Source organism: Salmo salar, chromosome 02 (genome assembly GCF_965601325.2).
Source record: "Salmo salar chromosome 02, fSalSal1, whole genome shotgun sequence".
Taxonomy (NCBI): domain Eukaryota; kingdom Metazoa; phylum Chordata; class Actinopteri; order Salmoniformes; family Salmonidae; genus Salmo; species Salmo salar.
In genome coordinates, this window is record NC_138292.1 from 47,096,132 (window position 1) to 47,240,310 (window position 144,179).

Consider the following 144,179-nt stretch of genomic DNA (forward strand, 5'->3'; position numbering starts at 1 on the left):
ATCCACTTCAATCAGTGTAGATGAAGAGGAGGAGACAGGTTAAATAAGGACTTTTAAGCCTTGAGACAATTGGGATATGGATTGTGTATGTGTGCCATTTTAGAGGGTGAATAAGCAAGACAAAAGATTTAAACGGGGTATGGTAGTAGGTAAGCTGTGCTGCCCTGTTCTGAGCCAATTGCAATTTTCCTAAGTCCTTTTTTGTGGCACCTGACCACATGACTGAACAGTAGTCAAGGTGGGACAGAACTAGGGCCTGTAGGACCTGCCTTGTTGATAGTGTTGTTAAGAAGGCAGTGCATCGCTTTATTATAGACATACTTCTCCCCATCTTAGCTACTACTGCATCATCATTGGAGTCAACATGGGCCAGCATCCCTGTGGAACTTTTTTGACACATTGTAGAGTCCATGCCCCAACGAATTGAAGCTGTTCTGAGGGTAAAGGGAGAGTGTGGGGGTTTGCGTGTGTTCGTTTATAAATGCGTTGCCCTGTGCCTGGTGAGTGAATGTGTTTGTGTTTACGAGTGGTTTTATGTAGCTGTGTGTGTACATTGGGGACAGGGGTATCTACTCTCTGTAGGTTTAACACACAGAAACAGACCTGTGCTGTGTATGGACTCCCAGGCTACAGCCCCCATTCACTGGGGGAGGGGGGCATAGGAGACCCTGGACTCTGGTCCCCCTCTCCCCTCTCTCCCGTGAAAGGCGCTGTACACATCTGATGACTGACTGTGTGTGTTGTGCTGCATTGAGGAACAAGGTTGCACTGTGCTTTGGCCTGCTGTGTGATGTAATATCTGTGTATATGTTTGGAAGGTATAAAGGGCTTGATTGGAGCTCACACAGGAGGCACCGTGTATGAAATGAATGGAGGCTAAAAATGAGGGACATGCCCCCATGGCTGCCGGTGATGATCATGATGAGGGCAACCCTTGTTTGTGCACGTATGAGTCAACGGCAGTTTTCTGTCATGTGCACGAGACTCTGTCAAACAATTTGACAACTGCCTCAGAGCGAAATGGCACATCATACCCACCACAGTCAGCACAGTGCCAAACATGTTATTGCTCTGCTCTTTGTCTGTACTCTGCTATGCCAGAGGATAGTCTGCTTGCCAGCGATGATATGATAGCCCATTCGTTTTTGTTTCGTGGTCTACATTCTGATTGTGGTAGGCAGACATGACGTTGGCCACGTTTATGGGGAACCATTAACATTTGGGCTTCCAAGAGTGGACGTGCACAAAGATGGTGCTTCTACAGTTTGACATCAGTTAGCATTATGACCCTGTCAACATTCCTTCTCACACTTACCACAATGACTCTAACCTTCCGTCAGCCAAAACAAACCCTAAAGTTGAGTGTAAATGTTGTTGTCACTTGAAAGGTAATGTTGCCATCATGAGGGCTTTATTTCTATCCTGACAGTGTTTAGGAGATAAAAGATAAGTATTGGAGAGTTAATGAGTCATGGAGATGGGTGGGTGACGTGTGTGTGTGTGTGTGTGTGTGTGTGTGTGTGTGTGTGTGTGTGTGTGTGTGTGTGTGTGTGTGTGTGTGTGTGTGTGTGTGTGTGTGTGTGTGTGTGTGTGTGTGAGAGAGAGTTTCCACAGTTTGTTTAGGGCCTCCCATGTGTCGCAGCGGTCTAAGGCACTGCATCGCAGTGCTAGAAGCGTCACTACAGACCCTGGTTCGATTCCAGGCTGTATGACAACCGGCAGTAATTGGGAGTCCTATAGGGCGGCACACAATTGGCCCAGCATCGTCTGGGGTTTGGCCGGGGTAGGTCGTCATTGTAAATAAGAATTTGTTCTTAACTGACTTGCTTAGTTAAATAAAAACTTTTTTTTAAAGAGCTTAGCTGGATGGAAAACAGGTGTAAGTACAGCCTCGTGATCTGTCTCCAGAATCAGATAAGTCTCAGGATCACGTCCCAGCTTGAGGCTGCACATATATTCTTTCACATTTAAATGCCCCACCCAGTGAAATCAAAAGCCCATCTTTTAAAACATGCGTGTCCTGTTGCAAACCCACAAATCATTACAGAGACTCATTTTAAATTATTATTTTCAACCTAGAGGATTCCAGAGGTATGGCATCAGAGGTGTCCTGTTATACAGCTAGGCACCTAGCAATTTTAGGAAGTTGGCTTTAACTAGCCCAGACAGATTCCCAATCTCTCAACCTCATAACTAGGTACCGACAAGCCATGTCAGGCTATCAATCAAGTTAGAATAGCTAGCTTGTCTATCTATACTCTTAGAGAAAAGGGTTCCAAAAGAGTTCTTCAGGTGCCCCCATAGGAGAAACCTTTTTGGGTCCACGTAGAACCATTTTCAGTTCCAAAAAGTGCTGTACCTGGAACCAAAAAGGGTTCTTCAAAGGGTTCTCCTATGGGGACAGGCAAAGAACCCTTTTAGGTTCTAGATAGAAAAAAAGGTCCTAAGAGTTCATCTTAGCTGGCATGCCTGCTGGCAAGGTTGGTAGAGTTTTTAGAAAAGCAAGCAATAACTACATTTATCCTACTGAATAAGACTCTCATTCCTTTCAATCTTTTACCCAGAATTTAGCAGAGATCCATATGCAGAAAAATTTTGCTGAAAAATATAGATATTTTTTTTACATGGAATTAAGTATAATGATTATGGCTCTAGATTTCCAGAAAAGGCGGTTTCAGGTGAAAAATGCAAAATTCTCCAACTTAATTACAGAGGGGGGCCCTCCCTTCGGACCACCCACATTCATCCTTGCGTACTTTGTGCCCCCTCAGATTTTTGGGGTGCATGACACCCCTGTGTGTCATGTAGGAGTGTGTTAGACTTGCCGTCCCCTCCCCTGCTCACTCCTTCTCACCCCCTTCTCTCCCCTTCCATGCACCCTCACCTCCGCGCCTCTTGGCACCCTCTCATGCGTCTCATCGCATCACGCCTATGGTCACAAATAAAAACCTTTGGCTTCCAAAGCTACCCAATTCTGTTCTCCCCTGAGGGGAACCTAATCCTTTTCTGTGTAATGAAGGGTTTTACACTAATCTGCTGTGAAAAGGGCTGAGCAGACAATCATATAGACAACGAAGGGGCCTCAGGCTCCTATCTGTCCACTAAGCTCACACTAAGAGAGCTGCTCACTAAGAAAGGGCCAAAGAGGCAGAAAGAGAACAGGGAAAGAAAGAGACCCAGCTGTGACTGCTCCGAGGCGTTGGATCAGATGGTACACGCCCAGGAGTAAGGAAGGTGTAAACAGGTGACAGGCAGGTAATCGAGGGCACACCTAACTCAGAAGAGGTGCAACACCTGTATGGAAATACAGAAGTTGTACAGGGAGGGGCCTTACAGACAGACAGACAGACAGCCGTGGAGGTCCACAGAAAAGGAGTTACCACCCATTTGAAAAGCCATGCTGGCACTTTGGTAATCCCCTACTTATAAATAGGCAAATTAAAATGGCCACCCCAATTCAGGCTGTGGTTGATACATGCAATAGGGCAGAAAAATGGCTGCTGTGCATCTCCTACATGTGGGTAATACACTTACATGGTGCATATTGATGAGGATCCTTCTAGCCACTAATAAAGCCCTTATAAACATATAACGTGGTGGCTCATTTCGATGTGGTACAGCATAAGGAAATGAATGGACGCAATCAACTGAATGTGGGAAATGTCTCTACAATCCAGCCTGGAAGTTTTCTTTTCATTATTGGTGGGAAATGTAGGCCGAATATGGCAGGAAATGGAAAGTGCCGAAGTGTGGAAGACAGGCCACATTAACAGATTGCAGAGGAAGTGCAGCACAGTTATCGTGGATGGACGCATTTCAAACGCTCTGGGAAAGTTACTTGACTGAGTTAACAAACTTGGAAACTATGGCTGTTGTGGCCAGGCTTTTCATGTTTGGTTAGATTTCATGATCTTCTCGACATTAAATTCATCACAGTTAAAACGAAAAGAATAAGAAAGAGAGAGAGAGAAACAAGTAGTCAGTTTTTCCATTCTGTCATTATATTGACCTCAGCTCTAGTGAACTAGGGGCATGTAATGTAGAGAGAGAAGTAGTACAGATTGGCAGTGGGGGATTACAGTAAAGATGTCTGCTGGCTTTAGCCAGCACAGGACGATGTCTGCTGTTCACCAAAGTGTCCTCTGGTTCATTTGACCACTGGCTCTTCAGCGTACTGACCCCGCTGTGCATTTGCAAAGGATGATGGGAGACCAAGAATGGCAGGAATTCAAACTCAACTCTCCTCTAAATGTACATTTAGAAACCTGGAACTGACAGCATTTAACTTCTTTTCAGATATGAAACAAACAGACTATCATAATATTAGTAAAAAATATCAAAATCCCAGTTTATGCTTCAAAACCAACTTTATAAGAATGTCAATACAATCAAACTACCAACGGCAATGATCACAAGTCAGTCATAATGTGGCTAATAGGCCTCCTAGCGCAGATGTATCAAACACAAGGCCCACGGGCCGAATAGGACACAGAAGCGAGTATAAATGAGTCAACAGTTGAGTCTTCCACTTTTTGAAATTACAGCCTGAATTCACATTGGTGAATTCAACTTCAATTGCGCTGCTTTCATGTGTCCCGTTTTCAGCGTGCAGTGGAGGGAAAGTCATAGTCCACATGCCACAGTCCTAGCTAGGCTAAGAAAATGTTGCGGTCTGGCATCCGTTTTTAAAGCTTGACAAGGAAAGAACCTGCAACAAAACACCATACAAAGGAGAATCATGAGCCTATTACAGCAACATTTGAGCAGTAGCCTAGGCTGGCTACTCAACTACAATATATATATATATATATTTATATATATTATATATATATATATTTATATATATTTATATATATATAGTTATATATATATATTTATATGTATATATATGTTTAGATGTTACAACAACCTAATAGTTAAGTTTTTGTTATTTGGAATTTTTAAATACTTTTTGATTTGGGTTGCAGCATATTATGCACATGTGCAAGCATAGCAGCAAAGGCTGGACATAAATTGTCATATTTGTTCAAATAAAACAATGGGCCGCGAATTCGTAGTTTTTTTACAATATGCGCTGATTGAGTTTGACGTCCCTGGGCTAGTGTATCTGTTTATGTAGCTAGTTATTCATTTAGCAAGCTAAAAACACGGAGCCAAAGATACTGCATTTATAACTAACCCCTTCTGTCTGTGACAGAGCCTAACATTAGCTAGCTAGCTAGCTAGCTGCTGGGAGGATGTAATGTCATTGGAGGAGTGGGTGAGTGACCGGCTTACCCTCGTATTGTTTTTGGTGGCTACAGCTAAAGATTTGGTTAGCTAGCAAGAAATGTGAATCGCTTTGCTAGCTAGCAAAATGTGGGTTGGGACAAGCATACATTGGCAGGCAAGCTGCAGAAGGACGAGAAGGCTACTATTCCCCATCGTTTATCAGTACAATTCTGACAGCCAACTAGCTGAAAAAGTTTGAGAGGGTTTATATAATGTTCCCTCGTTAGATTTTAGCTCATCTCTCTCTGGCTAGCATTTGTTGTTGATCTTGTTGATGTGCATAAGCAACTGAGGGAGAGAGAGCCCACCTTTCATGGTTTTTTGATCAATAGGACTGTGAAGTTTCCAAATGTAAGAGGACTCCCTTAGTATTTACATATTTGCAGAAATCAATTCAGGTGTATTTTGTGGCTTTTTGGCAAACACGTTCTAATGATCTAAAGTCACACTGTTGCTACTGCCTGTATACACACAGTTTAGTTCAAAGTGAATGAGGGCAGGTCTGTGTAGCAAATGGCTTATTTGCATATATGTCTACTGTAGCTCTGATTGGCTATAGCGCACTCGTCTGCATAGACTCCGGTCTGGGACAAGACAGATGGTTTTTTAGGTTTTATTTACTGCAGTGTCTATTAATTGTACAAACGCACAGCTGCTTTCCCACTCTATATTGCTATAACATTTTCACAAATGCCTTACTATACGTCATTGCCAAACATTCTATGAATTTATGAAAATGTGAAAATGACCATATCAAGTGCTCACTTGTCAGAATAAAAAAAAAAATGGCATATTCTTCCTGGGCATGTATATGAACACATTTTTATAAGATTTGATGTTGTTAAAATGCTGTCAGTTCCACTTTAATGTATCTCTGTGATCGAGACTACTGTAGTTATTTTGTAGTTATCACATAGCCATCTCTCTCCTGAAGGAATCACTGTCATTTTCACATTTATCTGGTTTCATGGGAACAATGTGACAGCGGCGATCCCTACTCTCGTCACTTAGCTATACTAATAGCATTCTTATCAACACCACACTTTGGGAACTCGGCCTACCCCCGCTCCTGGAGTCACTCTCTCTCTCTCTCTCTCCCCCGTCTCTTTCTGCACACAACAGTGAAAGACCTAAATACTCTCCTTTTTCTGACCTCCATTTCCCCTCCTCCCTCCATCTCCTGTCCCACACTTTTCTGGAGTGCTCTCCACACTGCATGCCTCTAATGCTTGCTCCATGGGGTTTATATGGCCTTATTAGAATTTATATCTAACAAGTGTTTCCCTGCGCTATGATTAATCTCCTGCCTCACACTGGCTCCGGAGACTAATGCTGCTGGAATGGCCTGGGGATCTCCACTCTCCATTGCTGGGGGGGGGGGGGGGGGGTGTGTATCAAAGCAGCCAAGGCTGTTCCCCTTCCCAGGAAAATAGCAGACAAATAACAGTAATAAGTCTGTAATGTTATTTAGTCATTCTTTAAGTCCGACAATGTTCCCAGAATGACACGGCCATATTTTCCACACCACACCGCCGCACAGCAGTAGCACACCACCACAACAAGTGAGATAGTAGTCCTCCAGACAGTGAAGATGCTTGTGTGTGTGTGTGTGTGTGTGTGTGTGTGTGTGTGTGTGTGTGTGTGTGTGTGTGTGTGTGTGTGTGTGTGTGTGTGTTATGAGTGTGTGTTTATTTCAAAATAGAGAGCGAGGGTGTAGTGGGGTATTATTTCATATATGTGATATTATACAATATATTCTTCACATGCGAACTGTGATAAGACTATGCAAGTAGCCTATTAAAATGTTTAGCTGACTCCATTTAACATTATAGTAAAACCATGTGCAATCAAGTATTGTGCTTTTAGAGGTCTGAGAGCTATGAACATATCAGATAACTCAACTCCATAATCCCTGCTTCATACACAGGCTGGTAAATATTACCCAGCTGTCAGATCAACTCCAACCTGAGATGAGTTTCTGTCTCTCTCTCTCTCTCTCTCTCTCTCTCTCTCTCTCTCTCTCTCTCTCTCTCTCTCTCTCTCTCTCTCCCTTGCTCTCACACTCTCTCTCTCCCACTCACACAAACAAGTACCAGTATCCAAGCAAGATACAGTACTCACTTATGCAGTAATTTTCATTGGCAAAAAAACATTTCTGGCACTCATGTTTGGACTAATTTCCTGAACTTGCAGGAACACCTTGCACCCAGGCAGGGTGCTCTCTATCTGGGAGGTGTATTGGGTGACGGCTTGGGGCCTGTATACTCCTGGAGCGTGTTGGGTTCATGTGGTAGCAGGTGCCTGCTACTGGGCTAGAGAGAGGCGACTTCCTCCGATGTGGAGATGAGCTATACTTCACACGCTACCTTGCCGGATTGTCTTTCTGTACAGACGGATGGTGTAGACGGTGTGGAGACGCCTCTGTCACGTGCCCTTCCCACTCCTCTCCTCTTCTTTCTTTCCCCTCTCTCTCTGGGCTGCACCAGAATGTACCTGTCTGTCTGTCTCTCTGAGTGCTTGTCTGTCTGTCTCTCTGCCTGTCTGCCAGATAAACAACACTGGTGAAGGTATACTCACACAGGCCTTTGTCTCTCCCTCCCTCCCCTCTTTCTCTCTCTCTCTCTCTCTCTCTGTCTCTGTCTCTGTCTCTGTCTCTGTCTCTGTCCCTCTCCCTCGCTGATAAAGGGGAGGAAAGGCCGTGGCTGCTGCTGGGCCAGGAAGCTATTGTGGTTCGCTGAGGGAAACTCTTGTACTTCAGACAGGAAACTTTTGTTAATATAACAGCTTTTATTAGCTTTTTAGGGTGCGTAGAGTGCATGGTGTTGTGCTCCGTTGACCCTGGGCAGTCCTTTTGTAGCACAAGCCTAATGAGGACACAGGATAAAATGGGCATTGTGGGAACTGGAGAGAAAAGAACTTGGGAGAGCGGAGTACCTCCTCTACCACTCAATATTCTGTAAATAGAGGGTTGGAGGGTCACTGCAATGTGTCAGTCAAATGTTGCCTGCCTGATTGGCACAGTCACCAAGTCTTGGGCCCAGTGACGGTTCTATGCACAGCTACATAACTTAACTGGGTCAGCTGACCTGGCCAGAGGGCAGTGTGTGTGTGTGTATGCATATACAGTATGTGTGTATATGTGTGTGGGTGCTAGAGAGAGAGAGGGAGAAAGAGAGAGAGTGTGTGTGAGAGAGAGAGAGAGGGTCTGTGTAGTTGAACCCCAGTCACAACAGTCAGTATGTCCCCAGGCTAACTGTCTGCGCCATGACTCGCACACTTCCTTGTCTGTGGTGTTCTCTTGGCTCGCCATGAAAGGAATGGACACTTACCCCCCTTTCTCCTCCCACGCACCCCTTTCTGCCCCTCTCTCCCTTCTCCGACTGGGAGACAATGTGCTAGAGAAGTTATGGCACCTAACGCCAACTTAAAGAGCACACATACTACAGATTCTTCCTCTGTAGATCTTCTCTCTCTCTCTCTCCACCCCGTCTTCATACCTGCTAGATTATTGTCTTCTGTATGAATGCTGCAGATTTTTCACATTCTTTCCCACTGTTTTCATAACACTCCAGAAAGGGAGCCTGCCTGGAACTATGCATCTGTTGGAGTTAAAGAGCAACTCCACCACTTTTCAATCTCAGTTTCATTATCTCCAGCACAATACCAGTGTCAACATATAAATTCAGCAAAAAAAGAAACGTCCTCTCACTGTCAACTGTATTTATTTTCAGCATACTTAACATGTGTAAAAATGTGTATGAACATAACAAGATTCAACAAATGAGACATAAACTGAACAAGTTCCACAGACATGTGACTAACAGAAATTGACTAATGTGTCCCTGAACATTTACATTTACATTTTAGTCACAAAGGGGGGGTGGTTCAAAATCAAAAGTAACAGTCAGTATCTGGTGTGGCCACCAGCTGCATTAAGTACTGCAGTGCATCTCCTCCTCATGGACTGCACCAGATTTGCCAGTTCTTGCTGTGAGATGTTACCCCACTCTTCCACCAAGACACCTGCAAGTTCCCGGACATTTCTGGGGGGAATGGCCCTAGCCCTCACCCTCCGATCCAATAGGTCCCAGGCATGTTCAATGGGATTGAGATCTGGGCTCTTCGCTGGCCATGGCAGAACACTGACATTCCTGTCTTGCAGGAAATCACGTACAAAACGAGCAGTATGGCTGGTAGCATTGTCATGCTGGAGGGTCATATAAGGATGAGCCTGCAGGAAGTGTACCACATGAGTGAGGAGGATGTCTTCCCTGTAACGCACAGCGCTGAGATGGCCTGCAATGACAACAAGCTCAGTCCGATGATGCTGTGACACACCGCCCCAGACTATGACGGACCCTCCCCCTCCAAATCGATTCCACTCCAGAGTACAGGCCTCGGTGTAATGCTCATTCCTTCGACGATAAACTCGAATCCGACCATCACCCCTGGTGAGACAAAACCGCAACTCATCAGAGAAGAGCACTTTTTGCCAGTCTTGTCTGTTCCAGCGACGGTGGGTTTGTGCCCATAGGCGACGTTGTTGCCGGTGATGTCTGGTGAGGACCTGCCTTACAACAGGCCTACAAGCCCTCAGTCCAGCCTCTCTCAGCCTATTGCGGACAGTCTGAGCACTGATGGAGGGATTGTGCATTCCTGGTGTAACTCGGGCAGTTGTTGTTGCCATCCTGTACCTGTCCCGCAGGTGTGATGTTTGGATGTACCGATCCTGTGCAGGTGTTGTTACACTTGGTCTGCCACTGCGAGGACGATCAGCTGTCCGTCCTGTCTACCTGTAGTGCTGTCTTAGGCGTCTCACAGTACGGACATTGCAATTTATTGCCCTGGCCACATCTGCAGTCCTCATGCCTCCTTGCAACATGCCTAAGGCACATTCACGCAGATGCACAGGGACCCTGGCATCTTTCTTTTGGTGTTTTCAGAGTCAGTAAAAAGGCCTCTTTAGTGTCCTAAGTTTACATAACTGTGACCTTAATTGCCTCTTTTTAACCACAGATCATAGAAACGCACAATTTTCACATATGTAGACACTGGTTTGGTCCTGGAGATGATGAATATGAATTTGAAAAGTGGTGGAATTACCCTTTAAGGAGTTAATCACTAGCTCCCTGTGTGTATATGTGTGTGTGTGTGTGTTAGTATTGCTGTTTGTTCAGCTACACCCACCCGCAATTGCTAATAACCCATCCGCAACTGCTCAACTATATGTGATAAAGTGAAAATATGAGGCCCGCACCTAACCCTAACCCACAAATATAGAAAATGCAATGTACAGTCAGAGATGGTGGAACGATTTTTTGACAGGCCTTTTTAGATAGGCCTATGTTTCTGCTTACAATTTCTGTCATTTTGGTATGCTTTTGGCCAACTTGTCTATAATTGGATACATGCAGGTTCTCTTCTTTAATTACTTGTTGCCGGAGAAGACTAAATAAACCCCTGCTCACCAGAATTACGTCATAAATCGACATAATGCATTCTTCAATCTAGTTCATCGCTAATTCTCTCGTGCAGCAAATACTTTAGGGACCATGGAGAAAATGCAATAACTCCCCCCAAAAAATGTGAAGGGATTTTCTGTGTCAAATTTTCAAATGACATCAGTTTGACCGGTTTTGAGGAAATTAAAAGCTGTTGAAATGACCCAACATATTTTTGATAAGATTTTAGTTTGGCTTGGATGTATATTTTATGTGTTTGAAATACTATCAGCTTTTATGATGCTGATAAAGATAGCACCTTTAAAGATGCTCCCTAACCTGCATTCATTCTGTCACTCCTGTTCTAGATCCAAAATGTACATTTGGTGTATCATTTTACAGCAATAAATATTATATTAGGCTATGCGAGAGGTTATAGACTTACAGTTAGAGTCCAGATTTCAGTTAGGCTACTATTCCATTAACCCAACTGAACAGTACTGTTACAGTTCCCCTGACGTGCCATTTTGAAGTACCCGTCTTGTGACTGTCAAATTTGTATATCGCCTCAATAATATCATCCTCTTTTACCACTTCACCAAATCTTTCCCAAACATTAGAATACTGTTCTGCCCCTCCCTTCTATTTATCTCCATTTTACAGCTTTTCTCTTATTGAATTAAACTCCGATATTGTCCTTTTTGCCTCAGTGGAAGTTCTCAAAAGCATTTGGCAATTGGCATGTATTTGGCGTGCTACAGTTAGGCCCTAAAGTTTAGACTTGAAAATAATTTGAATGCATTGTTTTCCCTTTATTCAAACCCGCCCACCACCCACCCGCTCTTAATCCACACAATATTTTATGACCCAAATGAGTCACACCCCTCTTGTTGGTGGAGAGAAAATGTTGCCAGTTTTAAAGCTTATTTCCTGCAATTCTACACATTTTGTCATGGGGTGCAGAGAAAATCTTGCAGTTTTAAAGTACATTTTCTTTAAATTCTATACATTTTGCCATGTCTGTTTATTCATGTGGCATTTTGAGTGACTCAAACATTACAACAAAATTTATGGGCTAAAAAACCTAGCTAAAAAACCTTAGCTGACATGGGCTAGTTGATCTGGACATTTCTGACAAGTTATAAATAGCACTCCAAGGTATGCAATGACTGACATGACAAGAGGAAAACTGATGATGCAGTATCCAATTTTGAAATGTCACCTTGTGCATTCTACTACTACAACTTTCAAGAGTAAGTTGAAAGCTGGACCGAGTTCCATATACAGTACCAGTCAATGCCTACTCATTCAAGGGTTTTTCTTTATATTTACTATATTCTACCTTGTAGAACAATAGATGGTTTTTGCACCTGCACTTGAAGAAACTTTCAAAGTTCTTGAAATTTTCCGGATTGACTGACCTTCCGGTCTTAAAGTCTTAAAGTAATGATGGACTGTTGTTTCTCTTTGCTTATTTAAGTTGACCTTTCAATAATATGGACTAGGTCTTTTACCAAACATGGCTTCTTCTGTATACCAACCCTGCCTTGTCAAAACACAACTGATTAGTTCAAACGGATTAAGAAGGAAAGAAATTCCACAAATTAACTTTTAACAAGACACACTTGTTAATTGAAATGCATTCCAGGTGACTATCTCATGAAGCTGGTTGAGAGAATGCCAAGAGTGTGCAAAGTTGTCATCAAGGCAAAGGATAGCTACTTTGAAGAATCTAAAATCTAAAATCTATTTTCATTTGTTTAAAAGAGGTTTAACACCTTTTTGGTTACTACATGATTCCATATTTGTTAGTTCATATTTTTGATGTGTTCACTATTATTCTACAATGTAGAAAATAGTAAAAAATAAAGAACAACCCTTGAATGAGTAGGTGTTCTAAACTTTTAACTGGTAATATATACTGCTCAAAAAAATAAAGGGAACACTTAAACAACACATCCTAGATCTGAATGAAATAAATAATCTTATTAAATACTTTTTTCTTTACATAGTTGAATGTGCTGACAACAAAATCACACAAAAATAATCAATGGAAATCCAATTTATCAACCCATGGAGGTCTGGATTTGGAGTCACACTCAAAATTAATGTGGAAAACCACACTATAGGCTGATCCAACTTTGATGTAATGTCCTTAAAACAAGTCAAAATGAGGCTCAGTAGTGTGTGTGGCCTCCACGTGCCTGTATGACCTCCCTACAACGCCTGGGCATGCTCCTGATGAGGTGGCGGATGGTCTCCTGAGGAATCTCCTCCCAGACCTGGACTAAAGCATCTGCCAACTCCTGGACAGTCTGTGGTGCAACGTGGCATTGGTGGATGGAGAGAGACATGATGTCCCAGATGTGCTCAATTGGATTCAGGTCTGGGGAACGGGCGGGCCAGTCCATAGCATCAATGCCTTTCTCTTGCAGGAACTGCTGACACACTCCAGCCACATGAGGTCTAGCATTGTCTTGCATTAGGAGGAACCCAGGGCCAACCGCACCAGCATATGGTCCCACAAGGGGTCTGAGGATCTCATCTCGGTACCTAATGGCAGTCAGGCTACCTCTGGCGAGCACATGGAGGGCTGTGCGGCCCCCCAAAGAAATGTCAGCCCACACCATGACTGACCCAACGCCAAACCGGTCATGCTGGAGGATGTTGCAGGCAGCAGAACGTTCTCCACGGCGTCTCCAGACTTTGTCACGTCTGTCACGTGCTCAGTGTGAACCTGCTTTCATCTGTGAAGAGCACAGGGCGCCAGTGGCGAATTTGCCAATCTTGATGTTCTCTGGCAAATGCCAAACGTCCTGCACGGTGTTGGGCTGTAAGCACAACCCCCACCTGTGGACGTCGGGCCCTCATACCACCCTCATGAAGTCTGTTTCTGACCGTTTGAGCAGACACATGTACATTTGTGGCCTGCTGGAGGTCATTTTGCAGGGCTCTGGCAGTGCTTCTCCTGCTCCTCCTTGCACAAAGGCAGAGGTAGCGGTCCTGCTGCTGGCTTGTTGCCCTCCTACGGCCTCCTCCACGTCTCCTGATCTACTGGCCTGTCTCCTGGTAGCGCCTCCATGCTCTGGACACTACGCTGACAGACACAGCAAACCTTCTTGCCACAGCTCGCATTGATGTGCCATCCTGGATGAGCTGCACTACCTCAGCCACTTGTGTGGGTTGTTGACTCCGTCTCATGCTACCACTAGAGTGAAAGCACCGCCAGCATTCAAAAGTGACCAAAACATCAGCCAGGAATCATAGGAACTGAGAAGTGGTCTGTGGTCCCCACCTGCAGAACCACTCCTTTATTGGGGGTGTCTTGCTAATTGCCTATAATTTCCACCTGTTGTCTATTCCATTTGTACAACAGCATGTGAAATGTATTGTCAATCAGTGTTGCTTCCTAAGTGGACAGTTTGATTTCACAGAAGTGTGATTGACTTGGAGTTACATTGTGTTGTTTAAGTGTTCCCTTTATTTTTTTGAGCAGTGTATATACAGTTGAAGTCGGAAGTTTACATACACCTTAGCCAAATGCATTTAGACTAAGTTTTTCACAATTCCTGACATTTAATCCTAGTAAAAATTCCCGGTGTTAGGTCAGTTAGGATCACCACTTTATTTTAAGAATGTGAAATGTCAGAATAATAGTAGAGAGAATGATTTATTTCAGCTTTTATTTCTTTCATCACATTCCCAGTGGGTCAGAAGTTTACATACACTCAATTAGTATTTGGTAGCATTGCCTTTGAATTGTTTAATTGGGTCAAACGTTTCGGGTAGCCTTCCACAAGCTTACCACAATAAGTTTGGTGAATTTTGGCTCATTCCTCCTGACAGAGCTGGTGTAACTGAGTCAGGTTTGTAGGCCTCCTTGCTCACACACACTTTTTCAGTTCTGCCCACACATTTTCTATGGGATTTAGGTCAGGGCTTTGTGATGGCCACTCCAATACCTTGACTTTGTTGTCCTTAAGCCATTTTGCCACAACTTTGGATGTATGTTTGGGGTCATTGACCATTTGGAAGACCCATTTGCGACCAAGCTTTAACATCCTGACTGATGTCTTGGATGTTGCTTCAATATATCCACATAATTTTTCATTCCTCATGATGCCATCTATTTTGTGAAGTGCAACAGTCCCTCCTGCAGCAAAGCACCCCCACAATATGATGCTGCCACCCCCGTGCTTTACGGTTGGGATGGTGTTCTTCGGCTTGCAAGCCTCCCCCTTTTTCCTCCAAACATAACGATGGTCATTATGGTCAAACAGTTCTATTTTTGTTTCATCAGACCATAGTACATTTCTCCAAAAAGTACGATCTTTGTCCCCATGTGCAGTTGCAAACCGTAGGCTGTCTTTTTTATGGTGGTTTTGGAGTAGTGGCTTCTTCCTTGCTGAGCGGTCTTTCAGGAGATGTCGATATAGGACTCGTTTTACTGTGGATATAGATATTTCTGTACCTGTTTCCTCCAGCATCTCCACAAGGTCCTTTGCTGTTGTTCTGGGATTGATTTGCACTTTTCATCTCTAGGAGACACAACGCGTCTCCTTCCTGAGCGGTATGACGGCTGCGTGGTCCCATGGTGTTTATACCTGTGTACTATTGTTTGTACAGATGAACGTGGTACCTTCAGGCATTCGGAAATTGCTCCCAAGGGTGAACCAGACTTGTGGAGGTCTACAATTTTTTGTGGGCTGATTTCTTTAGATTTTCCCGTGATGTCAAGCAAAGGGGCACTGAGTTTGACTCAAATTATGTCAATTAGGCTATCAGAAGCTTCTAAAGCCATGACATCCTTTTCTGGAATTTTCCAAGCTGTTTTATGGCCCAGTCAACTTAGTGTATGTAAACTTCTGACCCACTGGAATTGTGATACGATGAGTTATAATTGAAATAATCTGTCTGTAAACAATTGTTGGAAAAATTACTTGTGCCATGCACAAAGTAGATGTCCTATCCGACTTGCCAAAACTATAGTTAACAAGAAATTTGTGGAGTGGTTGAAAAACAAGTTTTAATGACTCCAACCTAAGTGTATGTAAACTTCTGACTTCAACTGTATATATATATATATACTGCTCAAAAAAATAAAGGGAACACTTAAACAACACAATGTAACTCCAAGTCAATCACACTTTTGTGAAATCAAACTGTCCACTTAAGAAGCAACACTGATTGACAATACATTTAACATGCTGTTGTGCAAATGGAATAGACAACAGGTGGAAATTATAGGCAATTAGCAAGACACCCCCAATAAAGGAGTGGTTCTGCAGGTGGGGACCACAGACCACTTCTCAGTTCCTATGATTCCTGGCTGATGTTTTGGTCACTTTTGAATGCTGGCGGTGCTTTCACTCTAGTGGTAGCATGAGACGGAGTCTACAACCCACACAAGTGGCTCAGGTAGTGCAGCTCATCCAGGATGGCACATCAATGCGAGCTGTGGCAAGAAGGTTTGCTGTGTCTGTCAGCGTAGTGTCCAGAGCATGGAGGCGCTACCAGGAGACAGGCCAGTACATCAGGAGACGTGGAGGAGGCCGTAGGAGGGCAACAACCCAGCCGCAGGACCGCTACCTCTGCCTTTGTGCAAGGAGGAGCAGGAGAAGCACTGCCAGAGCCCTGCAAAATGACCTCCAGCAGGCCACAAATGTGCATGTGTCTGCTCAAACGGTCAGAAACAGACTCCATGAGGGTGGTATGAGGGCCCGATGTCCACAGGTGGGGGTTGTGCTTACAGCCCAACACCGTGCAGGACGTTTGGCATTTGCCAGAGAACACCAAGATTGGCAAATTCGCCACTGGCACCCTGTGCTCTTCACAGATGAAAGCAGGTTCACACTGAGCACGTGACAGACGTGACAGAGTCTGAAGACGCCGTGGAGAACGTTCTGCTGCCTGCCACATTCTTCAGCATGACCGGTTTGGCGGTGGGTCAGTCATGGTGTGGGGTGGCATTTCTTTGGGGGGCCGCACAGCCCTCCATGTGCTCGCCAGAGGTAGCCTGACTGCCATTAGGTACCGAGATGAGATCTTCAGACCCCTTGTGAGACCATATGCTGGTGCGGTTGGCCCTGGGTTCCTCCTAATGCAAGACAATGCTAGACCTCATGTGGCTGGAGTGTGTCAGCAGTTCCTGCAAGAGGAAGGCATTGATGCTATGGACTGGCCTGCCCGTTCCCCAGACCTGAATCCAATTGAGCACATCTGGGACATCATGTCTCGCTCCATCCACCAACGCCACGTTGCACCACAGACTGTCCAGGAGTTGGCGGATGCTTTAGTCCAGGTCTGGGAGGAGATCCCTCAGGAGACCATCCGCCACCTCATCAGGAGCATACCCAGGCGTTGTAGGGAGGTCATACAGGCACGTGGAGGCCACACACACTACTGAGCCTCATTTTGACTTGTTTTAAGGACATTACATCAAAGTTGGATCAGCCTGTAGTGTGGTTTTCCACTTTAATTTTGAGTGTGACTCCAAATCCAGACCTCCATGGGTTGATAAATTGGATTTCCATTGATTATTTTTGGGTGATTTTGTTGTCAGCACATTCAACTATGTAAAGAAAAAAGTATTTAATAAGATTATTTCTTTCATTCAGATCTAGGATGTGTTGTTTAAGTGTTCCCTTTATTTTTTTGAGCAGTATATATAACCCATATATATATTATGAGGGGGTGGACCCCCGTGCCCACCTTGCCGACTCCACAGTTTGGGAACCACTGTTCTGTAGGACACTGCTTGTGAGAAGGAGAGCATATTTGTGTGTGCGTGCATATTTGAGAGAGCATGTGGTATATATTGGCAGGGAATGAAATGATTACAACTCTACCCTAAGATTCACTTCCGAGCAGTTTATCAAGTTGTGACATTGGGAAAACAATAACAACAACAAACAGAATAAGATAAAAAGCTTTTCCCCCAACAAGCGAGATAAGAGAGAAAGAGCGGGGGGAGGGAGAGAGAGAGATTGAAAGGGATTCCGTTCCGCTGCAGGCCAAGCTGGGTCACCATCGTCCCAGGGCCTGTGAAGTGACATCATAGTAGACTCAAACCCACGCTAGAGGGGACCTCAGGTCACACGCACACCAAAGAATGTGAGGATGGGAGCCTGCTGTGTGTGTGTGTGTGTGTGTGTGTGTGTGTGTGTGTGTGTGTGTGTGTGTGTGTGTGTGTGTGTGTGTGTGTGTGTGTGTGTGTGTGTGTGTGTGTGTGTGTGTGTGTGTGTGTGTGTGTGTGTGTGTGTGTGTGTGTGTGTGAGAGTGAAAGTATGAGTGCATGTGTGTGCGTACATGTTTGTATGTATGTGAGAGAGAGAAAGAGTGCAAGTGTGATAGAGCTTGATAAACGACAGCTCCCTGCCTCTGTCTGTGTTTAGCAAGGCCTGTGCATCGTCTCCTGCAGAGCAGACAGATTAACCTCTGACCTCTACTTCCTGCTAACAGAGAAACACTTCCTCCACTGACCTTGACAATGGGACAAGAGGATGACTGGGGCTGGGGGGGACAGCTGCCTTGGCCCGGGATGGGGAGAGGGGCACTTGGACATAGAGACACAGGGAGAGACACTGGGGAGACCAAAAAATGTAAAACATGTTTTATTGTTTGGGCTCCCGAGTGGCGCAGCGGTCTAAGGCAATGCTTCTCAGTTCTAGAGGTGTCACTACAGACCCTGGTTTGATTCTGAGCTGTATCACAACTGGCCGTGGTTGGGAGTCGCATAGGGCGGTGCACAATTGGCCCAGTGTCATCCGGGTTTGGCCAGGGTAGGTCGTCATTGTAAATAATAGTTCTTTCTAAACTGACTTGCCTAGTTAAATGGGTGAAATAAATTGTCACACACAGGTGCAGTGAAATGTGTGGTTTTACAGGGTCAGCCATAGTAGTACCTCACCCCTGGAGCAAATTATGGTTAAGTGTCTTGCCCAAGCGCACACTGACAGATTTTTCACCTTGTCGGCTCGGGTATTCGAACCAACAACCTTTCGGTTACTGGCCCAAACACACACACACACACACACACACACACACACACACCACACACACACACACACACACACACTCACTCACTCACTCACTGAGAGACACCCCAGGGATGGGAGGACCAGTAGGGAAGCGTTCCCATGCTGCTCTGACTCAAACATCTTGACTGATCCCAGGCAGGGCCACACTACAGTCAGCCTTCATACAAGAAGGAGAGAGCTTCTTGCTGACAGTGAAGCAGACATTCACCAGCAGGTCTGCACAAACACACACCCACACATGGTGTCTATCACACGCTATCCCATACTACTCCTGTTCTCCTCTCCCACACAGACAATACACACATACAGTGTCTACTGACAAATATTTTAAACCGCTTTATGCTTTGTTTATATTGTTGAATCACGGCCTATCTTTAAGATAACACAGCAACTTGGGAGTAGATCCATTTGCAGCTAAGTGCCCCCTCCCCACCCAAGTGGAAGCCGAACATTGTGAAGCACCCCGGACCCTGGACTCCCACCCCCTTCCCAGGATGCACTTCTCCAGCCAGGTCGTTGGGTTTATCCTCCGTTGGTCTCGTCACACTGATGGACAGGGACAGTTGGGTTTCCTGGCTCCGAATCAAGGCCGGGACTCGGTCTGGGAGACAACGCTCTATTCAATAAGGGGGACCATTCCACAAGGGAGAACGCAGCGTTGGGTTATTCAATACACTGCTGTCTCACATGCCCTACCCAAACAACTCTGTCGAAAGAGAGGGAGGGGGGGTGAGAGAGAGACACACACTCATGCAGGTTGACATTTATTGTCATGTGTCTTGTCCTGGAGGCAGAACTGTGCGATTTCCCCTTAGATAGGCCAGGCAAAGTCAAAATTGGCTATATTGTAAAAAAATTCTGAAAACAAAAATGTACTTTTTGGTCTTAATTTAAGGTTAGGGTTAGCAGTGTGGTAAGTTTAGGGTTAAGGGTTAGGTTTAAAATCAGATTTTTATGACTTTGTGGCTGCTCCAACTAGTTACCACTCTGCAGAGCTGCCTCCAGAACAAGATTCATGACGAAAAACACTAACCTGCCAATTGCACGCACACACACACACAAACTCTGGATTACGGAACTAAGGACTTCATGGACAAAAACATTGTCAGTCATCTGTGTCCAGTGTTTCTGCAAACTAAAAAGACCATTATGAACGAGAGCTGAAGCTTAGTTTTGATTTATGCGATCAAGATAGAGTACCGTGACCCTGATGCTTCAAACAGCAAACATCAGCTTTAGAAGGACTAAAACTGTAATTGGGTTCTCAGAGAGAAAAAGGGGACTCTCAGAATGATGAACTATGCCAGATCCTCCATTTGCTTTTGTAAGCCATAGTTTATCCACATAATGATGTTATCAGATCCTCTGGGGGGAAAGGGGAGAGCTAGCTGGCTAAATTGCCTGAGACACTGTCCTCAGTGTACTGTGACCTGCAACACAACCTCTGTGACTGTCATTGGCCTGCTAAGCCAGTCAACCAACCAGGATTTGACAGATATTGAAGATAGACGAAAAGGTCTATTCAATACATAATATTTCTATATATTTAGGATAATAAAAATAATTTAACTTCTAAGCCACAAATCCCCAGGAAATAAATTGCCTCTGAGATTGAATGTGCATAGTATAGTACATCCCAGCTTGACGACCTCCTATCTTGACTAACCCTATGTCAGGTTTTACAATATATACAGTTGAAGTCAGAAGTTTACATACACCTTACCCAAATACATTTAAACTCAGTATTTCACAATTCCTGACATTTAATCGTAGTAAAAATTCCCTGTGTTAGGTCAGTTAGGATCACCACTTTATTTTAAGAATGTGAAATGTCAGAATAATAGTAGAGAGAATTATTTATTTCAGCTTTTATTTCTTTCATCACATTCCCAGTGGGTCAGAAGTTTACATACACTCAATTAGTATTTGGTAGCATTGCCTTTGGATTGTTTAACTTGGGTCAAACGTTTCAGGTAGAATCCCACAAGCTTCCCACAATAAGTTTGGTGAATTTTAGCCCATTCCTCCTGACAGAGGTGGTGTAATTGAGTCAGGTTTGTAGGCCTCCTTGCTCGCACACGCTTTTTCAGTTCTGCCCAAAATGTTTCTATGGGATTGAAGTCAGGGCTTTGTGATGGCCACTCCAATACCTTGACTTTGTTGTCCTTAAGCCATTTTGCCACAACTTTGGAAGTATGCTTGGGGTTATTTTCCATTTGCAAGACCCATTTGCGACCAAGCTTTAACTTCCTGACTGATGTCTTGAGATGCTTCAATATATCCACATAATTTTTCTTTCTCATGATGCCATCTATTTTGTGAAGAGCACCAGTCCCTCCTTCAGCAAAGCACCCCCACAACATGATGATGCCATCCCCCGTGCTTCACGGTAGGGATGGTGTTCTTCGGCTTGCAAGCCTCCCCATTTTTCCTCCAAACATAACGATGGTCATTATGGCCAAACAGTTCTATTCTTGTTTCATCAGACCAGAGGACATTTCTCCAAAAAGTACGATCTTTGTCCCCATGTGCAGTTGCAAACCGTAGTCTGGCTTTTTTATGGCGGTTTTGGAGCAGTGGCTTCTTCCTTGCTGAGCGGCCTTTCAGGTTATGTCGATATAGGACTCGTTTTACTGTGGATATAGATACTTTTGTACCTGTTTCCTCCAGCATCTTCACAAGGTCCTTTGCTGTTGTTCTTGGATTGATTTGCACTTTTCGCACCAAAGTACGTTCATCTCTAGGAGACAGAACGCGTCTCCTTCCTGAGCGGTATGACGGCTGCGTGGTCCCATGGTGTTTATACTTGTGTACTATTGTTTGCACAGATGAACGTGGTACCTTCAGGCATTTGGAAATTGCTCCCAAGGATGAACCATACTTGTGGAGGTCTACAAATTTTTTTCTGAGGTCTTGGCTGATTTCTTTAGATTTTCCCATGATGTCAAGCAAAGAGGCACTGAGTATGAAGGTAGGCCTTGAAGTACATCCACAGGTATACCTCCAATTGACTCAAATTATGTCAATTAGGCTATCAGAAGCTTCTAAAGCCATGACATCCTTTTCTGTAATTTTCAAAGCTGTTTTATGGCACAATCAACTTAGTGTATGTACACTTCTGACCCACTGGAATTGTGATACAGTGAATTATAAGTGAAATAATCTGTCTGTAAACAATTGTTGGAAAAATGACTTGTGTCATGCACAAAGTAGATGTCCTAACCGACTTGCCAAAACTGTAGTTTGTTAACAAGACAAACGATGTATAGAATCAATCTTTAGGATGTTTAAATAAATCTGCTATAAAGTTTCAACCGGAGAAATCCTTTGTCTTCAGAAATGCAATGGAACTGAGCTACCTCTCACGTGAGCACGCATGGCTGAGGCTCATGCTCTGCTGGCAGTCCTCTCACTCAATGAGCTCTTATTCTCCCCCACTTCACAGTAGAAGCCTCAAACAAGGTTCTAAAGACTGTTGACTTCTAGTGGAAGCCCTAGGAAGTGCAAAATGACCCCACAGACACTGTAGTTTGGATAGGCAATCACTTGAAAAACTACAAACCACTTCCTGGTTGGATTTTTTCTCAGGTTTTTGCCTGCCATATGAGTTCTGTTATACTCACAGACATCATTCAAACAGTTTTAGAAACTTCAGAGTGTTTTCTATCCCAATCTACTAATAATATGCATATCTTAGGTTCTGGGAGTGAGTAGCAGGCAGTTTACTCTGGGCGTGTCAGTCATCCAAGCTACTCAATACTGCCACCATCCATAAGAAGTTAAATATCTGAAGGTTAGGGTAGCCTAGTGGTTAGAGCGTTGGGCTAGTAACCCAAAGGATGCAAGTTCAAATCCCCGAGCTGACAAGGTACAAATCTGTCGTTCTGCCCCTGAACAAGGCAGTTAACCCACTGTTCCTACGCTGTCATTGAAAATAAGAATTTGTTCTTAACTGACTTGCCTAGTTAAATAAAGGTAAAATAAAAAGGTTAACAGGAAGGTATGGAGGAAGTTTATGCAAGAGGGCTTTATAGACAAAAAGTATTCAACACATACTGTTGCTACAGTATGGGCCCCACTCTATCAAATGCTGGGTTATGCCCCCAGTCATAATATATTGGCTTCAGACATACACTGTCACATGAAAGGCATCCCTCCCTGAGAGATGTGGAGCTGGGGTGGAGGGGATTTCCTCAGACATCAAGCCGCCCTATAGACTCTAACATATGGGACAGGCCTGACCTTGTCTTTGACCCCAGTCCATGTCGAGGGGTCAGACATCAACCCCCCTCCCCATTATAAGCACCACAGAAAGTTCAGCCCTGACCATGTTTTTGACCCTCCATTTATACTTCATAGATAGGACTTACCATGGGAGAGAGGGGGCCCCGGGGACATGAGACCGACTGGGAGATCCGAGGGAACACGAGGCGTGAGAAATGATGCATGGTCCTGCTATTCCTCAAGCAGGGCCAGTGACAGCTCGATTACGGGCGGCAATACAAACCATTAAGTGCTATTAATCTTACAGGCTGGCGACAAGTCATTATGGGCCATTCATCTCGCTGGGCAGGGGTGTGAGTCATTATGTGTCATTACTCTCCTCTCCGCTGGGAGCTGGGTTAGGGGGGCAGGCAGGACGGGGCAAGTGGGGGTGAGGGCTCCGCCTATTGGACCCCAAGCTGAGCGGGCAGGCCTACCAGGTCAGCAGGTTGGCACTGGTGCTGAAATATGTATGGAGAACTCATGAACAACAGCCAAGCCAAAGAAGCCCTTTTTGGGGGTAATTGTTTCCTTACATGGTCAATGTGTCACAGGGGTTAATCGGACCACTGTGGCTCCCCGTTCAGTCTTAGTCCCAGTCTCTCTAGACTCTCTTTCTGCTCTTTCTCTCTCTCTCTCTGTTTTTTTTTCTCTGACTCTCTCTTTCTCTCTCCACTCTCTCTCTCTCTCTACCATATGTGCTATTGTAACATTCTTCGTCGTCTGATAATGAGAAATCATCGTCGGAGAAAGTGGACCAATACGCAGCAGGGTTATGTGTACTCATCTTCTTTTTATTATGGAACAAGACGGAGAACCAAAATATAACACGTACACAACGAAAACACGACTATTCACATGCTGGTAAAGCACAAGGCTATACACAAAAGAATCTCCCACAAAGTACTCAACAAACACATACCTATATATAGGACTCTCAATCAGAGGCAACTAGAAAACACCTGCCTCCAATTGAGAGTCCAACCCCAATTAACAAAACATAGAAACACAAAAGACTAGACAGAACATAGAAATACACTAACATAGGACAGTGCCCAAAACCCCCCGGAATACATAAATCAAATACCATACTAAACAAACCACCACCCCGAACCACATAAAACAAATACCCTCTGCCACGTCCTGACCAAACTACAATAACAAATAACCCCTATTACTGGTCAGGACGTGACAGCTATAACTTTCAATCACCCATTTTTTCCCCCAATGTGCACTCAGAGGAAGGTTTAGGGCCATGTCAATGTACATAAAGCCAAGGCATTAAACTGACTATGTGGCAAAGTGGGGTGGTGACCTCAATGAAACCGTAATGCTATTTCATGGTTGCGGGGTGGGAGTTGAGGGAACTCACTCGACCTCACACCTGGACAAGAACCCTCTATATAAGGCCTTATGGTGGAAATATAGTGGACCTCTCCACCCCTTGCCTTCCCCTAAGCGTGTCGCCCGTCCCCCCAGCCCATAAAAGTATGGGAAAGTCCCAGCGCTGCTATGTGTCTGTGTAAAACATAATACTGTCTGCAGGACTATGCCTGAGTCCTGACTGAGTCCTCCGCCACTACAGCGACAGATGTTTTATTTAGAATCCAAAAACACTGGCTAGGTAATTTGCTTAAAGGAGGGGAAACAGAGCAGAGAGTGCTGTTGCGGTGTGACGACCATGCCAGAGCACGTGAGGGACAGAGAGAGCGAGAGACCAGCCTTGTAGAGTTTCCACTCCTCAGCTCTGTCATGATATTTCCTCTCTCCAACATCAGCTCTTTCTCACATTCCTGTTTTTCACTGTCTCTCTTTCTCTCTCTCACAAACACTGTTAATCTCTGTCACAATCTCCTTCCTATCGCTTTACTCTATGTCTATCTAGCCTTGTCTCTGTCAAGCACTCTAATTCTCTCTATTTCTCCCTTTCTCATCCGTTTCTTTCCCTCTTTCATTGTCTGACTGACTGTTGGCTATATGACCAGGTGGTGTTCCCTTCTGTCTTCTCCCTCCACCCTCTTTTTCTCCCCTCCTCCTTCCGTCTCAACAGGGGATGCAGGTTGACCCTGCTTGTTTAAGTGTGCCTAATTGGGGGGGGGGGGGGTCTAGGAAAATGGGCAAGTCACTCACACACAATCACCAACACATATACTGTAACTCACTAACACACATACCTGCACTATGCGCTATTGAGACGTTTCAAAGGGAAAAACATGGTAGTTATTCATTTACTAGTGAGTAATACCACAGTGAGTGTCATATACTGTAAATGTGTGTGTGCATGCGTATGTGCGTGCATGCTCGTGTGTGTGTGTGTCATATTGTCCTAAGCAGAACTCTGGTCTAGTGCGCTGTAGTAGGGAAGAGTTAAACCCCACACTGGTTGCTGTGGACGTCTTGGCAGCCTCCCGATAATGACAATCCCAGATCGCTATTATCAGAGGTAATATGGATGCCCAGTGCAGCCTTCTCCTCTACACCCCACTCCTCCCCATACACCTCTCCCTTCTCTGTCGCCAATGGGAATCCAGATCACTTTCAACAGCTATCCACGTTTAATTATTATTGTTTATTATGGTAAATGGGATTTTACACTCACCGCTCTAATATTACATGGGGGTCACTCAATCAATATGGAATAGCTGTTACTCAATCCGCATGTTCTCATCCCCGACCTCCACAAACACCGACGTGCACACAGAGACGTACACACACACGAGCAATCACACACCCACACACGCACATACGCACACGCACACACACCCACACATTCAACATGCATGCACACACACATGCGCATACACACATAGCCCTGGGCTACGCTTCTCTGCGTGGCCCGCCCAAACACACACCAGTTGTTTCCCTTACACACTCACCCTGGGAGAGAACGTGGAGCTAAAGTCTTCAGCAGACCCAGGTTCTCAACCCAACTCAACAACAGGCTGGAATCCACAACAACAAATCACTCCAACAATGAATGCAGCCGTCTACAGGGTCTACTCTGTGAGTATTTGGATGTGGGTGTTATGTAAGTGTGTGCCCATTTTATACAGGTATAAATGTAAACGAATGAAGATGGTGAGGGAGTGATTGAGTGACTGAATGACTGACTGACTAAATGTGTGACTGTGTTCTAACATACTGTATAATGTGTGTGTGTGTGTGTGGGGGGGTGTTCAGTAGCTTGGTTTGGAGCTTTGTCTGGCGAGAGAAAGGCAGGCAGAGTGTGTGTGTGTGCGTGCGTTCGTGCAGGCCGGCGCTGGAGGGATTGAATGTCCGGGGCTTCAGGGGTCCCTTCCTGCCTCTCTCTATCGTGATATCTCCAAGACGCTAGTCAAACTCAAGGGGAAGGGAGACGGAGGGGGAAAAAACACTTTGTACTTGGATTCTGTGTGATACTTCAATCTGCCTCCTTTTGTGCCTCTTTCTGTCTGCTCACAAAGAGAGTTGCTAATCCGGAGCTCAAAGGAGAGCTGGCTTTTCCTGTGTAATTACAGACGCAACACAACACTCTGTCTGCCAGGCAATTACAGCTGCCACACGGGAGAGATGGAGGGAGAGGGAGAGAGAGAAAGTAAGGGGTAAAGGGGAAAAAGAGGTTGAAACGGAGTAATATTGAGTTCAGTCAAATTGCTATCAAAGGAATGTCTTGGCCACACACACACACATGAACCCACACGCACGTAAGCGCACGCACACGCACACACACACGCACAATATCATTTTGGGGACTTAAAATGGATTGCCATTCAAAATCCTATTTTCCCTAACCTCTAACCCTAACCCTCACCTTAATCCTAACCCTAACCTTAACCATAACCCTAACCTTAAATGGAAATTTCATTGCTGCTCTTTCACTGTATATGTCTATTAATATGCTATTAACATATATGTGTCATATAAATCGAGAATTTCCTCCCTACATGCAAATACGAGCATTTCTGCATCTCACTGATAGAAGTGGGCCATCTACATTTCCTGGCTGTAAGCAAACCACAATATTCAGAATTCATAGGGATTTCAGGATGTAGTTCTGACCCTGTTAAGGTGGATCCAGTTGAGAATGGGTATCAAAAGGTAGCTAGCTAATGATACTCCCTAGACTAGCCATTCATTCACAGCATGTCAGCTTGCAAATAACTATTTATTTTTGTGCCGAAAACAACTGTGTGTGGTGCTCAGTACTTGGATGTGCAAACTGCAAGCAAGCACAGGCTGTTGGGGTAACATTTCATTGGTTATCTTACTAAGAAGTCAAGCAGAGGTAACGTAGCTAACTTAGCTAGCTAGCTAATTAGATAGCTAACTCTATTTGTTTATCTAAACCAAAATCTAGCTAGCTTTCATAATATGCTGGGTAGACATTCCAAAGCAAATCACTGTAATTAGCCAGCTGCTATCTGGCGATGTAATTTGTAACTTTGCAAGCTAACATTAGCTATGTTCGGTTACGTTAGCTACAGACTACCAGAAAATATCTTAACCGTTAGCTAGCTAACTAACTACCGCAGAGGCTAACGTGACTGGCCTATGTGTTCTATTCACAGAGTCCGATTCCATCAACATCTGCAGCGGCATAAACATCGAGCTCAGCACCAGGAACCTTTGCTAAATCTTTCCATGACTCCATGATGAGCAAATAAATACACTGGAGCTAGGCATAAACATGGTCTGTGTCTTGCTGTCATAGTTGGTGTGTTTATAAGTAGGCTATAACTTCTAATGTAGTTTTTCTGTATTATGGAGGCTTAGTTAATTGTTTATGCAAAGCTTGAAGTCTAAATTTGAGGAAATCTGAGTTATAAGTAAGGAGGGATTGGTGTGGGTGACTGACTGATATCTGTTGGGGGTGGGTTTTATTTGTGAAGGTTAATATGCATGATCTATTGACATGAAGGGGATGGGTGGATATAGTACCTTGTTTGAGTTTGTATTGATGGGGACAAAGTTGTAAAATGTTGGCTAAACACTGACTAGTGTATGTCCTACAGACTAATCCTACTGCTGCTGCACTTACGAAAATATTGCAGTCAGAGTGCAGTATAACTGCAATTACAGTGCAGTGTAACTGCAGTTATTAGGGTGATGATGACCTTGACACCAGATTTAGTAGTACAGATCCTGTAGACCCATTGGATGAAAGCTTTCAGCCGGGAACACGTTCAAGCTCAACATCATCTGACTCGGATGAGGAAGACTGTACATAGCAGGCAAGAGCCAAAGTGTATAGTCAGAGAGTCCAAGGTCAGCTGCTATTGCCCAACACAAAATGAGGCTCACACTGCCTGGAAGACTGAGCCAACACAATATCCATATTCAGTTAGACTGATATTGTAGTTTAATATATAATGCCTAGTATACTCACAATAGCATTGTGGTATAGATATTGCTAGCTAATGTACATACAGTGCCTTCGGAAAGTATTCAGACCCCTTGACTTTTTCCACATTTTGTTAAATTACAGCATTAATCTAAAATTGATTATATTATTTTTTTCCTCATCAATCTACACACATTACCCCATAACGAAAAGCAAAAACAGGTTTTTAGAAATGTTTGCTAATATATAAAATAAAATAAACTTAAATATAACATTTACATAAGTATTCAGACACTTTACTCAGTACTTTGTTGAAGCACCTTTGGCAGCGATTACAGCCTTGAGTATTCTTGGGTATAACACTACAAGCTTGGCACACCTGTATTTCGGGAGTTTCATCTCTGCAGATCCTCTCAAGCTCAGTCAGATTGGACGGGGAGCGTTGCTACACAGCTATTTTCAGGTCTCTCCAGAGATGTTCGATCAGGTTCAAGTCCGGGCTCTGGTTGGGCCACTCAAGGACATTCAGAGACTTATCCCAAAGCCACTTCTACATTGTCTTGGATGTGTGCTTAGGGTAGTTGTCCTGTTGGAAGACGCATAGAGGGTGCATAAAGGATCTCTCTGTACTTTGCTCCATTCATCTTTCCCTCGATCCTGACTAGTCTCCCAGTCCCTGCCGCTGAAAAACATCCCCACAACATGATGCTGCCACCATCATGCTTCACCGTAGGGATGGTGCCAAGTTTCCTCCAGACGTGACGCTTGGCATTCAGGCCAAAGAGTTCAATCTTGTTTTCATCAGACCAGAGAATCTTGTTTCTCATGGTCTGAGAGTCTTTAGGTGCCTTTTGGCAAACTCCAAGCGGGCTGTCATGTGCCTTTTACTGAGGAGTGGCTTCTGTCTGGCCACTCTACCATAAAGGCCTGATGGTGGAGTGCTGCAGAGATGGTTGTCCTTCTGGAAGGTTCTCCCATCTCCACAGAGGAACTCTAGAGTTCTGTCAGAGTGACCTTCGGGTTCTTGGTTACCTCCCTGACCAAGGCCCTTCTCCTCCGATTGCTCAGTTTGGCTGGATGGCCAGCTCTAGGAAGAGTCTTGGTGGTTCCTAACTTCCATTTAAGAATGATGGAGGCCGCTATGTTCTTGGAGACCATCAATGCTGCAGAAAAGTTTTGGTGCCCCAGATCTGTGCCTCGACACAATCCTGTCTCGTAGCTCTATGGACAATTCCTTCTTGGTTTTTGCTCTGACATGCACTGTCAACAGTTGGACCTTATATAGACATGTGTGTGCCTTTCCAAATCACGTCCAATCAGTTCAATTTACCACAGGTGGACTCCAATGAAGTTGTAGAAACATCTCAAGGATGATCAATGGAAACAGGATGCACCTGAGCTCAATTTCGAGTCCAATAGCAAAGGGTCTGAATACTTATGTAAATAAGGTATTTCTAAAAACCTGTTTTCGCTTTGTCATTATGGGGTATTGTGTGAAGATTGCTGAGGATTCTTTTGCTTTAATCCATTTTAGAATAAGGCTGTAATGTAACAAATTGTGGAAAAAGTCAAGGGGTCTGAATACTTTCCGAAAGCACTGTATGTATATAATGGAGTTCGATAAAAGGTTTTGTATAATCTTTTTTACAACTGACAAGTGACTAAATGATTCCAGCTACATAGAAAATGATCAAATCAAGTGCGCCAAATACAACGTGTGTAGGACTTTACAGTGAAATGCTTGCTTATGAACCTTTTACCAATGATGCAGAGTTTATAGAATAATAATAATAATAATAATAATAATAAAAATGTAATAGTAACTAACCCAAGTGGAATAAAATAAAATACACAAAAAGGGAGCTATATACAGGAAGTACCAGTACCAGATCAATGTGCGGAGGTACGAGGTACTTGAGGTAGATATATACACGAAGGCAGGCAGGTGACTAGGCATCCGGATAGATAATAATACGAGTAAAATAAAGAACAGAGTATCAGCGGCAAATGAAGAGTGTAAAAGTCTGTGAGTGTGATTGTGTGTGTGTATGTTTGTGTTGTGTCGGTATGCATGTGTGTGTTTTGAGTGTGTATACTGTTTGAATGTGTGAGAGATTTGTGTGGGAGTGACAGTGTAGTGTGTGTGTGAGTGAGTGAGTATATGGTGTGTATATAAAGTCTATTGAGTGTGCGTAGGGTCAGTGCAAGATAGAGTCATTGTAGATAGTTTGGGTACCATTAATTGACTATTTAGCAGTCTGGCTATTTATCAGTTTGATGACTTGGGGGTAGAAGCTGTCTCGGAGCTGTTGGTCCGAGAGCCGATGCTCTGGTATCATTTGCCGGACGGTAGCAGAGTCTATGGCTTGGGTGGCTCTAGTCTTTGGCAATTTGTCGGCCCTTCCTCTGACACCTTCCGCCTGATATAGAGGTCCTGGATGGCAGGGAGCTCGCCCTCAGTGATGTACTGAGCTGTCCGCACCACCGTTTGTAGCTCTTTGAGATCAAGGGCGGTGCTATTGCAATACCAAGCGGTGATGCAGCCAGTCAAGATGCTCTCGATGGTGCAGCTGTAGAATTTTGGAGAATCTAAGCGCCCGTGCCAAATCTTTTCAGCTTCCTGAGGGGGAAGAGGCTCTGCCGTGCCGTCTTCACAACTGTGTGGGTGTGTGTGGACCATGTTAAGTCCTTAGTGATCTCGATGCCAAGGAACTTAAAAATCTTGACGCTCTCCACAACAGCCCCGTCGATGTGGATGAGGGCGTGCTCTCCCATCTTTCTCATATGGTCCACGATCAGCTCCTTGGTCTTACTGACGTTGAGGGAGAGGTTGTTGTCCTAGCACCACACTGCTAAATCTCTGACCTTCTCCCTGTAGGCTGACTCATCGCCGTCGGTGATCAAGCCTACAACCGTCATGTCGTCAGCATACTCGATGATGATGTTGGAGTTGTGGGCGGCCACTCAGTGAACGAGGAGTACAGGACGGGACTAAGCACACACCCCTGTGGGGCCCCTGTGTTGAGGGTCAGTGCGGCGGAGGTGTTGTTGCCTATCCTCACAACCTGGGGCTGACCCGTCAGGAAGTCCAGGATCCAGTTGCAGAGGGAGAAACCAATAAAGTGTTGACTTCAACTTCACATTTTGTTGGGTTACAGCCTGAATTCAAAATGGCAAACTTTGTTTTAACACATCTACACACAGTACCCCATAATGACAAAGTGAAAACGTTTTTAGAGATTTTTGCACATTTATTGAAATTGAATTACAGAACCTTGAGTCAATACTTTGTAGAAGCACCTTTGGCAGTGATTACAGCTGTGAGTCTTTCTGGGTAAGTCTCTAAGAGCTTTTCACAACTGGGCTGTGCAACATTTGCCCATTATTATTTTCAGTTCTGTCAAATTGATTGTTGAAAACCTTTTTCAGGTCTTACCATAGATTTTCAAGTAGATGAAAGTGAAAACTGTGGAAACTGTGAAAGTGAAAACTGTAACTCAGCCCTCAGGAACTTTAACTGTCTTCTTGGTGAGCAACTACAGTGCTCACTGCCTTGGGTTTTATGTTATTGTCCTGCTGAAAGGTGAATCCTTCTCCAAGTGTCTGGTGGAAAGCAGACTGAACCAGGTTTTCCTCTAGGATTTAGCCTGTGCTTAGCTCCATTTAGTTTCTTTTTTATCTTCAAAAAACTCCCCATTCCTTAATGATTACAAGCATACCCATAACATGATGCAGCCACCACTATGCTTGAAAATATGGAGCGTGGTACTCAGTAATGTGTTGGATTGGATTTGCCCCAAACATAATACTTTGTATTTAGGACAAAAAGTGAATTGCTTTGCCACATTATTTGCAGTATTACTTTAGTGTGTTGTTGCAAACAGAATGTATGTTTCGGAATATGTTTAATCTGTACAGGCTTCCTTCTTTTCACTGTCAATTAGGTTAATATTGTGGAGTGACTGCAATGTTGTTGATCCATCCTCAGTTTTCTACTATCACAGCAACTAAGCTCTGTAAAGTCTTAAAGTTTTAAAGTCGCCATTGTCCTCATGGTGAAATCCCTGAGCGGTTTCCATCCTCTCTGGCAACTGAGTTAGGAAGGACTCCTGTATTTGGGTGTATTAATACACAATCCAAAGTAATAACTTCACAATGCTCAAAAGGATAATCAATGTCTGCTTTTTCTTAACCCATCTACCAATAGGTGCCCTTTGCGAGGCATTGGAAAACCTCCCTTGTCTTTGTGGTTGAATCTATGTTTGAAATTCACTTCTCGACTTAGGGACCTTAAAGATAATTGTATGTGTGGGGTACAGAGTTGAGGTAGTCATTCAAAAATCATGTTAAACACTATTAGTCCATACAACTTATGTGACTAAGCAATTGTGCACTGCTGAACTTATTTAGGCTCGCCATAACAAAGGGGTTGAATACTTATTGACTCAATACATTTCAGATTTTCATTTTTTATTGATTTGTAAAAAAATTGAAAAACATAATTCCACTAAGACATTATGGAGTATTCTGTGTTGGCCAGTTGTCACGACTTCCGCCGAAGTCGGCTCCTCTCCTTGTTTGGGCGGCGTTCGGGAGTCGACGTCACCGGCTTTCTAGCCATCGCCGCTCCATTTTTCATGTATCCATTTGTTTTGTCTTGTTCCCTGCACACCTGGTTTTCATTCCCCAATCACACTACATGTATTTATTCCTCTGTTCCCCCTCATGTCTTTGTGTGAGATTGTTTGTGTGTAACGTGTTTTGTACGCACTAGACTTGCGTGCGTTTTTTTCCATGTTATTTCACGTAGCCTGTTTGTATTGTTATACAGTTGATGTTTTGTGACTGTTTTGCACGTTTTACACTTTGCCTTGTTGGCTGGAGGTTTTTGGGATGCAGCTGCGTCCGTCTGTATCTCTCTCCTGCCGAAATAAAGTGTGCGCCTGTTCACAATTCTCTGCTCTCCTGCACCTGACTTCACCACAAGTACGCACACGCCTGACAGAATCTCACACCAACCATGGAGTCAGCAGGAGCAGGTACCTCGGTCAGAGGAGTCGAGGAGCGTGTCCAGGAACACACGGCAATGCTGCATCATCTCGGTGCCATGATGGATCGCGTTGTCCAGACCATGGACCGCTGGGAGAGACAGGAAGTCTCTTCAGCGCCTCGACCAGCGCAACCGGGGTTACCTCTACCTGTCCCGTCCGGATCCAGTTCCAGTGGGATGCGTCTCTCCCTTCCCAGGCAGTATGATGGGACGGCAGCACAGTGCCAGGGGTTCCTCTTACAACTGGACCTATACCTGGCCACCATTCACCCATCTCCCTCAAGAAGGGAGAGAGTGTCCGCCCTCGTCACATGCCTCTCGGGGAGAGCTCTGGAGTGGGCAAACGCCGTGTGGGGAGAGGAAGACGCGGCGTTGGACCACTTCGAGGAGTTCACCCGCCGCTTCCGGGCCATCTTTGACCATCCGCCCGAAGGAAGAGCGGCGGGGGAACGGCTCTTCCATTTGAGGCAGAGGACGAGGAGTGCACAGGAGTTCGCACTGGAATTCCGGCCCTTGGCCGCCGGAGCAGGATGGAACGGCAGGGCCCTCATCGACCACTATCGATGCAGCCTGCGCGAGGATGTCCGACGAGAGTTGGCCTGCAGGGATGCCACCATCACTTTTGACCAACTGGTGGATCTATCCATCCGGTTGGATAACCTGCTCGTCACCCGTGGACGTCCTGAGGGGGCTCTGTCGGTTCCATCTCCCAGCACTTCCGCTCTGGTGCCCATGGAGTTGGGAGGGGTTGCGCGTAGGGAGGCTGGAGGAGGGGCCTTCACATGCACCATCTGTGGCCGCAGAGGGCACACTGCCGGTCGGTGCCGGGTTGGTCCCTCTGGGAGGCGAGTCAGCATGTAAGTCTGCACCACTCTCATCCAGAGTCCTCTGTTGTGCACCTGTTTGTTTCCCTGAGTTTTCCCGGCATTCCCAGCATTAGGTGCTCGTCGATTCAGGCGCAGCTGGGAATTTTATCGACAGAGGTTTAGCTCTTAGTTTAGGGATCCCCATTATTCCTGTGGTTAGACCTTTCCCGGTTCACGCTCTGGATAGTAGACCATTAGGGTCCGGGCTAATCAGGGAAGCCACCATCTCCCTGGCCATGGAGACGCAGGGAGGTCATGAGGAGAGAATCAGTCTCTTTCTCATTGACTCTCCTGCGTTTCCCATGGTACTAGGCCTTCCCTGGTTGGCTCGTCAAAACCCCACCATTTCATGGCAACAGAGGGCTCTCACGGGGTGGTCGCGAGAGTGCTCGGGGAGGTGTGTAGGGGACTCCGTTGGTGCTACCACGGTGGAAAGTCTGCGCCCGTGTATTGACTATCGAGGTCTAAACCAGATCATGGTGAGGTACATTTACCTGCTACTGTTCATCACCACAGCGATTGAGTCAATGCACGGGGCGCGCTTCTTCACCAAATTAGATCTCAGGAGCGCTTACAACCTGGTGCGTATCCGGGAGGGAGACGAGGGGAAGACGGCGTTCAGTACCACCTCAGGGCCTTATGAGTACCTCGTCATGCGGTACGGGTTGATGAACGCTCCATCAGTCTTCCAAGTCTTTGTAGACGAGATTTTCTGGGACCTGCACGGGCAGGGTGTAGTGGTGTATATTGATGACATTCTGATATACTCCGCTACACTCGCCGAGCATGTGTCCCTGGTGCGCAGGAGCATGACCTGTACGTCAAGGCTGAGAAATGCCTGTTCTTCCAGCAGTCCGTCTCCTTCCTAGGGTACCGCATTTCCACCTCGGGAGTGGAGATGGAGAGTGACCGCATTTCAGCCGTGAGTAATTGGCCGACTCCCACCACGGTAAAGGAAGTGCAACGGTTCCTAGGGTTTGCCCATTAATACCGGAGGTTTATCCGGGGTTTTGGTCAGGTAGCGGCTCCCATTACCTCACTGCTGAAGGGGGCCTGGTAAGTTTGCAGTGGTCGCCTGAGGCGGACAGGGCTTTCGGTCACCTGAGGGCTCTGTTTACCTCGGCTCCCGTGCTGGCCCATCCTGATCCCTCTTTGGCGTTCATAGTGGAGGTGGACGCGTCCGAGGCTGGGATAGGAGCCGTGCTCTCTCAGCGCTCGGGTACGCCACTGAAGCTCCGCCCCTGTGCCTTCTTCTCGAAGAAGCTCAGTCCAGCGGAGCGAAACTACCGTGTGGGGGACCGGGAGCTGTTGGCTGTGGTTAAGGCTCTGAAGGTGTGGAGACATTGGCTTGAGGGGGCTAAACACCCTTTCCTCATCTGGACTGACCACCGCAATCTGGAGTACATCCGGGCAGCGAGGAGACTAAACCCTCTCCAGGCAAGGTGGGCCATGTTTTTCACCCGTTTTGTTTTTTCCCTTTCCTACAGACCAGGTTCCCAGAACGTGAAGGCAGACGCACTGTCTCGACTGTATGACACAGAGGAGCGGCCCATGGATCCCAGTCCCATACTCCCGGCCTCCTGCCTGGTGGCGCCGGTAGTGTGGGAGCTCGACACGGACATTGAGCAGGCGTTACATGCAGAGCCCGCTCCCCTCCAGTGTCCCGCTGGGCGTCTGTACATTCCGTCTGCTGTCCGTAACCGGTTGATCTATTGGGCCCACACGTCACACTCTTCTGGTCATCCTGGGATCGGTCGGACGGTGCGCTGTTTGGCTGGGAAGTACTGGTGGCCTACTTTGGCCAAGGACGTGAGGGTTTATGTTTCCTCCTGCTCGGTGTGCGCTCAGTGTAAGGCTCCTAGGTACCTGCCCAGAGGGAAGCTACACCCCTTACCCGTTCCACAGCGGCCTTGGTCGCACCTGTCGGTGGATTTTCTTACCGATCTCCCCCCCTCACAGGGAAACACCACGATCCTGGTTGTTGTGGATCGGTTCTCTAAGTCCTGCCATCTCCTCCCTCTGCCCGGTCTCCCTACAGCCCTACAGACTGTGGAGGCCTTGTTTACGCACGTCTTCCGGCACTACGGGGTGCCTGAGGATATAGTGTCTGATCGAGGTCCCCAGTTCACTTCGAGGGTCTGGAAGGCGTTCATGGAACGTCTGGGGGTCTCGATCAGCCTCACCTCGGGGTTTCATCCCGAGAGTAATGGGCAGGTGGAGAGAGTGAACCAGGATGTGGGCAGGTTACTGCGGTCGTATTACCAGGATTGGCCGGGGGAGTGGGCAGCGTTCGTGCCCTGGGCTGAGATGGCTCAGAACTCGCTCCACCACTCCTCCACTAACCTCTCACCCTTCCAGTGCGTACTCGGGTACCAGCCGGTTCTGGCGCCTTGGCATCAGAGTCAGACCGAGGCTCCTGCGGTGGACGACTGGTTCAGGTGTGTGGAGGAGACATGGGACGCTGCCCATGTTCACCTCCAGTGGGCCGTGCTGCGCCAGCGTCGGGCGAGGGGCCTTCAGTACCTCATGGAGTGGGAGGGGTACAGTTTGGAGGAGAGGTGCTGGGTTCCAGTGGAGGACGTGTTGGACCCTTCAATGCAGCAGGTGTTCCACCGTCTCCGTCCAGATCGCCCTGCGCCTCGCCCTCCGGGTCGTCCCCGAGGCCGGCATCGGCGCGCTGCTGGAGCTGCGCGTCAAGGGGTGGGTACTGTCACGACTTCCGCCTAAGTCGGGTCCTCTCGGCGGTCAGCGTCGCCGGTCTTCTAGTCATCATCGATCCACTTTTCATTTTCCATTTGTTTTGTCTTGTTTTCCTCACACCTGGTTTCTATCCCCTCATTTACTTGTTGTGTATTTAACCCTCTGTTTCCCCCCATGTCTTTGTGTGGGATTGTTTATTGTAGTGCTTGTGCACGTTCCCCGTGAGCGCACTTCGGGTTATTTTGTGCCCATTTATCTTTTTGTTCTGGTTGCCGTTGGTTTTGCTTAATAAATCTCCGGTGATTACCCAGTTCTGCTCTCCTGCGCCTGACTTCTCTGCCGCCAATTACGCACCCCGCTACAGACTTTTTTTTACTGTATTATTGACTGTATGTTTGTTTATTCTATGTGTAACTCTGTGTTGTTGTACATGTCAAACTGTTTTGCTTTATCTTGGCCAGGTCGCAATTGCAAATGAGAACTTGTTCTCAACAAGCCTACCTGGTTAAATAAAAGTGAAATAAAAAAATGTAAAATAAATGCATGACCAGAAATATTCTTCTAACGCCTATAATAAATACTACAGTTCTACAAAGGGAATACTTGCATATGTTGTGCTTGGTGGGTGCAGTGAGGTGTTCGGAGTCACTTTGATACAATGGGAGATTTCACATCTTATTTGTATCCAACATACTGTCCATCGTGTGAGGGTTGAATGGCCCCAACAACACACACAGGCAAGGGTGTCCTGTCCCTCGCTTCTCCCCACATAGAACTAACTCCAAAAAGAATCCGTAGGCCACCAAACAATATTGCCTGTACGAGAATGACAATTAAACGCTATTAGACTTTCATGAGCAATCGTTGTGTACTGTCTATTCCTACTGTAGCAGCACAATGAATGATATTACACATCTCACAGACACACTTAAGCTACAAAATACAGGTATAGTTACTCAAAGACTAATGTGTGTCATAAAACCAAACTCATTCCATTACTCTTCGTCGTCGTCATCATCTTCATCATCATCAAAACATTTCTCCAGTTTTGCTAATAAGAATCTCCTAATAAGATGCACTGAGGGTAGCTAGGCTAGCTAATAACGTTAGCTAGCTATCTAGCTATAACATTAGGCTACAGTACATTTTGGGTATAGCAAACAAAGCTACCTAGCTCAACTTGGCTAGCTTGGCTTGAAGTGGTACTAGCAAGCCCTGTTACGGCCGACTCAGTCACGAAATTACACTGCACTGCACAACACTGCCTCGTGAAAAGAGAGCTTATATTGCTAGCTAGCTACTGACAGCAAAACAACTTACTCAACTGACTCAAAACAACTTACTCAACTTACTCACGTTCTGAAGAACGTCTCCAAAACACCTCTATCCATATCTGCATCGAAACTTCGATGGTCTGTCACAGACACACGATCCATGGGGTCTGCTGTGACCCTCTCCAGTAAGAACTGTCCGCCCCGTTTTGAAAATCCTGCCTTTTTATAGCTGTCAGACTGCAGTTTGCATGTTGTGGCAGACGGGAACATCGTTGAGACAAGTTCAATGCTCTATTGAACAAGGACAACCATATTTACGCGCTACTTGTGTGATTGTGTAATCGGCGACACACAACAAAGGCCACCATAATTGCTACAAAACATGACTCCATTCAATTTTAGATCATACTGCTATGGTGGATAATTATGTCTGAAACACCTCTCATCACTCATAATTATGTAGGTAGACTGAAAAACATTCCAAATAGTAGTGTTTAGCGGTGAAGTTTCCCTTTAACCTCTAACCCACGAGGGAGAATTTTCCTTGTTTTACTATCCTTGTGGGGACTTTTGGGGATTTTCATTTTTTGGGGGATTAGGGTAGCAATATAAGCACACACATGCGCGCGCGCATGAACACGTGCAAGCACGCATGCACACACACGCACACACAAACTGTCATCAGACATACATTTTTTGACAAGTAGCCTGAGATTTTCTCTGTGATAATCAGGGCCTGTGCATTGCTTCATGCTGATGTCACCGTTCAGAGTGCCTCGCTCTGATTTCATATTATTGTGTGCCGCCAGCTGCGGCTGAATCACCAAATCGCTTTACTCCCTCAGGACGAGGAGCCCTTTCACCCCAAACCCCTCGCTCTGATCTGCTGGATACTCTCAGGCTTTCACTCTGTGTTTGTGCATGAATGCCAAAGAGGGAGAACACTTCTGAGGTATTGTGGACATCTAAAAGTGTGTGGTGTGTGCAGTATGGTTGTGTGCAGTATGGGTGTGTGTGTAAGAGAGACAAATAATGCATGTGTGTATACGCGTGTGTGAGAAAGATTGAATGTGTACGTACGTGTATGTGCATATGCATGCGTGTATTTAGAGCAGACAAGTGTGCATGTGTGTATACGTTTGCGTATGTGTGTGTCAGCGGGGAGGAAGCTGAGAAGCAGATAAGACATTAAACGGTGTCTCAGAAGTGCATGTGAAATCTCCAGCATTCCCCCTATGTTACAAACCCTGAGAGAGAGGCCACACCTGGACACAGTAAGACGCGATGTGAAGAATCACAACAAAGAAGAAAACGACAACCTAGTTAGACTATGGTGTTCACTGCTCAATGTCTAAAGCCCAAGAGCACTATACTCCCTGAGCTGTGTGTTAGTGTTTCTCAGTTGAATCCCATAGCACTGTACCTATCAACCATTGGTAATTTGTGCCATTGTTTATCATGTTTATGACTGCCTATGACAGATGTTATAATGTCTTATGTAGCTGTTATAGAGACTTTATGAATGGATACATATGGGAAGTTGCATTAAAGTGTTCCCAACCATAACAGGCTAGAAGTTTTTAGCTACTGTAGGTCTTGCATTGATCGAAAAGCTATCTAATATTTTATAAGAAAAATGATTATTTCTAATGGTTTAAACGGTTAGTCACTCTGTTGTCCTCCGTTTGACAATAATTCCTATGAGTAATTATGATGCCATCTTGATGCTTAGGAATTATTGGGGTGGGCAGGGAGGGACTGCTGGAATAAACTCAATACTGTTCAGTGATTTTTGCACTGCTGTGAACTGTGACATCATCAGTTAGTGGAGCATTTATCTTTCCAAGCACAACTCTGTCTCAATCCCAGGAAGTTCCCGTTTAGCTTCAAAACATGTTATTCTCAACAGCCTACGTTCTCCATAAAGACCATAATACTACTATGGATGGTATCCTATACACGTGCCTAAGAATTGGTTTGCAAATATTTGACTATGAGTGATAAGGTTGTTGTGTACTGTAGTTGGTGATATATTGTTGCATATTATATATAAATAGTTGTATGTAAATAGTTAATTGAATAACCCATATTGCAACTTATTAGTTTCAAGTTTTAATGTTACTTGCACAAGTGCAGTGAAATGCCTTTCTTGCAAACAAAAAAACCCAACTATGCAATAATCAATAACAATGTATTACTAGGAAAAAAACACGAGAAATAAGAATAAGAAATATGAAATACACAATAAAGTAACTAAGCGTACTAAACTCAGCAAAAAAAGGAAACGTCCTCTGCGTTTATTTTCAGCAAACTTAACATGTGTAAAAATGTGTATGAACATTACAAGATTCACCAACTGAGACATAATCTGAACAAGTTCCATAGACATGTGACTAACAGAAATGGAATGGAAGGTACACATTACCTGAACAAAGGGGGGGTCAAAATCAAAAGTAACAGTCAGTATCTGGTGTGGCCACCAGCTGCATTAAGTACTGCAGTGCATCTCCTCCTCATGGACTGCACCAGATTTGCCAGTTCTTGCTGTGAGATGTTACCCCACTCTTCCACCAAGCACCTGCAAGTTCATTTCTGGGGGGAATGGCTTTAGCCCTCACCCTCCAATCCAACGGGTCCTAGACGGGCTCACTGGGATTGAGATCTGGGCTCCTTGCTGGCCATGGCAGAACACTGACATTCCTGTCTTGCAGGAAATCACGCACAGAACGAGCAGTATGGCTGGTGGCATTGTCATGCTGGAGGGTCATGTCAGGATGAGCCTGCAGGAAGTGTACCACATGAGGGAGGAGGATGTCTTCCCTGTAACGCACAGCGTTGAGATTGCCTGCAATGACAACAAGCTCAGTCCGATAATGCTGTGACACACCGCCCCAGACCATGACGGACCCTCCACCTCCAAATCGATCCCGCTCCAGAGTACAGGCTCGGTGTAACGCTCATTCCTTCAACGATTAACGCGAATCCGACCATCACCCCTGGTGAGACAAAACCGCTACTCGTCAGTGAAGAGCATTTTTTGCCAGTTCTGTCTGGTCCAGCGACGGTGGGTTTGTGCCCATAGGCGATGTTTTTGCCGGTGATGTCTGGTGAGGACCTGCCTTACAACAGGCCTACAAGCCCTCAGTCCAGCCTCTCTCAGCCTATTGCGAACATTCTGAGCACTGATGGAAGGATTGTGCGTTCCTGGTGTAACTTGGGCAGTTGTTGTTGCCATCCTGTACCTGTCCCGCAGGTGTGATTTTCAGATGAACCAATCCTGTGCAGGTGTTGTTACACATGGTCTGCCACTGCGAGGATGATCAGCTGTCCGTCTTGTCTCCCTGTAGTGCTGTCTTAGGCATCTCACAGAACGGACATTGCCATTTATTGCCCTGCCCACATCTGCAGTCCTCATGCCTCCTTGCAGCATGTCTAAGGCACGTTGACGCAGATGAGCAGGGACCCTGGCATCTTTCTTTTGGTGTTTTTCAGAGTCAGTAGAAAGGCCTCTTTAGTGTCCTTAGTTTTGATAACTGTGACCTTAATTGCCTACTGTCTGTAAGCTGTTAGTGTCTTAATGACCGTTCCACAGGTGCATGTTCATTAATTGTTGATGGTTCATTGAACAAGCATGGGAAACAGTGTTTAAACCCTTTACAATGAAGATCTGTGAGGTTATTTTGATTTTTCTGAATTATCTTTGAAAGACAGGGTCCTGAAAAAGGGACGTTTATTTTTTTGCTGAGTTTATATGCAGGAAATATTTAAGAAGTCAGTTCCAATAGCATGTTTACATGTGCAGGGATACTGAAGTGGTGGAGGTAGATATGTATAGGGGTAAGGGCACTAGGCAACAGGATACAGTGAGGGAAAAAAGTATTTGATCCCCTGCTGATTTTGTACGTTTGCCCACTGACAAAGAAATTATCAGTCTATAATTGTAATGGTAGGTGTATTTGAACAGTGAGAGACAGATTAACAACAAAAAAATCCAGAAAAATGCATGTAAAAAATGTTATAAATTGATTTGCATTTTAATGAGGGAAATAAGTATTTGACCCCCTCTCAATCAGAAAGATTTCTGGCTCCCAGGTGTCTTTTATACAGGTAACGAGCTGAGATTAGGAGCACACTCTTAAAGGGAGTGCTCCTAATCTCAGCTTGTTACCTGTATAAAAGACACCTGTCCACAGAAACAATCAATCAATCAGATTCCAAACTCTCTACCATGGCCAACACCAAAGAGCTCTCCAAGGATTTCAGGGACAAAATTGTAGACCTACACAAGGCTGGAATGGGCTACAAGACCATCGCCAAGCAGCTTGGTGAGAAGGTGACAACAGTTGGTGCGATTATTCGCAAATGGAAGAAACACAAAATAACTGTCAATCTCCCTCGGCCTGGGGCTCCATGCAAGATCTCACCTCGTGGAGTTGCAATGATCATGAGAACGGTGAGGAATCAGCCCAGAACTTCACGGGAGGATCTTGGCAATGATCTCAAGGCAGCTGGGACCATAGTCACCAAGAAAACAATTGGTAACACACTACGCCATGAAGGACTGAAATCCTGCTCAAGAAAGCACATATACATGCCCGTCTGAAGTTTGCCAATGAACATCTGAATGATTCAGAGGACAACTGGGTGAAAGGGTTGTGGTCAGGTGAGACCAAAATAGAGCTCTTTGGCATCAACTCAACTCGCCGTGTTTGGAAGAGGAGGAATGCTGCCTATGACCCCAAGAGCACCATCCCCACCGTCAAACATGGAGGTGGAAACATTATGCTTTGAGGGTGTTTTTCTGCTAAGGGGACAGGACAACTTCACCGCATCAAAGGGACGATGGACGGGGCCATGTACCGTCAAATCTTGGGTGAGAACCTCCTTCCATCAGCCAGGGCATTGAAAATGGGTCGTGGATGGGTATTCCAGCATGACAATGACCCAAAACACATGGCCAAGGCAACAAAGGAGTGGCTCAAGAAGAAGCACATTAAGGTCCTGGAGTGGCCTAGCCAGCCTCCAGACCTTAATCCCATAGAAAATCTGTGGAGGGAGCTGAAGGTTCGACTTGCCAAACATCAGCCTCGAAACCTTCATGACTTGGAGAAGATCTGCAAAGAGAAGTGGGACAAAATCCCTCCTGAGATGTGTGCAAACCTGGTGGCCAACTACAAGAAACGTCTGACCTCTGTGATTGCCAACAAGGGTTTTGCCACCAAGTAATAAGTCATGTTTTGCAGAGGGGTCAAATACTTATTTACCTCATTAAAATGCAAATCAATTTATACCATTTTTTGACATGCGTTTTTCTGGATTGTTTTGTTGTTATTCTGTCTCTGACTGTTCAAATACACCTACCATTACAATTATAGACTGATCATTTCTTTGTCAGTGGGCAAACGTACAAAATCAGCAGGGGATCATTTTTTTTCCCTCACTGTATAAGATAAACAGAGTAGAAGCAGCTTGCATGTGAGGGAGGGTGTGGGTGTGTACAGTCAAATGCATGTGCATATTATTTGTGAGTGAGCAAATGATGGAGTGAGTGTTTCTGTGAGACTGTGTGTGACAATGTGTGTGAGTGTGTAGGGACCTGTGAGTGTGCATAGAGATGTTGAAATAAAAGGTCAATTATGATACAAGTTAAACTCTGTGATACAAGGTAAACTCTGTGATAGAAGCTGTTCAAGAGCATGTTGGTGTCAGACTTGATGCACCGGTACCTCTTGCCATGCGGCAGCAGGGAAAATAGTCTATGGCTTGGGTGGTAGGGGTCTTTGACGATTTTCCGGGCCTTCTTTTCATACCGCCTGATATAGAGGTCCTGTATGGCAGGGAGCTCGGCCCCAGTGATGTACTGGGCTGTCCGCACAACCCTCTGTAGCCGGCATGCAATCGAGGGCAGTGATATTGCCATACCAATGGTGATGCAGTCAGTCAATATGCTCTCAATTGTACAGCTGTAGAACTTTTTCAGGATTTGAGGGCCCATGCCAAACTTTTTCAACCTCCTGAGGGGGTACAGTCGCGCCTTCTTCACGACTGTACGTGTGTGTTGGACTATTTTAAGTCTTTAATGATTGGGACACCGAGGAAATTGAAAATGATCTACCTAATCCACTGTCGGTCCATTGATGTGGATGGGGCCGTGCTTGCCCCCCCATTTCATGTTGTCCACAATCCGCTCCTTGGTCTTGCTGATGTTGAGGGAGTGGTTGTTACTCCGGCACCACACTGCCAGGTCACTGACCTCCTCCCTGTAGGCTGACTCATTGTTGCTGGTGATCAGGCATACCACCGTCGTGTCGTCACCGAACTTGATAATGGTGTTGGTCTTGAGTGGCCACGCAGTCGTGGGTGAACAGGCAGTACAGGAGGGGACTAAGCACACACCCCTGTGGGGCCCCTGTGTTAAGGGTCAGCGTGGTGGAGGTGATGTTGCCTACCGTCACCACCTGGGGTCGGCCCGTCAGGAAGTCCAGGATCCAGTTGCAAAGGGAGGTGTAGACCACATATCTATAGCACAAAATCCATGTGTACATAGTGTGTATAGTGCATATGTTATTGTATGTTTGTATGCTTGTGTTAACGTTTCTGTTGCTTCACAGTCCCCTCTGTTCCGTAAGGTGTATTTTTATCTGGTTTTTTTTAAATAAAATTTTACTGCTGGCATGAGTTACCTGATTTGGAATAGAGTTCCATGTAATCATGGCTCTATGTAGTAATGTGCACCTCCCATAGTCTGTTCTGGACTTGGAGACTATGAAGAGACCTCTGGTGGCATGTCTTGTGTGGTCTTGTGCATTCAACATGTCAATACCTCTCAAAAATTCAAGTAGTGATGAAGTCAATCTCTCCTCAACTTTGAGCCAGGAGAGAATGACGTGCATATTATTAATGTTAGCTCTCTGTGTACATCCAAGGGCCAGCTGTGCTGCCCTGTTCTGAGCCAATTGCAATTTCCTAAGTCCCTCTTTGTGGCACCTGACCACACGATGGAACAGTAGTCCAGGTGCGATAAAACTAGGGCCTGTAGGACCTGCCTTGTTGATAGTGTTGTTAACCTCTCTAGGGTAGGTGGCACCAAATCGTCCCACCTACGTAACAGCCAGTGTAATCCCGTGGCGCGTTATTCAAAAACCTAAAAAATGCAAAAACTTCAATTTTTCAAACATATGACTATTTTACACCATTTTAAAGACAAGACTCTCCTTTATCTAACCACACTGTCCGATTTCAAAAAGGCTTTACAACGAAAGCAAAACATTAGATTATGTCAGCAGAAATAATCAGACACCCATTTTTCAAGCTAGCATATAATGTCACATAAACCCAAACCACAGCTAAATGCAGCACTAACCTTTGATCTTCATCAGATGACAACCCTAGGACATTATGTTATACAATACATGCATGTTTTGTTCAATCAAGTTCATATTTATATCAAAAAACAGCTTTTTACATTCGCATGTGACTAGCATGTGACTAGCATTCCCACCGAACACTGCCGGTGAATTTACTAAATTACTCACGATAAACGTTCACAAAAAGCATAACAATTATTTTAAGAATTATAGATACAGACCTCCTCTATGCACTCAATATGTCCGATTTTAAAATAGCTTTTCGGGTGAAAGCACATTTTGCAATATTCTCAGTAGATAGCCCGGCATCACAGGGCTAGCTATTTAGACACTCAGCAAGTTTAGCACTCACCAAAGTCAGATTTACTATAAGAAAAATGTTATTTCCTTTGCTGTCTTCATCAGAATGCACTCACAGGACTTCTACTTCAATAACAAATGTTGGTTTGGTTCAAAATAATCCATAGTTATATCCAAACAGCAGCGTTTTGTTCGTGCGTTCAAGACACTATCCGAAAGGGTAAATAAGGGTGACGAGCATGGCGCAATTCGTGACAAAAAATGTCTAAATATTCCATTACCGTACTTCGAAGCATGTCAACCGCTGTATAAAATCAATTTTTATGCCATTTTTCTCATAAAAAAGCGATAATATTCCGACCGGGAATCTGCGTTTAGGTAAACAGACGAAAGAAAATAAAGCATGGGGTCAACTCGGGCACGCGCCTAAGCCCATAGTACTCTGATCGGCCACTTGCCAAAAGCGATAATGTGTTTCAGCCAGAGGCTGCCTCGATATCGTTCAGCTTTTTCCCGGGCTCTGAGAGCGTATGGGAGCCGTAGGAAGTGTCACGTTAGAGCAAAGATCCTCAGTCTTCAATAAAAAGAGCCAAGATGAAACACAACTTGTCAGACAGGCCACTTCCTGCATGGAATCTTCTCAGGTTTTTGCCTGCCATATGAGTTCTGTTATACTCACAGACACCATTCAAACAGTTTTAGAAACTTTAGGGTGTTTTCTATCCAAAGCCAATAATTATATGCATATTCTAGTTACTGGGCAGGAGTAGTAACCAGATTAAATCGGGTACGTTTTTTATCCGGCCGTGTCAATACTGCCCCCTAGCCCTAACAGGTTAAGAAGGCAGAGCAGCGCTTTATTATGGACATACTTCTCCCCATCCTAGTTACTGTTGTATCAATATGTTTTGACCATGACAGTTTACAATCAAGGGTAACTCCCAGCAGTTTAGTCACCTCAACTTGCTCAACTTCCACATTATTCATTACGAGATGTAGTTGAGGTTTAGGGTTTAGTGAATGATTTGTCCTAAATACAATGCTTTTAGTTTTTGAAATATTTAGGACTAACTTATTCCTTGCCATCCATTCAACTAACTGCAGCTCTTTGTTAAGTGTTGCAGTCATTTCAGTCACTGTGGTAGCTGACGTGTATAGTGTTGAGTCATCCGCACACACACTGGCTTTACTCGTTAGTAAAGATTGAAAAAAGTAAGGGGCCTTGACAGCTGCCCTGGGGAATTCCTGATTCTACCTGGATTTTGTTGGTGAGGCAGGTAACTCTTTATCCACAATATAGCAGGGGGTGTAAAGCAAGAACACATACACCACCGTTCAAAAGTTTGGGGTCACTTAGAAATGTCCTTGTTTTTGAAAGAAAAGCAAAATTTTTTTGTCTATTAAAATAACATCAAATTGATGAGAAAACGGTGTAGAAATTGTTAATGTTGTGAATGACAATTGTAACTGGAAATGGCAGCTTTTTAATGGAATATCTACATAGGCGTACAGAGGCCAATTTTCAGCAACCATCACTCCTGTGTTCCTATGGCACGTTGTGTTAGCGAATCCAAGTTTATCATTTTAAAAGGCTAATTGATCATTACAAAACCCTTTTGCAATTATATTAGCACAGCTGAAAACTGTTGCCCTGATTAAAGAAGCAATACAACTGGCCTTCTTTAGACTAGTTAAGTATCTGGAGCATCAGCATTTGTGGGTTCGATTACAGAAACAAAGAACCTTCTTCTGAAACTCGTCAGTCTATTCTTGTTCTGAAAAATGAAGGTATTTCCATGCGAGAAAATTCCAAGACACTGAAGAGGCCACTCCGGGATGCTGGCCTTCTAGGCGGAGTTGCAAAGAAAAAGCCAAATCTCAGACTGGCCAATGAAAATAAAAGATTAAGATGGGCAAAAGAACACAGACACTGGACAGAGGAACTCTGCCTAGAAGTTCAGCATCCCGGAGTCGCCTCTTCACTGTTGACGTTGAGACTGGTGTTTTGCGGGTACTATTTAATGAAGCTGCCAGTTGAGGACTTGTGAGGCATCTGTTTCTCAAACTAGACACTTGTCCTCTTGCTCAGTTGTGCACTGGGGCCTCCCACTCCTCTTTCATTCGGGTTAGAGCCAGTTTGCGCTGTTCTGTGAAGGGAGTAATACACAGCGTTGTACGAGATCTTACATTTTTTGGCAATTTTAAAGCAATATCAGTGGGTTTTGTGACAAAGGAACCATCTGATTCAATGAATGATGGAGCGGAGTTTACCTTTTTGCCCAAAATTTCATTTAAGGTGCTCCAAAGCTTTATACTATCATTCTTTATGTAATTTATCTTTGTTTCAGAGTGTAATTTCTTCTTCTTTTTATTCAGTTTAGTCACATGAATTCTCAATTTGCAGTATGTTTGCCAATCGGTTGTACAGCCAGACCTATTTGCCATCTCTTTGCAACCTATTTGCTTGGAGGGTATAATTTTGTTGAACACTGAGCTGTAGTCAATGAACAGTATTCTCACATAGGTATTCCTCTTATCTAGGTGGGTGAGGGCACCGTGGAGAGCAGCTGAAATTGCGGCATCTATGGATCTGTTGGGGTGTATGCAAATTGAAGTGGGTCTAGGGTAGCTGGGATGGTGGAGTTAATGCGTGCCATAACCAGCCTCTCAAAGCACCTCATGATTACAGAAGTGAGTGCTACAGGGCGGTAGTCATTGTGACATGAAGCCTTAGAGTTCTTAAGAACAGGAATGACTGTGATCATCTTAAAACATGTGGGGATTACAGACAAGGAGAGGTTTAAAATTACCGTGAGTATATATGCCTCCCAGCTGTTCTGCACATGCTCTGAGAACACGGCCTGGAATACTGTCGGGGTCCGCGGCCTTGCGGGTGTTGACCTGATTAAAGACCTTTCTCACGTCGTCTTGGAGCGCGAGATCACCCAGTCCTCTGGGTCGGTGACGGCCCTCACACCCGATGTTATGGTTTTCAAAGCGTGAATAAAATGCATTGAGAACGATGTGTTGAACACTGCAGTCGTATCCAACTTGATAATTTGAGAATAGAACTGACCCCCCCATTGGTTCAGGCTCAGATGATGCCAGTCTCGTTGGGTCCAGCAGAGATGTTGAGACATGTTAGAGTGGAGCCAGGCACTAGGTTGGCCTAGAGGGTGTGTGCGTGTGTGTCTTCCTTAGTTACCACACAGAAAGCCCAGCTCTACCTAGGACCACACTGTCTTTATTTATCTCAGCGGTTACTTTGATATCTGCCATGTCATATTTCTACCTGGGCAGCCTGCCTGTCTCCCTCTCACTGTCAAGGTGAGAAGCGTCATACCAGAACGGACCGACTCAAACCTCCCACGTCCTTTTAAAACTGTTCATACTCCTTCCATCTTTCTTTCCTTTCCTGCACCCTATCTGTGCACACACTCCCTCTTCTTTCCTCCTCGTCTGCAGACTCCCTTTCGTTCCCTTCTCTCAGTCCATCTCTGGCAGTTACTCTTCTGGAGAGTTATTCAATTCTGACAAATACTGTAAATGTACATTCATGGAGTACTAACAACGTGCCATTCTAGCTTACCTCCATAGCTTTTCACAGTAAGAAATAGAGAGAGATGCATTCAGTGCTTGTGTTGGAGATGAAAATGACAGCCCACTCATGCAGCATAAGAAAATCATACTGTTATTGTTTTGCTCAATGGGAGTGGCAAATAAATTTGTTTTTGAAACTTCTTTCTCAACATCTCTCTCAAGGTTTGATAACATTTATATCACGCTTCGATTAACACAGATTAACAGCAAAAAGAAAAGGCAAATTGCGTTATTCCCTTGTAATTTAAATAATTTATTTACCACTAGAGTACAACAACAATAATGTGTTACAATACATCATAGTGGGTCAACAACAACAAAAACATAATCATCATAAACAACAACAACGAAAAATAATAGCTCTATCATGACAATATTGGTGCCTCGCTCCTCTTCCTGGTTTTCCAGGAAGTCCACTGGCGCGGGTGCCCAAAGGGGGGGTGGGGTTAGGGGCGGGGTAGTGTCACCTACACTTCCTGCTCTAAGTCACATCATCAACACTCCTCATTTAATAAGGGGGAAGTAACGACTAATAAAAAATACAAAAATAAAAAACAGAATCAAAATAGCGTCAGTGCAATTCTTTGTATCCAACAATTTTTATTCCTACAAAGGACAAAAACCTATGACTGAATAATGGCTTTACACTTTGAGGGAGGCGGGCGAGACAAAGCTTTTCGGATGCAAATGAGCAGATACAACGCTGGTGTCTGTAACAACTACTGCACACCTGTAAATATGACCTTTTGACCTCTGACCTAAAGTAATCTCAAACCTAATGGAATGGTCTCGAAGGTTCATGGACAATCTCTGAACCAGGTCACATCTACTGTCCATTCTCACCTATTGTATCCCTTCTCTCTAATTGTCACTACACCACTACTATACTTCGCTAACTAATATACCTCCACATTCCCATACCACTGCATCATATAGACAAGGACAACCCTGTTCTACTCAGAACAATCCAACATATCCACAGAAATCTTAAACGTGTGTTTATGATGACATACCTTGTGTAGTTGATGGAATCACTGTTGGGCTTCCTAAAGCATTCAAGATTCAATGCACAAGGTAAACAGAGCTCAACATTACTGTTCATTCCAGCAGAGTTTGAATATGTTGCCTGCTGCAGGGTTTGGGATGGGTCTGTGTGTTTTTTTTTTATGAGTATGCCCGTGTGAGGATGAGTCTCTGTTGAAAAGGTAGGCATGCTAGGTGTGCTTATTTTCTTTTGTTCTCTGTCTCTCTCTCACAGTCTCCTAGCCTCTTTCTGCCTTAAGTGGCTGTTACAGCACATATAAACAGCATATGGGATGCGATTGTAACATTACTATGTTATAACATATTAGTAAACTGACATTGGGAAGTGGATTCATCCACCACTTCCCGAGAGAGTTGAAAACGCGTTGGGTGCTAACCATAAAACACTGGATATTAAATAGGCAATACAATTATCAAAAATCTAAACAAAATATAAAATGACAATAGTTTCAAAAGGATGCAAAACAAGACAAACAAAATCAAGGAGATGGCTTTGAATGTTGAAACCGGGGGGGTCGTCTTTGTTTCTCAGACGTATTATTTCACATATAGACACTTATACTTTTTTCCAGTGTTTGCCGTACTCTTGCGTCTTTGTGTGACAAGTGTGTGAGGTGAGGCATGTTAACAGGGCCTTTCTAAACACAAAAACACAGGCACACCTGTACAAAAGCCACAGCTGCGGGTGTGTGTGTGTGTGTGTGTGTGTGTGTGTGTGTGTGTGTGTGTGTGTGTGTGTGTGTGTGTGTGTGTGTGTGTGTGTGTGTGTGTGTGTGTGCATGGATGTTTCGGGAGATATGTTTTCTGTACCTAGATCTGCTCAGCACCTTTTCCACTTGTGCTTGTAGGAGATCAAATATGTCTGTACAATAGTGCAGGAGAGTAATAGTGTGACTGACTGTGTGGATGTACAGTATGTGTTTGTTGATGAATGTGCGTATGTGTATATGTACAGTATGTGTATTTATATGTGTGGGTGGGTGGGTGCATACACGTGTGTATGCATGTGTGTGTGACTGAATATGCACAGTTCCTAGCTGCACTTGCAGGACTTGACGATCATGTTGGAGAGCTGCTCTATCTTGGGGGTCTTGCCGATGTAGTAGAGGATGGTGAGAGGTTCCAGATCCTGAGACACACAGCAGGGCGATGCTGACGCCTCCGGGTTGATAGTGTTGTACAGGCCTAGCACCTGAAGCGAAGAATCACACACAGAGGTCAAGTATGAGGCTTGATGTTGACAAAGGCAATGGCCTGCTGTGAAACTATCAAAAAAACAAAAAAGAGGAATGCGACGATCTTCAGAAGAACTCCACTGCACAATGCTGCCACAATGACCACTACTCCACACTGCTACTCTCACCACTGCTCTACTACCACTCTGACCTCTGCTGGCTCTAAACCAATCCCTTTGGATTATTTAACCTTTGACCCTTGACTTCTCACCTTGGAATGCTGGGTGTCAGCGCTCCATAGATAGGGACAGGCCCCGGCGCAGAAATTAGCATTGTAGCCCTTGGGCTCATGGATCCACCTCCAGCCCAGATCCTTCTTGAAGTCGATGTAGAGCGACCGCAAGCAGCAGTTATCCTGGACATTTCTGTGCATAGGAAGACAGAGAGAGTTAGGAGTGAGGGATGGATACGGTTCTGTGGGAGCCACACTTGTGTGTGTTTGTATGTGTGTGTGTGTTTGTATGTGTGTGTGTGTGTGTGTGTGTAAGAGAGAGTGAATACATGCATAGCTGTGAGCAGAGAGAGTTCTGCAATAAGAACAACTGCCAAGTGTGTGTGCACCACTGAGAGGGTGAGCTAGTGAAGGAGGTAACTGTTTACTAGGTATGTACAGTGTCTATTAGATGTGAGTGTGCATGCACACATGCTTGTGTGTGTGTGGAGTTCCCGCCAGCAGAGTGGTGTCGGGGTCATGTGAGGATCAGTGGGGTCAGTAGGGGTCATTATGGGTCAGTACCTAGAGCAGAAGGCAGCGTCCAGGGCTCGTTTGGAGCGGTGGCTCTTGTGCTGGGACTCCAGGCGGTAGGAGGGCAGCAGCATCATGAGCAGGTGTGGAGCCTGGGCGCTGTGGCGCCGCTTCCTATACACCTTCAGGTCTCCGCTGTGGTGGAAGCTGTCATCTATACCTGTCAATCACACACATACATATCATCAAAATCCATCATGTTCATACAATGTCAAATCAAGTTAGGGGTTAGGGGAAATCAAGTGTGACATTTTAAAGTGGAAATGACACATTTTAAAAGCTTTTTAAAACCTTGAATACACTACAATTTGCATTTCCTGCTGCACAGGAAAATTCTCTGCGACAACAGAGTGATCATATTAAGATAGAACATCTGTGTAGGACCCATAGGGCTCTGGTCAAAAGTAGTGCACTATATAGTGACTAGTGTGCCATTTTGGACACACTCAAAATCATCTGTACTAGTGAATCCCACAAAATGCATATCTGCTACTGTCACGCCCTGACCATAGAGAGAGAGCCCTTGTTTCTCTATGGTGTAGTAGGTCAGGGCATGACGAGGGGGTGTTCTAGTTGAAAATTTCTATGTTGGTGTTTTGGTTTGGTTCCCAATTAGAGGAAGCTGGTAATCGTTGCCTCTAATTGGGGATCATATTTAAGTAGCTATTATTCCCACCTGTGTTTATGGGATATTGTTTGTGTTTGTGCATGTGCACCATGTAGTCACGTTTCGTTGTTCGTTTATTGATTTATTTGCCTTTGCTTAAAGTTTCACTTTGTAATAAATATGTGGAACTCAACATCCGCTGCGCCTTGGTCCCGTTCTTACGACAACCGTGACAGCTACTTACTGCACATGTACACTTGCCAAACACGTTGTTGCATAACTATTCATGTCAGTTAGCTACATATGAATGAAAGTAAAATATAACGTACTTATCTCTCAATATACAGATATTCTATCTTTATTTGATCACTCTTGTCACAGAAAATGTTCCTGCACAGCAGGAAATGCAAACTGTAGTGTTCAAGGCTTCTAAAGTTTTTCATTTCCACTTAAAAATTTCAGACTTGATTTTCCCGAATGAAAAATGTATCAACCCCTTCAAAAATGTTCATAATTCACATTTACTGTTTCTGCAGGATTCTTTTCCTGCTGTGAGAAACTACTCAAATTAAGATAGCATCTGTATGCTTGTAGAGTAACACACATGTATTGTCCAATACATACCTGCAAAGCGGGTTTCCAGCTCCTCACTCTTATTGGGGATGATGTAGTTGTTTGAGGGCACAAACGTACAGCACGGACAGTGCAAGCTGATCTTGAATCCACTGTTTCTGTCTGGGGGGAAAAATAGACAGGATTGTTCATATACAACAGGCCAATGAGATTTCAGCATCATGTATGATCAGTGATTCAGCTGTAGTATAGGAAGTCAAAACCTCTGCGTCCTACCTCTGTGAAGCAACCATTCACTGACTGCCTCTGTCACGTCAAAAGACAGCCACTCTCCCTCCGTGCGCGTGCGCACCACCTTGCTGTCAATGTAGCGCTGCGTCGGGGACGCCAGGTCCTTGTGACTCAAAATCTGTGGAAACAACACATGTCCTATGTATGAGAACAACCTGGAGGGAAATTCTGGTAAGAGTCCCAGAAGTCGCTCCTGGTTCAGTTACTCGGGTCTAGTAGTGGTCCCCCCAGTCTCCAAGACTGCCATCAGAGCCCCGATCGTTTGAGCAGGTCTAGAGGAGCCGAGCTGGGCCCGGAAACAGATGCCGGACAGAGCGTTGTTATTCTGCTGTCCTTCATAACCATGTGTTTATGTTGGCCATGCTCTCCTTAATGTGAGAAACACTGCTCCTCTACTCCACCACTGTCTGCTACACCACTGAGATCTACTGCTGCTACAGGGAAGCCTGATGAGAGAAGCAAGAGAGGGAGGGAGAAGAGGTAGGGGAAAGGCGAGAGAGGGGCAGAGAGAGAGAGTGAGAGAAAAAGGAAAGAGAGGTTGAGACTAGTCAAAATCTCTGGAAAGTAAGCCTACAGAGACTGGGGCTAATTACTTACAAACCCTTGAGATGAGAGACAGACATTGGGGCCCATCTACCTGGATGGTCACTTACTTCAACATATCTAGGCCCTAGCTATCTTTCCTCAAGTCCCTGGCTAGTCTTCACTAGGCCCTGGCGAGTGAACCATCTCAGGGCCCGATCACTCCTCAACAGTCATGGTAAAGAGAGAATCTTCCTAGTAGTTAATGTATATTAACACTGTATCTGTGAAAAATACATAATTGCGATACGCTCAATTTCACTCTGTATCTGAATGTGTGTGGAACTACACACGTCAGTGTAAGGTTTTGGCTGTCCAGTTCAAGTACAGCACGACTTGAATGTATTACTGAAGGTTATCAGTTGATCTCCTTGGAGAAACTCTCCCTGGTTGCACCGGCTCTATCTGTCCTCCCTCACACGCTTTCAATCGCCTGTGTTCGCGTGAGAAAATCCTCCATGTTGAGCTGTGTTTAGGCCACCTGTCATTCCCCTGGCTGGACATAAACACTACCACGCCCTGGGAATGGGCTGGTGCCGATGGTCCTACACCGTGTGGAGGCAGTAGACGCTGGGCTGGCTGGGCCGGAGCGCAGCCACCCGGAGACTCAGCACCGGGTCTAAATCACCGCTCTGCATTCCACACTCCTCTCTCCACTCACAAATAACGCTGGACTGATCCATGAGCCGCCCGGCTCCCGACACTACTGACTCACACATTTCTAACAGGCCCACGCTGAACTTCATAATGTGTGTGTGTGTGTGTGTACGCATGTACACTCAAGTATGGCATGTAGTCATTTAGTGGTAAGCATTTAGTAATCTATTTCATACTGGTTTGAAGTGGTAAAACTTAAAAAAACAAAAGTAGTATATTTGTGGAATACCACCATATTATTATTCATGCTGTATCAGATGTGCTAATAAAGATACAGTATGTATATAGTATGGAGTGGTTGAGTAAAGGCTAAAGGAATAGACACACCATAATGTACATCACCTGCTGGGTGTCGATGAACTGTGGCGATTGAACTTGTAGAATAGTTGGGAAATTAACAGAAAATGACAGCTGTTGTACTGTGGTCAGAGGTGATAAGATGGCCACTCACTGCTTTTAACCATTCGCTGGCACGGTCTGTTTTGTCCTTAAGTGGAAATGACACTAGATCCAGCTCAGAGTGGTTCATCAACTAGGTTTTCCATCAAATTGACTTGTTGTGGATAAAAAGCTGTGCGTGATGACATAATGCACATAAAAATACCTTTTGCGGTTAAATTCCAGAATAAAAAAGTAAGATGGGTTTCCAATGCATTTTCAACTCTACTGATGGTTTTCTCACAAAAGATTTTGCGTTATATAGCGAGTGTGCCCACTCTGTTATTGACACATGCGCTCTAGCCAACAGCTCACAGATACCGTGCGGTTAGGCCTATGGCCTACATGATGAGATTATTATGGACAAAAGAGCAAGATTATTTGTATTTGTCAAACGGCAGCCAAGCATCGATGATCATGTCACCAGACTAAGACCCTCGATGTTTATTGGAAAGGAGCATCAAGCTCATCACATTGCACTTTCACAAACCTGTGAAGTTCATCATCATTTATTTAGTCTGTAACCTGATGACTCCGGTTCTATTTTGTGGGTTTTTCTTCTGAACTGGGGCCATGATTAATAGGGACAGCTGGGGGCATTCGTATTCTGCCGCTAGAGGTGAAATTCTTGGACCGACGCAAGACAGACGAAAGCATTTGCCAAGAATGTTCTCATTAATCAAGAACGAAAGTCGGAGGTTCAAAGACGTTCAGATACCGTCGTAGTTCTGACCATAAACGATGCCAACTAGCGATCCGGCGGCGTTATTCCCATGACCCGCCGGGCAGTGTCCGGGAAACCAAAGTCTTTGGGTTCCGGGGGGAGTATGGTTGCAAAGCTGAAACTTAAAGGAATTGATGGAAGGGAACCACCAGGAGTGGAGGCTGCGGCTTAATTTGACTCAACACGGGAAACCTCACCCGGCCCGTACACGGAAAGGATTGACAGATTGATAGCTCTTTCTCAATTCTGTGGGTGATGGTGCATGGCCGTTCTTAGTTGGTGGATTTGACCAATTTGTCTGGTTAATTCTGATAACGAACGATACGCCGGCATGCTAACTAGTTATGCGGCCCCGAGCGGTCGGCGTCCAACTTCTTAGAGGGACAAGTGGCGTTCAGCCACACGAGATTGAGCAATAACAGGTCTGTGATGCCCTTAGATGTCCGGGGCTGCACACGCGCCACACTGAGCAGATCAGCGTGTCTCCCCTTCGCCGAGAGGCGTGGGTAACCAGCAGAACCCCACTCGTGATAGGGATTGGGGATTGCAATTATTTCCCATGAACGAGGAATTCCCAGTAAGCGCGGGTCATAAGCTCGGTTGATTAAGTCCCTGCCCTTTGTACACACTGCACATCGCTACTACCGATTGGATGGTTTAGTGAGGTCCTCGGATCGGCCCCGCTGAGGTCGGTCACGGCCCTGGCGGAGTGCCGAGAAGACGATCAAACTTGACTATCTAGAGGAAGTAAAAGTCGTAACAAGGTTTCCTTAGGTGAACCTGCGGAAGGATCATTAACGGGTTGCCAGCCACAGGCGTGGGGCTGTGCTCCAAAAACAAAACTCTGCTGTGGGTTGGGTAGGGGGCTCACGCCCTTCGGCGCGGGGTTCTTGGCCGGGAGGGTGGCTTCGGCCCCAGCCCGAGCCCGGTTCCCCGCATCACCATGTCGCCTGGGTTGCACCCGACCGGCTCCATCCCCCCTTTCCCCGTTAGGCACGGCCGCTTGGCAGTCGCGTCCGAAGGGGATTGGGGGTTGCCGGTGAACCGGGTCTTCCCGACTTGGTCTCCATATTTAAACTGCTTGGGTATCGCCCAGGACCCTCGCACGGCTCTGGGAACCCAGCCATCCGCTTCGTGCCCAGGTGTAGGTTTAATGTCTCCCGTCGCTTCGGCGGAAGTGGAGCACCCGGATGTTTTTCGTTCAACCTCGAACCTTTTTGCTCCGTGAACTGTGGCCTCTCGCTCTGGCGAAGGGTGTGCAGGGAAAATGAAGGCAACCTCCCCAACTCCGCCTAGCCACTAGCCTCTGCGTAAAACAAAAAAACAAAAGAGTACAACTCACAGCGATGGATCACTCGGCTTGTGCGTTGATGAAGAACGCAGCTAGCTGTGAGAACTAATGTGAATTGCAGGACACATTGATCATCGACACTTCGAACGCACCTTGGGCCCCAGGTTCCTCCTGGGGCTACGCCTGTCTGAGGGTCGCTTTGCCATCAATCGAAACCCCCAGGTTTCCGCGGCTGAGGCAGTCGCAGGCTGCCTCCGTGCGACCAGGACGGTTCGGTGTGAGTGTTGAGGAGGGGCCTCAGCTCTCTCTCCTCTCCCCCGTGCTCCCTTCCTTTCCCTTCCTGCCTCGGCCGGAGGCACCCACTTTCCCCGCATGGTCGGGCGCGGCTGCCGGTAGACTCTGTCTTTCTGTGCTGCCCACGTTACACATGTGGTTCTCGGGGTAGCGCTCGGGGTTAGGTTTGGGCCGCGGAGCTCCGACCGCCGACCTGAACCGGATTGAGAAGGTGACCCCGGGCGCCCGGCCACACTCCATTCACTTTGACTACGACCTCAGATCAGATGAGACAACCCGCTGAATTTATGCATATTTCTAAGTGGAGGACAATAAACTAACCAGGATTCACTCAGTAGCGGCGAGCAAAGAGGGAAGAGCCCAGTGACGAATCCCTGTCCGTCCGGCGTAGTGGGAGTACCACACAACATGTTATCGCGTGACCCCAAGTTTACTTCGATATGATGGTTATTATATCAATATTTGTGAATAAAAGCGTTTCCACTGACATTTCTCGCATAATTAATTATACTGACACAAAAAGATGCCAACTTGTTCAGCATACTTTGTTTAGTCTACATTTGGAAAGTTTACCAACAAATTTTCTGTTTCCATCAGGCTGGTTGTAATTTTTAAATTTTTTTATACTATTATTATTTTTTATACTATTATTATACACATTTTTTTTTTAAATGGTTGGATGGAAACCTGGTTAGAGATGAGGACAGAAGGGAGGTTTACCTGGTACAGTTCAATCCTCTGTTCAGACACGCGGGCCTTGGGGTTCTGGAGGCGGAAGACGCGTAGCTCAGCCTTGACCAGGTTAGAGGCATTCTTCTCCATGGAGGTCACGTCGAAGGTGAGCCGTCTGTAGTACGGGTTGTAGTGCGTGGGAGAGATAACATCTGAAACACAGGAAGGAGGACGGAGTTTAGCAACACGACTGACGATTTTGTTTATGTGTGTGTAAAGACAAGACCAATCCAAATGTAATGGCTAACAGGGTGGAAATTCATCCCTACTTTTACTCTTCACTGTGTTCAGTTGAAAGGTCATAAAAAGGCAAAGAATGGTCAAATTCTCATAGTTTCTCTATGAGAAACCACAGCAGTTATCAAAATGGCTCACACACCAGATTAGAATTGATGCCATTCGCTCACTTGCAATGTTAAGACACACACGTCTCGCTGTCTCTCCCGAGGGTCACTTGGGGGTAATGCTGCAGTTCATATGGTTCCTATAGGAACCCGGTATTATGGTAACGCTCACTGAATACTCCCGAACATGTGTGTAACCCTGTGTAAGTATCTGATACGGGACCTGCACAGTAGTACTGTAACGCTCACACACAACTCAAAACCATGTGTGGTGGAAGCGTGTGTTTGACAGAAGCTTACACAGTAGAACCGGGTGACACACTTAGCACTGACAACCCTGTGTGTAGTGGTGCGCCTGACAGCCGTGCTTGGGCGCAGAAAGTAATGCAACACACGTAATGCTGGGAACCATCTGTGCGGTGGTGTGTGTTTGACAGTTCCCTACACCACGGTGTATTAGGAGGCCCGGAGCCTTAAATTGATGGCTGCGACGTTAGGCAGAAGCCCAGGATTAGCCAGCCACCATCGTTTGTTTAAAGAGAGTATACAACCGCAACGACCATCAAGACAGGAGGGAGAGAAGGGGGAGAGAAACTGCTAAGCAGTTGTACTTGGAGCCAGACCTTAAAGGAGAACTACAGCCAAAACCATTTACTTTACTCAACACTGAGATAAATTAGTTGAATTATAATAGCTTGTGTGTGTGCGGTTTGTGTGTGTGTTAAACACAAAGCTGTGACAATGCTCTTGTGTCAGAGGGAGCATGTGTGAGGTGACTGTGTCTAATGTGACCTTTGACCTTCTTAGTGAGATACCCATTCAGGTCTCTCACAGGCACCTACCAAATACCCATCCCAGGGTCATGTTCCAGAGCAGGTCCTGTCTTTTTTTATCAGTCGTCTATCAATCTTTTTTCTCTCTCTCATTTTCTCTCTCTGTGTTGCGCCAGTGACCAATGGTCTGGGCGCGCCAACACTAACCCTTCTCTGTGTGACCAGAGAGTCAGATGAGCCAAGACTAACTACGCTCTTGCTCGCTTCCTTCCCATCTGTCAACAGAGAAAGTCACACTTCCAAGTCCCAATGGGCCAGCTTAAGGCGGTGTGTAACTTCTACACAGCAGCACTGCCTCATGAATGATGCCGCTGTGCTTAACACAACACTGGCCGCATTGACTGAGGGCACAGGAAATAGTGCAGCTGGACTAACCACAATGAACACACACTCACCTAATGTACAGGTCTGGATATCCATTCGCACACATACAATCTATTTGCATACACTTCAAACAGACATATACTACCGGTCAAAGGTTTTAGACCACCTACTCGTTCAAGGCTTTTTCTTTATTTTGACTATTTTCTACATTGTAGAATAATAGTGAAGACATCAAAACTATGAAATAACACATATGGAATCATGTAGTAACTAAAAAAGTGTTAAACAAATGTGTCTGTGTGCACTGCACCCGGGCTCATTCAGGGAATTGAGAAGCGAGGAGGCAGTGGTGATGTCACACACGGAACGGATCACACCAAGCGCAGGCTCATTGGGAGGGGGTGAGGGGGTTGGTTAGAGGGGTTGCACTATACTTTCATTAACCAGACCAAGGCCTCCGTTCCCTCTTTCCTTCCAGAGGGGAGCCTGATGTCACATGAGAGCTGTCACACACAGCGAATAGACAGCCCCCTGATCCCTTTAATCATTCCGTTCATTACTCATCACTTCCATGACATCACAGGCCAATGGCTAAATAGTCAGGCATGTGCTGCTGGGAGAAAAATACTATATTGCCCCCATGTATATTCAGAAGCCAAGCAATGATTGTCATGGACTTTTCAAAAATAAACAACAAGCACACACTCTTCACATATTTATTTATTATCACATTTTTCAACCAGGCAAGTCAGTTATGACGGCCTGGCAAGTGGCAAGTCACACAAGCAACTGGGGGAGGAAAAAAAAACTAGGCCCATCTTTCAGGGATCACACTGCTTCATAATAATACACCAGGAATTTTTTCCTGCGCGGGGAGGAAGAAATTTGTCCTAGGATACTTCAAACATCAGCTTCCTTCCTGAGAGGAAAGAGAGGGCAGTGTGCTGGGCTTAGCTGGACTCTCCACCTTGTGCTGCTGACACAGAGTATTGCCATGGAAGGTTAAAGCAACACCAGTGGGCTGGTGTGGTTACAATGGCTGAGTTAGCTGGAAGAGGGTGCCTGTGACACCAGGGTTGTGGGGTTGGTTCTTGTATATTAGGCCACATCCAAGACTTAGACAATCTAATGTGCCCTATTATAACATTTATTGATTACAACCTATATACAGTGCCTTCGGAAAGTATTCAGACCCCTTGACTTTTTCCACATCTCATGTTTTCCTTATTCTAAAATGGATTAAATAAATAAAAATACAGAGCAATCTACACACAATACCCCATTATGACAAAGCGAAAATAGGTTATTAGAAATGTTTGTACATTTCTTACAATGAAAAACAGAAATACCTTACTTACATAAGTATTCAGACCCTTTGCCATGAGACTCGAAATTGAGTTCAGGTGCATCCTGTTTCCATTGATCATCCTTGAGATGTTTCTACAACTTGATTCCACCTGTGGTAAATTCAAATGATTGGACATGATTTGGAAAGGCATACACCTGTCTATATGAAGTCCCACAGTTGACAGTGCATGTCAGAGCAAAAACCAAGCCATGAGGTCGAAGGAATTGTAGAGCTCCAAGACAGGATTGTGTCGAGGCACAAATCTGGGGTAGGGTACCAAAAAATGTCTGCAGCATTAAAGGTCCCCAAGAACACAGTGGCCTCAATCATTCTTAAATGGAAGAAGTTTGGAACCACCAAGACTCTTCCTAGAGCTGGCCGCCTGGCCAAACTGAATAATTGGGGGAGAAGGGCCTTGGTCAGGTAGATGACCAAGAACCTGATGGTCACTCTGACATCTCTAGAGTTCCTCTGTGGAGATAGGAGAACCATCTCTGCAGCACTCCACCAATCAGGCCTTTATGTTAGATTGGCCAGACAGACGCCACTCCTCAGTAAAATGCACATGACAGCCCACTTGGAGTTTGCCAAAAGGCACCTAAAGACTCTCAGACCATGAGAAACAAGATTCTCTGGTCTGATGAAACCAAGATTCAACTCTTGGTCCTGAATTCCAAGCGTCACGTCTGGAGGAAACCTGGCACCATCTCTACGGTGAAGCATGATGGTGGCAGCATCATGTTGTGTTGGTGTTTTTCAGCATCAATGACTGGGAGACTAGTCCGGATCGGGGCAAAGATGAACGAAGCAAAGTACAGAGAGATCCTTTATTTACATTTTAGTCATTTAACAGACGCTCTTATCCAGAGCGACTTACAGTAGTGAATGCATACATTTCATTAAAAAAAAAATCCCCATACTGGTCCCCCGTGTGAATCGAACCCACAACCCTGGCGTTGCAAACACCATGCTCTACCAACTGAGCCACACAGGACCTTTATGAAAATTTGCTCCAGAGTGCTCAGGACCTCAGACTGGGGCGAAGGTTCACCTTCCAACAGGACAACGACCCTAAGCACACAGACAAAACAAAGCAGGAGTGGCTTCGGGACACGTCTCTGAATGTTCTTGAGTGGCCCAGCCTGGACTTGAATCCGATAGAACATCTCTGGAGAGACCTGAAAATAGCTGCGCACTGAGCAAAGGGTCTGAATACTTATGTAAATGTGATATTTCCGTTTTTTTTAAATGATCTAAAAACCTGTTTTTGCTTTGCCATTATGTGATATTGTGTGCAGATTGATGAGGGAAAAAAACAATTCAATACATTTTAGAATAAGGTTGTAACTTAATAAAATAAGGCTAAAACCTAATAAAAACCTAATAAAAGTCAAGGGATCTGAATACTTTCCGAAGGCACTGTATATACTTGCTCACCAAACATCTAATTCCAAAATCATGGGCATTAATATGGAGTTGGTCCCCCCTTTGCTGCTATAACAGCCTCCACTTTTCTGGGAAGGCTTTCCACTAGATGTTGGAACATTGCTATGGGGACTTGTGGGGATTCCATTCAGCCACAAGAGCATTAGTGAGGTCGGGTACTGATGTTGGGCGATTAGGCCAAGCTCGCAGTAGGCGTTCCAATTAATCCCAAAGGTGTTCAATGGGGTTGAGGTCAGGGCTTTGTGCAGGCCAGTCAAGTTCTTCCACACCAATCTTGACAAACCATTTCGATGTGGATCTCGCTTTGTGCACAAGGGCATTGTCATGCTGAAACAGGAAAAGGCCTTCCCCAAACTGCTGCCACAAAGTTGGAAGCACAGAATCAACTAGAACGTCATTGTATGCTGTAGCATTAAGATTTCCCTTCACTGGAACAAAGGGGCCTAGCCGAACCATGAAAAACAGCCCCAGACTATTATTCTTCTTCCACCAAACTTTACAGTTGGCACTAAGAATTCGGGCAGGAAGTGTTCTCCTGGCATCCGCCAAACCCATATTCGTCCGTCGGACTGCCAGATGGTGAAGCATGATTCATCACTCGCAATTCCACTGCTCCAGAGTCCAATGGCGGCGAGCTTTACACCACTCCAGCTGACGCATGGCATTGCGCATGGTGATCTTAGGCTTGTGTGTGGCTGCTCGGCCATGGAAATCCATTACATGACGCTCCCAACGAGCAGTTCTTGTGCTGACGTTGCTTCCAGAGGCAGTTTGGAATTCGGTAGTGAATGTCCAGCTACACCATGGTGCTACCCTAGAAGGTGCTGTTGAGGCTTCTGTAGACATTCATTGCAAAACAGTGAGTTTTATCAGTTATTTGGTGACGTGAGTATATTTAGTATAGTTTTATCTAATAAGGATAACTTGTTTAATGTTTCACTATTTACATTTCTATGAAATTCACTGAGTATGACGGTGCCCCCCTTCTTCCTCTGAAGAGCCTCCAGTAGCGTTTATCTTGCGGGAATTCCATTAAATACGCATCTTTCCCATGGCTCCAGAGCCGGGAGGACTGTGAACTGCTCAATGTCTGCTGTGCAGTTATCTAAACAGCAGAGTCACAGGGACCTGTGCCAACCAATGCAACCCCTCCCAGCGTCCTTCAATCCTCACACTGTCACTGACCTCCACTGACCCTACACACACTTCCTGCGCCCTGGCTCCACCCACTTGCTTCCAGTCCCCGGAGCGGTTCCAGAACTGCAGCCAGCATCATCTTTGTCCTTTAATGCACTCCAGACATGCAGGTTTTATACAGTACACCGGGTGGGTGTGTGTGGTGTGTGTGTGTGTGTGTGTGTGTGTGTGTGTGTGTGTGTGTGTGTGTGGAGGAGAAGTTAGACTAGCCTCCAGCTGCCCAAACTCTCTCAGTTTATACTGAAATGACACTAAAACTGGCCTTAATTGCAGACTGTTTGACAAAGAGCGATGTTTCAAGCTGTGTCTGGCTTCTACTTTACAGAGCGACATTAAGGAGATTTTTTTTACATGAAAGGGACTTCACAGTGCTTGGCAAAGCTCAGTGAAACACCTGCAGTGGGCAAACATTTGACCTCCGAGAAAGAAAAAAAAACAATTTAAGGCCAAACTGTTTCATTTGGAGTTGGTCTGTGCTGGTTTCGGCTGAGCTCACACTGCTCCAGCAGTACTGGACTTTGACCCCTTTTGCTAATGGTTAGCCAATAAAAATGTCTGCACAGGTTTTACTTAGGATCTACACACTATATTAAAATCTCATTCAACAAGCTCTTTCGTCTCCTTAACTTGAAGACAAGTTGATTTTTCCTGCCCTCACTCCCTGATAATAAACAGTGCAAATCAGTGAGAAACAGCTGAAGAGTGCCTACAAAAGTTAAAATACCTAACTCACAAGGTTCTGCTCTGGAGAAAACATACCTGGTCCCAGATCTGAGTGAGCTGTCTTGCCAATTCCTATGATCATTGTCATGCCAAACATTTAGCATGACAACAACCAGAAGTTAGCTATACAGCACAAGCAGATCTGGGACCAGGCTAAAAACTGCGGTTTCAATAAAAACCTGTGGTACTAGCACAGGCTATTAGGATTTCATAACAACACCTGCAAGTGTTTTTGCAGATAAATTGCCATGGCGCATGCAAACACTGTCACACACACACACACACACACACACACACACACACACACACACACACACACACACACACACACACACACACACACACACACACACACACACACACACACCCACACACACACACACACACACACACACACACACACACACACCACACACACACACAGGGGGATATTACAGGGTGTTTTGTGTAATATTAAAACATTTGAGTTGCCTGGAGACCTTAATGGCATAACATGTGGCTTTAATAAAATATGACATTAAGTGGTATATATTTTATGAGGAGACATTCATTTTCTTCATTGTTGGAATGGTCCTACAAGCCATGAATTACGAGGAAAATATCAAAATGTTTGTTCAAATTCCCCAAAAGTCTGATTTATGACTTTGTAAAATTACCGGATGCAACTGTTTGCTACCTCAGAGTAATTTTTACCATTTGAAAATGGAAATTGGTTTGCAGGGCTGAGATATCCCGGGACAGACTGAAGGGAAAATTATTTGACCTACTTTGGAGCATTTGTCACTTCTGTAAGACATGCTCTCAGATTCCCCAGGCTTCCTCTATGCACGGACAGTCTGTTCTCTCACACACACTCTGGACCGGCAAGTGGTACCGATGCACCAAGTCTGGAACCAACAGGACCCTGAACAGCTTCTACCAGGAGTAGCCATAAGACTACTTAATAGTTAACTAAATAGCTACCTGGACTATCTCAGGACTTTACAGTGCGACCATTTTACTCACATATCACATATGTGCCTAAATATTTTTCTGTGCAACCTGGAATTTTTATTTAGGAGCACCAGTGCGCCTAGAAAAATGAAGGATTCTAGCTTTATTACCATAAATATTTATCATTGTGCTCCAACATTTCTTTGTGCCAGCCGACATTTTTCTACTTAGGCGCACGTGTTCCTTGTAAAAAAAAAAAGTCAGCATAGAGCCCTGTATCTGCATTTGACCCTCTTTGCACTAATTCTTTTGACTCATCACATACACTGCTGCAGTTACTGTTTATTATCTATCATGTTGCCTAGTCACTACCTATATGTACATAAAGTGCTTTCAGAAAGTATTCAGACCACCTGACTTTTTCCACATTTTGTTACGTTACAGCCTTATTCTAAAATTGATTAAATCGTTTTTTCCCCCCTCGTCAATCTACACACAATACCCCAAAATTATTACAAAGAAAAAACTGAAATATCACATTTACATAAGTATTCAGACCCTTTACTCAGTACTTTGTTGAAGAATCTTTGACAGCAATTGCAGCCTCGAGTCTTCTTGGGTATGGCGCTACAAGCTTGGCACTCCTGTAATTGGGGAGTTTCTCACATTCTTCTCTGCAGATCCTCTCAAGCTTTGTCAGGTTGGATGGCAAGCGCCACTCAAGGACATTTAGAAACTTGTTCCCCGAAGCCACTCTTGTCGTTGTCCAGTTAGAAGGTGAACCTTCACCCCAGTCTGAGGTCCTGAGTTCTCTGGAGCAGATTTAACTCTTTTTTAACTCTGTTTATTCAGTTTTACAAACAAGACAACACAAAACAATATAAATAATATACTCAACTAGAAAAAATACAAATAAAAAAGAATAGCTTTAAAGATACCATACTTTAGACAAGTTAAACACACCGGGCAGAAGGCTACAAAGGTTAAAGGACAATCTGTAGTACAGGGACAGAGCAGACACCTCACCATTGTTTCTGTAAACAAACAAGGGACAGGGGTGGAGAAATGCAGCCACTCACAGACAGTCATGGCCACAGACCGACCATCCACTGGACCAAAAACAAAGTTGACAATGCTTTAAAAAAAAAAAAAAAAAAAAACGTGAGCGTGAACAAAATAAAAATAAAAACAGGGCAAAACAAGCTCACATCTTAGTCTCTGACTGGGCAAGATGAACAAGGCATCCGCAGGTCACAATGAATAAGCACATCATCAACCTTAATCCCCCCCCCCCAAAGAAAACACAAAGAAATGCTCATCCAGCCCTTAAGTCACAGGGGAGTCAAATACAGACATATTATTGTTTTAATATGAATTCCATCAGAGATGGATTGTTTAAAGTAAGATCGGAATGGAGCCCAAGCCTCATAAAACAGTTTGGGGTTCCCACGTGTATTGAAATACATTTTTTCTAGTTTCAGAGAGCACAACACATCTCCCACCCAATATTTATAAGATGGAGGAACTGCCATCTTCCAGTTCTGGAGTATTAGCCGTCTAGCTAAAAGAGTTGTATAAGCAACAGTGTCCAACTGAATTCTTCACAGGGGGGATTCTATGGGCAGTACTCCAAAAAGGGCTGTAAGGGGAGACGGATCTATAACAGTGTCATATATATCAGAGAAACATTTAAATATTAATTCCCAGAAACCTGACAGTTTATGACAGCCCCAAAACATATGATACAGTGTGGCTGGTTCCGTTTTACATCGGACACAGGTAGGATCAAAATCAGAGAACATTCTTCCAAGTTTGGCCCCGGACCAGTGGATACGGTGAACCACCTTGAATTGAATGAGGCTATGTCTAGTGCTAAAAGAGGACAAATGCAGCACAGATTCCCAGGTGTCTTCCCCAAGTTCCTCCCCTAAATCCTTTTCCCATCAAGTCTTTAAAGGCACCAAAGGAGGGTTCTGTAAGTCATTAATGATTGCATATACATCTGAAATTGCGCCCCTAGGAAGCTTGTTCAGCTCAAAGATGCTCTCTATAGCTGTATTCTGCAGGCCTATGGGGAAATTCAAATGTATTAGCTCTGACAAAGTTCCTAGTCTGGAGATAGCGGAAAAAGTGGGATTGAGGGAGGTTGAACATTTCCTGTAGCTGAGCAAAAGAGGCAAATGTATCATCAAAGAATAATTGGGGTAGTGAGGAGAGGCCTAGTGAGTGCCAGATGCCAAAAGCCCCATAATTTAAAGATGGAAGAAATAAAATGTTCTGATTGATTGCGCCTGATAGAGAAAAGCCTCGGAGGCTAAAGGATAAATGGAACTGATTCCAAATTTTAAGAGACTGCTTTACAATTGGGTTGACACACCTTTTGCCTAGGGACACTGGGAGAGACGAGCACAACACAGAAGAAAGTGCAGCAGGTTTACACGATTCAGACTCCATCTGGACGCAGAGTGGTCTAGGGCCAGTAGGATCAGTACAAAAGGGCTCTTAAATTTGCAGCCCAATAGTATGTCTGAACATTTGGTAGAGCTAAACCACCTAATGCCTTAGGCTTCTGTAAATGTTTTCTACCAATCTGGAGCAGATTTTCATCAACAACCTCTCTGTGCTCCATCCATCTTTCCCTCTATCCTGACTAGTCTCCCAGTCCCTGCTACTGAAAATCCCCACAGCATGATGCTGCTACCACCATGCTTCACCGTAGGTATGGTGCCAGGTTTCCTCCAGACGTGACGCTTGGCATTCAGGCCAATGAATTCAATCTTGGTTTTATCAGACCAGAGAATCTTGTTTCTCATGGTCTGAGAGTCCTTTAGGTACCTTTTGGCAAACTCCAAGTGTGCTGTCAAGTGCCTTTTACTGAGGAGTGGCTTCTGTCTGGCTACTCTGCCATAAAAGCCTGATTTGTGGAATGCTGCAGAGATGGTTGTCCTTCAGGAAGTTTCTCCCAACTCCACAGAGAAACTCTGGAGTTCTGTCAGAGTGACCATCAGGTTCTTGGTCACCTCCCTGACCAAGGTCCTTCTCCCCCGATTGCTCAGTTTGGCCAGGAGGCCAGCTCTAGGAAGAGTCTTGGTGGTTCCAAACTTCTTCAATTTAAGAATGATGGAGGCCACTTTGTTCTCAGGGACCTTCAATGCTGCAGAAGTGTTTTGGTACCCTTCCCCAGATCTGTGCCTCGACACAATCCTGTCTCGGAGCTCTACGGGCAATTCATTCGACCTCATGGCTTGGTTAAAAAATGATCTAAAAACCTGTTTTTGCTTTGTCATTATGGGCTATGGTGTATAGATTGATGAGGAAAATGTTTTATTTAATCCATTTTAGAATAAGGCTGTAACATAACAAAATGTGGAAAAAGGGAAACGGTCCAAATACTTTCAGAATGCACTGTATCTTCCGCGATTACCTCGTACCCCTGCACATCAACTCGGTACTGGTACCCTGTGTATATAGCCAAGTTGTTGTTACACATTGTATATTTATTCCTTATTATTTCTTCTATATTTCTCTCTGCATTGTTGGAAAGGGCCCGTAAGTAAGCATTTCACTGTTAGTCTACTCCTGTTGTTTACGAAGCATGTGACAAATAAAATGTTATTTGAGATGAGGAGACGTGGAGAGGAGAGAAAAGATAGAAGGGAGGAATGCAAAGGTGAGCGGGAGAGCGGGAGAGACAGATCCCTTGTGGAATCAAGACGAACATCTGAGGATGAAAAAAAAGGCATGAGCAATAAGAAAGGAGAGAAATATTAGTCAAGAAAATGTAATGAAGAGGTCGAGGAAAGGAGAGAGGAGAGGAAAAGGCGACTGGCTGAGAAAGTCAAACTTGACAGATGGAATAGGAGAACAACGAGACAGCGATAAAGAGAGAAGTCGAGAAGGAAACAGGGACAGACAGACAGGAGATCACAGAGGAAAGAGTGGGGGGGAGTGAGAGTAAAGGGGAAAAAAGACGACAGAAAGAGCGAGAGGGAATGTGAGACGGAAGAGAGCTCCCGGCTGTCTCGTTCCCTGCAGACGCCTCCGCCCAGCCACTCACCTGCCAATAGCAAATTGAAAACAACTCTGCACATAATCCCTGGGAACTAAAAATACCCGGTGCTTTGAAGCCCCTTCCACGAAGGCCTGTCAGTCTCCACAGGCCTCTTTCCCAGCAACAGACCAACACACACACACACACACAGAAACATATATACAAACATACACAAAAACACACAGTGTGAGAGTGTGAGAGAGAGAGTGTGAGAGTGTGTGAGAGAGAGAGAGAGAGAGACTCAGATGAGAGGGGCTTTTGGGCTTCAGCCACCAGACAGACACATGGTCCCTCTCCACTGTTGCTGTATGGCAACCAGAAAACAAGCAAGCTAGGCAGCAGCATAACAGAGCAGCGAGGGAGAAAGATGAGGAGAGATAGTGTAAGGGGGAAGGAGAAAGAGAGAGACCTCATGGCGGTGTGTGTATGTTTGTGTTTAAATGTGTGTGTGTATGAGAGAGAGAGAGAGAGAGAGAGAGAGAGAGAGAGAGAGAGTGAGAGAGAGAGAGAGGGTGTGCATGCATGCTGGGTAGCAGTGGCCTGGTCCAAACTCAGTGGGAGAATACCTCACCTCATTAATCGCTGAATACATAAACCTTCGGAACACTATGACACACTGCAATACACTATCCTCTGCTCGATGATTGCATAACATTACAAACCGCAATCACACATTCAACAGTCCCATAAAACGTGCCTCTTTGCAGTACACATTCACTAAACTGCCCTCCACTAACAGCAGCACTAGCTCTCACTCCCTTCTATTACTGTCATCTTACACGGGAACCTGTCCCATTGTTGTAAACAATAACAAAAGTCGTTGGAGGAACAGTTGTTATTCTTTTGCTTACTCTTTCCCCGTTTCTTTTTCTATCTTTCCCTCAGTTACGCAATGCTGCTTGGCCACGGTTGTCCTCCAATTCAAATGGCAGCAGCGTCCAGGTCTTGCGTAAGTTTAGCGGAGGATCAAGCCCCATTCTCAACAACAACCCCACAGTGCTGCTGTTGCTGATACCTCCTGGCTCTGTCTCTCTCTCTCCTTCTCCCTCTCTAAGAGCACCAATGAGACATCAACAGCAGAGAAACTGAACACTGACAAAGACCTCAAAGATCTACCCAACACCAAGGCTACATGGCATTATGATTACATATCAAACACAGTTTCATTATGATAGAACTCTGCTCCATGACACAGCACCAATAAAGCCACCAGTATAGAGAAAGACATAGGATTACGTATCACAGCCATATACCTGAAACAGGGATACAGGAGCAACACATTGACTATAGGAGTTGCTTTCGGACAATATCCCTTCAAGACTGACATGCAATTTGCTTGAGGTACCATGGCACCAAACCCAGGAAAGTCCCTCTCCCTTGAAACAGCTTGGTGAAAGTCAGATGTAGCTAATAATAGTGGCAAACAACATGAGAGGGAGGCTTTGACTCGCCCCAAAATAGTTCCGCTCTCCACAGTGTGTTTGTGTTCATCTGTTTGGCTGTTGTTCGTACAGCCCTCTCCTCACAAAGCAGCAACACACGCACGAACGCACATACGGACACACACGCCACATGACCATATTTATTTACAGAAGTGCAGGGGAGATAGGCAAGAGTGTTCACTAAACTAAACACAATTCATCACACACATCGAGCTACACCAGGATCAACACATACAAGGCCTTCAACATACTGAGCTAACACATCCAAACACACAAACACCAGCAGTCAAAAACAAACTATCAACGATGCTGATATTAAATAAAAGGCCCAGTGCAGTAAAAAAAGAGATTTATCTGTACTTCATATTTCTGCACTCTGAGGAAATAATACTGTGAAATTGTCCAAATAATGATAATGCTCTTTTAGAGTAAGAGCTGTTTCAAAAGACCGCCTGAAATTTCTGCCTGTTTTGGTGGGATGAAGTTTTGGCCTGCCTGGTGACATCACCAGGCGGTAAATTAGTTAATAGACCAATAAGAAAGATAGTTCCAAACCTCTCTGCCAATAACAGCTTGTTTTCCCTCTCCCCACTCAGCCCACTGCCAGACACTCCTAGCGAAAATCTTGCTTGAGAAATTGCACTTTGCTAAGAAGCTATTTTTGTTTCTTTTTGACCATTTTAATTTAAAACAATCTCAGTAAGGTACTTAATTGTTACCCCAAAATGATTTGATATTGAGATAAAAACGGCTGCATTGGACCTTTAACATAATAGACAGGCACACAGACATACTGTACACACACAGACAAGAGCACAAGCACATACAGTACCAGTCAAAGGTTTGGACACACCTACACATTCTTTATTGTTACTATTTTCTACATTGTGGAATAATATTGAATAAATCAAAACTATGAAATAACACATATGGAATCATGTAGTAATCAAAAAAAGTGTTAAACAAACCAAAATATATTTTAGATTTTAGATTCTTCAAAGCAGCCACCCTTTGCCTTGATGACAGCTTAACAAACTCTTGGCATTCTCTCAACCAGCTTCACCTGGAATGCTTTTCCAACAGTCTTGAAGGAGTTCCCACATATGCTGAGCACTTGTTGTCTGATTTTCCTTCACTCTGCGGTGCAACTCATCCCAAACCATCTCATATGGGTTGCGGTTAGGTGATTGTGGAGTCCAGGTCATCTGATGCAGCACTCCATCACTCTCCTTCTTGGTCAAATAGCCCTTACACAGCCTGGAGGTGTGTTAGGTCATTGTCCTGTTGAAAACAAATGATAGTCCCACTAAACGCAAACCAGATGGGATGGCGTATCGCTGCAGAATGCTGGGGTAGCCATGCTGGTTAAGTGTGCCTTGAATTCTAAATAAATCACTGACAGTGTCAGCAGCAAAACACCTCCACACCATCACACCTCCTCCTCCATGCTTCATGGTGGGAACTACACATGCGGAGATCATCCATTCATCTACTCTGCGTCTCACAAAGACACGGCGGTTGGAACCAAAAATCTCAAATTTGGACTCATCAGACCAAAGGACAGATTTCCAACGGTCTAATGTCCATTGCTCATGTTTCTTGGCCCAAGCAAGTCTCTTCTTCTTATTGGCATCCTTTAGTTGTGGTTTCTTTGCAGCAATTCGACCATGAAGGCCTGATTCACACAGCCTCCTCTGAACAGTTCATGTTGAGATGTGTCTGTTACTTGAACTCTGTAAAGCATTTATTTGGGCTGCAATCTGAGGTGCAGTTAACTCTAATGAACTTATCCTCTATAGCAGAGGTAACTTTGGGTCTTTCTTTCCTGTGGCGGCCCTCATGAGAGCCATTTTCATCATATCGCTAGATGGTTTTTGTGACTGTACTTGAAGAAACTTTAAAAGTTCTTCTAATTTTCTGGATTGACTGACCTTCATGTGTAACGCCCTGGCCATAGAGAGGGTTTTTTGTTCTCTATTTTTGTTTAGGCCAGGGTGTGACATGGGTGGGCGTTCTAGGTTTCTTTTTCGATGTTGGTGGTTTTCTTTGTTTCGGCCGTGTATGGCTCTCAATCAGGAACAGGTGTAGATCGTTGTTGCTGATTGAGAGTCATACATAGGCAGCCTGTTTTTTCTTTGGGGTTTGTGGGTGAATGCTTTCTGTTAAGTTGTAAGTACCTGACGGAACTGTCGTCTGTCATTTTTGTTTAATTTGTAAAGTGTTCATTTTTGCATTAAATTTCAAGATGAACACATCCTCTGCTGCACCTTGGTCTCATTCTGACGACGGCCGTTACATCATGTCTTAAAGTAATGATGGACTGTCGTTTCTCTTTGCTTATTTGAGCTGTTCTTGCCATAATATTGACTTGATCCATATCTGTATACCACCCCTACCTTGTCACAACACAACTGATTGGGTCAAACACACTAAGGAAAGACATTCCACAAATGTACTTTTAACAAGACACACCTGTAAATTGAAATGCCTTCCAGGTGACTATCTCATGAATCTGGTTGAGAGAATGGCAAGAGTGTACAAAGCTGTCATCAAGGCAAAGGGTGGCTACTTTGAAGAACCTCAAAAATAAAATATAGTTTGATGTGTTTAACACTTTTTTGGTTACTACAAGATTTCAAGTGTTATTTCATAGTTTTGATGTCTTCACTATTATTCTACAATGGAGAAAATAGTCAAAATAAAGAAAAACCCTTGAATGAGTAGGTGTGTCTAAACTGCTGACTGGTATTGTACATGCTTGAATGCACATAAGCACACATGTAAACAAACATGGACACACACACATGCATGCACACAATACACACAATACACACCATTACATCTTAATACAAGCAGTGCTATTCATAAATGTGCATTTGTCTTTAAGACCTATGTAATCCTGACACTCTCTGCTTCCCATAACAAAAGTGACACATCCTTCCTGCAGAAAGTTTAAAAAGCTGATTAGATGTCATTATGTAACTCAAACACTTGGCACACACACACTGGGCCTTTCTTATTATCTGGCCCCTCTGCAAACTCTCACCAGAAAAATGTCTCTACACAGCGCTAGGCTAGCTAGCGAGTTATATTATGAAGAACAAAAAACTGGACAAAAGCAAAATAACAAATCCAAATCAAATCAAATTGTATTTGTCATATGCTTCGTGAACAACAGGTATAGACTAAGTGAAATGCTTACTTACGGGCCCTTCCCACATTTGATTATGTTACAGCCTTATTCTAAAATAGATCAAATTGTTTTTTTCCCCACTCATCAATCTACACACAATTTCCCATAATGACAGAGCAGAAACAGTTAAAAACTGAAATATCACATTTACAGAAGTATTCAAACCCTTTACTTAGTACTTTGTTGAAGCACAAATGGCAGCGATTACAGCCTCGAGTCTTCTTGAGTATGATGCTACAAGCTTGGCACACCTGTATTTGGGGAGTTTGTCCCATTCTTCTCTGCAGATCATCTCAAGCTCTGTCAGGTTGGATGGGGAGCGTTGCTGCACAGCTATTTTCAAGTCTCTCCAGAGATGTTAGAACAGGTTCCAGTCCGGGCTCTGGCTGGGCCACTCAAGGACATTCAGAGACTTGTCCCGGAGCCACTCCTGCGTTATCTTGGTTGTGTGCTTAGGGTCGTTGTCCTGTTAGAAGGTGAACCTTCGCACGAGTCTGAGGTCCTGAGTGCTCTGGAGCAGGTTTTCATCAAGGATCTCTCTGTACTTTTCTCCATTCAGCTTACTCTCGATCCTGGCTAGTCTAGCAGTCCCTGCTGCTGAAAAACATCCCCACAGCATGATGCTCCCACCACCATGCTTCACCGTAGGGATGATGCCAGGTTTCCTCCAGATGTGATGCTTGGCATTCAGGCCAAAGAGTTCAATCTTGGTTTCATCAGACCAGAGAATCTTGTTTCTCATTGTCTGAAAGTCCTTTAGGTGCCTTTTGGCAAACTCCAAGCAGGCTGTCATGTACCTTTTACTGAGGAGTGGCTTCCGCCTGGCCACTCTACCATAAAGGCCTGATTGGTGGAGTGCTGCAGAGAAGGCTGTCCTTCTGGAGCAGAGGAACTCTAGAGCTCTGTCAGAGTGACCATCGGGTTCTTGGTCACCTCCCTGACTAAGGTACTTCTCCCCCGATTGCTCAGTTTGGCCGGGCGACCAACTCTAGGGGAGTCTTGGTGGTTCCAAACTTTTTCCATTTAAGAATGATGGAGGCCACTATGTTCTTGGGGACCTTCAATGCTGTAGAAATGTTTTGGTACCCTTCCCCAGATCTGTGCCGACACAATCCTGTCTCGGAGCTCTACGGACAATTCCTTCGACCTCATGGCTTGGTTTTTGCTCTGACATGCACTTTAAGCTATGGGACCTTTTATAGACAGGTGTGTGCCTTTCCAAATCATGTCCATTCAATTGAATTTACCACAGGTGGACTCCAATGCATCTGAACTCAATTTTGAGTCTCATAGCAAAGGATCTGAATACTTATGTAAATAAGGTATTTCTGTTTTTTATTTTTAATACATTTGCAAAAATAAAATGTTTTCCTGTTTTCGCTTCATCATTATGGGGAATTGTTTGTAGATAGATGAGAAGAAAAATGTATTTAATCCATTTTCGAATAAGGCTGAAACGTAACAAAATGTGGAAAAAGGGAAGGGGTCTGAATTCTTTCCATACATATACAGTAGGTAGGGATAAAGACAACAGGATAGATAATAAAACAGTAGCAGCGGCGTATGTGATGAGTCAAGTTGAGAGTTAGTGAAAAAAGGGTCAATGCAGATAGTCTGGGTAGCTATTGGTTAACTAATTTACTAGTTAGCAGTCTTATGGCTTGGGTGTAGAAGCTGTTCAGGGTCCTGTTGGTTCTAGACTTATTAATCAGCATCATAGTTTGTCACAGATTAGCAACGTGGACATTGTTCTATTACATTCATGTTCAATTCATTTACCTTAGTAGAGTTGTGTTACTGCACAAAAAAATCGTTACTTAACTATACTAAACTACAGCGCATATCAATGAGGCTTTATGAGCAAATAACACTGAAGCACTCCAAATCTAAAGTGATTCAAACTTGCCATAATGCATTTTATTTGAACCATGTCAAGTTTGATGTTCAGATACCTATTTGAAGTGTAATGTACTGACGTGTTATTGAAAGGCTAGGTAATTAGTGCTCCTTTGAATCCACATTACTAAATAAAAGTCAGAATCAACATGTGGTCTCTATTTACGCTGGTACAACAGGAAGATGCTTTGTACTCACTGTGTTAGCTCCTAAACAGCTGACCTCTCTTAAAACACTTTGAAATGTTTGCCCAACAACGTCTCATAAATTGTAAATATGTCAAGTGATTTGCTGTGAGTACAACATATCAATGTCTAATGCATTGAGTGTAGTTTAGATAGTAAATTGTACTACACTATGTACAATGTAATCTTCTACTCTACAATGTACATTTCCAAAGTTAACATTAATGTAAATCAAATGCCACATATAGTTTAATACAAACACTCCCAGTGATATGACTAAAATCATGGGAGGAGTAGGCTGCTCTGAACGAGGATTGCACTTCTATATTGTACAAAAATATAAACGCAACATGTAAAGTGTTGGTCCCATGTTTCATGAGATAAAATAAAATATTCTAGAAATGTTCCATACGCACAGAAAGCGTATTTCTCTCAAATTTTGGGCAGAAATTTGTTTACATCCCTGTTTGTGAGCATTTCTCTTTGCCAAAATAATCCCTGCACCTGACAGGTGTGGCATATCAAGAAGCTGATTAAACAGCATGATCATTACACAGGTGCACCTTGTGCTGGGGACCATAAAAGGCCACTCTAAAATGTGCCGTTTTGTCACACAACACAATACCACAGATGTCTCATGTTTTGAGGGAGTGTGCAATTGGCATCCTGACTGCAGGAATGCACACCAGAGCTGTTTCCAGATCCTTTAATGTTAATTTCTCTACCATAAGCCACCTCCAATGTCATTTTAGAGAATTTGGCAGTACATCCAACCGGCCTCACAACCGCAGACCATTTGTAACCTCATTTTGAAAGGCTGGGCCTGGCTCCCAAGTGGGTGGGTCTATGCCCTCTCAGGCCTCCCTGTGGCTGCGCCCTTGCCCAAGTCATGTGAAATCCATAGATTAGGGCCTAATTTATTTATTTCAATTGACTGATTTCCTCATATGAACTGTAACTCAGTAACATCTTTGAAATTGTTGCGTGTTGCGTTTATATTTTTGTTCAGTATATAATGAGCAGAATGTTCTATATTCAAGTACAGCTGTAACAGTTTGCATTGTAAAGTTTGCATTGTAATGTGTAAAGTGCTTAAGTAAAAATACTTGAACGTTTTTCTGGGGTATCTGTACTTGACTTAACTATTTATATTTTTGACTACTTTTACTTTTACTTTACTACATTCCTAAAGAAAATAATGTACTTTTTACTCCATACATTTTCCCTGAAACCCCAAAGTACTTGTTTACATTTTGAATGCTTATCAGGACTGGAAAATGGTCCAATGCATGCATTTATCATCCCTACTGCCTCTGATCTGGCGGACTCACGAAGCACAAATACTTTGTTTGTAAATTATGCCTGAGTGTTGAATGTGCCCCTGGCTATCTGTAAATTAAAAAAATACAAATAAAAATGGTGCTGTCTGGTTGGCTTAAAATAAGGTATTTTAAATGATTTATAGTTTTACTTTTATTTTGATACTTAAGTATATTTTTGCAATTACATTTACTTTTGATACTTAAGTATATTTAAACCAAATACTTTTAGGGAAAGGGGAAGGGGGACACCTAGTCAGTTGTACAACTGAATGCATTCAACTGAAATGTGTTTTCCCAACCCCTTTTACTCAAGTAGTATTTTACTGGGTGACTTTCACTTTAACTTGAGTCATTTTCTGTTAAGGTATCTTTACTTTTATTAAAGTATGACAATTGGGTACTTTTTCCACCACTGCTAAATATGAGCCAACCAGCATTCCTGTCTTATCACAAGGACAAGACAGCATAGGTGATGCTACTCTCAGTCCACGGTAAGACAAATTGTCTATAAATGGAGAAAGTTCAGCACTGTTGCTACTCTCCCTAGGAGTGGCCGTCCTGCAAAGGTGACTGCAAGAGCATAGCGCAGAACGCTCAATGATTAAGAAGAATCCTAGAGTGTCAGCTAAAGACTTACAGAAATCTCTGGAACATGCTAACATCTCTGTTGATGAGTCTACGATACGTAAAACACTAAACAAGAATGGTGTTGATGGGAGGGCACCACGGAAGAAGCCACTGCTGTCCAAAAAAAACATTGCTGCACGTCTGACGTTTGCAAAAGTGCACCTGGATGTTCCACAGCGCTACTGGCAAAATAGTCTGTGGACAGATTAAACTACAGTTGGGTTGTTTGGAAGGAACACACAACACTATGTGTGGAGAAAAAAAGGCACAGCACACCAACATCAAAAACTCATTCCAACTGTAAAGTATGGTGGAGGGAGCATCATGGTTTGGAGCTGCTTTGCTACTTCTGGGCATGGACAGCTTGCTATCATCGACAGAAAAATTCATTCCCAAATTTATCAAGACATTTTGCAGGAGAATGTTAGGCTATCTGTCCGCCAATAGAAGCTCAACAGAAGTCAGGTGATGCAACAGGACAACGACCCAAAACACAGAAGCAGATCAACAATAGAACGGCTTCAACAGAAGAAAATACGCCTTCTGGAGTGGCCCAGTCAGAGTCCTGACCTCAACCCGATTGAGATGCTGTGGCATGACCTCAAGAGAGCAGTTCACACCAGACATCCCAAGAATATTGCTGAACTGAAACAGTTTTGTAAAGAGGAATGGTCCAAAATTCCTCCTGACCATTGTGCAGGTCTGATCCGCAACTACAGAGAACGTTTGGTTGAGGTTATTGCTACCAAAGGAGGGTCAACCAGTTATTAAATCCAAGGGTTCACATACTTTTTCCCACCCTGCACTGTGAATGTTTGCACAGTGTGTTCAATAAAGACATGAAAACATATTGTTCATGTGTTATTAGTTTAAGCAGACTATGTTTGTCTATTGTTGTGACCTAGATAAAGATCACATTTTATGACCAATTTATGCAGAAATCCAGGTATTTCCAAAGGGTTCACATACTTTTTCTTGCCACTGTACAGTCCATAATGCAGCATCATGAGAGACTGTCCCATGACATAGCCTAGGTGACAAGGTTGAAAAAGATGCAGCACGCCTACAGTACACGCCGGCAATGCATGCAGCACGCACACACACATACATATGAGATTGGGAAGGGGGGTGAGGGGGCGTGAGAGAAGGCAAACATTGGGAAGAGTTTAAATGGGGGCCAATGAGTATCAATGAGGGGCAAAAATGAGTGGGGAGATGAGAAAGAGAGAGGAAGAGATTGGGATGGGGGAAGGATAGTTTATCTTTCTACCAACCACTCCAGAGCACAGCAACAGTGCGTCTCCTGCTGGAATTTTCCATGGAGCAAGTGGCAGAGCAGAGCCCAGGGCAGCATTCAGTATTATATGTACAATGCCTGCTTGCTGGTTTAAATAGTGCACTGTGGGCCTGCCAGGCTTCTGTCTCTGCCCCCACTACACCGTCCCTCAACCCCACCCATCTCCCCCTTGCACATTTTAGTGTGAGTTCCAGTGCCATGGTGCCCCACAGTGCTGCCTCTGAGGACTTCCTGGCACCCTACCAAATAAGGTTGATACCCTTGTGTGTTTGTGTGTCTGTGTGCATTATTAGCTGGCAAAGACATTCACACTTTGACACTGGATCACACAGACACACACACAGTCTACTGTTAAAAAAATAGCCATCCGTATCATTTTTGGCTGTGTATTATGGGACTAACAACTGGTGGTTTGACTCCCTCTCCCACTTTCTCTCTCCTCTCTCTCTCTTTGTCATCTTTCCTCCCAGGAGCTAAAGAGTGGAGCAGCGTCAGAAGTGAAGATTAAAAAGGATAAATAAAAAAATAATTCAGCCTTTTTCTCTGGATGTTGACTCAGGATTATTTATACCCTGTAAATGCCTTCCTGACTGCGCTTGGCACATTGCCTGATCTATTCAAATTTAGGGTATTTATACAACGGGCAGGGCCAAGGATAATATTTAATGCAAAATATACCTTGGGGCATATAAAATATCTCCTAATTAATTTTTCCTCCATGCCGTGTACTCACATTTGATCTGGAGGAGAAAAGATGATTACAGAATAAATGGCACAATAGCAGTGTTTAATATTATTATGTTTAGGCAACCATGACTTTGAAAATATGAATGTGTATGTAAAAATGTAGTTATTAACACAGTGGTTTATTACTTGAAAGCAGTGAGGGGGTAAAAACAACTTTAAATTAGGTAATTGTAGTGACTCTGGGAGCCCAGGGTTAGCAGTCTCAGACCCCTATTAATCCAATCCAATTTGGGAGTGTAGGTTTACACACAAAACACACACTCCACTTTCTCAATATCACCCCCTGCCTCCTGAGATGAAAGGAATAAAACTTGATATCTCAAAACTGTTCTGACAATATTTTAGATTGCCCTGCTCTTCATGCTTTTGACATGTAAACAGTGAAGAACTTGAAGTGTAAGTGTATTATCAATTTTGATAGAGTTTATAGCAGTCAGGTGAAACAGGAATTCAGAGGCGGCCACTGATATAATCCACTCTTTCAATGTGATATAAATACTCATAGGCCTCTCTATGAGGTTAATGAGTCCTCGGGGCTCACCCTGTCCCTATCTACACAGCAGAGACTCAGGCAAGGACATGCTGAATTAACATAACATTAGGGAAAACTTGCGTGTTATGTTACAAATTTACCCACATACACAATACGAACTCTTTCTGTAGAGTGAGATGGGGGGGGGGGGGGGGGGGGGGGGTAAATATTGGATCAGTGTTTCATTGTAGTCTGCTTCTACTACCTCATAACTATGCAATAACACATTGTCAAGGCGGCGCCGGGAGTCAGCCTAGGAGGAAATCGATCCCCCTATCTCACGAGAGGTTCATGTCAGGCTACTTTTTTCGATGACCGCTCTAGCAGCACAGGCCGATCTGCAGGGTTCGCATTGTCGTTGTTTTGCCTGCCTGGATGCAACAGTGCCAGGAATAGTTTGTACAGTTTCCCCCACAATAATCACAAACACACATGATGACATACATAAAGGGAAGGGGATCTTTGAAAACTTTGCATATAATACTACCCACTGAGCAACAACTGGCTGAATCAACGTTGTTCCCATGTCATTTCAACCCAAAAACTCACAGGGGAAAACTGATTGGATTTGCAGTCACCCAACTTTTAACCTAAATCCAATGACATGGTGACATGTTTTGTTGATTTCACGTTGAATTCACTTTAGTTCTCAACTCAACCAAATGTACGTTGAACTGACTTCTGTGCCCAGTGGGTAATTACTGGGTTATTGGAGCATTTCAATTATGCATTAAACCGTTACACAGGTGCGCGTGCGCTCTGGCACGTATTCAGGCGCGCACACACACACAAACACACACACACACTTACTCTCAGAGGGGTAGGGGGGTTGCATGTCGATTTTGTGAACCTCTTTTGCGTAGTACTCCTCCTCACTTCGTTGGCGCTCACACGTCGCCGCCCGATCGTTTGCTTTCTCCTGCAACAGGTCCCTCGTGCTGTTATAGATGGCGACGATATCCCGCGACACCTCCTCGGGCTTGGGGTATGTCTCCGGGGGGCTCGTGAGCTTCAGCTTGCTCAGTATCTGTCCACGGATGGCTTCTATGCGCTTTTTCATAAACTGATCCATGTCCAGCGTACTGCATGTAGACAAACTGACGGCCACAGTGGCTAAATCCATGGTCAGGAGAAGACTTAAAACGCAGTAGTTCATTGTGAACTCTAAAAGTAGGCTACAGCAGCGTCTTGAAATCTTGACAAAAAAAAGATAAAGCGGCCTTGGAAAGTTGATTTAAATATAACGGAAAGCAATATAAACATGAAAAAAAAGCCTAAATATTGGATATATAGGCTTACACAATTAACTAATTGTGGCGTAAATATTGGGAAACGTGGTAGTTTTGTGATCCCAGTTTCAGCACAGTATTTCAAATTGTACCTGGAAATCCATTCAACCATGCAAGTGAAATAATAAATAATCTGTAGCAATATGATATTACCAATCACTTCACAATAAACACATACTAAACGCGCGTAAAGTTACAATTGTCCAAACGAAAAAGACCGAACGAAAAAGACCGAATTGTGGCCATTAAATGCCTATCAAAGTTTAATACAAAAACCTTGAAGCAAAAACAAACTACAACCAGCTAGCTCGCTATCTCCAGTTGTACAGAACAGACGTGTAGCCTGTGGGTTAGCGCACACCTCTACCGCATCAGAGCGCTGCGAGCTTTCCAACTGTGGCCAGTACCGCGCTCAGCACAAGTCCGTCTTTGATTTCTCTATCTCAAGATCAAGGTGGGCTTCGCTGAGCAGTTGCATCGCGGTTCTTGACAGAAGAACATACAACAGTGCAAAAATCAACCCGTCCTGGTACTCGCAAGATGTCCTCTCGAGGAGATATAACCTATTAAAGTTGTTATAACGCATGTGTTGGGTCAATATAAATGGAGAAAATGCGGGGGGAAAAATGTATCAAAAGTATGGCAAGTAGGTTGAAGTATAAAGATAATCGGTATTTCCTTTTAATACAATGGTAGACCGTTGACGCGTTCCTCCATCTCTTCTTGCTCTGAAAATCGGTCCACAGAGCTGATGTTGCCAGTGGCACAACAGCATGCGGCCGGTTGTAGAGGGAGATTTATAAGACTTACTTAACCACGTGCTCCTTCTTCTTCAAATGGATGTTGTGGTCGTCACTTTCAGACCGGGGGACTCCTTCAACTTCAGGTTACGAGACGATTTATTGTAATGAGTGTTTAGTGTGCCCATCCGGACAGTGCAGCGGGTAATGTCCCTGCGCGCAACCACGGGGTCCTAACGCCAGATGGTTAATTTGGCGTCCACTAGCTCAATAACCATATCCAAGTCCGGTGTAAAACATACACTTCTTTTGGTACCGCATTTTGCAATGGATAAAGTAGACCATAAATATTTAAGATTCGAGTTGGGATGGTTCCAAAGAAACATCTGGCAGATGAAAACCCCCGAAATTACAAGAACATACAATTGAGCTTCCTGAGAAATTATATGAACTGGATAAATAAGTTATATAGGCTGATTTGATTTGTGGGTTCTGGGAAAGCCTTTTCTTTTCTCAATCCTCCTCAATAACATGACAGAAGTTGGCAAGAATACTGCTTCCCATAGGTTTGAATAACTTAAATATTAACATCACTACTACAAGTAATTTGTTATGCCCATTCTTTTTTAAACCCTTTATCCAGCTCTTAAATGGGGGATGTTTGGAACGGTTCTCCCCTGGGTCTTTGTTAGGGAGTGGTACACTACAGCTCTCTTGTCATCCCTGCACCTGTCTTAGGGGGACTGCACCATGTCAGCCATGAAAGTTCATGGACATTCCCGCATCCACTCTATTTTTCTATTTTCTTGGATTCTCACTCCCATAGTCATAATGCGCCAGGTTGATTTACATTTACGCTCCCAAGAAAATCCCACTGTTTTCATCCTTTGCCAAGTCTTTTTTCCTGTCTCTGCTAAAACCTCCCTCTCTCACCCTGCCCCCACACCTCCAACCCCACTCCACCCAAACCAAAGCCTGCAATTCATCAGCTATGACAGGCTCTCAGAAACTCTCTCAGAGCCCGGCCTTACTGGTGTAAACCAGATGTTGTCACTAAATCAATACCCACACAGACATCTTAGGCCAACAAGAGGTGTGAGTGTGTGAGATGCATTGGGAGTAGAGGTAGATATCTCACACAGGGAAGGTAGTTCCTGCATGTCCTTTCCAACACCTGGTCACTGTGTTGAACACACCATGACCTGTCAGTGTATACGGTACAGTAACACAGAGAGAACACCATTATTACTTTAAGCCCTCTAAACATATGTAGTGAGTGACCCTGTCATGTTTAATTCCCTTCTGCAGCTGCAGATATCCCTATTTCATTCCTTTACACCCAGTGAACCTGTATTAGTAACTCCATCTCTACAATCCCTGTACACTGGCTCAGGAAAACCCTTGGGTCGTGTTCATTTGGGCACACTGACAAAATGACAAAAACAAGTGTGTCTTATTGGGCAAATTCAGGTAGTACCTCACTAATTACCTACATTTTCTTCCACTCTGTGCCTAATGAACATGGCCCAGGTTAAAGCAACAAAGGGAAAGCTGGACCTAATAGAGAGGGACAGAGGACAATACCATATAGACCGGAGAGGATGAGATGACATAGCAGGCTGGTTCTCTAGCAGTGTGTCAACAGAGCCAGGAGAGCCCTGGCATTCCATGGTGGCAGGTCGCAGTGTTGCCATGACGAATGAGCGTTCGAAGCGGTGGAGACAGGTCGGCTGAGACAGGTCGGCTGAGACGTGGCGGCATTCTCCTGCAAATATTTCCACTACTTGTGTGAGTGTGGCAAGGGTCAGACAGGAAGAGAGGGCGTTAAAAAAAAAGACGAGAAAGGGAGAGAAAGAGAAAAGAGGAGTCAGCAGAACTGCCACTGGGCAGTCGCCACATGAACTTGGCGCTCAGGGTCACTCCGATGTGAGGGCTGTCACCTTGGCAACCGTCCAGTAGACACACGCAGGAGAGCAGTGTGTAAAACGGGGTGGGCGTCACAAAACAAGAGGTTTATGTAGTGGGACAGCATCTCAGTGTCACCAGCTGTTCTGTGCTCTCTGGCACACACACATTTCCTCTGAGGGGTCATCAGTAGGACATCTCACATTCTCTGACAGACAGGGAGCATGTCTACTACGTCTTTTGTTTGTCATATGATCACTACAACCATACCACATAAAACCAGTGGTGTCAAGTGCTTAAATAAAAATACTTTAAAGTACTAAAGTAGTGTTTTGGAGTATCTGTACTTTACTATTTATATTTTTGACTGTTACTTTACTACAATCCTATTTTGTTTTGGACTTTTTACTCCACACATTTTCCCTGACAACCAAAAGTACATTTTGAATGCTAAGGACAAGAAAATTGTCAAATTCATGCACTTATCAAGAGAACATGCTTGGAGGACTCACTAAAAACAAGAAAATGGTGCTGTCTGCTTTGCTTAAAATAAGGAATTTGAAATGATTTATACTTTTACTTTTAATACTTAAGCATATTTAAAACCAAATACTTTTACCCAAGTAGTATTTTACCGGCTGACTTTCACTTTTACTTGAGTAATTTTCTATTATGGTATCTTTACTTATACTCAAGCATGACAAATGGGTACTTTTTCTACCACTGCATAATATATATATATATATAAAATGTATGAAATAAACTAAATAAACAAACAGTGTACAAAACATTAAGAACAACTTCCTAATATTGAGTAGCACCCTCCCCCCTTTTTGACCTCAGAACAGCCTCAAGGTGCCGAAAGAGTTCCACAGGGATGCTGGCCCATGTTGACTCCAATGCTTCCCACAGTTGTCAAATTTGCTGGATTTTTTACATTTACATTTTTAGTCATTTAGCAGATGCTCTTATCCAGAGCGACTTACAGTAGTGAATGCATACATTTCATTTAATACATTTTTTCCTGTGCTAGCCCCCCGTGGGAATCGAACCCACAACCCTGGCGTTGCAAACACCATGCTCTACCAACTGAGCTACAGTTGGCATCCTTTGGGTGGTGGACCATTCTTGATACAAACAGGAAACCGTTGAGCGTGAAAAACCTAGCAGCGTTGCAGTTCTTAAATATTATGTCTTGCCCATTCACCCCCTGAATGGCACACATACACAATCCATGTCTCAATTGTCGCAAGTCTTAAATATTTCTTTAACCTGTCTCCTCCCCTTCATCTACACATTGAAGTTGATTTAACGAGTGACATCAATAAGGATCATAGCTTTCACCTGGATTCACCTGGTCAGTCTCATGGAAATATCAGGTGTGCATAATGTTTTGTACACAGTGTATAAACACATTGATAAGTCTTTAGTTAAACTAGTGCTATAACTCAGTTCACCAAAAAAACTATTCAACACAAAACTGAAAAGGGAAATGTTTATCAACTGGCTTTTTATTGAGGGACATGCAACCGTTAGGGGAAAAAGAGGTCTATATACACAGAGTTCAGATGGAAAAATGTTCAGTGGGACCTTGACAAGCCAGAAAGCACCAGCATTACACAAACTAGGTATCCTGACCCAATGCATTGTGAGCCAGAACAGGACCTTGACCGCAGTCTTTCTTCAGCTCCTGGTTCCATATAGAAAATACAAAGAGGGGTCTTTGGTCCTGGTAGAGCTGCCTCTGGGGGAAGAGGAGAGGGAGGCTGGGTTGAGCCGATCTCAGCGATGCAGGAACCTTCAGCTCCATTCCTCACAGTGGACTCAAAAGGCACGGTCTTGTGTACACACACACACTCCTGGGCGTGCTCCGTCATACACACACTTAGATGGGCCTGTCTGCTCAGTCCGACTCGCTGTTGTCGTCCTCCACACCCCCTGGTGCCTCCTGCTCGCCCCCCTCCTCGTCGCTCTCCTTGTCCCAGTCCTTCATGGAGGCTCCCATCATAAAGTCGTCTCTCAACACGCTCCAGGCTGGCTTCTCTTCTGCCTCCCTGCCAGTCTATACACAAACAAAATATATCAGCTTTTTACAAAGATGGTACTTATTACCCATACATGATCCATTTCTTATATAAAATATTTCCGCTTCAGGTGTATGATCAAACACAGGAATAGACCACCACTATAACGCCCAACTCCTCAGTCTCATAACAATAGTCTCCAAGGAAGTTTCACAACATCCCAAAGCCAACAGTGCCACCATGTGGACATCAAGGGAAATTACACTTATGACAACAGGCCACTCCAGAGAATATTTATTAAATTATTACAATTAAATAAGCGGTTATGATGGCAATTATTACAGACCTGCCCTATACAATACGCATTTTATTAATGTTAAAATCCCATGTCCATCACCAGAAAAATATCCTGGGTTTGGGCTTCGGAAAAATTTCCTAGACTCAATAGATAGTAGTTTGGGGATTGGCATCAATCTAAACCCTTCGATCCCCAGTGCCAGCCCAGCTATAACACTGACCCTCTAACCCTGAAGCTCAGAGGCCCTGTTAGTATATCAACATGTATGTCAGACTGTCCCTATGGTGCTGCTGTTAGTATGACAGCAGAAATTCTATATATTTATTATAGGTCGACCGATTAATCGGCTGACCACCTGTTGCGCGAGTGCAGTAAGGAGCCAAGGTAAGTTGCTAGCTAGCATTAAACTTATCTTATAAAAAACAATCAATCTTCACATAATCACTAGTTAACTACACATAGTTGATGATATTAATAGGTTAACTAGCCTGTCCTGCGTTGCATATAATCAATGCGGTGCCTGTTAATTTATCATAGAATCACAGCCTACTTCGGCAAACAGGTGATGACTTAAAAGCACATTCGTGAAAAAAGCACAATCGTTGCACGAATGTACCTAACCCTAAACATCTTTTGCCTTTCTTAAAATCAACACACAGAAGTATATATATATTTTTTAAACCTGCATATTTAGTTTATTTTTTTTTAAATGTTAGCAGGCAATATTAACCAGGGAAATTGTGTCACTTCTCTTGCATTCCTTGCACGCAGAGTCAGGGTATATGCAACAGTTTGGGCCGCCTGACTCGTTGCGAACTAATTTGCCAGAATTTTACATAATATTGAAGGTTGTGCAATGTAACAGCAATATTTAGACTTAGGGTTGCCACCTCCTTGATAAAATACGGAACGGTTCCGTATTTCACTGAAAGAATAAACGTTTTGTTTTCGAAAAGATAGTTTCCGGATTTTACCATATTAATGACCAAAGGCTCGTATTTCTGTGTTTATTATATTATAATTAAGCCTATGATTTAATAGAGCAGTCTGACTGAGCGGTGGTAGGCGGCAGCAGGCTCGTAAGCATTCATTCAAACTTTACTGCGTTTGCCAGCAGCTCTTAGTAATGCTTCATCACAGCACTGTATATGACTTCAAGCCTATCAACTCCTGAGATTAGGCTGGCAATACTAAAGTGCCTATTAGAACATCCAATAGACAAAGGTATATCAAATTCAAATGGTATAGAGAAATAGTCGACGCGTCATAATTCCTATAATAACTGCAACGTAATATTTCTTTACTGGGAATATTGAACCACCAGCTTTCATATGTTCTAAGCAAGGAACTTAAACGTTAGCTTTTTTTACATGGCACATATTGCACTTTTACTTTCTTCTCCAACATTGTGTTTTTGCATTATTTAAACCAAATTGAGCATGTTTCATTATTTATTTGAGACTAAATATATATTATTTATGTATTATATTAAGTTAAAATAAGTGTTCATTGTTCATTCAGTATTGTTGTAATTGTCATCATTTCAAATATATATAAATAAAAACAGGCATCGGCTTTTCTTGGTCCTCCAATCGGTATCGTATTGGGGTTGAAAAATCATAAATCGGTCGACCTCTAATATTTATACAGATGTGAGAAGGCCGAAAAGTGGGACATAGGCCAAAGCGGAGACATCTTCACATTCCCAATCAACACAGTGCACCTCTGCCCCATAACTGCCACCATATCAGATTATTAGATTTTTTTAAACACTACTTATCACATGCTATATCCAAGCTAACAGTTTTTATTTGATTTATTCCTTATTTTACCAGGTGAGTTGGGTTGCAAAGAGGGCTGACCCCATTTAGTCAACTGATCGATTGTTTGGTCAACTGAGATTTCTTTAGTTGAGAAGTAGCAAAAAAAACTAAAATCATGGTGTACAAGACACCTTGTGGACTGATCCATTGTGGAGGCCGTGGGGATGGCACAGTCCATGGTGCAACACAAATAAAAAATATTATTTTGTAACAAATGTGTTGGATAGCGGTCGCTGTCCACAGTTCTGAAATATCAGTGCGCTGTTGAATTGGCACCTTTTCCTAGACCATGTTGCCATGTGAATAACAGCTAAATTAACCAGCATATTGGTGTTGAGAACAATGTGGCGTAGGCAGCAGCAGACTTAAGAGACACGAAAACAGCCCTTACCTTAATTGTCAAAGTGAGGAGAACGGAAATCCCAACTTAATTAGGTCTATAATCAATAGCCTAACTTAAATGTGCCTAGCTTTATAAATCATCCATATATACAGTACCCGTCAAAAGTTTGGACACACCTACTCATTCAAGGATTTCTTTATTTTTACTATTTTCTACATTGTAGAATAATAGTGAAGACATCAAAACTATGAAACACCACCTACAGAATCATGAAGTAACCAAAAAGTGTTAAATAAATCAAAATATATTTTATATTCTTTAAAGTAGCCACCCTTTGCCTTGACAGCCTATTCAACAGCCAGTGAAAAATCAGAGCGCCAGATTTAAAACCACAAAATGTCATAATTCAAAGTTCTCAAACATAGGACTATTTTACACCATTTTATAGATACACTTCTCCTGAATCGAACCACGTTGTCCGATTTCCAAAAGGCTTTACAGCGAACGCAAAACATTAGATTATGTTAGAAGAGTACATCGACACAACCACACAGCCATTTTCTAAGCAACTAGCATGCATCACAAATACCCAAAACACAGCTAAATGAAGCCCTAACCTTTGACGATCCTAGGACATTATGTTATACAATACATGCATTTTTCTGTTCGATCAAGTTCATATTTATATATAAAAACAGCATTTTACATTGCTGCGTGACGTTGAGAAAATATTTTGCCTCCAATACTGCTGATGAATCAGTACCACAATCTACAAAAATACTCGTCAAAAACGTTGATAAAATATTAAACTGTCATTCAAAGATTTATAGATTAACATCTCCTGAATGCAACCGCATTGCCAGATTTAAAAATAACTTTACTGGGAAATCACACTTTGCAATAATCTGAGTACTGAGCTCAGAAAAAAACACTAGGCGATACAGATAGCCGCCATGTTGGAGTCATCTAAATTAATAAATAGTATTAGAAATATTCACATTACCTTTGATGATCTTCATCAGAAGGCACTTCCAGGAATCCCAGGTACTCAACAAATGTTTTGTTCGATAAAATCCATAATTGATGTCCAAATAACTCCATGTTGTTTGCGCGTTCAGTAAGGTACTCCAAATGTAGGGTGCGCGAGGGAAATGTCACAACGAAAAGTTTAAAAAAAATGGTATTTACGTTCGTTCAAACATGTCAAACGTTGTAAAACATCAATCTTTAGGGCCTATAGAACGTGAAGATTCAGTAATATTTCAACTGGACGGTTCCTGTGTCTTGAAAAAGGTTTTGGAACAGAGCATCCTCTCTCGTGAACGCGCCCCAATGAAGTGATGCCAATCCCTGGTCTACAACTTCCATGCCTTCTAGTCAAGTCTCTGTTCATCGTAGATGCTTCAAAGAACTTCCTAAAGACTGTTGACATCTAGTGGAAGCCTTAGGAAGTGCAAAATTAACCCTAACTCACCGTGTGTTCGATTGGCAATGACTTGAAAGGACTACAATCACCAGAATTCTCACTTCCTGCTTAGATTTTTCTCAGGTTTTTGCGTGCCATATGAGTACTGTTATACTCACAGACATCATTCAAACAGTTTTAGAAACTTCAGAGTGTTTTCTATCCAAATCTACTAATAATATGCATATTCCAGTTCCTGGGCCCGAGTAGTAGGCTGTTTAATTTGGGTACGTTTTTCATCCGGCCGTGAAAATACTGCCCCCTACCCTAGTGAAGTTAACCTGTTATGGCTAGGGGGCAGTATTTTCACGGCTGGATAAAAAAACGTACCCGATTTAATCTGGTTACTACTCCTGCCCAGTAACTAGAATATAATAATTGTTATGCTTTTTGTGAACGTTTATCGTGAGTAATTTAGTAAATTGTTAGTGAATTCGCCGGAAGTTTGCGGGGGGTATGCTAGTTCTGAACGTCACATGCTAATGTAAAAAGCTGTTTTTTGATATAAATATGAACTTGATTGAACAAAACATGCATGTATTGTATAACATAATGTCCTAGGTGTGTCATCTGATGAAGATCATCAAAGGTTAGTGCTGCATTTAGCTGTCTTCTGGGTTTTTGTGACATTATATGCTAGCTTGAAAAATGGGTGTCTGATTATTTCTGGCTGGGTACTCTGCTGACATAATCTAATGTTTTGCTTTCGCTGTAAAGCCTTTTTGAAATCGGACAGTGTGGTTAGATAAAGGAGAGTCTTGTCTTTAAAATGCTGTGAAATAGTCATATGTTTGAAAAATTGAAGTTTTTGTATTTTTGAGGAATTTGTAATTCGCGCCACGCCTATCATTGGATATTGGAGCAGGTGTTCCGCTAGCGGAACGTCTAGATGTAAGATTAAGCAAAAAATAATCCTATGACTGAAACTTTAGTCGATCTCAGCTCGTTTGTCTGCGGGGCCAAGTTAACTTCCCCTTTCATGTGAAAGCAAGTAATGACCATCATGCTTTTAGGGAAAGAGGATCATTTTCCAGTCACCTTGCTTAGGTCCAGGGTCCTCCCGGGATAATTTTTATGTAGGACTGAGAAGCTCAGTTCTGGTGACTTAAAAGGACATGCTACCCAAAACGAATGAAAATAAAATGATGCTGACCACATCTAAAATATAATTTCCACCTCAATAAATGAGCCCAATAACATACGCGTAAAAAAATACTTTAACATATAACCTATGCATGGTCTATATCAGGGATATTCAACTCTTACCCTAAGAGGTCTGGAGACGGCTGTTTTTCTGTTCTACCCGATAATTAATTGCACAAATCTGGTGTCCCAGGTCTTAATCAGTCCTTGACTAGAGGGGAACAATGAAAAAAAGCTGTGGAACTGTCAGAGGTCCCGAGTTGAGTATGAGAGGTCTATATTATCAGATGTGCTAGAAGCAATAAGCATGATCATCTGTAGCCCAAGTGATGCAGCATAGTGGCTATAAATACATAGACTGAAGCATGCGGTTTGTCCATCTGCATTTACCCCATTAGACAAAACATCCTGATTAAAATAATTAGACCTAATAAAAATAACAAAGTATAATTCATCATTCACTTGAAAGATGTTTTTGGCTTTGAAAAGTGTTTTTCCTACATTAACAATTGTTGTGCATTGACTTTCAGTCAATTAGAATTTTAATGAAAAACTATTTAACTTTCATTGTCAATTAGCCAAAGGCCCAATTCTAGTCATATTAGCAACCCATGCTAGTTGTTGCATGTTTAGATCTCCCAGCTTTCTACATTTCTAACGGATATTTTCATCTCCGTCACACGAAACCGCTCTCTCGTGCGTTGTGCTTTGAGAACGGTGTTTTCCTGCTAATTGCATATTGGAAGTGGTGTAAAGTACTTAAGTAAAAATACTTTAAAGTACTACTTAAGTTGTTTTCTTGGGCATCTGTAATTGACTATTTATATTTGACAACTTTTACTTCACTACATACCTAAAGAAAATAATGTACTTTTTACTCCATACATTTTCCCTGACACTCAAAAGTACCTGATCTATTTTGAATGCTTAGCAGGACAGAAAAATGGTCCAATTCACACACTTATCAAGAACACATGCCTGGTCATCCCTACTGCCTCAGATCTGGCAGACTCACTAAACACAAATGCTTAGTTTGTAAATTATGTGTGAGGGTTGGAGTGTGCCCAGGGCTATCCGTAAATGTAAAACAAGAAAGTTTGTGCTGTCTGGTTTGTTTAATATAAGGAATTTGAAATGATTCATAGTTTCACTTTTATTTTTGATACTTAAGTAGATTTAAAACCAAACACTAAGACTTTTACTCAAGTAGTATTTCACTGGGTGACATTCACTTTTACTTTTTTATGAAGGCATCTAAACTTTTACTCAAGTATGACAATTAGGTACTTTTTCCACCACTGCATATTGGAACATTTGCGCGTAGCCTACAGCCGTGTGCGCAATGCTTATAATGTAAAATAGTTTATCGACATTAAGCTAAACTTGTTGATCTATTGCTTTAAAAAAAAAAAACAATTGTGTGTAGGGGTTGTATGAATTTGGGATCTATCGCCCCGCAACTGCCCCAGAGTCTGTTTCAAATGTTTATTTCTCGCACAGAACGACAAGCTAACCAATAGATTAGGTTCACTTTATTACTACGGGGTATAGAAAATTGACATAGGCTAGTGATTTTGCTGTTTGTTTACTTGTCTTGTTGGCTGAGGAAAAGCCAAATGTGGACAGTTCTTCTAACATCTTCAAAGTGCGCATCAGAATTCGATAAGAAGGATGCACGCTGATGCATCCCCGATGTGTCTGTCTTCACTTGTAGGCTACTTCGGAGCTGCTAGGCCTGTGAGAAGGACCCGATCACTTGAAGGGTATTGGCTAATAAAAATTGATATAGCTGAGAGAGCCATGCGAGTGAGGTGTTTTGGTGCACAGCGAATGGCATCCGGGAGAATGGAATTATAATTATTATATTCAGCATAACTACAACTGGCTGCAATTTACACTTTAGCTGCAATACATCTTTGGGGGGGGAGAGATTTAGCACCTGCCTTAAGACCAACTCTGGGAAAACAACATCAGTGGGAGAGAGAGGTATCGGGGATGAAACTCACCATCTGTGTCTCTGTCTTGGTGACAACCTCGCTGCCCCCCTCTGTGCCACGCAGCACGTCGATGAAGTCTTTCTTGGAGACAGAGGAGAGGAGCTTGGCCTTCCTCCTCTCCGAGCCGCCCGCCTCCTTCACCTTCTCATCCACCGTTTTCTGGTGCTTCCTCACTGCGTTGAACAGCTGTACTACTCCCCTGTGGAGAGGTACACACAGAACACTGTCATTCTGGTAGAATTTAAAGCCAGTTCACTAAGATTAATTGTAATATTTTGTGACGCTTATATTTAGCACAAAATCATAAATGCATGGGATTTTTTCCTGATCTAATAATTTTGTTATCCCCATCCTCACCTGGCAGGCACTGTATCATCATAAAGAGATATGCTGTTGAATTCCACCTTTTGTTGTGTTACAGCCTGAATTCAAAATGATTTAAAGTGTTTTTTCCACCCTCACCCATCTACACACAAAACCCCATAATAAAGTGGAAACAGGTTTAGAAATATTCACTAATTTATTGAAAAAGAAATGTAAAAAAACAAATTTACATAAACAATCACACCACTAAATCAATACATGTTAGAATCACCATCGGCAGCAATTACAGCTGTGAGTCTTTCTGGGTAAGTCTCTAAGAGCGTTGCACACCTGAATTGTACAACATTTACCCATTATACTTTTCAAAATTCTTCGAGCTCTGTCAAGTTGGTTGTTGATCATTGCTAGACAACCATTTCCAGGTCTTGCCATAGATTTTCAAGGAAATTTAAGCTAAAACTAACTCGGGCCACTCAGGAACATTCACCATCTTCTTGGTAAGCAACTTCAGTGTATATTTGGTCAGATTATTGTCCTGCTGAAAGGTGAATTCATCTCCCAGTGTCTGGTGGAAAGGATTTTGCCTATGCTTAACTCCATTCTTGTTTAGTTTCTCATCCTGAAAAACTCCCTCTGTCCTTAACGATTACAAGCATACCCATAACATGTTGCAGCCACCACTATGCTTGAAAATATGGCGCATGGTACTCAGTAATGTGTTGTATTTGATTTGTCCCAAACATAAACACTTTGTACTCAGGACAAAAAGTGAATTGGTTTGCCACATTTTTTGCAGTATTACTTTAGTGTGTTGTTGCAAACAGGATGCATGTTTAGGAATAGTTGTATTCTGTACAGGCTCCCTTTTCACTCTGTCAATTAGGTTAGTATTGTGGAGTAGCTACAAAATTGTTGATCCATCCTCAGTTTTCTCCTATCACAGCCATTAAACTAACTGTTTTAAAGTCACCATTTAAAGTCATGGAGAAATCCCTGAGCGGTTTCCTTCCACTCCGGCAACTGAGTTAGGAGGAACACCTGTATCTCAGTAGTGACTTAGTGTGTTGATAAACCATCCAAAGGGATATTTCTATTTTTTTTTTTTTTTAAGTTTACCAATAGGTGCCCTTCTTTGTGAGGCATTGGAAAACTTCCCTGGTCTCTGTGGTTGAACCGGTTTGAAATTCACTGCTCGACTGAGGGAACTTAAAGATAATTGTATGTATGCGGTACAGAGATGCGGTAGTCATTCAGAAATTATGTTAAACACTATTATGGCACAGAGTGAGCCCATGCAACTTATCATGCGACTTGTTACGCACATTATTCCGAATGCACTGTACTTATTGAGTCAAGTAATTTCAGCTTTTCATTAATTTGTAAAAATAAAAAAACAAACATAATTCCACTTTGACATTATGGGGTATTGTGTGTAGGCCAGTGACCAAAAATCGAAATTTAATCCATTCTAAGTTCAGGCTTTAACAACAACATTTGAAAAAAGTCACGTGGTGTGAATACTTTCTGAAGGCACTGTAGGTTTGTAAGCGGCACAAGTGTGTTTGTACCTGGTAGCAACTCTCTGCAGGTTCCTCTCATTCTCTCGGTCTTTTACAACGTCTGGTTTCTCTCGACACATCATCTCCCAAGCTCGCTTTTTATCAGTCTGTCAGCCAGGAAAAAAAGTTATTAAGCACGCACATACAGGCAAGCTGTACTGACTAAATGCCATGGGTGCAATTTAACGCTAGGTGAACTGGTCTAAGGCCATTTCTGTTCTCAGGCTATCATCGGATTTCAATAACTGTTTTCATTAAAGTGAGAAATTGACGTACAGGTACAAGCACACAAACATGTACAGACATGAAAATAAACACTACCTGTTTCTTCCTCTCCAGAATCACCTTCTTCTCCTTTTCCCTTATCTTGTCTAGCTCTTTGTTCTTCAGCAGGATGCTGGGTTTGCTCTCTGGCGTTTTCTTCTGCAGAATCTTGGCCATGGCCTCCGCCCATCCAGCATTGGGGTTGGTGTTTACATCATCTACTTCCCTGTTGCCTTCACCCTCTTCTTTCTCTCCTTTGCTCCCTCCATACTTAGCCTGTTCCCCATCACTCTCTCCATCATCACTTCCTCCATCCTCTGACCCCTCTCCATCGCTCCCTCCATCCTCTGACCCCTCTCCATCGCTCCCTCCATCCTCTGACCCCTCTCCATTGCTCCCTCTGTCAGAATCATCACTCTCAGCAATGTGGTCCTCCTGGGGCTCAGAATCCTCTTCTGATGTGTGAAAATAAGGCATTTATCATATTGACTTATACAAATAATCGCTTGGCTTAATCGGTTGCAAATTCATAACAATTTAGCTCTGCCATTTCAGATCTAGCTTAACCTAACAGACAGTTAACACCTAATGTTATCATTGTTCATGCTTCTCTATAAACACTAGCTACAATCTAAGGCTGGGCATTAACTATTGATTCGATCAAATGTTTAGCTTACACAGACAGCTTGCTAATCAATTATCTAAATTAGCTCCCTAAGCTAGCAAAGTTACGTCACATAGGCTACCTACTTTTTAGATTTGTTTATTATTTCACTTTATTAACTAGGCAAGTCAGTTAAGAACAAATTCTTATTTACAATGGCGGCCTACACCGGACAAACCAGGAAGACGCTGGGCCACCCTATGGGACTCCCAATCACGGCCGGTTGTGATACAGTCTGGATTAGAACCAGGGTGTCTGTAGTGACGACTCAAGCAATGAGATGCAATGCCTTAGACCGCTGCTCTACTCGGGAGCCCCGAAAAACTGGGACCTTTCGCGTGTAAAGCGAACGTTAATTCCATTTGATATTTCAAATGCAGAGTGAAGACGTACATAGCTAGCTAGTACGTTGATCTGCCTACTTAAGACTCCAAATGGTTTAATGTAACTTTTTAGATACCTAACGTACAGCCTAAGATTATCTGACCATGCTAGAGTGCCAATGCTATAGCTAGCCTAGCTACCAGCTTGAGTCCAGTCTGTTGAGTCTGGGAGAAACAAACGATACAAGGTTATTCATCTTGCTAGCTGGCTATACTTATTTTTGAACAAGTCTAAGAAAAACAATTCAAGCTTACCTAATATCCCAGCTGAGTTCTCCACATGTGCCTTTTCCACAGATGCCATTATTGTGCAGCACTGAAACCATTCCGTGAACAACGTTCCTTTCCGTGATGTTAGTTCCCACTTGACTTGACTGTAGTCCCAAGGCCGGCAGATGGCGATATTGAGCCGTTTCATCTTACCATCCAAATGGACTGCATGCAGCCAGCTATACACTTGTATCCCCTGTGGACCGGTTCATACGTAAAACATTCTCCCTTCAGGCTACAAAGGTGTGGATTTCCTCCTTAACTCGATTTAATGGTGAGAAGGCAGCAAAGAAATTGGGAAAATATATGTACTTTCTTTATGAAACTTCATTTTCCACCATCATGCTTGGCTAATGCCTAGGAATGCTCGACCCAGATGTTGCATATCGCGCTCAGCGATTTGGTCCAGTACGGACCGACAAAATTGGGTATTGTTTAGTGCTGGAGCTCATTATATAAAAATATACCACCCCTCATCACTGTCAAAAGCTCCCTAAAACACTTCAGCGAGCATGCTTTTCTAACCGTCCGGGTATCCTGGAAGGATATTGACCTCATCCCATCAGTAGAGGATGCCTGGTTGCTCTTAAAAAAGCATGCTTCATTCAAGAAATGTACAACTAAGAACAGATATAGCCCTTGGTTAACCCAGACTTGACTGCCCTTAACCAGCACAAAAACATCCTGTGGCATTCTGCATTAGCATCGAATAGCCCCCGTGATATGCAATTTTTCAGGGAAGTCAGGAACCAATATACTGTATTCAGTCAGCTAGGAAAGCTAGCTTTTTCAAACAGAAATTTGCTTCCTGTAGCACTAATTCCAAATAGTTTTGGGACACTGTAAAGTCCATGGAGAATAAGAGCACCTCCTCCCAGCTGCCCACTGCACTGAGGATAGGAAATACTGTCACCACCGATAAATCTGCAATAATCGATAATTTCAATAAGCATTTTTTCCACGGCTGGCCATGCTTTCCACCTGGCTACCCCTACCCCGGCCAACACCTCAGCACCCCCTGCAGCAACTTGCCCAACCCCCCCGCTTCTCCTTCACCCAAATCCAAACAGCTGATGTTCTGAAAGAGCTGCAAAACCTGGATCCTTACAAATCAGCTGGGCTAGACAATCTGGACCCTCTCTAAAACTATCCGAAATTGTTGCAACTCCTAATACTAGCCTATTCAACGTCTCTTTCGTATCATCTGAGATCCCCAAAGATTGGAAAGCTGCTGTTGTCACCCCCCTCTTCAAAGGGGAGACACCTTAGACCCAAACTCTTATAGACCTACAGTTGAAGTCGGAAGTTTAATACACCTTAGCCAAATACATTTAAACTCTTTTTTTCACAATTCCTGACATTTAATCCTAGTAAAAATTCCCTGTCTTAGGTCAGTTAGGATCACCACTTTATTTTAAGAATGTGAAATGTCAGAATAATAGTAGAGAGAATTATTTATTTCAACTTTTATTTCTTTCATCACATTCTCAGTGGGTCAGAAGTTTACATCCACTCAATTAGTATTTGGTAGCATGGTCTTTAAATTGTTTAACTTGGGTCAAACATTTCAGGTAGGCTTCCACAAGCTTCCCACAATAAGTTTGCTGAATTTTGACCCATTCCTCCTGACAGAGCTGGTGTAACGGAGTCAGGATTGTAGGCCTCCTTGCTCACACATGCTTTTTCAGTTCTGCCCACACACTTTCTATGGGATTGAGGTCAGGGCTTTGTGATGGCCACTCCAATACCTTGACTTTGTTGTCCTTAAGCCATTTTGCCACAACTTTGGAAGTATGCTTGGGGTTATCATTCATTTGGAAGACCCATTTGCAACCAAGCTTTAACTTCCTGACTGATGTCTTGAGATGTTGCTTCAATATATCCACATAATTTTTCATTCCTCATGATGGCATCTATTTTGTGAAGTGCACCAGTCCCTCCTGCAGCAAAGCACCCCCACAACATGATGCTGCCACCCCCGTGCTTCATGGTTGGGATGGTGTTCTTTGGCTTGCAAGCTTCCCCCTTTTTCCTCCAAACATAACAATTGTCATTATGGCCAAACAGTTCTTTTTTTGTTTCATCAGACCAGAGGACATTTCTCCAAAAAGTACGATCTTTGTCCCCATGTGCAGTTGCAAACCGTAGGCTGAGTTTTTATGGCGGTTTTAGAGCAGTGGCTTCTTCCTTGCTGAGCAGCCTTTCAGGTTATGTCGATATAGGACTCGTTTTACTGTGGCTATAGATACTTTTGTACCTGTTTCCTCCAGCATCTTCACAAGGTCCTTTGCTGTTGTTCTGGGATTGATTTGCACTTTTCGCACCAAAGTACATTCATCTCTAGGAGACAGAACGCGTCTCCTTCCTGAGCGGTATGACAGCACCTTGGTCCCATGGTGTTTATACTTGCGTACTATTGTTTGTACAGATTAACGCGGTACCTTCAGGCGTTTGGAAATTGCTCCCTAGGATGAACCAGACTTGTGAAGGTCTACATTTTCTTTTCTGAGGTCTTGGCTGATTTCTTTTGATTTTCCCATGATGTCAAGCAAAGAGGCACTGAGTTTGAAGGTAGGCCTTGAAATACATCCACAGGTACACCTCCAATTGACTCAAATTATGTCAATTAGCCTATCAGAAGCTTCTAAAGCAATGAATTTTCCAAGCTGTTTAAAGTCACAGTCAACTTAGTGTATGTAAACTTCTGACCCACTGGAATTGTGATACAGTGAATTATAAGTGAAATAATGTCTGTAAACAATTGTTGGAAAAATTACTTGTGTCATGCAAAAAGTAGATGTCTTAACCGACTTGCCATACTATAGTTTGTTAACAAGGAATTTGTGGAGTGGTTGAAAAATAAGTTAATGACTCCAACCTAAGTGTATGTAAACTTCCGACTTCAACTGTATGTCCATCCTGCCCTGCCTTTCTAAGATCTTCGAAAGCCAAGTTAATAAACAGATCACCGACCATTTCGTATCCCACTGTACCTTCTACACTATGCAATCTGGTTTCTGAGCTGGTCATGGGTGCACCTCAGCCACGCTCAAGGTCCTAAACGATATCATAACCGCCAGCGATAAAAGACAGTACTGTGCAGTCGTCTTCATCGACCTGGCCAAGGCTTTCGACTCTGTCAATCAACGCATTATTAAATCGGCAGACTCAATCGCCCCGGCTTCTCAAATGACTGCCTCGACTGGTTCACCAACTACTTCTCAGATAGAGTTCAGTGTGGCAAATCGGAGGGCCTGTTGTCCGGACCTCTGGCAGTCTCTATGGGTGTGCCACAGGGTTCAATTCTCAGGCGGACTCTTTTCTCTGTATATATCAGTGATGTCGCTCTTGCTGCTGGTGATTCTCTGATCCACCTCTACGTAGAAAACACCATTCTGTATACATCTGGCCCTTCTTTGGACACTTTGCTAACTGACCTCCAAGCGAGCTTCAACGCCATACAACACTCCTTCCGTGGTCTCCAACTGCTTTTAAATGCTTGTAAAACTAAGTGCATGCTCTTCAACCGATTGCTGCCCGCACCCTCCCGCCCGACTAGCATCACTACTCTGGACGGTTCTAACCTAAAATATGTGGACAACTACAAATACCTAGGTGTCTGGTTAGATCGTAAACTCTGCTTCCAAATTCACATTAAGCATCTCCAATCCCAAATTAAATCTAGAATCGGCTTCCTATTTTGCAACAAAACCTCCTTCACTAATGCCGCCAAACTTACCTTCGTAAAACTGACCATCCTACCGATCCTTGACTTGTAATTTACAAAATAACCACCAATACTCTACTCAGCAAACTGGATGTAGCCTATCACAATGCCATCTGTAAGTCTTTACTAGGTAAAGCCCCGCCTTATCTCAGCTCACTGGTCACCATAGCAACACCCACCCGCAGCACGTGCTCCAGCAGGTATATTTCACTGGTCATCCCCAAAGCCAACACCTACTTTGGCCGCCTTTCCTTTCAGTTCTCTGCTGCCAATGACTGGAACGAATTGCAAAAATCTCTGAATCTGGAGTCTTATATCTTCCTCTCTAACTTTAAGCATCAGCTGTCAGAGCATCTTACCGATCACTGAACCTGTACACAGCCAATCTGTAAATAGCTCACCCGACTACCTCATCCCCATATTATTACTTACTCTCTTGCTCTTTTGCACCCCAGTATCCCTACTTGCACATCATCATCTGCACATATATCACTCCAGTATTAATGCTAAATTGTAATTATTTTTTGCCTCTATGGCCTATGTATTGCCTACCTCCCTACTCTTCTACATTTTCACACACTGTACATAGATCTTTCTATTTTTCTTTTCTTTTGTGTAATTGACTGTATTTTTGTTTATATGTAACTCTGTGTTGTTGTTTTTGTTGCACTGCTATGCTTTATCTTGGCCAGGTCGCAGTTGTAGATGAGAACTTGTTCTCAACTGGCCTACCTGGTTAAATAAATGTGAAATAACAAAATAAAAATTGTTCAAGACATGTTTCATGGGAACATTGCAAGAACGTTTATGTGTCCAAGAAAAATGTATTACACATCACATCTTGTTACCGAGCCAATCATGGCCCTGATTGGTGGGCCACTGATCCAGTCATAGCTCCAAGTCTGTTGGTAATGTTTGGAATACTCACACACACACACAGCACTTTTAACATACATTGTTTTCACCTTGCATATTTTACACACTTTGACATACATGTCTACATTGTGCATGTTCATTTATACAGTAATTATTATTCAATATGTCCTCATCCGGGATTTGAACTATTGGTTCACGGTACTTCAATCTTCCTGCTATGCCACCAGGTCCGTGTCAGGTATCAGTTAATCTGACTATTCTCTAATCAATGATTTGATTTACTTATTTCAGCAATTGAAGGGCTTTCTGTATAGTTGTCTAATGTTGGTGGGGCATATTAACCTGTTTTAATAATACTTCTGAATCACTATGATCAATACAATATTTTCTTGAGTATACTTTTAACCATAGTTTTAACCATAGTTTGTTAACAAGAAATTTGTTGAGTGGTTGAAAAACACGTTTTAATGACTCCAACCCAAGTGTATGTAAACTTCCGACTTCAACTGTATGTGTTGGGATAATTGCATTGTTTGCTCTATAACCTGTTAGTTCATATTCCTTGTGACCGTGATATATAGGCATAAGGCCAAGACAATAAGACAGTGGCAGAACATTCAACCACACCTTTGTTCTATCACAAAACCAGAGAGCAACCTCTGTACAGTGAAGTCCATAAAGCATATTGCATGTAACAAACAGTTACATGATCTACAGCATGGTCAAGCAAGCTAATGTTTCTGACATTTTCGGGCTCCTAAACAACTTTTGATTTAGAACCACTAGTTGCAAAGAAAACAGGAGATTCCTCCACTATTCCAGCACAATTTCAACTTCAGCAAATCACCTATGCTTACAGTGACAACTAAAATATACCAAAAACAATTTAGTCCAATCAACGTAAACTAAATATGATATGGCTATCCATGGTTCTGATTTGTTTGTTTGTGCATTTGTAGGAGTAGAAAACACATGTTGACTCACCCTACTACAATGCCATCCTCCCATCTTTCATGTTGACGAAAGGTCTATGACTGTCATACAGTACAGAATTACATTTTTTGTTGTCCTAGGCTACGTGGCTAAAATGTTTGGTTGCTAGCCTAACTTCCTTTCATGGGCAACATTAGCAAGTTAACATTAGCCTTCTACATCTAGCTACATATTGAACTTCCATCCTCTTAGGCCAGGGGCACAATGTATGAATTTGTGCTTGTATCAGAATCGCCTTTATAATCATTGGCCTGTGTGGAGAATTAAGTAAAACCAGAAGTCCAAATCTTTATCTCCAGCCATGACTAATTTAGGAAAGGGACAATTTTAGCTAGCTAGCTACCCACTGGAGGACAACACAACGAGATGCAACAATTCAAGTTGTTTCTGTCAATGACGTGTTGCTCTCAGTGTGATGTGATTGGAGTGAAGCCAAATCCAAACTGGCTTTCCTTTACACTTTTTTTTTTTTGGTGCTCCAGGACCATTCACAGTTGAGCTTACTCTGTTTAGCTCAACACTGATTGGATATTGTTTAATACTTTTTCATCAAGGAAGGCCAAATACTCTTTTTGACCAGATGCATCAGATAGATGGCCTACACAGAGACAGAGGGGTGCTGTTTCGCTTGCTCGGATACTTTCTCCAGTGAGATACATTCAGCCTCTTGCGAATTGAAGGAAAATTATGAAACACAGAGAGATGAAAGATAAAAAAAACATCTTGGTCAATTTTAGGGGGAAGCCTGGCTTTCCTTGGCATCCATGAATACACACCTCTGCATACAGTGGCCTGATGTACCTAGCTAATAAAACATGTTTTTTTTTTTTTTACATTTTCTAAAATGTATTTACTCATTTGAATACCTACACCCACGAAGCGGCAAATCTTTGGAGCGAAGAGTTGTCAAGAGGAGGCATCGCTTCCGGTCGAAACATACTGTAAAAAAGCGCACTGCACATGCGAGCGGTTTCATGTGACACAGATGAAAATATCAGTTATGAAGAGGGGAGATCTACTGATGATACACAGTCTGCTACCATTCTCAATAGTTTCCCATCAAGGTTGTCTATTCCTGGTGGCTTATTATTGATGGATAACAATAGCTTACCACCTCTCCCACATGGACTTGACCAAATTCAAAACAGCAATCCTTCTCTTTTATTATGAGGGTTCCCTTTTCAAATGTCATTTCAATTGAGTTTTTCTACTTTACTAGTGAAATAGTCATTGAAATAATTGGCAATATCGAAAGGTTTTGTTATAAATGAACCATCAACTTCAATGAACATTGGAGATTAATTGGGTTTTCTGCCCTTTTAAGGTACTTTTCCATTATGTCATTTATCTTGGCTTACAAATACCTCCAGTGCAGAATCTGGATTCCCTTCCTCATACACATTAGACCGACATTAATGTTTTACATCTTCAACAAAAGAGTCCTGATAAAACATTTTGTATGATCTCTTATAAAATTACTTTGGCACTTTGGCTTTTCTTGTCATTGCCACAATGTTATAGGAACTGATCCAAATACTGACTTAGCACTTGGCGGCCTATAGCAGCACCCCAAAACAAAAGGCGTTAGATGAGGCAGGTAAACTTGCAACCACAACACTTCAACATGACATAAGGTCCTCTAAGTTTTAAAGGAATATGTCTCCATATACAGCAAGACCTCCCCCATAAGCATTCCTGTATTTTCTGTAGATGTTATGTCCTTGTATTGCTACTACTATATCAAAGGAATTATCTAAGTGAGTTTCAGAGATGGCCATTGCATGAATGTTATCCAATGTTAGCAAGTTATTGATTTCGTGAACCTTATTTCTAAGGCTACATATATTAATATAGGCTATTCTCACAAAAAAAAGTGAAATAAAAAAAAAACACATTGACTAAGCTAAACAATAAGCTAAACAATCAGGGACTTGTGAGTGTCAGTTGGTGTGTGTGATGTGCTAAAGCTACCAACCCAGAAGTTTGGCTCTCTTTCTCCTCCCAGTCTTTTGAGAGGGAAGGTGGACGATGAGCTTGTCATTGCAGATGTAAGCAATGTCCTCACACTCTCTGGCAGCTTTCATAGCTGGGATAAGTTCTTTGTTGAGGAAGATGTTGGTTCCTCTCAAGTTCTTGCCCCTCTCCAAAACAGTCATCTTGTCCTTGAACCTGACAACTATCAGCCTGGGTCTTTTCACCTGGGCTGGTTACAGGTTTTCCAGGCCCGTGGAGACTCTGGTAACAGTGTTACTCCTCCTGGATTGTCCCTCTAGACAAGTTGGTTTTCCCAGTCATCTGTAATAATGATGATTCACAGACAGTGCTGATGTCATCTCAGGTGGACTTTGTTATCTTGCCTCAAGTCTCTTTCAGCACATGCACCTCTTCCTGGGAAAACTCTAAACTGTTCTTAAGGTCTTGGACCTCTGGTCAGATCACCCATTCTTTTGTTAGTGGAGTCCACCAGTACTTGGACAAAGCTCTTGAAGCCATGACAGAATCAGATAAGTACGATCCTAGGTCAACACACATTTTTTGATAATCTAAACTCTTATCTTTACTTGAGGTCTACACATTTTCAAACGGCCCACACAAACACAGATACTCAGGCCTATGATTAAATCCTGGCTGCTGCCAAGGTAGAACAAAATGCGCGCCGCTGCTGTGCGTTGTCCATCCATTGGATGTCCATTTATATCTATCTATATATATATATTTTAGAGGGTAGATTGCCGGACCAATAGCTCGTTGTGTCAGTCCATCGTTAGTACATGTTGCCTGGCCACTGGGACAAAGACCAGAGCAGGGGGGAGGGGCTAGCATTCTCTCTGTAGCACTTAATCTACACTCACTCAGTTCAGGAAAAACCGTCTGGGCTTTGTGCATTGTAGCACTCATTCATTTGGCTCTGTCCTCCATCGCCCCTCTAGGTGACAGCTTGGCTCTGTTGCGGTTGTCTAGCGGTGGCATGGCGGTCAGGTGGCATGGCGGTCTGGTGGCAGCGGCAGCCTCAGTAGTAGAGGTTGTTCTCAACATCAGCAGAGGGCTGAAGTGAGCTGGGAGCTCCTTTTTGAACAGGGCACATGGCTCATTAAGGGCATTAGGCTCAGGTGTGTCAATTAGGGGTGTGCTGATCCCCATGGAGACCAGCCAAAGGGGAGGAGACTATAATTAGGAGACACACAAATGAAAGGCACAGCAAACCAAGGAAATGCAAAGGCTAAAATAATGCATGCCAATAAAGATAGTAGATGTAGAATAAAGATCACTGCAAAGTCAAAATAAATAATAAATACACACAAAATGGGCGGTCTCCAATTAGGGGGAAACAAGGGGGAGCAACACGTGAGAGCTATTTTCCTGTTGCTGTAACAATTGTTTGTAGACATATTTTTGTTGATTTAAAAGATCACTCACCTGTGATAGCGAAGTACTGTCCTCTCCATTACTCCAACCTTCTTTAATTTTGGGTGGCATGATGGTAGTAACGTAGGCTAACACTGCTACACCACGCCAATCCAGCACAGCACAGGGCCGATGGAAACAGCAACAAACAGCAGGGATTTAAACAGTCACAAGCCTGGGACTATGTGCGGTCCCAGAAGGGATAACTGCGTCGCGGGCTGTGTTCAAACTGTTAAGGAAATCTGGCTAGCTTGATAGCTAGCTTGATAGATAGCGGCTAGCTTGATAGCTAGCGGCTAGCTTGATAGCTAGCGGCTCTTCAGACTTTATGATTTGGCAGTGTCCTGGGACAGATAGTCGTTTTTTCAAGGAAAAACCTTTTCAGAAACGTTCAAAACAACGAATTGAGCGCTCTCTTGTTCTGCGTTTAGCATGCGTTGCGCTCTGATGAAGTCCGCACTGTCTCCCCACTGTCTAGCTAACTGCAATCAATTAACTGAGAACAGCACTTTTTTCTTGCAGTAGGCCTGTTTTTTCACAGGTTGTCAGTAGCTGTCTGTATCCTCTTACAGACCAACAGACAGCCACAGATGGATAAGACTTAATTTTCTTTTCTTACTAATTTTCATTCAGGTATGAAAAAATTGTGATTGTCATTGACTATGTGTGTGTTTGAGAGAAAGAGAAGAGAGAGAGAGAGAGAGAGAGAGAGAGAGAGAGAGAGGGGGGCTTTGGCCACATATTGCTGATACTTATGTTGCACTTCTGTTGCTTCTATCAATGCAGAGGTAATATCACATCGGGCTTCTGAGCACAGGCATAGGTACTTATGCTCTGATCCTGGCAGCAGCGAAAGCCATGAAGACTGTGGAAGTGATGATTGCATGGCAATCTTCACTATGAGGCAGACAAAATCATTGGATTTTCTGGACTGGTTGCACTGCTGGGCTTCCTAGTACTTGGACGGTCTTTTTATCCATCTCACATGGCATTATCTTTGGAGCTGGAGCTATGTTACTGGTCATGAAAACAAGAGTCGGATCTGCTGTAGAGATGGGTTTAACTGGTCTGGTAAATGGCACTGGGATCCAGAATAGGGGGAGCAGTACTAGGATCTACTTTGATGACAGAGGGACCGAAAGGGCTTTGTGTCATGGGACTGATTCTCGGTCTCTCCTTACTTCCCTTGAGACGGCAAATAAAGAGGCCAACAACAACAGATTGGACTGTTGCTGTTATTCATGGCTGTGACATTCATGACTATGCTTATAAGATTTTTGCTGGCGATGTTTACAAGGTCTCCTGGGGGTGTCCTGCCTTCCATTCCTTTAGCAGGCATTTTTCTGTTATCTATAGCCGGTCAACTGACCTGTTTGGCAGAGATTATCATGATTACCAAGTACAGTTGCAGGGAATTGAGCCCTATGTGGACAATTTGTCGGTTTGGCAGGATTCCCGTTCGGACTGAGTGCTGAGGAAGGCAGTCGCCCTCAGTTTGAAACATCCATGACACACTGGTTCATACTGCGGAGATGCTAGTTGGGGTGGTTGGCTCTGTTCTGGGGACAGTTTCAGTTAGCTCCCTGGAGGCAGACAGAGCTGGCTGGGTGTCTATGAGTATATCTCTTATGACAGTTGTGGTGCTCAACAACATACAGGTGGATATGTCACTGGTCAGGCATGAAGGAGACTCATACCTTGGTACTGGAGGAGCGATAAGTTTGCTGATTGGCATGGCTGGATCATCGGGGTATATCTAGAAGCAGTTGTTATGATTGTAGGGAAACAACATTCAAAGATGGGACTTGGGCTGGCAGTTTTTGGGTCAGTGACTGGCACCATTTCAGTGACTGGCACCTAACAGTGACATAGAGCAAACTAGATACAGCTCTGGTGGGAACGCTAGCCTTGCCAATACTAGTGTTTGCTTGGATGAGGGGAACTGGGTTCAGCTGCCTTGGCTTTAGTGTCAATGGGGGGCTATGATGCTGGGAGCAGCTGAACTACTAAAAACTGAACTGGGGTCAACTGGATGGACTGGAAATCTACTGTTTCCAACCATCCATATCAAATAAAATAAAATCAAAGTTTATTTGTCATGTGCGCCGAATACAACAGGTATTACAGTGAAATGCTTACTTACAGGCTCTAACCAATAGTGCAAAAAAGGTATTAGGTGAACAATAGGTAAATAAAGAAATAAACAACAGTAAAAAGACAGGCTATGTACAGTGGCGAGGCTATAAAAGTAGCGAGGCTACATACAGACACCGGTTAGTCAGGCTGATTGAGGTAGTATGTACATGTAGATATGGTTAAATTGACTATGCATATATGATGAACAGAGAGTAGCAGTAGCGTAAAAGAGGGGTTGGCGGGTGGTGGGACACAATGCAGATAGCCCGGTTAGCCAACGTGCGGGAGCACTGGTTGGTCGACCCAATTGAGGTAGTATGTACATGAATGTAAGTTAAAGTGACTATGCATATATGATAAACAGAGAGTAGCAGCAGCGTAAAAAGAGGGGTTGGGGGGGCACACAATGCAAATAGTCCGGGTAGCCATTTCATTACCTGTTCAGGAGTCTTATGGCTTGGGGGTAAAAACTGTTGAGAAGCCTTTTAGTCCTGGACTTAGCACTCCGGTACCGCTTGCCATGCGGTAGTAGAGAGAACAGTCTATAACTGGGGTCGCTGGGGTCTTTGACAATTTTTAGGGCCTTCCTCTGGTTTAGAGGTCCTGGATGGCAGGCAGCTTAGCCCCAGTGATGTACTGGGCCGTACGCACTACTCTCTGTAGTGCCTTACGGTCAGAGGCCAAGGAATTGTCATACCAGGCAGTGATGCAACCAGTCAGGATGCTCTCGATGTTGCAGCTGTAGAACCTTTTGAGGATCTGAGGACCCATGCCAAATCTTTTTAGTGTCCTGAGGGGGAATAGGCTTTGTCGTGCACTCTTCACGACTGTCTTGGTGTGTTTGGACCATTTTAGTTTGTTGTTGATGTGGACACCAAGGAACTTGAAGCTCTCAACCTGCTCCACTACAGCCTTGTCGATGAGAATAGGGGCGTGCTCGGTCCTCCTTTTCCTGTAGTCCACAATCATCTCCTTAGTCTTGGTTACGTTGAGGGATAGGTTGTTATTCTGGCACCACCCGGCCAGGTCTCTGACCTCCTCCCTATAGGCTGTCTCGTCGTTGTCAGTGATCAGGCCTACCACTGTTGTGTCGTATGCAAACTTAATGATGCTGTTGGAGTCGTGCCTGGCCATGCAGTCGTTGGTGAACAGGGAGTTGGATGTCACTCTGGTCATGGTCCCTGAAAAACTATTTCTGAGTCTAGTTTGTCATAATGTACTTATACAATGACACATTTTGTCATTTGAGCTGCCTTTTTTTATTCAAACCCATTTATACAACAGCACAGGCACTTGAACTCTATTACACTTATGAAAGAAAGCAATTGATAAATAAAGATGAATACTTTACTACTGTAGCGTGTGTGTATATCTTTATAGTATTTTACCTTCACATACCAAACTACAGAATAGTTTAACTCAACTTGCCCACACCAAGACAGTAGGAAATGGATGAATGACAGGATAGGGACAGGGAGGAGTCAAGGCATATGCCAGATAAAGGAAGAACATCGATGCTCATGTGAGTGTTGATACTAATTTGATGTAGTAGATATCCTGGAGATGAATTAGTATGAACAGAATGATGGGAGAATTCGTGAATCAGTTAACGGGCATATCATGCTCTGGTCAGTCTCTCAACTAAGGAGCATAGGAGTACTTTCACCTGTATCACACACAGACAGAGCTAGGGTCTCACCTGAGACAAAGAGCTGGTGGAGAGGCTGCACTGTAATCGCTGGAAGAAGAGGGAACTCATCCACTGTACACTGAGCTTCCTGTATCATCATGGTTCCATCAAAGCTGAGTAAGTCACCTGCATTTTACTGAACCGTTAATTTCATATAGTGGGGGTGGTGGTGAATGATTTCCCTATGCTGTATAAAGTAGTGTTCAACAACCTTTGCATATGAGGCAAATTGTTTGATAGGTGGTTTTGAATTGACATGTTTGGCATTAAGTACTGCACCTTGCAAGATGTAAATGATTCTATTTATCAATGAGATGGAAGCTCATGTTTTGTCTTGGCATACACGTGCAGACAGCACACTGTGAATAATGTTGACCATGTACTTATTTTGGGACATCTTATAGCAAACAAGTATTGGAGAACAACTTTGTTGCTTCAGAGAGAAGGCATTGGGACATATGCAGTATATCCAGTAAAGTGCTTGAACATTAGCTAAATCCTAGTATTGCAAGTGTTGGAACCATGTGAGCAACGTGAACAATATATACAGTACATATCATGGCACCATGCATGGCAGTTCTACTGGTTAAACCTGATCAGCAAGTCTGTTGACAGTCACTTGCTACAGGCACTTCACAGTTGAAGTGACAAATGGTGGTTTCATTCAGTTGCATGGTACAATACAAATACATAGGTCTACAGTATAAATACTGTCAATACTGTAAGTACAATAGAATAATATGATTAATGTACTCAAATTGCCAACCACTTAACAATTACATATCAGGGATGATTGGATATCTTTACTTACTTTTTCATAATATTTAATTGTTACACATCTTCAGGCAATATATATAAACTATACCACAAAGCTGTTATACCACATCCAGTGTTTTTGTCAGTGACCCTCTCTTTTCCTGCTTTGTTTCAGAGGCCAGGAGCCCCATGTTGGAAGTGTCGTGTCTTTGGCTATGCCGGATTAAGTGATATGACATGCTAACTTATAAAATGATTTCTCTGTAATTAATATTACCTGATTAAGCTAATCATGTAAATGTAATTAACTAGAAAGTCGGGGCACCACGGAAGAACGTTTATAGAGCTGTTATCTTCCGAATAAACTCTTAAAATACATAGTAATATTTCACCTCGATAGCAGTCAATATTAACCCTTGTCTTATTTTCAGTCTCATAATGAAAGTTGTAAGTTCTTGGCTATCTTCACGAACCCTGGCTAACAAGTTGAATCAGCAATACAAAATTGGGTTTAATTATTTATTTACTAAATACCTAACTAATCACACAGAATTACAAATACACAGAATACAATGTCGTCATACAGAAAACGTCCCGGTAGACGGAACAGATATGACGGCTGGTTACACAAAGGAAAGGGGGTTGGGCTTGAATGAAAGAGTGGGGAGATTTAGGAACAGAGAAACAGCAGCTATGCTATCGTAAATACATTATCTTATGCATTCTAAATTACCGGCCATTTGGAAAAGGAAAATGCAATAAATATTTACTCTGAGCTGCGCTTCGGTAGATTGGTCGTAGATGCTGGCCGGGTTGGCCAACAGATCTTCCTGTTACTCGGAAGAATGTCTCTGGTGGTCAATTGGATACGTGGTGGTATCTTCGTCCGTCTGTTAGACTGGATCCGTCGTCCGTCCTTTCCTAGCCCACGTTACAGCAGCCGCTGCTAACTCAACGGCTAGGAAGTAGCACTTCTGTAGTGAATAAGCTCAAAGTTCATACCAGTTCATACCATAGCTCACGCCGAGGTTGGCTTAGTTGACATGTGTGTCCTTCTAACGTAGAGGCTGCAGGCCTCCCGTACTGGAACAACCTGGTTATCTTTTCGTCAAAGGATTATATAGTGGGGAGGGGGAGGGAGGTGTTTCATCGTTTATAACCCCTGTCTCTTCACAGGGTTGGGTTACTGATCGAGCCGGGCACTTTCCTTATGAAAACCCAAATCTCTCATTCGGAAGCTAAAATTACATTTCATCTCCTAACAAACATTTTCAATATCAAACATTTCAATTGCATAACAATTCCATGTGACTCTGATAACCAGAGGGTGTATACTTTCTCAGATACAGTTTATGTCGTCCTGTCATCAGTCACAATGTCTCAGATGACAACCGAACTGACATACATACTCATTACGTTCCCAAGCATATTTCCAACTGGTTTTATCAACAAAATATGTGGTACCTTTCTCCATTTGTTTGATGTTCCCAGACTCTCTATATTTAACAGGACAGCAGTCCTTCAGTAGGGTCAGTAAGAGAGGGGAAGGGGGAAAGGTATTTATGGGGGGGGGGTCATAAACCTTACCCACAGGCCAACGTCATGACAGAAGCAGCTCTGGGATTTGTCCTGGGAGTGGTGGGAGGCTGTGTGCTGGGGGCCACTGAGGAGCCAGTGAATGCCTGTGATGACCTCAGGGGCCCTGCTTAAGCCTGTGTCTGACAGAGTCCAGACTGTGAGGCCCTTGGGACTGGGTACCCTCCTGGGAGCAATGGCACTAACCACAGTCATGACCTCAGTGGTGGCTGGGGTCATATTCGCAGCAGCTATGGCTTCCATATTGCTGGGTGCCAGGAGAAGTGGTGGTGGAGCATCCCAGGCAGAATCTGTGGTTGTGTGAATAGCAGTTGGACTAGCTGGTGCTTTCAGGACCACAGCCAGTGGAGCAACACTTGGAGTCGTCATTGAGGCAATCGTGGTGGGCTCAGGGATGGTGGGACTTCTCTGGGCACTAAGCATATTCACCCTGCCCAAACCTGCTTTGCACTTCCTTTTCAAGTTCATTTGGAGACAAAGAGAGTCATGTGTCCACCTGGGACAGAGCTCTCTGGAGGCCAGGGAGTGAGAGCTCAGAGAGATGGAGGCGAGGGAGGTGAAGAAGAGAGACAGAGTGACAGTGGAGATTGAGCAGAGGATTGTCACATTGGAGAAGGAAGGAGAAAGGACAGAGGGCCTGGAGCACAGAGGCACAGCGCAGGGAGAGAAAGGAGATGGAGAGAAAGAGGAGAAAATGGATGGAGGAGGTAAATGAGCAATGCACCATTCAAGAGCAGATCAACAAAGTGGTGGTGAAATATGTGGATTTCCTGACGTTTTCGTGGATACTCATGAATATGACCGCCATGGTCACAGCAGGATTTGGGGTGTTTGGATTCGGGGACTACCGGTTTGTGTTTGTGGTCCTTTTAGCTTTGGTCTTGTTCATGTCCTTCATTTTCATGAAATTGTCAAATTTTAACTTCTGGATGTTCGCAGGATGCATGGGAATGTTTGCCACGTTTGCCATAGCGGTGCTCACTGTGCACGCAGGTCAGGAAGTGGTGTCGGAATCTATCAAAATGCACAGGGTTGGTCAGGATATACTGTATCAAGAGGGAACATTAGCACCCGGATGAACCACAGATCTTCTCTAGAGGCCTTGGGTGCAGGGTTTTTTGTGTCAAAGCTATGTCAGCTAGGCTTAGGGGCCCTTTGGGCAGGGGGGAAGATAAGGGGAAGGTTATAGTAGGATCAGCTGGGTTGGCAGTGGTCATTATGATAGTAGTGAGGGTCTCTTCCCTTGTGGTGCTGGGTGCGGGAGGGACCTCAGGGGCAATGTTAGGGGTGGTAGGGGCAGCAGGGGTGTCTGTTGGGGAACAGCAGCAGTGGCAGTGGGGTGGTCCACATGGGCAGGTACGATAGGGACTACAGCAAGGATGGTTTTAGGAGCGTTGGGGATGGGTAAGCGGCACTTTGTCAACATTGGATTGCAGATACCGGTGGCTTATATATTTTCTGTGAGCAGTCTTTTTTGACAGAGCATCCAATAGGAGAATGAGGTATGGTGTTGTGGCTTTGTGGTATGTGTCGCAATCACGAGCAATGCAGTAGAACCTGTTTCATGCCAGCACTCCCACTTGCCTCGATAAGCTAATCAGACAACCTATCAAAAAATCACGCTCAGGCATTTATTTTTTATTTTTTATGAAATGTTCATCGTCAAGCAAAAACGATACTGTCTAACAAGTGTACACCATTTAATTTCATCATTGATTGTAATGATTCATTGTGTTAACGTTTCATTTAATGTAAGTGTAAATAGAGAAATGTCTCTTAATAAATATAATTTTCAGATGAAAACGTAATTACACTTCTCAAATAGGCTACTGAAGTGAAACATTGTTAGTTGTAGTCAAAGTAATCAAATGCACTTATAGCTATGGTAACAGAACCATTCTATTGAAAAGCAGAAGTGAAAACACCAGCTGTATGTCTACACTTCATGAAAGTACAGAGATAGAGATGCTACTCCTCCATCACACACTGGTTCCTCAGAAGGGTTCCAGTGATGGGTTCCTTCTGGCACAATGCTGGACCTGGCAGACATACTTCTCTCCAGACTCCTAGGTGGAGCTGGGTAAAGTAAGAGTGCTGCTTGTGCTGTAAGTCCTATCAGGAATACGTACGGACTGGCTGTCTTGTTAGTGTCCGGAGACACTCTTCCCATCCATTGTCCAGCTCACAGTGACTTGATCAGGGTAGAAGTTGTTGATCAGACACAGCAGTGTGGTCTGACCACCAGTTCTGGTCAGGTACTTACCAGTTGAGGCAAACACACTGACCTGAGGGGCAGCTGTGGCACGACCTGTGGAAAATATACTAATGAATAAATGGAAATACAAAGCATCAGCCTAGTAAGATGTCATTTTCTATAGTAGAGTAGGTCAGGGTGTGACAGAGGGTGTTTTTGGGTTCTGTTTTCTATTTCTATGTTTAAGTTCTAGTTTTTCTATTTGTATGTTGGGATTGTTTGGGTTGATCTCTAATTGGAGGCAGCTGATCATCGTTGCGTCTGATTAGAGATCATATTTAAGTAGGGTTTTTTTCTTCCTGGGATTTGTGGGTAGTTTTCTGTTTAGTGTATGTTCACCTGACGGAACTGTTGTCGGTCGTTTTATTCTAGTGTCTTCATAATAAAAGTGAATATGAGCACTATACACGCTGCGCCTTGGTCCCCTTTATACGACCCGTGTTACACAGCATCTGGTAATATACTACATTATGGAAATAAAAAAATATTTAAAACAATTCTCTCGGGAAAAAAAGGTTAGACATTACACAACCTGAAAATCAACTAGCATGTGTTTAATCCTTAATCTCTTCAGCATTGGACCCTTTTTTCCCATTTTTGCCTAAAATGACATACCCAAATCTAACTGCCCTGAAGCAAGGATATGCATATTCTTGGTATCATTTGAAAGGGAACACTTTGAAGGTTGTGGAAATGTGAAAGGAATGTAGGAGAATATAACACAATAGATCTGGTAAAAGATAATACAAATAAAAAAAACATCTGTTCTTTTGTATTTCTTTTGTACCATCTTTGAAATGCAACAGAAAGGCCATCATGTATTATTCCAGCCCAGCTGCAATTTATATTTTGGACACTAGATGGCAGCAGTGTATGTGCAAAGTTTTAGACTGATCCAATGAACCATTGTATTTCTGTTTAAAATTTTGTTTCAAGACTGCCCAAATGTGCATAATTGGTTTATTAATAACTTTTCATGTTCAAAACTGTGCACTCTCCTCAAACAATAGCATGCTATAATTTCACTGTAATAGCTACTGTAAATTGGACAGTGCAGTTCGATTAACAAGAATTTAAGCTTTCTGCCAATATCCGATATGTCTATGTCCAGGGAAACCGTCCCGTGGAAGGGACACCGATCCCGAAGAAGTTTTTAAGCTACAGATATCTGGGGGGGGGTTATGGGCTGCATCTCCATCCGCCTATGTTGGCCTCAGCATCCGCGGTGGAAAGTGGCAGAGCTACAGTACAGCACTGTTTGTCAGACCAGGAGACCCCCGAAAATCAGTCTTCTCATAAACGTTTGTAGCATCCGAACGGTATAACCACTAGTTGGAAAGGGGAGACTCTGATGAACACGATGGTGTTCTCTGTTTTGCTCTATGACCCCCACTAGTGTTATGTGACTCGTCTGAATGTAACCCGGGACCGGATTAAAAAAATAACAAGTATGTAAGTAGTTTTGTGCCAACAAAAAAAATAGTTAACCTGTTGGTGACCCCTTCCCGTTCTCATCCCGTTAATGGGATTGATTTTGACAACAGCCAGTGGAAAATCAGAGCGCCAAATTTAAAACAGCTAAAATCTCATAATTCCATTTTCTCAAACAATCAACTATTTTACACCATTTTAAAGACTACGAGAACACACTGGATTCTCCAATTACACTGAATGAACTACAGGACAAAATACAAACCCTCCAACCCAAAAAGGCCTGTGGTGATTATGGTATCCTAAATTAAATGATAAAATATACAGACCACAAATTCCAATTGGCTAAACTTAAACTCTTTAACATCATCCTCAGCTCTGGCATCTTCCCCAATACTTGGAACCAATGACTGCTCACCGCAATCCACAAAAGTGGAGACAAATTTGACCCCAACAACTACCGTTGGATATGCGTCAACAGCAACCTTGGGAAAATCCTCTGCATTATCATTAACAGCAGTCTCTTAAATTTCCTCAGTGAAAACAATGCACTGAGCAAATGTTCAATTGCCTTTTTACCAAATACCGTAAGACAGACCGTGTATTCACCCTGCACACCCTAATTGACAAACAAACAAACCAAAAAAAGGCTAAGTCTTCTCATGCTTTGTTGATTTAAAAAAAAAGTCCTAGATCAACACCTAGATCTTCTGCACAGATTCTGTCAGACCTGGGCCCTGGCAGTAAATCTCAGCAAGACAAAAATAATGAGGGTCCAAAAAGGGTCCAACTGCCAAGACCACAAATACAAATTCCACCTAGACACAGTTGCCCCAGAGCACACAAAAAAATTATTGCCTCAGCCTCAAAATCAGCATCTCAGGTAATTTCCAAAAAGCTGTGAACGATCTGAGAGACAAGGCAAGATGGGCCTTCTATGCCATCAAAAGGAACATGAAATTCGACATTAGGATCTGGAAAAAATTAGGATCTGGCAAAAAATACTTGAATCAGTTACAGAACCCATTGTTGTGAGGTCTGGGGTCCGCTCACCAACCAATAATTCACAAAATGGAACAAACACAAAATTGAGACTGCATGCAGATTTCTGCAAAAACATTCTCCCTGTGCAATGTAAAACACAAAATAATGCATGCAGAGCAGAATTATGTTGATACCCTCTAATTATCCAAATACAGAAAAGAGCTGTTAAATTCTACAACCACCTAAGGAAGCGATTCCCAAACCTTTCATAACAAAGCCATGACCTACAGAGAGATTAACCTAGAGAAGAGTCCCCTAAGCAAGCTGGTCCTGGGGCTCTGTTCACAAACACAAACATACCACACAGAGCCCCAGGACTGCAACAGCAACACATTTAGACCCAACCAGATCATGAGAAAACTAAAAGATTATTATTTGACACATTGGAAGGAATTTACGAAAAAACAGATCAAACTGGAATACTATTTGGCCCTAAATAGAGAGTACACAGTGGCAGAATATCTGACCACTGTGACTGACCCAAAATTAAGGAAAGCTTTGACTATGTACATACTCAGTGAGCATTGCCTTGCTATTGAGAGAGGCCACCGTAGGCAGACAAGGCTCTCAAGAGAAGACAGGCTATGTGCACACTAAATGAGGTGGGAACTTAGCTGCACTTCCTAACCTCCTGCCAAATGTATGACCATATTAGAGACACATATTTCCCTCAGAATACACAGACCAACAAAGAATTTGAAAACAAATCCAATTTTGATAAACTCCCAAATTGATTGGGTGAAATACCACAGTTTGCCATCACAGCAGCAAGATGTGTGACCTGTTGTCACAAGAAAAGGGCAACCAGTGAAGAAAAAACACCATTGTAAATACAACCCATATTTACAGTATGTTTATTTATTTTCCCTTTTGTACTATAACTTTTTGCACATCGTTATAACACTGTGCATAGCCATAATATGACATTTGAAATGTCAATATTCTTCTGAAACTTTTGTGAGTGTAATGTTTATTACTGTTCATTTTTAATTGTTTATTTCACTTTTGTTTTATCTACTGTATTTCACAATGTAAACATGTGTTTCCCATGCCAATAATGCCCTTTGAATTGAATTATATGGTGTGATTAGAATCACTCATATTTCAGTAATGATCATTTGATATACGAGACGTTAGAAGCTGTGCACACAATATGTGTGAAGCAGCATTCGAAGTTCAATCGCTATGTGCTGCTAAATTAGAAGGCAGCAATCCCTCCCCTCTGGTTGCCATGTGACAGAGATAAGTCACATGACCCAGGCTCTGTGTACAGGAAATAGAGACCAGCAAGAGAAAATAGAAAGGAAGTAGCTACAGTGAGGAATTTGCACTAATAAAATGGGTTTACTGACTGCAAAAGTGAAACATTGAGCCGGTATAGTACCCCAATTTAGTTTTGTAATATAATATGTTAAACATCATTATTGGAAAAGGACTTATTTCATTTTACTGCTTCAATGTTGGTGATCTGGTTCTTGACTGACCAGAATCATGCAGGCTACATAATTCGATTGTTGGGAACAATGCGGAAATACGTTATTATGGTATGTAATAAACAACCCATGTGCAGACACAGGGCAAAGTATCCTGCTTTCTGGCTAAACAGTTTTTTCACTTTCCCAGTTAAGATCAGTATTGTAGTCATCACAAATATGATCCATGCATCAAATCTGAGTGGTGCTTTCAGTTTCTCTTTGCTGGGCAAAACTATTTGTTGTTTGTTTTGCAGAGTTTTTCTGCGACCTAAATATAGGACAAACCTTACAGTTGCTTTGCATATCTCTATTTCTCCTCAGAGAGGAAGCTGTTGCCAGTGATTTTCCTGCTGGCATTAACCTCAGCTACCTCTGCTTTGGACAATGGTTTGATGAGGACCCCACCCATGGGATGGATGTCTTGGGAGCGTTTTCACTGTAATATCGATTGTGAGAATGATCCCAAGAACTGCATCAGGTACATAATGGTAGACATATTTATGTGCAGTTTTAAAGAGTGACTCTGAAGTCACTCCTATTGTGGAGCTACTAACCTCGTCCCTAAGCTAATTGCAACCGCATATTAGGCATCTTCCCTGTATACAGATTAAGATTAGTTTTGGACTAATAAACACTTTCAATCTAGAATCACTTTTGAACACACATTTTTGTCTAGGACTAGGCTTAATCTGTTTCCGATAAACTGGCCAATAGAGTATAACTCGACAGATCATGACCAAGCTGGTGGACGAGACCATTGAGGTGTATATAGGCCTGGGTTACTTGTAGATTCATTTTTTTCTCATAGTGACTCTGATATTAATAGGATGCTCCACATTTTACATCAAATAATATAATTGCATGAATATGAATATATGAATCTCTACATACAGTGAGAATCTCTTCAGAGGCATGGCAGACAGACTGGCTGAGGATGGGTGGAAAGAGATGGGATATGATCATGTCATGATAGATGACTGTTGGTCCTCCATGCTCCGGGATAACGATGGACGGCTGCAGCCTGACCCACAAAGGTTGGCCTTTCTCTCACCCTTCTCCTCCTAACTCTCTCCATCTTTGATTTTCTTCCTTATTTCCTGGCCTTCTACCTCTTCCTTACCCTTTCCATTTTTGTCATTCCTCTTCCTTCTCTTCTTCCCATTCAACCTTAATTAAAGACTGTAAATCTGGTGTACTAAAACTGTGCTGCTTGTAATGAATACCTTAGCATGAGCTAATGAAGGACATTGACTTGAGTTTGAGGTCTTATCTACTACAGCATTAGGAAAGGACAGTATTAGGTATGAGATTCATGACTTCACTGCCATCTCTCTAACCCCAGATTCCCTGGGGGCATTGCCAAGCTGGCGAGGTACCTCCATGACCGCGGCTTGAAGCTGGGCATCTATGGGGACCTGGGCACACACACCTGTGGAGGGTACCCTGGCACCACGCTGGACAAAATTGAGACTGATGCCCAGATGTTCGCTAGTTGGGGTGTGGACTTCCTGAAGTTGGATAACTGTTACTCCAATGAAGAGGAGCAATAGAAGGGTGTGTGAATCTTGAGGGTGAACAGTAACTGTACATTAGAAGTTACTATATAGAGTGTATCAGCATTGGTGGTCCTTTCGGTAGACTGGCGTGGGATGGGTGCAAGAGAGGGTAGAGGGAAATAGACTCAGAGGCGGTATAGTGTGGATTTTTCTTGACGTGTACTATGTTCTTCTGTCATACAGGTTACCCTCTCATGTCCAAGGCTTTGAATGCAACAGGCCGTCCAATTGGCTACTCCTGTAATTGGCCAGCCTATCGGGGTGGACTCCTTCCCAGTGTGTGTTTCATTATGCTACCAGTGACACAATAAAATAAGGGACCACACATCCCGCCCTGGTGACGGGGGTTTGAGCCCCGGCTCGGCTGACTGTCTGTGCCCTTCCTCTCTGTCTCCCTATACTGTACATACTTGTCTTCCTTTGCTTCTTACTGTGCTGTCATGAAAATAATAAAATACGGAAGGAGATGGGGGAAAAAATAAGGGTTAGTGAATAGCTATTTGTTGCAAAGATTTTTGGTTTTACAATTATGGCTTGGAGGAAAAGGATGACCCTTCTCTTTGAATAATGCTCCATTCATTGTCATATTTCCATTGATTCCATTCATTTTTTTAGCATGAGCTACTTTTGCATGGTTACAGGTATTCCGGGACAGCACTGCTGTAGTTAGATGAGGAAACTGTTGCTCCGTCACGTTTGATCCATCACTCAGATCATTCTTGATTAGAGTTGTTTGATGATTATCCTGATCCTTCAGGGGGAAAAAAACATGTCTTCCAAAGACGTAAAGACAGGCAACAGTATCAAATCTAATGTCATTACAACGTTAGTACCCTGTTAGAAACAAATCAAGGTGTATGTAAATTTATTTTTATTGCTCACAAACACTCATACGGTCCATGTCTCTTTTTTCTTCAGGTGAATTACACTCTGCTGTGGGAGATCTGTAACCTGTGGCGTAACTATGATGACATTCAGGACTCATGGGACAGTGTACAAGAAATTACAGACTGGTTCTTTGACAACCAGGAGATACTGCAGCCTGAAGCCGGCCCTGGACGCTGGAACGATCCTGACATGGTCTGTCCTCTGTCTGTCCTATGTCTGACCAATATCTGTCCCTTACTTACACCAATCCCTCTGTCCTTCTTTCTGTGCTCTCCTCTCTGTTCATGTTTAGTACTGTACTCTCCTCAGAATTGTATTGGATAGAGTTTTCACCCTATTTCACATTTACTTTGGTCTGTGTCTTACATTTATTGAAGCCTGTATACATGGACCAATCACGCTCTCAGATGGCTCTTTGGGCGATCATGGCTGCTCCCCTCATTATGTCTAACAACCTTCGAACCCTAAGTAGTGAGGCCGGGGCCATCCTGTAAAACAGAGACGCCATCAACCAGGATCCTATGGGTGTCCAGGGAAGACGCTTGCTACAGGTGACCCCCAATGACAAAATTACACATTTGTTTATGAGTCACATAGATACATTCTGGCAGTATGAAATTCACTTCATTCAGACAGTTAGGAGACAGGCAAGTGGGAGAACAGTAGGAAGGGGACTGAACCCTGGTCTCTGATTGGGAGTAGAGTATGTGACTGGCTGGGAGCATTATCACTAGACCACGGTCTCTACATGAAATTCACTGTTTACTCTCCTTTTCTTTGTTTGTATGTCACTCTCTTTTTTTTACAGAAGAGGAGTCATATTGAAGTGTACTGGCGGCCGCTCTCCCAGTCGGCTAGTGCTCTGGTGTTCCTCAGCCGTCGCCAAGACATGCCCTATCACTACCACACCTCCCTGGCCAAGTTAAACTACACAGCAGGCAGCTACAAGGTGTGCTCCTCTTTCCTGGTTCCTTTCCTAGTTCTCTCCAACCACATTGTAGTACATGATGACTCGATTTCTTCCAGCGCATGATTACTGTATTTATTCCTGTTGAGAGAAGTGGAAGTTTGAGCTGTGAGCTGTGTTTTTGTAAGTGACACAGTGTTGTACCTCTTCATTTGTACTCTTCTATATCTTTCAGGCTTATGACGTGTTCACTGGGAAAACATTGAGTGGACTGTCTGCCACCACAGAGTTCACCGTCTCCATCGACCCCTCAGGAGTCGTAATGTGGTACGTCTATCCCAGAATGCACTACGAGCATCCACAGGATGATGGTCGATACCCCTACATCCGACAGAAACACAAGCCGAGGGTCGCTCCACTTCCACAAGCTGAGGGTTGTGCCTCCTAGTCTGCTCTGCTCTGAGGGGACATGAAGTAAGCAAGCAGGAACTCCATCAATCCAGATCCAATCAATGATATTTGAATCAGGAAGAATATAGATTTTTTTTTTGCACTGTTGTATTTTACCCATATGTAATCTCGGCAACCCAGAACTTAAATCTTGCGCCAGCTACTCGATTAAGTTCTTGGGGTAGACGGAAGAGAGAACATACTAGAACCAGTGGTGGAAACAGGTCGGCAGCTCCATCACAGTCTCTGTCTGCAACAATTTATGTTATGTGCGTCTGCCCATGAGAGATTAAACCAGGTGTAATGTTTGAAAATGTACAATTTATTTGTATTTTGTTGTGTGACCTCTATTCTAAAAGATTTATGTATAAAAAAGGAGGGTGTAATGAGGTGCAGAATTGAGACGGCGTAGAGGAAGATGATGAACTAAACATGCAACAAGACTTCAATGTTTGCACTTTCAGTCATGCAATTGTGTACAAGGTTTGGAGCTGTGTCAAGAGGAAGTGTGTGCCCATAACAGTCATTCCCCCTTTCCACCACTGAGTGGCAGTGTAGACAGAGGTCCACAACAACCATTAGTGGGTTCCCTTTACCCTTGAAACACCAGCATGGCTATGTCACAGTAGATTAGGTTGCACAAGGAAATGAGATGTTGTGCTCCAGAATAGGCCAAGCATATTTATTTGGTGATGGGATAAACAGCTGGTGATGCCGGTCTGATAGGGCTTGTGGATAAGCGATACAGTAGGTGTCTTGTTGGTACAGTGCCTTGCAAAAGTATTCAACCCCCTTGGCGTTTTTCCTATTTTGTTTCATTACAACATGTAATTTAAATTGATTTTAATTTGGATTTCATATATATACACCTGTTCTGAAAGGCTCCAGAGTCTGCAACACCACTAAGCAAGGTGCACCACCAAGCAAGCGGTACTATGAGGACCAAGGAGCTCTCTAAACAGGTCAGGGACAAAGTTGTGGAGAAGTAGAGATCAGGTTTGGGTTATAAAAAAATATCAGAAACTTTGAACATCCCACGGAGCACCATTAAATCCATTATTAAAAAATTGAAAGAATATGGCACCACAACAAACCTGCCAAGAGAGGGCCGCACACCAAAACTCGGCAAGGAGGGCATTAATCAGAGAGGCAACAAAGAGACCAAAGATAACCCTGAAGGAGCTGCAAAGCTCCACAGCGGAGATTGGAGTACCTGTCCATAGGACCACTATAAGCCGTACACTCCACAGAGCTGCCAGAAAAAAATAAGCAAACATGTTTGTTGTTTGCCAAAAGGCAGGTGGGAGACTCCCCAAACATATGGAAGAAGGTACTCTGGTCAGATGAGACTAAAATTTAGCTTTTTGGCCATCAAGGAAAACACTATGTCTGGCGCAAACCCAACACCTCTCATCACCCCGAGTACACCATCCCCACAGTGAAGCATGGTGGTGGCAGCATCAGGAAACTGGTCAGAATTGAAGGAATGATGGATGGCGCTAAATACAGGGAAATTCTTGAGGGAAACCTGTCAGTCTTCCAGAGATTTGAGACTGGGATGGAGGTTCACGTTCCAGCAGGACAATGACCCTAAGCATACTGCTAAAGCAACACTCAAGTGGTTTAAGGAGAAAGATTTAAATGTCTTGGAATGGCCTAGTCAAAGCCCAGACCTCAATCCAATTGAGAATCATCTGTGGTATGACTTAAAGATTGCTGTACACCAGCGGAACCCATCCAACTTGAAGCAGCTGGAGCACTTTTGCCCTGTTGAATGGGCAAAAATCCCAGTGGCTAGATGTGCCAAGCTTATAGAGACATACCTCAAGAGACTTGCAGCTGTAATTGCTGCAAAAGGTGGCTCTACAAAGTATTGACTTTGGGGGGCTGAATAGTTATGCACGCTCAAGTTTTCTGTTTTTTTGTGTTATTTCTTGTTTGTTTCACAATAAAAAATATTTTACATCTTCAAAGTGGTGGGCATGTTGTGTAAATCAAATGATACAAACCCCCCCAAAATCCATTTTAATTCCAGGTTGTAAGGCAACAAAATAGGAAAAATGCCATGGGGGTGAATACTTTTGCAAGCCACTGTATGACCTCTAGGTAGGTATGCCTTTTTTCAGTTCTGTGAAGGTGGCACACATGCACACACACATCTACCCGGTACAACCAGAAGAGGATGGGTCACCCCTCTGAGATGGGTTCGATTAAACATGATCAAACCCGCACATCAAATCACATGTTATACAAGGGACACCAATTCACTTATCTCTACCTCTCAGAGGCTCTCACACACACACATGTTATACCAAACCATCACACATCCTTACTCATCTCCAGTCCACATACAAAAACAATTTAGCCTGTTCCTCTCTGTCTCCCTTCCAAATGGTCCTCTTCTTTCCCTCCTCTAGCCCCGCTCTGGTTCGGCGTACGTGTAAGGAAGGAGCATCAAGGCTGGCAGGAATCCTGGAATCTCCTGGTACAGAGCATCTCTGTCCACAGTGCTTTGTCTGTGTGTTTCTGTGTATGTTATTTTCCGTGTGCCCATTACAGTAAGCAGAACAAAATGTTTCACTGTGGCTGCATGCGTGTGTGTCTCATGCCATGTCATTATGTTCCATTCTGTCTATATGACACTGAAATTAGCAGGTTTATGTGTTGGCTGTGCTACACTGCAGTCCAGATCTCAGAGAAGGCCTTCCAACTGTCCTCCATGCATTATCACAGACGTTATCCTAATTTCTAGAGGCAAGCCGTGTTTTTGGGCAGCAATAAGCAATTGAACCTCTCTGGGCTATGCGGGACGAATTCGTCCCACCTACGCAACAGCCAGTCTAATCCAGTGGCGCGATTTTCAAATACCTTAAAAATCCTATTACTTCAATTTCTCAAACATATGACTATTTTACAGCTATTTAAAGACAAGACTCTCGTTAATCTAACCACACTGTCCGATTTCAAAAAGGCTTTACAACGAAAGCAAAACATTAGATTATGTCAGCAGAGTACCAAGCCAGAAATAATCAGACACCCATTTTTCAAGCTAGCATATAATGTCACAAAAACCCAGAAGACAGCTAAATGCAGCACTAACCTTTGATGATCTTCATCAGATGACAACCCTAGGACATTATGTTATACAATACATGCATGTTTTGTTCAATCAAGTTCATATTTATATCAAAAACCAGCTTTTTACATTAGCATGTGACGTTCAGAACTAGCATACCCCCCGCAAACTTCCGGCGAATTCACTAACAATTTACTAAATTACTCACGATAAACGTTCACAAAAAGCATAACAATTATTTTAAGAATTATAGATACAGAACTCCTCTATGCACTCGATATGTCCGATTTTAAAATAGCTTTTTGGTGAAAGCACATTTTGCAATATTCTAAGTACATAGCCCAGCCATCATGGGCTAGCTATTTAGACACCCGGCAAGTTTAGCACTACTATTACAAAAGTTTGATTACCTTTTGTTGTCTTCGTCAGAATGCACTCCCAGGACTGCTACTTCAATAACAAATGTTGGTTTGGTCCAAAATAATCCATCGTTATATCCGAATAGCGGCGTTTTGTTCGTGCGTCCCAGACACTATCCGAAATGGTAAATCAGGGTCGCGCGCATGGCGCAATTCGTGACAAAAAAAATCTAAATATTCCATTACCGTACTTCGAAGCATGTCAACCGCTGTTTAAAATCAATTTTTATGCCATTTTTCTCGTAAAAAAGCGATAATATTCCGACCGGGAATGTCCATTTAGCTAAACAGAGGAAAGGAAACAAAGCTTTCGGTCGACGCGGGCACGAGCCTGAGTCTCACAGTACTGTAACCAGCCACTACCCAAACGCGCTACTTTGTTTCAGCCAGAGCCTGCAAAGCCACGATTCAGCATTTTGCCGCCTTCTGAGAGCCTATGGCAGCCGTAGGAAGTGTCACGGGACAGCTAAGATCCTCACTCTTCAATAAACAGAGACAAGAAGAACGACACCTTGTCAGACAGGCCACTTCCTGCATGAAATATTCTCAGGTTTTTGCCTGCCATATGAGTTCTGTTATACTCACAGACACCATTCAAACAGTTTTAGAAACTTTAGGGTGTTTTCTATCCAAAGCCAATAATTATATGCATATTCTAGTTACTGGGCAGGAGTAGTAACCAGATTAAATCGGGTACGTTTTTTATCCAGCCGTGTCAATACTGCCCCCTACCCTCAACAGGTTAACCACTTTACCCATACGCTAACTAAGCCTAAACCTAGCCGTAACTTAATCCTTATTGTAACAGAGTTCTTATGCCCAATTTTTAGCTAATTTCAGTAACTTCCAGGTTTGCAATAATGGTGAACGGGAGAGGTGGGAGCAGGAAGACGCAAACTAGCCAACCAGAGCTCAGATCTTAGCATGTTGTGGCAAGAATGTAGGTCTACTGTAAGTTTTATCTCCAGATCTTCCTCCATACATTTCCACAGAATTCCTCCTGAACTCAGAATAAAGTCAATACAGCCAGGTGACACAGCAGATGCCTCCTAGTAGGACAGCGTCTCCCGGGCCGCTGTGCAGTATATGGCATCCACTGCCGGCCCCATCTGCAGCCCCACACATTCACAGTGCTCAGCCTGGTCTTTATTGTGTCGTAATACAGGAGGCATGCAGTGCCCAGGTCTCATAGAGGATGTCACACAGGTGTTCCTCTGCAGCTCTGTGATGTGGGCTCTGTGAATGCTGCACAATGGGGATTCTGTGGGATAAGGTTATGAGCAGTTCTCATATACAGTTATCAGCCAGATCTATGAGGGCCTTATGGAACTGAATTAAAACCATAGAGAGGGAGAAATCTAAATTGCCTCATCCAGTGGTCACGTGGCCAACAAAATGGGCTCACATACAAGAGACACATGCAACAATTACAGTGCTGCATTCAGAAGCTTTTGGATAATGATTAGGAGTTAGATCACCTTTTTTTTGTGATATAGGATGGAAAGATTGAGCATAATATGCAGTAGGGGACTTTGTGAACTGCTTTGTTTTGGTGAAATGGGCCGCTGCCTCCTGCTCCATCTATGACAGCGAACAGATGAAGGGGCCGATTGTCATTCTGTTGCGGAACCCATCGGAGCTTGGCAAGGGCAGCTGCTCCACAAACTCTGTGGTTGACTTTGACTTTTAGGTACCCATTGTGTTTGGTGTCATCTGTTCATCTGAGTTCAATGTTTCTGAAATGCTGTATTGTAAATGTCATCAAGGTCAAGCAGTAATACACCATACACACATACACATGCTCAGCCATGCATGCACGCTCACACACACACACACACACACACACACACACACACACACACACACACACACACACACACACACACACACACACACACACACACACACACACACACACACACACACACACACACACACACACACACATACACAATGACACTGGTGATGTTCGTCATGTGCAGTGTCTGATTAGGGCCCATGTGGGAATCAAACCCCTCCGCTCTCTTCCGATGTCCGGAAATCTCGTCTCAGAAATTCAACACTTGTCCATTGTTACACTGTCTCATTACGCTAGTGTAGAGAGAGAGAGAGAATTGAGGGAGCGAGACAGGCTGGTATTGAGAAATATATCCCTGACTGTACTCACATAGACACTGTCTCTCTTTCTCCCTCTTTCTCTCTCACTCCCTCCACCATCCTCACCTGCTGCATTGCTGTGAGGAGATGGCTTTATCCTGCCTCTTTCTTTCCTCTGTCTGTTTCATTCTCAGGGTGCTGCAGGTGGATGAAATAGGCCATGCCCGTTAAGAGATGAGTGGTTGAACAGTGAGAGTGACTGAAAGAGCTGAGCAGCTCACAGTCACATCACAATGATGGCTGACATGGTGGAAAAGATATACAAAAATAACCCACTATCCCAATCACAGTTTTTTGCTGTCTAGCCACAACACAGCACCTGACGTAAACACACACATCATAGCACCTACAATCACAGACGCGCCATCTTGCACTTTTCAAATATAGCCTAGTCTTCCAAAGTAGCTGAGTCAGACTAAAAACCATATATATCATCTGAAGGGAGATGAGCCAGTCTAGTTGTCTCCTCACGTCTCCACCCCATCGTCTTCTTCGGCTGCTTCTTCCTGCAGATGTCTGGCACCTCGGCGGTTCTCTGCTCTATTGCGGCGTCCTGGCCTGCTTTTATTTATAGCCCCTGAAGGGAAGTCATCTGTTCAAATAAACCTGGAGACTGTTCAGCAAATAAGATCCAGGTGTTTCTTAAACTTTCTGCTTTTTTACTGGTATTCCTACAGGTTGCTAGGTAAACCTGCTGTTATTTTAGCTGGAGTCACTGAAAGGGGTGCATGGGTGTGTGCATGGGTATTTATGTGTGTGTGCATGTGAGTGCATGTGCTAAATATAAGAGAAATTTCCCTGGGGAAATAAAAATGCCAGGGTAGAGCACATCCCTGAAATCCCACAGCATTAAATTGTATCATCTCCTGTAGCTTGCACGGGACATTTAATATAAGCCAAAGACAATAATCTGCACAGAGCTCTCCATCGTGAATTAAACCTCTCCTCTCATGTGGTTTACAATATTTCTGAAGATGCTGGGGGTTTTCAGTATATATCTGGGAAACTTCCCGGCCTAGACCTGCATGGAACCAAATTCCACATATTACATACATGAGGGAAAAGGTCTTCCAACTGTGTGATCTCAAGTCATTTTTCTGAAGAGATCCATAGCGCATATCCAATTGAAAACACAGGTCAGTGCATGTATCCTCTGAGGTTGTAGTACAGAGAACGTCCTATAGGGCACAAGTGTAACGGGAAGGCTGGAAAATAAAAAATCGATGAGACTAGACCCAGACCCAGGTGCCTTTATAAGAGGGACATTATGTACTAGTGTAATGCTATTTGGAGCTATTTGTTTTAGTGCTCATGCATTGTATGGCCCCTCTAATGCTTTCTGCCTCCGTGTGCGCTTTGGGCTTGAATACTGATTACTGGATCACTGTGTTCTGATCCAAAACTTCCCGCGGGAGATTAACCGGGGTGACCTTGCCATCGGCACTAATCCAGCCCATCATTATGACTTACTGCCCTTAATACGGCCCCCGCACCTTCCATCCCCTCCGCCCTCTCACCCCACTGACCACCGTCTGAGGGAGAGAGGTGCCAGGGATGGGGCCATGGGTCACACTCACCATGATAATGTAGTACAAGATGAAAGAATCTCACGCTTGCTTTCCTAGGACCCACTGCTGCGAGGCTGAGATACAGCTAACTTACAGTTCCACGTAGGATCGAATCTTGACCCCACTGCTCTTCTACACTGTTTCCCCTCATATCTGTCTCCTCTTGGCCTACATTCAAGTCTATCCCTATCAGTAAAACAATAAAAATACCCAAGGAGAGTAGATTTCCACTACCACTCTCCTTTAAAAAAAAAGTTGACTGAAGCTGTACTTGTGGCCTGGTTTTTGGCATTTAGACTGTCGTGTTTAGATATTGACGTCATACTGGAGGTGTTGTGGAATTTCCGGTTCCTATTTTGTGACAAATGCTTTGCCAAGACTCTGGGTCCCTCACCATTATGACCAGGCCTGGTGGCACTGGTGCTGGCACTAGAGCCACTGCAAGTGACGCAGATTGATACTCTGGACCCGACTGCCGGCACGTACAACCAAATCAATTAACAACCTCAAATGACCCATTATATAACCAATTACAACACACACTACAGTCTTCCTGCTTGGGTGGACCCAACTCAACCCAACTCAACCACTGGTGGTCTGTAACCACAGACCACCAGGAGTGCTTACAGAGTGGTGAAGCACGACATCACTCTGTGGGTGGCCTGGATATCCTTGAGCTGCTGGTTGTGGTAGTGGTTGGAGGCAGTAGTTGATCATATACACATCAGCATACAGTCCAGTAAGTATTCTCTGTTTTTATGAATGGGTCTCTGGGTTTGCCCAGCAGTGGCTGCTCTTGACCTATGAGGACAGACTTGTTAACCCCTGCACCACTCCACCCCACCCACCCCACTCCCTTTCACACCCCAGCCAAGCCTCTTCCCTGGGCTTGCACCCAGGCGTATACATGGCCGGCTGCACGTTGCAGCAGCTTAAGTCCTTGGTGGCAGAGGGCCAGCCTGTCAGCTGCCTTCTGGCAGGAGAGAGTAGGTCAAAGTCAGAGCCACCTGCCAGTAACCAGCTCAGAGAGCAGCAGGCTAGCAAATCCAAACCACACAGAACCAGCTTGTTAACCCTAGCCTAAAGCATGCTAACAAAGTAGGGAATACAGTAGCATGCTAGCAAAGTAACATAGCACATGCCAGCAAAGCAGCATAATCTAGATCAGGCAGCATAGAGTGGACTAGGCAAACATGTCCACATTGGCACGATGTGGGCTGAAATATTGGCCCCATGTAGGCTGCCAACATTGTTTGTTGCTATCATACACATGTTGTTTTACAAGAGAAACTGTTAAGTTTGGAGGAAACCTGGCACCATCCCTATGGTGAAGCATGGTGGTGGCAGCATCATGCTGTCGGTATGTTTTTCAGCGGCAGGGAGTGGGAGACTCGTCAAGATCGAGGGAAAGTTGAACGAAGCAAAGTACAGATAGATCCATGATGAAAACCTGCTCCAGAGCGCTCAGGACCACAGACTGGGGCGAACGTTCACCTTCCAACAGGACAACAACCCTAAGCATGGTGTGGGATAGCCCATGTTGGGCTTGGTGTGGGCTGGCCCGTGTTGGACTGCTGTGGGCTAGCCTGTGTTGGACTGCTGTAGGCCAGCCTGTGTCGGACTGGTGTGGGGTGGCCCGTGTTGGGCTTGGTGTAGGCTGGCCTGTCTTGGACTGCTGTGGGCTAGCCTGTGTTGGACTGTTGTAGGCCAGCCCGTGTCTGACTGGTGTGGCGTGGCTCGTGTCGGACTGGTGTGGGATGGCCCGTGTTGGGTTGGGCTAGCCTGTGTTGGATTGGTGTAGGCTTGCCCATGTTGGGCTGGTGTGAGCTTGGTGTGGGATAGCCCATGTTGGGCTTGGTGTGGGCTGGCCCGGCCCGTGTTGGGCTCGTGTGGGTAGCCTGTGTTGTGTTGATGTAGGCTAGCCTGTGTTGGGTTGGTGTAGGCTTGCCCATGTTGGGCTGGTGTGGGATAGCCCATGTTTGGCTTGGTGTGGGCTGACCCATGTTTGGCTGGTGTGGGCTAGCCTGTGTTGGGCTGGTATAGGCTAGCCCATGTTGACCTGATGGGGGATTGGTGTGGACTAACCCATGTTGGGCTGGTATGGGCTTGTTGTGGTCGAAGGATCCCTGTGTTGGGCAGATGTGGGATTGCTGTGGGCTAGCCCGTGCCCACCTCGCCCACCAAATACCCACAAAGGGCCAATGGGGTCATGTTTGCTGGGTGGCCTATACTAGCAAAGTAGCATAGATCATGCTAGCAATGCAGAATGGAGCATGCTAACAAGCAGTGCAGATTTCAGTTTTGTCTCTTATCTGATTATTGTAATGCTCTTAGGGATGAAGTGACAAAATAACGATTGGATTTGAAGAAGTGGAAGCAATTCCAGCATTTCACCATTCAACAATTCAACCATTCATAAAATTACTTTGTAGGCTCACAGGCGTACAGTGGGGGAAAAAAGTATTTGATCCCCTGCTGATTCTGTACGTTTGCCCACTTACAAAGAAATGATCAGTCTATCATTTTAATGGTAGGTTTATTTGAACAGTGAGAGACAGAATAACAACAACAAAAAAACAGAAAAATGCATGTCAAAAATGTTATAAAATGATTTGCATTTTAATGAGGGAAATAAGTATTTGACCCCTCTGCAAAACATGACTTAGTACTTGGTGGCAAAACCCTTGTTGGCAATCACAGAGGTCAGACGTTTCTTGTAGTTGGCCACCAGGTTTGCACACATCTCAGGAGGGTTTTTGTCCCACTCCTCTTTGCAGATCTTCTCCAAGTCATTAAAGTTTCGAGGCTGACGTTTGGCAACTCGAACCTTCAGCTCCCTCTACAGATTTTCTATGGGATTAAGGTCTGGAGACTGGCTAGGCCACTCCAGGACCTTAATGTGCTTCTTCTTGAGCCACTCCTTTGTTGCCTTGGCCGTGTGTTTTGGGTCATTGTCATGCTGGAATACCCATCCACGACCCATTTTCAATGCCCTGGCTGAGGGAAGGAGGTTCTTACCCAAGATTTGACAGTACATGGCCCCGTCAAATGATGCGGTGAAGTTGTCCTGTCCTCTTAGCAGAAAAACACCCCCAAAGCATAATGTTTCCACCTCCATGTTTGACGGTGGAGATGGTGTTCTTGGGGTCATAGGCAGCATTCCTCCTCCTCCAAACACGGCGAGTTGAGTTGATGCCAAAGAGCTCCATTTTGGTCTCATCTGACCACAACATTTTCACCAGTTGTCCTCTGAATCATTCAGATGTTCATTGACAAACTTTAGACGGGCATGTATATGTATTCTTGAGCAGGGGGACATTGCGGGTGCTGCAGGATTTCAGTCCTTCACGGCGTAGTGTGTTACCAATTGTTTTCTTGGTGACTATGGTCCCAGCTGCCTTGAGATCATTGACAAGATCCTCCCGTGTAGTTCTGGGCTGATTCCTCACCGTTCTCATGATCATTGCAACCCCACGAGGTGAGATCTTGCATGGAGCCCCAGGCCGAGGGATATTGACAGTTCTTTTGTGTTTCTTCCATTTGCGAATAATCGCACCAACTGTTGTGACCTTCTCACCAAGCTGCTTGGCGATGGTCTTGTAGCCCATTCCAGCCTTGTGTAGGTCTACAATCTTGTCCCTGACATCCTTGGAGAGCTCTTTGGTCTTGGCCATGGTGGAGAGTTTGGAATCTGATTGATTGATTGTTTCTGTGGCCATGTGTCTTTTTTACAGGTAACAAGCTGAGGTTAGGAGCACTCCCTTTAAGAGTGTGCTCCTAATCTCAGCTCTTTACCTGTATAAAAGACACCTGGGAGCCAGAAATCTTTCTGATTGAGAGGGGGTCAAATACTTATTTCCCTCATTAAAATGCAAATCAATTTATAACATTTTTGACATGGGTTTTTCTGGATATTTTTGTTGTTATTCTGTCTCTCACTGTTCAAATAAACCTACCATTAAAATGATAGACTGATCCTTTCTTTGTCAGTGGGCAAACGTACAAAATCAGCAGGGGATCAAATACTTTTCCCCCCCACTGTACATACCATTGATATGGTGCATGGAAGTTAAAGTACGCCTATGGAACAGACTTTGAACTTACTGTATTATGTCATCCACCGTCAGACTGAGACTGGGACCTCAGGTTCCAGCTGGCAATGAAGGAAGGGTGTGGACATGTAGGGCTGATAGTCGCGGTTTCGAGATTTCACACTGAATTACCATGACCAGGAAGTAAGGTGATGTGACACACTAAGTAATCAGACAGAACTGGAGTGAAAATAATTATGATGATGATCAGACAATCAGATTGTACACTTATGGTTTCTGGGCTAGTGTGTCCTAGGTCAGAGTAGTGGGCATACTTTTGTGTACAGAGTCCGGGGGTAGACTATTGGGGAGAGAGGGTGCAAGGCCTATTAGTCCAGAGGACGTGCAGTGCTGCACTGTTGCCACCCGCAATATTGTATGCTTCATGCTCCACCTAGCTTCAATACCACAATCATCCCCTTGTTTAATAGAAATGTTCAGTGGTCAGCTTCTACATGGGCTTTCCTATATGCCAACTTCATGTATTATTTTTTTTTTTGTGGTGGTTGGTGCTTATCAATCACTTCATACTTTGCAATGCTTCGCAAATACATTGTGCACACAGTACCAGTCAAAACTTTGGACACACCTACTCATTCAAGAGTTTTTCTTAATTTTTACTAATTTCTACATTGTACAATAATAGTGAAGACATCAAAACTATGAAATAACACATATGGAATCATGTAGTATTTTGTATTTGTATTTATTATGGATCCCCATGTATTTATTATGGATCCCCACCACCTCTACCTTGTCACAACACAACTGATTGGCTCAAACACATTAAGAAGGAAAGAAATTCCACAAATTAACTTTTGACAAGGCATACCTGTTAATTGAAACGCATTGCAGGTGACTACCTCATGAAGCTTTTCGATAGAATGTGATCTATAATAAATACAAATACAAGGTGTGGAAAGCATTCCACAGGGTTGCTGGCTCATGTTGACTTGAATGCTTCCCACAGTTGTCAAGTTGGCTGGATGTCCTTTGGGTGGTGGACCATTCTTGATACACAAGGGAAACTGTTGAGCATGAAAAACTCAGCAGCGTTGCAGTTCTTGACACTCAAACTGGTGTGCCTGGCACCTTCTATCATACCCCATTCAAAGGCACTTATTTTGTTTTGACCATTCAGCCTCTGAATGGCACACATACACAATCCATGTCTCAATTGACTCAAGGCTTCAAAATCATTCTTTAACATGTCTCTTCCCCTTCATCTACACTGATTGAGGTGACATCAATAAGGGATGGATTCACCTGGTCAGTCTGTCATGTTCCCAATGTTTTGTACACTCAGTGTAAATCACATCCCAAATGGTAGAATTAAGTCAAAATAAGGAATAAAGCTTTAAGGTTACCATCTACCCAAACTGCCTTCACTACTGTTCCTCTCTCTCCTCTCACTACCCTCTCTTTTGTCTCTCTCTGTCCTCTCCACTCATCATAGGTTGATACGATTATCCTCCTGGTCGAGGCTGGTTTATACTTCCAACCTGTAAGGGGTTCCCATATCACAATTTAAAACTGCTCTGTCACACTGCCTTCGCCACTGCTGGCTGATATGACCACACCGTCGTGTGAACCCTCATCACTGATTATTGTTAGAGTAGAATACCTACTGTATACTGTTATCTCTGCTCATGGCTCTGCCATCAACCATAAAGTATCTATGGGCAACCTATCTATGACTTATTTTAAATGACGTTATGGTGAATGGACTTACAAACTCATCAGAATCCTGAACTGTTAATTTGATCACAGATATTGCATGTGATTCCTATTTGCTTGCAAGGATGATTGATACTGGTAAATTGATAAGAGTCTGAAAAACAGCTTCTATCTCAAGGCCATGATGAGACTGATAAATAGCCATCACTAGCACATTAGAGGTTGCTGCCTATATACATAGACTTGAAATCACTTTAATAAATGGAACACTATAATAATGTTTACATATCTTGCATTACTCATCTCACATGTATATACTGTATTCTATACTGTTCTACAGTATCTTAGTCAATGCCGCTCTGACATTGCTCGTCCATATATTTATATATTTATATATTCTTAATTCCATTCCTTTACTTAGATTTGTGTGTATTAGGTATATGTTATGAAATTGTTAGATATTACTTGTTAGATATTACTGCACTGTCGGAGCTAGAAACACAAGCATTTCGCTACACCCGCAATAACATCTGCTAACATGTGTATGGGACCAATAAAATTTGATTTGATTTGAGTCATGAATGACATGAACATCAATTATGCAGTGCCCAATGCCATCAGAGAGCTGATGCTAATCATGTGAGAGGACAGTGGACTTGGCAGCTCATGTAATATATTTAAAAGAAAAACCAGAGTCAGTGGATATGATTCCTATTGGCTGGCAGTGCAAACCTCCTTGGTAGTTCTGGTAAATTGATGGGTGGAGTGGACGGTTCAAATTCAGGTCCAGACAAGAGTCTGCCATAGGAATTAGATAGGAATCAACTATGAATTGCCAAATGATATCACAGTGCTGATCACAGAGTTCTGATGCCGGTCCCGTAAGGTTCAGTGGACTAGGATGCTCAAGTCCCTAGTTATTTCCCCCTCAGCTCATCACGGTGATGAATCATTCTAAAGAGAGTTTTGCCACGCTGACATTAGTGTCCTACTGCAGCTTTTACGTGGGTGTTTATAAAGTTATACTGTAGAGTTTATATATCTTTGAAGCATCCAAAAAAGAACAGCTGATGTGATAAGAACATCTGATGCTAAACGGCTACATACAGAATTGTATGTCTGGGGCCAGGTGTGTGTGCATATATACAGTTGAAGTCAGAAGTTTACATACACTTAGGTTGGAGTCATTAAAACTTGTTTTTCAACCACTCCACAAATTTCTTGTTAACAAAGTATAGTTTTGGCAAGTGGTTTTTTATTACTGTTATTTAACTAGGCAAGTCAGTTAAGAACAAATTCTTATCTTCAATGACAGCCTAGGAACAGTGGGTTAACTGCCTTGTTCAGGGGCAGAACGACAGATATGTACTTTGTCAGCTCGGGGATTCAAACTTGCAACCTTTCAGTTACTAATCCAATGCTCTAACCACGAGGCTACTCTGCCGCCTGTTAGGGCATCTACTTTGTGCATGACACAAGTAATTTTTCCAATAATTGTTTACAGACAGATTATTTCACTTATAATTCACTGTATCACAATTTCAGTGGGTCAGAAGTTTACATACACTAAGTTGACTGTGCCTTTAAACAGCTTGGAAAATTCCAGAAAATGATGTCATGGCTTTAGAAGCTTCTGATAGGCTAATTGACATAATTTGAGTCAATTGGAGGTGTACCTGTGGCCTTACCTTCAAACTCAGTGCCTCTTTGCTTGATATCATGGGAAAACCAAAATAAATCAGCCAAGACCTTAGAAAAAAATGTGTCTGATTTGAAATGTATTTGGCTAAGGTGTATATAAACTTCTGACTTCAACTGTGAGTGTGATTTAATGATTATACATTTCCACATTGCTTTTGTCACAGGCCACACACAACTCTCCTGACTCATCACTTCTCCTTTTCGTGCAGAAGTCCAGTGACCTTACTGACGTCCGCCTGTCTGACGTCCAGTGACCACAAGTGCCACTGTGAGACAGAAACTTTTTACATTTTTTATTTAATTAACTAGGCAAGTCAGTTAAGAACAAATTCTTATTTACAACGATGGCCCAGGAACAGTGGTTTAACTGCCTTGTTCAGGGGCAGAATGACAGCTTTTTATTTCAGGTGCACAATGACTTCACTTTGAGTTCAGAGTTAAATAGGGAATCCACTATACATTGTAAACCCCTCCTTTAGGAATGGGTATAAGCTTTTGGATGACTCACACATTGACTCACCTTACTGGGGCTCCCGAGTGGCGCGGCGGTCTAAGGCACTGCATCTCAGTGCTAGAGGCGTCACCACAGACCCTGGTTCAATTCCAGGCTATTTCACAACCGGCCGTGATTGGGAGTCCCATAGGGCAGCACACAATTGGCCCAGCGTCATCCGGCTTAGGGTTTGGCCATAATTGTAAATAAGAATTTGTTCTTAACTGACTTGCCTAGTTGAATGATGGTTAAATAAAAAAACAGCCAAAGGACTTGATGGCTGTCATAGAAACCAATGGACAGAGGCCAAGCTTCTCACAATAATATCTGACGGTGCCAGCTCTGGCTGTCTTACATGTCTGCACGATGACAGAGTCAATATTGGAAAGTTGGCCGTTCTGCCAAATGGGAGACGTCCACTTTACAGACAGAGATAAACAGTTACCAATTTAGCTATGGTCACACACAGAAACAAATACTGTATTCAAACAGTTGATAAATACAGTAACGAGGGGAACAAAAAGGCATTTTTGGCTCCTGATTGTGATCTTTGTTGTCTGAGTGCTAACATGGATCTTCTTGTTTATAAGACCGATTTAAACATTCTAAAATATAGCAATGTCATTGAAAAGGCACATTTGATATTTGTGTGATATTTAGCTACACATTTGTAAACGAATTCACAGACACTTGTGTCCTCGTTCACCACAATGTATTTGCAACGCGAGATTGTTGTGCTTTGGTGCTTGGATACCAGATACTGACAAGTGTTGATTACTTTTCAACACCCCACCTGAGCGTCCATGTTGCTTATTGCGGAAAGGTCAGCAGACATGGTAACAACTCCAGTCGAGACGCAAAAAGGTAATCCTTTAATGGAAAGTTCGATTCTAATTGGTCAACCTTCCCCGAGAGTGGCAGTTGGAAAGGTCAGTGATTGGTTAAGAGGAGAAGTGTTACACAAAGAGAATTCCACCCCCTGTAACTGTGGCAGGCAGGGATGCAGGGCAGAATTTTGTTTGGCGTGGATACCCTCCAGTGTCACATTGTGCGGGTGTCAAAGCCCAAACATTGTCCTATCGCTCTATCAACCCCCCAGCTCACATTTCTGGCAGGGCTCTGAGATCAAGGCAGATGGTTTAAAGGCAGAGGATATCAACTTCATGGGACTGATATGGGTGATATATGACTGGAGAGGGCGATATATGACTGGAGAGGGCAACAAGCTCTGTTGTCCTCCATGGTCCCAGTCACGGGATTGAGAACCATTATGACCACCTTTTAATGAACACATTATTAGGAGTCAGCAGGATGGTCTCTGAGACCCGAGGGGTTGGAGATTTTAGATTGCTGATTTGGACATGTGTAAAACAAATACTAACACAAGCTAACTTACACACACATACACACTCTAGCTCATTTATTCATGTTGACATAATAGAGAATGTGTACACACACACACACACACACACACACACACACACACACACACACACACACACACACACACACACACACACACACACACACACACACACACACACACACACACACACACACACACACACACACACACACACACCATTATGAATTATCTTTACGATTGCTCACACTTGACTCTCCTAAAGCCTAAAGTTCAAGACCAGGCATGACCAGAACATGACCGGGGCAGTGTTGACAGTCAGAACTATGGCAGAATTGCTGAAATGCCCAGGCAGGACCGGGAGAGCCTGTCCGAAGTAAGCACATTAACATCTCTGATATGCTCCACTATTTATACTATAGCGGACATAATGTGGCTCAAAGGTTAGACATAAGAGTGGTCAAGGACCCTCAAGCCAGGATAAGAGCCTTAAGAGTCTTTCAAAATTAGGGAAGCTCACAGTTTGATCCACTGGTCCTAGGGCTGCACGATATGGCCCAAAAATCTAATTGCCATTTTTGTACCAAATTTTGCGATTACGATTTTACTTGTGATTATAGATAAAAACCCTTGGGTAAACTATAGAAATAAAATGATCGTTCTAAGTTCATAGTTGGAATACAGTGGGCATTTGTAATGCAGTTTTGTTTGCCACGCCAAACAAAACTGCTTTCCAAGTGCTCACAGTATTCAAACTATTAAATTATGTAAGAAACAAAGTGAAAAGCTGCGTCGTTCTTGTTTGGAAAAATCTGTTGACTGCATGCTGTTGTTTACGGAAGTCCAGAAAGGACATATGTGACCAACCGGCTCAAAACCGGTCTTATGTAGAAAAATTTGAAATTGTGTTTTTTACATTGGATAAAAATAGAGACTCAAAGCTACAACATTGTATATCATACACTACAGTTGAGGACCAATGGGAAAGTAATATAGCTGTGAAAGTTGCTTAACTTGTAAACTCCCTTTTGAGAAAATGGACTTTGAATATTTTGGTACTACTATTGGAGAGCCCTCTTTGTCTACACCCATTCAACATCATTCACACCCGCTTAAGCTTTAGCCCCACCCATCTATTTAAGGGTTGATCCGAATGTACTAACAACAGCAGTCGAGCACCCACGCTAACTTGCTAGCTACTTCTAGACATCTAAGTGAGAGAGAACAGCACACTGAACATTACTCGCCTTAGCAGAGCTGGTTAGGCTGTTATGTTATCCAGAGCCTTGATCAGATTGTCCATTCGTAAATTCAGCGTGTTTCACGTTGAGTGCACAGCGGATGCTTTGGCCAATGAGTTTACTGACACCGGTCATATTTAACGGGTGTTGAGCATTGGTAAATTCATCAGTTATTCTGCGCTCTCTGGCAGCTATCGAAACGTATTTATCTCATGATCACGACATAACAAAAGTTGTTTTGTCGAGATCACAAGATAGTCAAAATTACCACGCATCATCCATTAATTTGTTTAGATGCACAATAAGCACTTCATTAAGGAGCCCTGTGGCTGCGTTGATTGCAATGCGGGGCATTTAAGCCCTGAACGATACCTAGCAGGCAACCCTGTATCCCAGACTGCTTGCCGACCCAAGACCACATCCAATCGCATGCAAGGAACAACGCAGCTAACTTGACTAGTCTTGTTAGCAAGCTAGCGTGTTATCTATGCTGGTTGTTAGCTTGTATAACTGATATGTGTATAATTATAAGGGACACTTTTGTGGATACCATTTACATTTACAGTGGGTGAGCTCCATTCCTGACAGGCTGATCAGATTCAATTTCAGCCTCATAGGCTGATAAGTCAGGAGGCTGTATTGTAGACTGTTTCATAGGTAAGACTCCTTGCTGGCAGATTAGCTGTCAAAGTGCTTTATATGCAGATGCATATCTGATCCATGGGGTGAGCTCTATTCCTGGAAGATTGATCAGATTCAACAGCAGCCTCAGAGGCTGATAAATCAGGATGCTGCGTTATAGGCTGTTTCATATGTAAGGCTCCAATGTAGCATCCTGACTTATCAGCCTCTGAGGCTGCTATTGAATCCGATCAGCCTGACAGGAATAGAGTGCATCCAGTCTTGATCATAAACATAATGTATCTGCCTGCAATGACCTTTTCCTTTGAAACAGCCTATAAGGCAGAATCCTGACTTATCAGCCTCTGAGTCTGCTGGAGCTCAACCACTCTGTAAATATTATCCATAAAACATGAAGTGTCTATTACAATTATACACATCAGTTACGCAAGCTAACAACCAGAATACATAACAAGCTATCTAGCTAGCTAAGAAAACTACCTAGCTACCTAGCTCGCTCACAAGACTAGCCAAGCTAGCTACTTTGATGCTTGCATGCGATTGGCTGTGGTCTTGTCAGGCATCGTTCAAGGCTTAAATGCCCCTCGAGGGCATAGATGCCCCAAGAGCTCTTATCTCAAGGTAAGGGACATTTAGCTTGCTAACATTCTAACTTATTAATTGATATTGAGCTACAAACACAAGTGAAAGCATGATGTTAGCATGAAATGTACCATCCCTTAGTTTAGCAATCAATAAAGAAATATGTGCTGATCCACCGTAGGCTCTGCCGCCTCAATCACTCATCGATACGTCCACTCCTATTTATAGAATTTATCTCGACAAAACAACTTTTGTTATGTCGTGATCATGAGATAAATAAGTTGTGATCTCGACATAACGAGGGAATCATTTTTGTTATTCATATGTCCTCTGGACTTTCGTAGTTGTTTGGTCAAAGCATGCAGAGTGAATCTCGAGCACGAGGAACTGCCTGCTTGAGTGATGGGGCGAGGCTTGGTGTGTGTGGGATTGGGAAGTGTCCAAAAGAGGAGAGACAGAGAGAACTCTGTCAACTTGAGCAATAAAGTTAAAAAAAAATTAGCATTACAGACGTGGCATTTCAAAATATTGCAGCCTCTTTTGCTATGGATATTGACATGTCTAAGTTTTGTCCTTAATTCAACTTTTTTTTTTTACCCTGGACGCTATATCTAGATATGCAGGACACCCCAACAACAACAAAAAAACATTATGCTTTCTCATTGCAGTCGCTGTACTCTTAATATACAGTACATCTATCACCTTATTGTGAGGATAGCCGAGTTGCAAGCTTGGCTTAAGACGCAATCATTAAGGAATTTAAGTGTAGGGAAGGATGATACAGTGTCTGTGCTACCAGTAAATACAGGTAGTAGTGTTAATCTCCCTGCACAATCCCAGTAGCCGGACAATTTTGTCATAGCTTTTGGAGAGTAATGCTTTCGGCATGCTCAACCGGTGTCGCTTATTCAGCTGATAGAAACGTTTAACCGGTTTTCCCCACTAAGCAACGAGTCGGAGTCAGAGCCCGAGCCTTCTCAGGTCTCTCCTCCACCTGTTTCGGGATCTGACTTGCCAAAGCCTCCCACTATTAGCTATGAAAAATTTAACATCCTAGTCATTGGCGACTCCATAAGACTTTTAAAAAATCATCCAGTGATCATACAGTCAGAGGTCCCCAAGATGGAGGAGTGCTCTCATCTTATCTATCAACATAGACAGGACTCTAACTCTAGCTCCACAATGAGATAAGGTGCAGGCCACGTACATGTAGCAGGCTGTTAGCCAGCCTGCCAGCTTAGTGGAGTCTGCCGCTAGCACAGTCAGTGTAGTCAGCGCAGCTTTCCCCATTAAGACCATGTCTGTGCCTTGAACTAGGTCAGGCAAAACTCAACATGGTGATGTTGCCTTTAGCAATCTCACAGGAATGAAGACCTCCTCCATTCCTGTCATTATTGAAAGAGATTGTGATAATATCTCACCTCTCAAAATAGGACTACTTAACGTTAGATCACTCACTTCCAAGGCAGTCATAGTCAATGAATGAATCACTGATTATAACCTTGATGTGATTGGCCTGACAGAAACATGGCTTAAGCCTGATGAATTTACTGTGTTAAATGAGGCCTCCCCTCCAGGTTACACTAGTGACCATATCCCGCAAAGGTGGAGATGTTGCTAACATTTACGACAGCAAATAAAATTTACGAGAAAATAAAATTACTGTGTTTTCGTCTTTTGAGCTTCTAGTCATGAAATCTATGCAGCCTACTCAATCACTTCGTATAGCTACTATTACAAGCCTCCTGGGCCTTATGCAGCATTCCTCAATGAGTTCCCTGAATTCCTATTGGACCTTGTAGCCATGGCAGATAATATTCACATTTTTGGTGACACATGGAAAAGTCCATACACCCACTCTAAAAGTCTTTCAGAGCCATTATCAACTCAGTGGGTTTTGTCCAACATGTCTCCGGACCTATGCATTGCCACAGTCATATCCTGGATCTAGTTTTGTCCCGTCTAATAAATATTGTGTATCTTAATGTTTTTTTCTCATAATCCAAGACTTTCGGACCACCATTTTATTACACTTGCAATCACAACAAATAATCTGCTCAGACCACAACCAAGGATCAAAAGGTGTGTTATATATTCTCGAACAACCCAAAGATTCCTAGATGCCCTTCCAGACTACCTTCACCTACCCAAGGATGTCGGAGTACAAATATCAGTTAACCACCTAACCGAGGATCTAAATTTAACCTTGCGTAATACCCTAGATGCAGTCGCACCTCTAAAAAACAAAAATTGGTCACAAGAAATTAGCTCCCTGGTATACAGAAAATACCCAAGCCCTGAAGCAAGCATCCAGAAATTGGAAAGGACATGGCACTCCACCAGACTGGAA

At 43.6% G+C, this 144,179-nt stretch overlaps 2 protein-coding genes, 1 non-coding gene and 2 pseudogenes across 4 annotated transcripts; 3 read left to right on the forward strand and 2 right to left on the reverse strand.

The window, feature by feature from the left end:
- Nucleotides 1–49,720: 49,720 nt before the first annotated feature.
- Nucleotides 49,721–83,345, reverse strand: LOC106584161 (transforming growth factor beta-2 proprotein-like). Its single transcript, XM_014169098.3, has 7 exons — nt 81,955–83,345; nt 58,693–58,856; nt 53,972–54,104; nt 53,747–53,857; nt 52,507–52,675; nt 51,982–52,135; nt 49,721–51,727 (listed from the first exon to the last, which is right to left on the reverse strand). The coding sequence occupies exons 1-7, from the start codon at nt 82,298–82,300 to the stop codon at nt 51,569–51,571; spliced, it is 1,236 nt and encodes a 411-aa protein (XP_014024573.1). The 5' UTR covers nt 82,301–83,345; the 3' UTR covers nt 49,721–51,568.
- On the forward strand, nt 55,773–57,184 carry LOC145864374 (uncharacterized; annotated as a pseudogene).
- On the forward strand, nt 57,723–57,875 carry LOC123740016 (5.8S ribosomal RNA). The gene has a single exon (XR_006768106.1). It is a non-coding gene; the product is annotated as a 5.8S ribosomal RNA (ribosomal RNA).
- Nucleotides 83,346–86,569: 3,224 nt separating the features above from the next.
- Nucleotides 86,570–97,763, reverse strand: LOC106584165 (RRP15-like protein). Its single transcript, XM_014169112.2, has 5 exons — nt 97,621–97,763; nt 96,376–96,773; nt 96,064–96,161; nt 94,181–94,370; nt 86,570–87,140 (listed from the first exon to the last, which is right to left on the reverse strand). The coding sequence occupies exons 1-5, from the start codon at nt 97,667–97,669 to the stop codon at nt 86,982–86,984; spliced, it is 894 nt and encodes a 297-aa protein (XP_014024587.1). The 5' UTR covers nt 97,670–97,763; the 3' UTR covers nt 86,570–86,981.
- Nucleotides 97,764–110,270: 12,507 nt separating this feature from the next.
- On the forward strand, nt 110,271–124,792 carry LOC106584170 (alpha-N-acetylgalactosaminidase-like; annotated as a pseudogene). The gene is made up of 9 exons (XR_014381148.1): nt 110,271–110,579; nt 119,340–119,496; nt 119,912–120,052; nt 120,361–120,572; nt 120,758–120,852; nt 121,493–121,654; nt 121,840–122,013; nt 122,271–122,411; nt 122,605–124,792. The product of XR_014381148.1 is annotated as an alpha-N-acetylgalactosaminidase-like (transcript).
- Nucleotides 124,793–144,179: the final 19,387 nt, after the last annotated feature.

Excerpts from the sequence above, each read along its gene's own strand:
- LOC106584165 (XM_014169112.2), bottom strand. The coding sequence starts at position 97,669 with ATGGCATCTGTGGAAAAGGCACATGTGGAGAACTCAGCTGGGATATTA. Across the intron at positions 96,774-97,620 it reads GAACTCAGCTGGGATATTAG|AAGAGGATTCTGAGCCCCAG; the intron begins GTAAGCTTGAAT and ends TTCACACATCAG. Across the intron at positions 94,371-96,063 it reads CTGCAGAGAGTTGCTACCAG|GGGAGTAGTACAGCTGTTCA; the intron begins GTACAAACACAC and ends ACCTCTCCACAG.
- LOC106584161 (XM_014169098.3), bottom strand. The coding sequence starts at position 82,300 with ATGAACTACTGCGTTTTAAGTCTTCTCCTGACCATGGATTTAGCCACT. Across the intron at positions 52,676-53,746 it reads GCTGGAAACCCGCTTTGCAG|GTATAGATGACAGCTTCCAC; the intron begins GTATGTATTGGA and ends TGTGATTGACAG. Across the intron at positions 52,136-52,506 it reads GACGCTGCCTTCTGCTCTAG|AAATGTCCAGGATAACTGCT; the intron begins GTACTGACCCAT and ends TCCTATGCACAG.